This window comes from Rosa rugosa, chromosome 4 (assembly GCF_958449725.1).
Source record: "Rosa rugosa chromosome 4, drRosRugo1.1, whole genome shotgun sequence".
In the NCBI taxonomy this organism is placed as follows: Eukaryota; Viridiplantae; Streptophyta; class Magnoliopsida; order Rosales; family Rosaceae; genus Rosa; species Rosa rugosa.
The window spans coordinates 2,323,956-2,444,849 of record NC_084823.1 but is presented as its reverse complement, the minus strand read 5'-3'; the positions used below and the strand labels follow the sequence as shown (position 1 = coordinate 2,444,849).

Sequence of the window (120,894 nt, the reverse complement as noted above, 5' to 3'; positions counted from 1 at the left end):
GAAATTCACACCCCCAGCTCTGACAAATGAGACCCCACTCTTCTATTCATTTACCCTTGTGAAATAATTTCACCCACTTTTTAACAAAATACTGCTCCACCGCAAGACCCCAGTGGTCAGGGAAGAAGATTTTCCATGAAAAACGTTGGCTACGGATCAAACCATTTACATAAAGCATTTACATCGACAAAGAGAAAAATAAGGTTCCCATTTGCTTCATCGTGCGCGTGCAACCCAACCTCCCCTACCAAACATCTTTTTGTTTTTATTGGTCAATACCTGTGAGAGTGAGAGGTGTTACCCGGATCCTTATATAAGGAAGTGTTATTCTCATTCGTAGTCTTCGCCAAGAACAGAAACCAGCAGCACTCTAAACTCTTTCATTGACTACCAAAATAGATCTTCCTTCTTCTTGTCCTCCTTCTCCTCCATTCTGAACTCCTTCAATAATGACTACCAAAACAGATCTTTCTTCTTCTTCTTCTTCATTTCCTAAATTGACATACGATGTGTTCCTCAGTTTCAGAGGTAAAGATACCCGCACAAATTTCACAGACCATCTCTATACCGCTCTCAAACAGAAAGGAATAAACACATTTAGAGATGATGAAGAACTTGAGAGAGGGGAATCAATTGGTCCAAATCTCTTGAAAGCAATTAAAGAATCAAGATATGTTATTGTGGTTTTTTCCCAAAATTACGCCGATTCTTCGTGGTGTTTGGATGAGCTTGCAAAAGTCGCTGAATGTGAGAGAGCCACAGGACAAACAGTCCTCCCTGTGTTCTACCATGTTGATCCATCTGAGGTACGAAGACAAACAGGGGAGCACTTTGAGAAAGCATTTGAGAAGCATCAAAAGCGGTATGAAGCGGAACCAGACAAAGTAAAGAGGTGGAAAGACGCTCTTGCTAAAGTAGGCAATCTCTCTGGATGGCATCTGCAAAATGGGTAAGCCAACTCATTTAGCGTTGAACTTTTTTTTTTTTTTTTGATTCATATACATTAAACTGCACATCACATAGGTTAAGAAACTATGTTCATGCATCTTTGAATTTAGATTCAGGAAAATTCCATGTACCAATATATCAAGTAGATTAAATTTTTAAAAGTTTAAACATAAGTCTTATTGGCTTAATTAATACTGATAATAAGAAAAATTGGTAATATTCAAAATACTGACCAGGAAAAAAAAAGTTTATCCAACCAGGACAACATTTATGTTAACATAATATTTGACTTGTTAATCTCTAACATCAAAAACGCTAAAAAAAAAAAAAAAAAAATCAACACGATTTTCCTTGTCAACCACGCGCTGCACGGTCTAGGATTTTGAGGAGTTCCTCTTGTTGGTACTCCGACGTCAGCGCTGACGCTAGTCTTGCTAATGTTGTGATGCTGCCGGATAGGTGATTGTTGTTCTATTTCAGATCAAAAAAAAAAAAAAAAAAAAAAATTTCTTGTCATAGGCTTTTTAGTTTTTAGTATTGTTTTGCTTGGAGGGTTGACAGTGGTGGTCGACGTCGACGTCTCGTTTTGAAGCAACTATGAGGCAAGGTAGGTCGTGGTACCTGTCCCATTATGTCCCATCCATTGATCTGTCGACATCTGTCAGCTTACTTAACCAGAGTCAACTCTGTCAGCCAAAAACAAAATTCGCATTACCCTTAATTTATTATCTCAGAACCATTTCTCAAAAAAAGAAAAAAAAAGAAAAAATCTCAGAACCCTGCAAAATTGTTTCTCAGAACCCAGAAAAGCTGTGAGATTGTGAGGATCCAATATTATCTTTGAGATTTTGTTTCCTTTTGCAAAAGATTCATGATTTTCTCTTCCCCTGCAAAACTGTTTATCATAACCCAGAAAACCCCGCAATCTAGATCCAAACAAAACCAGGTTTTGACTATTTGAAATGGATTATGGATCTCACACCCAATCGAAAGCAAAGGCATCTAAATCAAAATATTGGGCTCTCCAATTCTATCCAAGCACACATCTTATTTACTCTGTCCATTCTCTACTAATCTAATCTTGGCCTGAAACGATCTACCATCAGCCGAAACCCACTTCTCAATCTAATTAAAACCTAATCCACTCTTGATATTTCTTAGTTGCCCGCCCAGTTATGGTCACGTCAGGCAGCCATGGAAGCAGTCATTTTGAGCTCCTTCATTGCGAGTCACCGATTTAGTTGTAAAGTTGTAAAACAAAATGGTCTTGATTCCTAACCTGCGGATATGGATCTAATGAAGGGAAGACAAGAAGTCAAGAAGACCACTTGACAATACAAAATCAATATGAGTTTGGCCTCTAAAAGTGGAGAGGAGAGGAGGAAGAAGGATAGTCGCGCACTCACGCAAATATTTTTCTCTTTTCAAAGAAACTTTAATTTTTCTTTTCAAAAAAAAAAAAAACTTTAATTTTTAGTAGAATTTTAATAAGCATAGAAAACTTAACAGAGTTAGTCTTCCGTTAAGTAGGAGTACACATGTCAAAATATTAGGCAGGTGACAGAATAGGGATAGGCAATTTGGGGACAGGTGATTTCCTTCCGGAGCTGGGGGGACCCAAATTCAGTTGGGTTTGGGTCTGTATTGTATACATAGCTAGGTTTTGTTGGTGTCTCTTGGGTGGTGGCGTCTAGGTGGTGCAATGGTGGTGTTCCTTGTTCTGTGGCGGTGATGGATGCGCTCGCGGTGTGCGTGTTGGGCCTTGTGTTAGGATTTTCCTATGGGCCATATTAGGTTGTTGCCTTTTTTTTTTTTTTCTCCCCTTCTAGTAAATCCCTTCTAATTTTTGGGAGGAGTTAGTAGCTTTCGAGCCCGCGTATGCATTTTATTTGTGTACTTTTTTTTCCTAGTTAGGTGACGGTCTGTTTGATAGAGTTTGTCTAGTCTATCCTAACAGAAGTTCTTCTATGAGTCTTGTTAGAACAGTTGTCTTAAGTGTTCTCGTTTGCTTTTCACCAAGCCGAGATCAAACTCTAGGATAACCTGACCTAGCCTAGGTCGGCACTAGACACGATTGGACAAGGTTGCCATTATGCACAAAACCCTAGACTTGGGGCTTTCTTTTGTTCCTTATTCTCTCACAAACTATATCCAATATGTCCTCCAATATGCATACTGCTTCTTCATGTTAATTCTTCTTCTCCATTAATGTTTGTCGATGCAAGGAGAGAGATAAAATTTTAATTTTAGATAAGGGTAGCATGGAGATTAAACTTTTACAAAAATTAGGACAGGTTGACAACTCGACATATAAAATGTAGAGGCATGACTTTAAATAGAAGCATTCACGAAGAAAAAGAGTACTGACGGCATTATAGAATATTACAGTATCTTTATCTATTTGTTCTTTTACCCCTTATACGTACACACAAGATACATAAGATGATTGTTTATGACTTTCCAGGTCTGAAGCCAAAATTATTCAACAAATTGTAGAAAAGATTTTCACTGAGTTGAATAAAATAATCTGCACATCTGAGGGCTTAGTTGGGATGGGTTCTCACCTGAGTGAACTGTTTTCCTACTTAGACATTGGGTGTCTCGACGATGTTCGTATCATAGGGATTTGTGGGATGGGTGGTATCGGGAAAACTACTATTGCACAAGTGGTTTTTGATAGGCTAAAAACTCAGTTTGAAGGTCATAGCTTTCTTGCGGATGTTAAAGATCATAGTACAATTAAATTACAAGAGCAACTTCTCTTGAACTTGCTGAATAGTAATGTCAGTGTACAGAACACTAAAATGGGAACAAACATAATTAAGCATAGACTATCTACTAAGAGGGTGCTTATTGTTCTTGACGATGTGGATCCATATAAACAATTGGAACTACTGTGTCATCGTACTTGGTTTGGTCCAGGGAGTAGAGTCATCATAACATCCAGAAATGAACACCTGATCAGTGCATTTGGAGCAGACAAAGTATACAAGGTGAATGCATTAACTGATCCTGAAGCTTTGGAGCTCTTTAGTTTGAAAGCCTTCAAGGATAACGAGGGTGGAGAAGATTTTCTCAAGCTATCCAAGGAATTTTTGAAATATGCTGATGGCCTTCCATTAGCTATTGAAGTTTTGGGATCGTCTGTTCGTGGTAGAAGTGTAGAGTTATGGTCAAGTGCATTGGAGAGACTTAAAAAACATCCTCCGAAAGGGATTATTGATGTTATTGATGTTCATAATGATTGGACGGTGAGAAACAACTGAGAAATACCATTGAACCCAAAGAATGCATGAGTGGAAGAGCCCACTTCTTGTTCAACAGTGAAATGGTAATCCAGTGACATTTCTTGCAATCTTGTCATCATGCACATTAGAGTTCACTGCAAAACAGCAAAAAAGGCAAAGCAAACTCAGTAATTCAGTAAAGTAGCTGCTGCTACAATCTGCATGACTTTTATTATTGCAATAATGATGTAACAGAGAATTAGTTCAACTGTTGGTAAGTGTAGGTTGGAAAGTGACTAGGAGACTAGAGGACTGTAGGAATTGAGGTCCACCATTAAGATTGCACATGCTTCTGTTCTGCCTAGTTTAGAAAGAAGAACAATTCCATGAAAGACAGATATACCCCTTACAATGTTCTGCAATCTCCATGCCCACAAATTGCTAATGTGGAAATGCGCATTGTTTGTTTGAAGAAACGTGCTTCTAAGTTCTACCAAACTACTTGGCCCTTACTGAGTTATATTGAAAGAGACAGTCGTGTTTTTTATCCGTGTATTTTAGTCGGATAACAAGCCGGTCCCTGTGTTTAACAATGTTTGGCTACTTCACCAAATTTTTAGAATGAGATAAACGTCGAAGTTAAAGAAAATGGCAAGATTAATTAACCATGCATGTGAGAAGCACGCCCATTTCCATTTTTTTACACCACTAAACACAGGACCAAACATGCAATCTTCCCATAAAAAAAAGTTACTCGAATCAGTCGAATGTAATTGTCATTTGTGCTTCCAACAAGATAGTTCAGTATTAACTCCGAATTTCACCCCCATATAGTTTCTTTTCTTTTCTTCCTGATAAGGGGTATTGTGGTCCATCCAACTCTTCAGCCACAATGCTCTTACATTAATTATCATTAACAAACCTCTTTTATAGCTGCTTTACAATAATGACTGGTGATTCCTGTTTAGTTTCATAACTGCCTTATCTAATTGTCCTAAATGCACCCAAATGAATTAGACCACCTAGAGGAGATTATTATTTATGGGTATGGGTAGTGTCATCCAGCTAAACCAGACCACCCCATCTGTGACCATTGAAAACTGACCACACCAACAAACACATATTCAAAGAGGCCTCTATCAGAGAGACACAAAGGCCCATAAGTTTCTCTAAGATGCGCCTATATTTGCAATCATTAGAGGTAGTGCAAAGGAATTATTTTCCTTTCTCTACATATATTTTAGCATGGAATTCGTTGGCTCGAATAGCTCAATAGGGTGCCATTGGGCTCAATTCGCCCTAGGAGCGTAGAGAGTTTTTGTGACAGTAATCAAGGTGCCATTTGGCAAGAGGAATTTGGGTGGCAAGAGGAATTTGGGCAATTCCATGTCCTTGAACTAAACTTGATGACCCAGCCATTATAGTCACGGAGGAATGTGTAGGCAATATCTCTAAGAATGATTGTCTATGGCAGTGAATGGTGTGCGTAGTCTCACTATCCGCAAGACTCTGAAGTTCTCTAGGATTCATTCCTCAAAAGCTCAGAATTGAAATGTAGTCATAATGAAAAGGACTCGAAATTTTATTCATAAGCCAACGATATACATCATTGTTTCTTTGACCAAAAGAAAATCTAATCCGAAACTAAGAACACGTTTTTGGATATCGCGTGTTTCTTTAAAGGAGATAATAATGATCGTTGTCACGCCCCGAATTTTGAATAACCAATTTAAATCCGAAACATGAATAATAACAACTACAATTACCATTCTGAATTTTTTTCTCAGAACAAACACACCTCACATCACTCAATATTACAACATTTTAATCCTCAAGTTACTTATTACAGTACACTCTCACCAATTAAAAATCGTAAAGCTCACAATGAGCATAACAAACCTCACAATAATGTTGTAACTCAAATACCACTACTCTAAACAGCCTGAACACCGCCCTGGTTCTCCTGACCTGCAGCATTATCCGCTACACCGTTTGAATAGTGTACCGGGATTGCAACAACACAAAATCCGGTAAGCTTTTGACAGCCCGTATAAGTAAATTTAAAGATTGCACAATTTAAGTTAATAAATATAAACACACAAGGTAACTCCAAAATATCCTCAAATATAAAGGAATGAATACTCTCAAGACTCTCTTTTAAAACTCATACTTATGAGACACAAGTAACCACAAGGTTACCCTCATAAGACCACTCATTTTTGGCAGACAGACTAGAGCTCTAACTGATCGCAACCACCTGTGATGCCCCAAAAATTTGTATTTATTTTTCAGAATCTAAATTGTGGTTATTGGACGGTTTCGTGGCTCGTGGACGGAGCGGAAGTGTTCCGGACGAATATTTAGTCGAATATTTTGGTTTTAGGGGGGTCAAAAAGGTTGACTTTTATTCGTTGGGATTCTCGGAAAACTTCCTTCATGAAAGTCGTAGAGCGCGTCGATACGAGTTCGTAGACATGCGGAACGCGAGAATCGGAGTTCGTATGAAAAAGTTATGAGCAATTGAAAATTGGGAAAATTATATAAATATAAGAAAATTTGGGAAATTTGCAAAGAAGGACAGAATTTCCAGAACTCCAGAAATTCCCCCCCATTTCACTCCCGAGCCCAGTTTCGCCCAGCCGACTTCGCCGGCTTCGTTCTCCGCCGTCCGGCCACCATAGGCCGATATTCTTGTCCCTATCTCTTCGTCTCTGTCCCAACTTCATCTCCGTGAAGTTTCACGGTGTGGGTAGACTTGTGCACAACGCTACAAGGCCGAGAAGTTGCACGGGGAGCAACAAATCGCCCAAATTCAGGGCTCACCTTTGTCCGGCCATATCTTCTTCCACAGGCCTCCAATCGAGTTGATTCCAAAAGGGATTTTGCTCGACTGGAGCTCGATTACAACTTTGTAGAAGACATCGAGGGGAAATAACCAACGTGGTAGCCGCTACAAGTCGAAGAATATGGTGCAGTCGAGCTGGAAATCACCTCCTTTCCACACCGTTGTTCTCCCTCATACGGCCACCTTTTTCCGTGATTCTTGAGGGTATTCTGCACTTCTGAGGATGTAGATCATTTCTCCTAAAGTGGGTTGCAACGATTCGATCTGAGGTGATCAAATTGTGGAGCTTTTGAAACTAGGGTTTTTCGAATCCTTCGATTGCGAGGTAAAATTCTACTTTTTGGCTCATAATGTGATTATGGTGTATTTATGAAAGTTTCAATTGGAGTAAAGATGAAGAACTTTCATGTTGGAAGTTTTGTCAAATTTTGACTTTGGGTAGGCGGCGGCACCGCCACTGTGGTGGTGTTTTCCGGCGGCTTCCGGCCACCTCAGGGACAGTTTCTGTTCCTGATTTCGATCTACTCGTCGATATGAGCGTTTCGATATATAGTTTGTAATTTTTGGAAATCGTATGAGCATGTTATGAATTTTCAAAATTATAGGATTCTCGGTTCGATTGATTTTCAATCCGTGAGGATCCGGACATCCGATCGACTTGTAGTTTTGATATGTTGATCGTTTAAGTATTCCGGAGACCTCGGATGGTCTCGGATGAAGTTTCACCTTGATTGGCGTCACTTTCGGATTTTTAGTGTGTTTCCGGAGTTTCGGAATTAAATGGTTTTTGTTAATTCGTGTACTGAATCGGGGTTGTACTTGCTTTAGGTGATTGGCAGTACATCCGGTATTTTATCTTGACTGTTAGAGAAGACGCAGCGGGATTTTAAAGTGAGTAAATCTCACAAGGTTCATTTACGAACCGAATTATTTAATTGTTGGAATTGTTGTGATAATTGTAAATCGTTTTCAAATTTAATGCTTTGTTTGAAATAATATGAACTCGATCGACTACGGTTCATAGGGCTACGGCTCCCAGGTAAAAAATTGAATTTCTTGGTTTTAAAATGTGTGAACTATAGTTGGTATTAGTGGTCATTCCTGCGTGAATGACTACGTATATATATATATATATATATATATATATATATATATATATTTACGTGGAATATATATATGTTGATGGCATGACGTGGTGATATGCGTATGATTTGTGAATTATTTGGATTATTATTCTGAGCATTTACTCTTTTCGGAAATGCAATATATCATGTGATTGATTGATATGATTGTGTTAAAGAGTATCTTGGGTTGAGTGTAACATTTTGGGTCATGTGGACTTTTAAATGTTCGGTCTGAGGACCTTTTGTCACATTGGTGATCGAGGCACATATATTGTATACTTGAACCTCGGCCGAGGTGTCAGGTTACAATTCAGTTAGAGCTCTAGTCTGTCTGCCAAATGTACGGCTTGGGGGATAACTTCGTATTATCGTGCTCTTGGGTACATTGTACTGCTTGGGAGATAACTTTGTGTTACCGTGCCCTTGAGTACACATTTTTAAAAGAGAGTTTCAAGTGGTTTCTTTCTTTTGTTGTCCAAGAGGGACTTGATTTTCATATTATGGGTGACTTGAGATAATATGAATTATATTGTTTGATTTAATTGATTGGTTTAATTGTAATCTCCTGAACTAAAATTCGACGTAGGGATTACTATAATTTGAATTGGGTGACTTTGGTGATCTCCTGAACTAAACTTTCGATGCAGGGATTACTAATTGTTACCTAGTGTGATTATATGTTTGGTTGTGTTTGTGGAGTTAAATGTTGTTGCTTTAATTTATCTCACGAGTTGAGAAATTATAAGCATGAGTGACGTGAGTCATTTTAATTGAGTTTACTCATACGGGCTTAAAAAGCTTACCGGGTTTGTTTTGTTCATTCCCAGTGCACTATTCTATGGTGTAGGGGTTATTGTGCAGGTTAGAATATCGATTAATCGTCATCAAAGCTGAGGTGTACGTTCGGTAGCGTGGACGTGGATGAGTACTCTTAGTTTTAAGTCTTTCGCTGTGTAGTGAGTTGTGGTGGGTGTGTTTACTTATTGAATTGTCATTCAGTTTAATTTGTAAACTATCTGTAATGTAATATGTGACTCTAAAGAACGAGTCGGTATTGACATTGTAAGCTCAGTTTATTTGTTGCTTGATTTAAATGAAAAATTTTCTAAGTGTCTTCTTGTGATTGTTGTTCTCGCGTTTCGGATTTGAATTTATTTATTTAAAATTCGGGGCGTGACACCACCAGCCCGGCGCGAGAGCGTGGTTCGCGATTATAATGCTATTAGTAACCACCAGCCCGGTACAAGAGCGTGGTTCACTGATAGTATGTCATGGTCACACTCGAGACCTATTGATCTCCACATATCAAAACAATTTATTGTTTCTCAAACAATAAAACTCAATACCTTTCTCACTATATCTTTCTCGAAAAGTAAACATTTAAACAATAATAGCAACACAATCATGCATATTGTTTTTCTCAACACAATCCATCAACAAATATATATATCATGTGTGTGTGTGTGTTGGTGGGGTGGTAAGGCTCTGAACTCTCATTTGGGAGGTCAGGAGTTCGAGCCCCACTATGGGTGGGTTGGGGTGGGGTTTAAAAAAAAAAAAAAAAAATATATATATATATATATATATATATATATATATATATATATATATATATATATATATATATATACAGTCCGGCTACACTAAGGATGTCCTTAGTTTTTCTTAAGTACGAATTTCCAGTTTTCACCCACTTTCCGATCAAATTGTCACATCTTAACCGTTCAGTTTTTAGGTCCTAATGTATAGATCACCTCTGCAAAATTTCAGCCAAATTGGTGATCATTAAGACATCCAAAACTGCAAATTACAACAATGTAAACGAACGGTTCCGGTTCGACAGATTCGGTTCGTTCGTGTAAATTGCAGTTTTGGACGCCTTAACGATCACCAAATTGGCTGAAATTTTGCAGAGGTGATCCATACATTAGGACCTAAAAACTGAACGGTTAAGATGTGAAAATGTGATCGGAAAGTGGGTGAAAACAGTAAATCCGTTCCATAAGAAAAACTAAAGACATCCTTACCTGAGAAAAATCCTATATATATATATATATATATATATATACAGACATTCACACAGGAATGCCTATTATTACCAAATCAATTTGAATTACTAAATGCGGTTCGTAAATGAACCATGTGCGATTTACTCACCTTTAATCCCGCTGCGTCTTCTTAACAGCTCAGAATACGATTCACAATCGTCCACCAACTCAAACCGTTAATCACCTAATCAGATACGATCTTAACTTAGCAAATCATTCATAAACCACACATATACGGCAATCCAACGGTCGGATTCTAAATTAATGATGATCCAACGGTCAAATCGAAATTAAATGATGATCCAAAGGTCAGATCCACACGGATCGCCCTTAGGATCATCTTCCAAAATTATCACGAAGATCCGACGGTCAGATCTTCCTGAATCGTTCTTACAAACATCTCCACAGATTTATACAAAAATCCGACGGTCGGATTCTCACGAATCACCTTCCAAAACACTATTTCACAATTATACGAAGATCCAACGGTTGGATCTTCGCTCATGACCACACAAAGTCATCGGGACAGTCATACGATCAACATATCAAAATTTGAAGTAAAACCGATGGTCAGATCTTCGCAGATCGTAAACCGAAGATAAACGTAAAAACGTTAAATAGTAACGTCAAAACGTAAATCCACTATTTATCAACTTTTTCTAAAATGACCTTCTAATATATCAAAACGCTCGTATGGATGCATAGATCATCGTCCAGATAATATAAACTCAAAATATGGTCCGAGGCGCCGCCACATGCGGAGGTCAGACGGCGGTCAACGCCGGCCAACCACCTCAGATGCAAAAGTTGTCAACTACAAACTTCTTCAAAATAAAGAATTGAACAACTTTAATACCTGACTTTTTCTGAGACAAGGTCTAGATCATCCTAGATTGAGCTTGGAAGTTGGATTAATCTCAGCCCTCTGAACAGATTCCAGATTGAATCAGAGCCGTCAAAAACTTCAAACCTTGATCTATCGCTCTACACTCCAAATCGTCATGCAAGGAGGATATGAGGATGATCAGGAGGAGGAGGACAACCCAAAACCGAGAGGATCGGCCCGTGCAACGCCGAAATAGGGGAACTCCGGCCGGGTCGGGTTTCGCACGGCTTGGGCTTCTTCAATCCGGGCCTGGGGGCATCGGATCTGCAAAGCGACGACAGTAGGCGGCTGGGCGTGGAGCGGCGATCATGGGGGAGCCCGGGTCAGGGGCCGGAGAGGGGAGAAATCCCCGGGTCGGGTCGGAAGAGACCCGACGGGTCTGAGGGGCCGAAGAAGAGAGAGAACGGAGAGAACTGGGGGGCAAAACCCAAAAATGGGAAATTTTCGGATTTAAGAATAAATCCGGAATTTTTCTATATTTATAGAAAATTCCAAACTTTCAATCGTCAATAACTTTCTCATACGAACTCCGATTTTCGCGTTCCACATATGTATGAACTTGTATCGACGAGCTCTACAACTTTTATGAAGGATGTTTTCCCAAATTCCCTACGTACAAAAAGTTAATTTTCACAACCCCCTAAATAACGTTCGTTTCGAAAAATAAAATTGCTCGAACTAATTCCACAACTTCTCCAAGCTTCGTATTCGCTCCCACTACCGTGAAATCATTTCTAAAAATCCACGGAATTTAATTTAGATTTTTCGGGGTATTACAATCGTGTAATAAAAATACTAGGTGAGGGTGTGAAAATGGATGTACATGTTCTTATGGGCAAATCTTTGATAACTCTATTTGGAACAAAATTGTGGATGCATGATTTGATACAACAAATGGGTCCGGAAGTTGTTCGTCAAAAATACCCTGAAAAGCCTGAAAAACATAGCAGGTTGTGGATTCCCAATGAAATCATCCGTGTACTTGATCGGAGTAAGGTAATGAAACACCGGAGTCTGAAACTCATTTATTGTTTTATTTATTTATTATGGTCTCTCTTGTGCGATAACTAGTTCTTTGCTCTTTGTTATTAGGCGACGAGTGTAGTTCAAAGCATATTCCTCCAATGTCCAACAAAAGACGATGTTGTTCACTCAATTGATATTGCCTTCTCGAAGATGGACAGATTGAGATTGCTCAAGATTTGGAATGTGAAGTTTTCCGGAAACATCACATATCTTTCTAATGAATTGCAATATCTGGAATGGCATTATTGTCCTTTGAATTCTTTCCCGTCAGACTTTCAACCGGATAAACTTGTTGAAGTTCGCATGTTATTTAGCCGCATCAAACAACTATGGAAGGGAAAAAAGGTAAGATCACAATTAATTGAATGCATGTTCATAAAGCTGATAGTTTAGATTGTAGTCTCATTTATTAGGAAAGATGAAGTAGCTTTTTTGAATTACATAACTATATATATAAGGTCCTTGGTCGTCCACAGTTACACACATCCATAAAAATTTATTTGGCATTCTCATACTAAGATTGGACATTACTCTCACGTCAACCTTTTTGTAATTCTACTAATTTCTGTAATTTGGAATCACAAAGGAATGTGTAATAACTGTTTGACGCGGAAACCAGTTGGCCTGCAAACTGTCTCTTTTGCTGCTGTGATTGCGCGGGCGTGCCAGCACCGTGGGGTGCAGTCGTCGGGGGAGTCCCTTGACCTGACTTCTTCTTCAAGCGTTGTGGACGAGGAGAGCACCAACCTCGTCACAAGGCTCTTTTCTCTGCCTTCCGAGAAAGGACTTCTTGCCTTACGGATAAGGGCTTTGGTTGTGATCTCTTCGCGACACCGAATCGATACTTAGTATTGTAGATTAAGCAGAGCAATCACTGGGAAGTTTGGAGAAAGCACAGGGTTTGCTAAAGCGTGACTTTAGCTTCGCGGGGTTGCGAGGGCCTTACCCTTGCTTCGCTGGTAATATCGGTGGCAGTAGCACTAGCAGTCGGCTCTTGGAGAGACTAGGACTGGAAGTACGGTCGCCGGGTTTCAACGAGGTTGAAGGTTTGCTCCTGAGAGGCTTGATAATCCGAGGGATTGATTGATTTGAGAGTTGTGTTTGTTGTGTCGTCTTTAGCCTCTATATATAGGCTGCTTGTAGATTCTCCTTCCTAATAGGAATGAAATACTATATTTTAGGCCACAGTTATTAGCTTTTGAATCAAATCAAAACTCTTAATAGTTTTGATATCTATTCGTAGACAATAATTAATAATTATCCTCTGTCACCGCTGGAATATAGGCAAGGTTTCTTGCCTCTGAGAACAATTTCTGGGCAAGCACGTCTTCCATATATATATTAATATATCTTTGCGAGGACTTCAAACTGCTCGCATCCATGAACCCCTAATTGCATGGGAAGTATGATTGTTTGCTTAATATCGGCAGTGAAGGATGTCCACCATGCAAAGGAGTACGTCCTTCCTTAATTGGCCCACCACTGAGCAATCATATATACATGATATATATTAATTCCTTTGATTCCTTAGTCAATAAGAGCTCCTGGCCTCCTGCTTTCATGTCCCCCTTAATTGCATGGGAATCTAGATTCCTTCCTCAATCTTCCTAATTGATAAAGCCATGACACCAAGACTCCTTGCTGATCTTTTGCCAACTATGTCCATTAGAATCCTAGCCAAACATAATCATGAGGCCATCTTTAATGCAAAGATCTTTCCATACGCTCTGTCTTCGTAACCAAGTAAACCACTATTAATTATCAAATATCTTGATTATTGATAGTAAACCGATAAGATCACGATTTGCCTTAAGATTACTTGGTCTTCAAGTAGGCTTTACTTAGCCTCTAAACAATATATTCCGAGCTTTATCGAAAATAAATCGCTTGGGCCACGGATATTGGCCCGGATTTATTCGAGTCTCCCTTGTCGGGAAAAAATGTTATTTTGGGTTCAAACATTGCCCCCCAGACCTCGAAGTCAAAGTTCCCCGTCTTGACTGAAGAGATATTGAGTCAGCACTAATCTTGCAACAGAGTCGCTTTAAAAGCCACTTGCATTGGCTTAATTGATAATTGATAATTCAACAGACCTCAATTGCTAGGTCGTGAAACTTGAATAACATTAAGTCACCTTGACGTGCAGTAAGATAGCTCATAATCAAAGTGGCACATTAACTGATTGATAATCATGTGATGACCATGAATACCTGGCACTTTGATCACAGATGATATTGACTATCTCTGATGAATTTTCAACTTTCGAGAAATATGTTATGTCTAAAAATAGAGGCCACAGATACTGGCCTTGTTGGATAGATACTCATCTTGTGTGCCTCTGCTTTGACCACAACATCCACAACTTTGAGCCCAGGAGGACATGATGACACCAAGCATTGGTGTAGGCATAATAGGCTCATGAAGCGAGTTATGTGTAGGAGTTCCACTTAATTTCTTCTCAAGGTTGTGAAGAAAATAATAAATGCTTGCCTTGAAAACTTGCATCTCTGACAGCTTTGAAACTTGAATATGACAAAAAGGCCACATGTACTGGCCTTGAATATTGGAGACCAAACTCATGTAATCTGGATCAGTTCCAGTCTCATATAATATGAAGGCAACTAGCTATGCTCCCTCAGTGTTAGGAGACATATATTTCAATCTTGTAATGCTAAGGCCCTCAACCATGCATAGTCATCACCAGCAGTCCAGCATATGCAGAGATTAAATCGAGCTATCATCCGGTCTGGCCATACTTGCCCATAACGTGCAGCAGCCTCAGACTAGGCCACTTATTAGCTTATGTATAATGTACCAGAGCAAAACTAGGCTTTGCCAATATATATGCAAGTGAAAAGCCACAAGTTGGCTCTGCAACTCTGAAACTTGCAAGAGGGTTAGAGCTACGCAGCGTCCTTCTCTGCAAATCAATGTATACTGCCACTATAATTGGCATTAAATCATCTCACAAAGTAAAATCTTTGTAAAATTTCATGGCCACAAGTATTGGCCTGGGTGATACTAAGACACTCAAACAAGTCTTAATTAAAATCATGCCACAGAATTTTGAAATCCCTTCCCCATATATACATACACAAGTGTATAATATTCGAATATATATATTTCCAGGAATTTAAAATCACAGCAACCATGATTGAAGAACATGACCTGTCTTCGTCCAAGCAGGATTTCGTGTTGGCCCCCAGTCCACAGTCTTGTGCACATCATTGCATATTCCCCAGACTTTTAGGAATGCCAATAACAGAGACCAGAGCATCATATATTCCTCTCGTACAGGCCCTCTGTCCATATGGTGGCCCCCGGTTTTGACGTCTGGGATGAAGCATGTCAACTGTAGGTGCTAGTGCAGGACATCAAAATTGAGTGTGCACACGGTGTGAGCTAAGCAAATATTGAGACTCTGTTCTTCGCACTTGGCCATTTAGAATTGGTATTCTTGTGTAATCTCTCAGGGACACACTAATATGAGGATTAATAGTTCTGTCCCCCAAGTCTGCACATGTCATCTTTGTCGAAGGTTTCTCTCAGGCATTCCACCAAACACCTTGTGGGCATATTTTATGTTCTCAGATTTTTGACGAGAGCTCAACAGAATAGCCCACATAAGATCAATTTATCAACAAAGAGTTCAATCAATCACAATTTCCTGGGGATTGGGCTTGATTCTTCACAGCGGCAGTGGGAGATGATTATGGATTGGAGATGGATTTCCAGGAATTCGATTTTTTCCTCTTCTCGCCGGCGGAAGAACTTGTTCCCTGAATCTTCTTGAGCGTCAAAAGCCGGTTTTACCTTGACGTCTGCCACAGTGGCTGGCATGCTGCCCATTGAAGGCCACTCGCTGGCCTTTAGAGCGACTTCGCCTCAGCGCGTGCACATCTTGTTGGAAGAAGTTCTGGCGCAGCGCCTCGCTGGACCAAGTGCACTCAGCGAGCTCTGCTTCTTGTGATAATGTTCCTTGCGAGCGTTTGCTTCACCTGATCAGTGCTCGCTAGAAAAGCATTCGCGAAGTGTTCCTCGCGAGCGTTCATTGACGTACTTATGGCCTCGTGGACGTTCGCTGACTGTCACACGAACATTACTACTGTTGGCCTCCTTCGCGAGCACTCGCTTCGCGGCCATTTTTATCTGTTCGCGCTTACTACTTCAAAATTGCACAAGCTTGGTGGAGATTCACCCGTCTCTTGGATTTCTGAACAAACTTGTTAATTTGAATATGAAATATTGCAAGTCCATTGAGAGCCTTCCACCTTTCGTTGCCTTGGAATGCCTTCAAATATTGAGGCTTTCACTCTGCTCAGGATTGAAGAAGTTTCCAGAAATTGAAGGAGATATGAAAAGCTTGCTGGAGCTTCATTTGGATGGGACCAGCATTAAGGAATTGCCTCCATCAATTGAACGCTTGACTGGTCTTACCATGTTGAATCTAACAGACTGTAAAAACCTTTTGCATCTTCCCAATACCATTGGGTGCTTGACATCTTTGAAAAGTCTCTTTCTAGTTGATTGCTCCAAAATTGATGAGATTCCTGAGAATCTGAATGGTATGAAATGTCTGGAGATTCTTGCAATTGGTGGAACTTCCGTAAGGGAGTTATCTTTCATTGTAGGCATGAAGAATCTACAGTATCTATTCTGCGGAGGATGTAAATGTCTAGTTTCAGAATCATACAAAGCTCTGGCTTCGTTATCGAATTTGAGAGAGCTAGACTTGAGTTATTGCAATCTGATGGATGGAGCAATTCTCAATGATTTTAGCAGCCTAATCTCCTTAAGACGGTTATTTTTAAGTGGTAATCGCTTTGTACTGTTACCTGAAAGTATCTATCAACTCTCAAAGCTCGAGATTCTGGACTTGAGTAACTGCAGACAGCTTCAATTACTGCCCAAGAAGCTTCCGTATAGTCTTCAAGAAGTGTATGCACATGATTGTACTTCACTGAAGGATTACCCAAATCAAATCAAAGTATTGGAATCACGGGAGTCGGGAGTGACTATTGTCAATTCCCTCAATTCTTCAGCACTTGGAGTCTCACCAAGTCCCCTATCGATTGGTGTTGCAAGAACTGAGACGGAATTAATGAACCTGTCTGTGACACATGAGCATACAGAGGGGAAACAAGTTGATAAAGTGCCAGTGACAAATCCAACGTTTCTAGACCAAGTAGGATCTCTCTCTCACAACAAAAACGGAGCATATATCTATAACTCTATCCTTTTTCTCATACTACTAGTTAACTATTGTTAGTATAAAATATTGTTGGCATTCCAAAACTACTCTACTAGCCGTGTAAGGTATAAGAGCGAGTAATTGTTTTAACGGAAGTATGGTGTGGTTGCTTTGCTCTCTGATCATGAATTCATACGTGTTGAAGAATTGGTGGCTTTTGCAATTTTAGCATGCAAGATTGTTTAATTGTATTGAGGAGAAAATGCTGTCAAAAGAACAAAGTCATGCACGGGTCTTCTTCACGTTCATGTGCAGCCCAGGATAAGTTGTTTAATTATGATGGTGAAGTATGATTAATTAATCAAATGCAAGTATGGTTCCCACGGCTTGCTGTGAAGACATAAGAAAAGACTAGCATGTGGGAGACATGCTTTTTAAGCATGAAAGATTGTTTAATTAATTTGTGGTGAGCAGGTTGTCAAAAGACCAAAAGCAGAAGAATATTGCAGGTTCACGTGTGGTCTTTCTCGTCACTGTTGTGCACTTCCATCTCCTTCACATGACCATTCCTTCTGTTGAAAACCAAAAAGAAAAGGGAGTTGCATCTGGGTTTTCAGTTTTTTTTCTATTTCTCTCCTTCGTGGAGAACATGCTATGAAAGAGAAAAGGAAGAACATGACAACGTGATTTTCCATTTCTTCTTATGGAAACATTGCTGTCAAAGAAGAAAGTAGGAAGCAACTACATCTGGTTGCCGGCCATCTCGTCTTGCCCACTCAATGCAATCATGAAATCCTTGCTGTCCGAAGTGGAAGTGGGAAGCTAGTGTCGATTCACCTCGTGGTCTTCTTCAACCAAGCTAAAGGATTCTTAGTAATCTCTTCCTTGTATAAATATACGGGTTCTGTGCTTCTGCTGTGTATTGAAATGATGTTGAGTTTCAATCCTTTGATTGTAAAAGAGTCAGACTCTTTGTAGCTCTGTTTTGTTCCATGTTGAAAACAGTTTGTGAGTCTGTCCAGTAAGGATTGCAGCAGTAATTGCAATTCCAGAGTTAAATGTGTAATCTGTTTTGATTAGTGAATCTTTGGGTTCTCAAGAGTTAGAGCCCCGCAGTGTTTTTGATCTCAATTGAGATTTTCACTGCGTGACCAATGTTGTTGTGTTATGCAAATTCTCTGTTCTTGAATATGTTGAGTTGTAATTGGTCTTATATTCTGGAGCTTGTACCATCCTTGTATTAACAATTGGTATCAGAGCGGGTTCTAAAGAGTTTTAGTTGATCCGTGATCAAGGATGGAACATCAACGTGACAGAGCCTCTAGCTCCATTAATTGTCCACCTTTGTTTGATGGAGACGATTACTCACAATGGAAGATTATGATGAGGGCGTTTCTCTACTCTCAAGATGAAAATATGTGGAATATAGTGGAGATTGGTTGGGAACATCCAACCAAGGTAGAAGACTCCAAGAAAGAAGAAGTGAGTTCTGCAAGAATTCCTAAGCCTAGAAAGGAATGGACAAAGGAGGAGGTTTGTGACAGAAATTGTGATTTCAAGGCACGAAATTCATTATTCACAGCTCTGTCCAAGAAGGAGAGAATGAGAATCAGCCACTGTGACACTGCCAAACAAGCATGGGATCTTCTCCAAGTCACCTATGAAGGTAATAAAAAGGTTAGAGGGCAGAAACTTCAACAACTAGTTTTGGAATTTGAGAATATGTCAATGGCTGAAGATGAATCAATCGACGACTTTCATGCTCGGCTTCTCAATGTAACTAGTCAATGTCGAAGCTTGGATGATCCAGTTGAGGAGCACCGAATTGTCAAGAAGTTTCTTAGATCTCTTCCTCCAAAATTCCAGGCCAAACAGATTGCCATTGAGGAGGCTCAGGATCTAGATATCTACTCTCTTGATGAACTTGTGGGAAATCTCAAAACTTTTGAGATGAGATTCAAACCGGATAAAAAGGTAAAAGATGTTGCTTTCTCTTCCGTTAAAAATAAAGATGATGTTATCAATAATTCTGTGGATTTAGCTTTATTAACAAAAGAGTTCAAAGATTTTCTGAAATATAAAAACTCTTCTGGAAATAATTCAAGAAACTTTTCTGACTCAAAAAGAGGTCAAATATTTGATAATCGTTTTGACAAAAATTCAAAATTTGCTCAAAAGAAAAGTTTTCCTGACAAACCTAAATGTTATGAATGTGGTGGAATTGGACATATTCCTGCTAACTGTGGTAACAGGATATGTAATTCACGTGGTGACAAAGCTTTAAAATTCACATGGAGTGATAGTGATGAAGGATCTCAATCGGATTCTGAAGAGGTAAATCTTGCTCTTACTTCTTCCCTTAATATTGATTTATCTGATGATTCTGATTTAGATGATGATGCTCTTGATGAAGAAACTAATGAAAAGTGTAAGCAATTGTATAATGCTTCAAAGTTCTTCAAAAAAATTACAAACTTGAAGAAGAAGTAAAGTCTTTAAGAGTGGAAAAAGAAAAACTTGAGCCAAATTTTGAAAATACTTTAAGAGAATGGGAAAAAGAAAGTTCTAACCTTGTTGATAAGATTAAAGTTTTGCATGATGAAATCAAGTCTCAAGATTGGGACAAAGAGCATGATGATCTTATTAACAAAATTAAGATATTGCAGGTTGAAGTCAAGGCTCAGTCTACTCTAAATGTTTCACTAACCTATGAAAATGAGAAATTGCAGGATGAGCTATTTAAAGTCAAGGAAAGCTTCAACAAGTTCTCCATTGGGTCTGAAAAGGTTTCTAAGATGATTGGCTTTGGTAAAGCTCATAGCAACAAAGAAGGTTTAGGGTATGAAGGTGGAACTTGCAAGCCTTTGACCTTTGTAAGAGGTGTGGAATGTGAAAAGTCAATGGGCCACTCTCAAACTTCAAATGACCACGATTCTGCTCCCAAGTTGCCCAAAAGATTAGAACTGAATTTGAATTCTCAAACCAATCAGAGAGTTGCTCAGGTAAGTTCTGACAAACACAGGTATATTCACAACTCCATAAAGTTCATTCCCACTTGTCATTATTGTGGAAAATTGGGACACATACGTCCTAGATGTAATATACTTCGCAGGGTCACTCAAAGTCAAAGGAAAGCATCAAAAATTAGCCCAACTGCATCGCTGCAAGCTGAGCTGAAAAAGCATCTGAAGTTTATTAAAAGGATTGCAGAGCGTATTGCAATCCCCAAAGAACAGGATTTGAAGCAGAAACAAATTTGGATTAAAAAAAGGTTCTAATAATTGTCTTTCTGCTCATATGGATAATCTTGATAACATGTTTGACCTTGCTTTTGTTCCTATTAAACACAAATTGGCTGATTCGGTTACTAAGTCCTTAGACACAGCTCGATTTGAATAACTTAGAAGCGACATTGGTGGGTGCTCTAAGTATTGATACTTTCACTTCACTTGATCCATTCTGCATGGATTCATATTGTATGATCTCATTGTAGTATAAGTGCATTGCTCTTTTTATTTTTGCATTTTTTATTTTTCTGGTTTTTGGAGAATCAGGATTGCATGTGTGGTTTGTATCCCGAAGTGTCTAAACAGATTCACTTGAACTTAGATTGACAAGGTTTCTACTCCTTTCCTTAAATATGAGTTTAAATATGAGTGTAATGAGATGATTTACATGCTTTGAATTTGTTCTTGCATCACTGTGTAATCTCGAACATGATCAACATATATTCTCTATTACTTCGTATGATCACATGCACACATACTTCTTGTGGTGGTAAGTAATATTCTTGGTTGACTTGTTCTTTGTCCACACATACGAAGTTGTTAAAATGTTATTATTGCTCCTCGCTAAAAAGGTACAATACTTTGGAGCATGGCCATGCTATTCCCAAAGTAAACAGGCCTTGGTTGTGACGAACGATATGAGGATTGGGAAGAAAAGGGAATGGTTTGGCCACCCCGGTGGAATGTAAAACTATTGACTCGAGTTGATATGTCCTTTGGGATGTCCTTGTTACATCTAGTACCCCAAAGTCATCTGACTTGGGAGCTGCTGGCATAAAACTCATTACATGAGTCTTAGTTTTCTTGTGAAAAACTATATGTTGTGTGAAAAGGCAAAAGAAAAAATTAAAAATTGTGCCCACACGGTGTTATAAGGAGAAATATCTATCGAATATGTTGGTCTATTTCTCTTCTTATGTGTGTTCTGATTTCAAGGATTCTAAGATTGTTACACACTCCACCCTGAGCTATGTTCACTTACACAACAAAGGTACAGAATGGTCGATCATATTCCAGCTTACCTTGTGGTTGTCAAATATGGTTTACTCATGTGACCTTATCTTGTTGCATTTTGTAACTGAAAATCGGTAAATTTGGGACTACCCATCTATTTATAGCGTATTAATAGTTACTGTGTAAAAAAATTAACTTGATCCACTGTCAATTCGACATCAAAAAAAGTGGTCAACTCTTTATACACGTATACTTCCCTAAGGGGAGCTATATCAGGAGTAGATAAATTTTTTAAAAAATTTACATTAGTTTATATAGCTCATACCCATGAGAGTGAGACCTGATAGATCAAAAAAATAAATTGCGAAGGACTGGTTATGAGCATATTGTTTTTATGTGGTATTTAAAGTTTAGAGTTGATATAGTATATCGAGACCTAAACGACGACAAAAATAGTTGAAATTTTCACCATAACCATATCTTCTTATTACGATACCATCCAATAGCCAATTTCGATAAATTATATTTCCTCCACCATGTTGCTCTTGGAAGGTATAATTTTGTAATACACCTAATAAACAAGTTGGACCACATTACTAGGCATATAAGGATTTTGTGCAATCTAAATATTTGTAACTGCAAATCAGTAAAATTTGGGATTATCCATCTGTTTGTAGCGTATTAATAGTTACTGTGTAAAAAAATTAACCCGAGCCGCCATTAATTCGACATCAAACAAAGCGGTCAACTCTTTATACACTTATACTTCCCTAGCTAAGGGGAGCTATACCAAGATGAGATAAACTTTTAGAAATTTTTACATTAGTTTATATAGCCCATACTCACGAGAGTATGAGAGCTGACAAATCAAAAAAATAAATTGCAAAGAACCGATTATGAGCATTTAGTTTTATGTGATATCTAGGGTTTAGAGTTGACCCAGTAGATTGAGACCCAAACGATGACAAAAATAACTGCAATTTTCACCTTAATCATATCTTCTTATCATGATAACATCCATCGGTCGATTTTAATAAATTATATTTCCTCCACAATGGTTCTCATGAAAAGTATAATTTTGTAATATACCTAATAAACAATGGCATATGAGGATTTTACTGACACCCGAACTATTTATTACGATTTTTAGAAGTTTTGGAATTTTAAAAATTATTTATGTATGATACTCTCAAAAGTCAAAACCATATAAATTATTTATTAGAAAATAATTTTCAAAAAATGTGATATGGACCGTCTGCTGTGCACATTTTGATCTGAACCGTTCATAGAAATTATGTATAGAGGGCTGTAAATACCAAGATGGCCTTTCAAACGTTATTTGGGGGGTAAAGCTCAAATTTTAATATTTCGCGCTGATTTCGGCGCTTCGCTCAAACTTTAATATTTTGCCAAATTTTGCGCGAAATTTTTTTGGACAATTGGTACTTTGATTATAAACAAATTTTTGCGATAAAATATCCTTTTCTCGCGTCACCGTTTCAAGCAAACCCTTCCCAATTCTCATCTACCTCCAATCTGCAACTCCACCGTCTCCGTCGAACATCTCCACCTTGTAAATCTTGATCATCGATCAAGGCTGTTTTGTTGCAATTGTAGCCGAAGCCGGCGAATCAGAAGAAGCCCTTGATCTCAGACCAATTTAGACTCGATCCTTCAATGTCCAGTACTACGCGGTATGTATTAGTTTTGGTGAATTATGTTGGGTATTTATGGGATTCGGGTTTTGGTTATGTTTGATTATTATTTGGTTTTGATGCTCTTCTTGAAATCTCATGTTTGGTTGCTGGGAAATTGAAGCAGGCCAAGAAGAGAGAAGAAAATGCAGTGAACCCTTTTTTATTGTTAGTTTGAGTTTATTATGCAAGTCTCTTGGTTTTACTGTTATTTCTTATATATGTTGCTTGAAGATTATTAGTTTGCTTATTGAGTTGGTAGTGCCATAGGAATTTTAGATTGCCGTGCTGATGAGTTTAGGAATTGACAGGAGAGGAATACCAGATTTGAAAATTCGTGGAGTTTTTTTTTTTTTTTGGTTAATTAATTAGGGTTTGTTGCTGGAATGCAATCTTTAGCGAATGTTTTTGGTATTCTGGTGTATTGGAATGTTTCTTCTGAAATGAGAAACTGGCTTGTTGAATCTTTTTTTTTTTTTTTGGGTCAACTGCTTGTTGAATCTTGTTTAGTTACAAACTGGAGACAAGCTGTTAAAATATATTCAATTTGCACTCAACTTAAAACAAATTCCAGATTTTATGCAAGTTTTTAAATCTATTGGTTGGCTTTTTTTATTTTATTTTATTTTATTTTTAAATGTAACTTCTTCTAGTTGGTGATATTGGGGCTATTTTTTCTTCTTCTTCTAGAAGGTCTCAGGTTTTCTGGAAATGGAGAAGCAGAGAAGGATAATTCTAATATAGTCATGCAATTCCATATTATGTGGAGTTCTTCTCATCGTAAATGCAATGAAGGTGAATATATATTTTGTAGTTTCATTTATATTGATCTACCATGATAATGATTACATGTCCTTTATGAAACATGTTTCAGATTAGAAAGAACCAAACATCTTTAGCTTCATGTGGTACCCTCTGATTATAGAGATGAATTTTATCAGGTAATCGATCATGATCCCACTTAGTCATATTTTGTGATTTTACTAAGGATATGAATTATCGATAATGACTTGGAGCGAATTTGTAGCATTCTTTTGAGACATGTACCTTCCTGCCCAGTGAAGGATATGTTAGTGTTCTAGTTCTAAAGATCACGAGCGTAAGAGGTGTTAAGTTTGGTGCTCTATAGGTGTTTCTGAATGGGAAGTGTTTAGCTTTATTAATCCCTGAATTCTAGCGACGAAATTGTTTGTGTTTGGTTTGACTCAGACGATACTAACTAGACCTCTGTGTGACTTAATTGATTGTTAGGTTTTGAATAATTGTTTGTGATACATCCATATGAGAGATGTGTGCAGCAGAGTTGGCTAAGGTTTTGAAAGAGCATTGGGTGACCAAGGTTCGATCCTTGGTGTCGTTGTTGGTTTGTTTTTAAAAGAAAAGACTACCACATACATTCAGTCTTATTGATTTAGACATTTAATTACATTACAAAAAAAAAAAAAAAAAAAAAGGGAACTACACTATACTAAGCCAAGTCACCAGCTCCGGATGGGTTGAGGCTGAGCTCAAGAGAAACGTGAGAGCCACCGTTGTAGCCGCCTGAGCCACCGGAATAGTAGCCATAGCCGCTACCTCCCTCGGAAGTAGTCTTCAGGCCACCAAGGACGTCCTCACCGTGCATGGGAAACAAAGGAAGAGTTTCAATCTCCTGGTGATCTTCTCCTCGTTGTTCCATGGAAGTTTGTTCTTCATTCCTGCCAAAGAAAGTAGTACTAGTACTAGTAGTGAAGGGTGAGGAGAAATACGGGTCAACACTGCAGTCGACCCATGGCCCAAAATTGAGATCAATGGATCCACCAGCACCAGTAGAACTAGTGGACCCAAAATTGATGTCAATGGATCCACCAGCTGGCCCAAAATTGATGTCGATGGATCCACCAGCACCAGTAGGACTAGTGGACCCAAAATTAATATCAATGGATCCACCAGTACCAGTGGAACTAGTTCCCATGGGCACTTGAGCAGCCTGATTGCACCTCTTCATCTGCTTCTCTCGAGCCCTGACGTTCTGGAACCAAAAGTAAATGTTCTTGCCCTCAACCTGTCCATACTGGTTCAGCTGGAGACAGATCTCGTGAATGTGCTCTGTAGTTGGGCACTTAACTCCCTTGTCGTAGTAAAGATCCTTGAGGATTCTTATTTGATCTGGAGTAGGAATCCACCTGGTACGGCGAAGCTTCGCCAGAAATCCGTGTTGGCACTACTCCCGGCTGCTTGGTTGTTTCCTACATCCTCGATTTGTTGCTGGGTTTGTAGCTCCATTAGTTGCAGAGTTCGTGGTTCCATGGTGATGAGTTGAGAGGAAGTGTAAATTGAAGAACGAAGTTGTTGAGTGTTTGTGGGAGATTGACCTTAGAAGGATTAAGGTTGATGAAGGGGTGTTGGAGATCTGAAAGTTCAGAGAAAAGAAGAGATTGAATCTACCAGATGGAAGAGAAGATCGGGAGGAGAAGGATTGAAATTGATGAAGAAAGGATTTGAGTTTCGAGAGGAAGGCTGAAGAGTTTGAGAGAGAATGGCTGGGGAAAATTTCTTTTCTTTGGTGTGAACAGTTTTTCTCCAGAATGCACCTATTTATAGAACAAGGTGAGCAGATCTCCACCGTTGGATGGACGATCTCTGAGATTCAAACTACGCGTTGGATTAAAGTCGCCCAAAAACACGGAAAAGTTGTTGGCGCGTGGAGAGCGTGTAGGGGACCGAGCGAATCTCGAGACGCTGTGGCAGACAGCTTTCGTCGAAAGGGATCTGCTTTCCGTAAATCACGGAAGCGACGTGTCGTGGCACGTGGAGTGTACCGACAGTTTGTTTTTATTCTATCGCTTATGATAGAATAAATAAAAGGAGTTGCATGGAGAATAACGAGTGCAGCTGGTGCTCTAGTGGTGGAAGAGTAAAGCTCTTGTACAAGAGGTCAGAGGTTCGAACCTTGCCTCCCCCTTTATTTTATTTATGTCGCCTATGACATAATAAATATAACGCGTGTGCAGGCGGATTTCGAACTTGGCTCCCCAGAAGCAGGTTTTCTCTTGCCATACTTTTTGTTATTCAATTGGTACAAGTTTGGTTATATAAAGAGATGAATGGTTATAATGATTTCTTGAACATTTCGCATTTGTTTTTTAATATTTCAATGCTATCCCTTATATCAAGTGATCAATGAATTCTCATATCAATGTTTTCTTGTATGTCTATATTTGAGATATTCATAGGAGGTCCAAAATTCCCTCTGGTACTGCATTGCTCAGACTTGTTTGGTTTACAATACCGAACCTAAGCTTGAGCTCAACTATTCTGAAGTAAGCTTTAAATTTGTCAATGACAAATGATTACTGAGAAAAGTGTTGTTAATAGAGAAAGACAAATATATATAATCACATTTGTCCACCTACACTTGCGCATGCAATCAAGCAGAATGTGTAAGTAGATCACTTATGTGCTGGAAGAACTAACATCACCTAAAAATCTGGACTTTAAGTGGGTTAATTTATTCTATTTGATGTGCTACTGTAACGTCCCATAGCTCAATTTACCCGTTTACTAGTCATTTGGACGGTAAATGACCTTTACTTTCACTTTTACTGTCGTTTCAGTACTTTTAGTGACCCTAAAAAGTTGACTTTTCATTCGGGTCAAAATTTGAAGAAACTTTCTTCATGAAAGTTGTAGAGGACGTTAAACCGAGCGCGTGCATATGTGGTACGTAAAAATCGGAGCTCGTATGTGAAAGTTATAAGCGAAAAACGAAAATTAGTAATTTGTCTATAAATAGCCGAGTTACTGTGGTAAGTTTCCATTTTCGGAAACTTACCGAGCTCTCTCTCTTCTCTCTCCCCGATTCTCTCTTCCTCTCCGACCTCTTCACCTTCTTCCGGCCATAACTCCTTCATCCGGTGATGGATTTTGACGCATAAGCTGTCGTTGGAAAGCTCTCTTCCTTCTCTTCATTTCTGGGTTGGTTTGGTAGCTTAATTTGAACTGTGGAAGGTGCAGCAACGAGAAGAAGAGGATGGTCACTGTAGCAGTTTTGAGTCAACGCCGATATTTTTCGATTCCGGCCGTCTCCGGCCACCAAACCGGCGTCGAAGGTTCGGTTTTTGCCAAGGATCATTTTGCCCCTAGCCTTGAGCCACGATTTGCAGCGTGGAGGAAGAATCGAATAGATGAATTTCTGGGTTACTATTCACCGATCAGGTTCAACCTTCTCCTTAATTGTTGAGGTACTTCTACTTGTTTTCTGACTTTGTCTCAGTTGAGAAAGTTGTTGGGTCTGTCGAGTAGGTGCTGCTACCAAAGTTTGGTGGTCATCGGAGGTGGTGGCCGCCGGCGCGTGGGGCCCACGCGCTGCCACAGTTGGTGGCGCGTGGAGGCGAGTAAAGTAGGGTTTTAATTTCTGTTTTAGCCCAATTAAATCCTATAAATCTTGTGGAGCTTATATTTGAAGTTTGGTGAAGATTTGTGAGGTTTTGAATGTATTATGAATTTTCAAAAATTATGAGTTTCGATTATCGATTTACGAGAATCCGACCGTTGGATATCTCTTGGTTCTGTCTTGGAACCTTTAAATTAGCGAATTGGTATTAGTTGTATAATTTGGGTTGAGTCCGAGAAGAAGTGGAGATGTGATTATGAGGATTTAATTTTAGGAATCATATTAAATGGCCGAGTTGTTATTCACGGAATATAATTGTGTACAGGGCGATGTACCGAGCTATTGCTCGACGAAGGAACTTGGCTGCGTGATCGCCTAAATAGTACAGTGAGTGGACTTTTGTTTTAAATAATGATGCATGCGTTTATTTTCTTGAATTAATGCTTTATTTAATTAACATATTACTTTTCGAGCATATGAATTGATTTCGGAATTTGATTTCAGTTTATCTCGTGGATTTGCTTTCAATAATGATTTTCATGAAGTGATTATGATTTATTCCGGTTGTGAATTTCGGATATTAATTTTGTTATGCTCGGATTCGAAACTTTGATTTATGTTGTTTTTCAACAAAGTATTTTCCATGGTATTTTTCCAAAATGGAATATTAGTTCATTATTGAACTTCCTTGCTTATTCATCATTGACTCGAGAATATTTTTGACGTGTGGGACACGCCGTTGATTTATTGATCTTTCTTATTTATTTATCGACTTTCGGATTTGGCATTGGGAATGCCTTGATGATGATTTTGGAATTGGTTTTGTTTCGAATTATGGAGATTATGATTTATTATTATTTCTCGCATTTTTGCTATTGATTTGAGATACACTTGCCGTGTGGGACACGTCGTTGGAAATTCATTTGCGAGAGTTGGGGAAGCCTTATGTATTTATGGATTTATGTGGTTTTCGGATTTTCTTTTGTCATACTTTGGGTGACTATTTGAAGGAATTGTGTCCTAAAACAATCATTTTGATGTAATTATTATTGTAATTATTATTAATCAAAAGGGCAAGTTTATTGTTCATTGCTTATATTTAATATTTGATTGAACAAGGTCCGAGGAATATGAGTTAAAGATAAAGTAATCTAAAGAGTTAGATATGTGAGACCTTTACTCTTTCACACTCTTATCCTAAAAGGTTCCTAGTCATAGGATTATCACTTGGACATTGATAATCCGGAAAGACTAGCACATACTATGTATGCTCAATATGGAGGATGATATGTCTCTTGTCATTTGTGTAGAGACATTAATACAAGTATGTGGGTGCTCTTAACTTAAAGAGTACACTGAACGCGATCATTAGAGTTCTTGTATGGAGTCTTACTTACATGTCAAACTTGAACTCTAAATTGCAATAATACAAATTAGTCCTTTGACCTGAGACACCATAGTTGTCTTATGAGTGAATGGATTATCTCTTGATGATGCAATAATATTGTGTCCCTTAATGGATATAATAGATGCATTCATTGGTATAATCAATTCGGTCATGGAGACATGTGAGTGTACAACAAGGAATCTCTATCCTTAAGTAAATAAGGTGTATGTTCAAAGATGTGATTCAATGAGTCTTTGGCCAAAGCATTGAATGAGATTTAAAAAGGAGTTTTTAATCACATTCTAAGAATCACATAAGAATGAAAATCACATTAGGGGATTGACATATCAATTCCATACCCCGATGATGTGATTTAGAACATTGTGTTAGAGAAGGACCGTATTGTATTGTAATTCCAATTGAATAGGTTCTTTGTCATTCTACATTAACTAGGGTAGTCATGATATGTTGCAAGACGTCACTCATGACTTGTGAAGTCCCCGAGGATTAATAAACATTTATTATCCTAATAACAAGGGAGAATCAAAAATGGAGTTTTTGATTCGTAAACAAAATAGAATGGTTTCTATAAACTTCACTGCCTTGTTAATTAGAACCTAAGAGATCGCACACCATATAAGTGGATCCTTGAGATTGTATATGAAGAAGATTAAACAAGAGTTGGTTATGAGCAAATAATTAATTAGATTTATTATTTGAACATAATTAGGATTTTCGGGTAAAACCGAACCTATTGGGCCTAAACGATTGTCGGGTTTTTGGTGTGGACTTGGGCTTCACTAAATGAGATTTAAATGAAAGCCCAAGACACATTTTTAGTGCCCAATAACATGTATGGACCAGCCAAAATATTGGCTTTATGAAAGTCAATATTTTTTCTTTTAGTAATTGGAGTTATTTCCTATTATATAAAAGGGAAAGCATGGACAAAGAAATAAGTGTGTCTCCACACTATTATTTTCAGATTAGAGAGAGAGAAAGAGAGTTCTCTCTTGGTCCATTTTTCAGAAATTAAAGGAAAGAAGAACACTTGCATAATTTCTTCTTTTCTTTCATCTTTCTTCATCTCTTGATTCACTTGGTGAAGATCCTTAGAGGCCATATATTTTTGTGGCTTTACTTGTTACATCAAGGAGGAGATTACAAGCACAAGAAGGAGTACAAGAAGGAGCTCTTAATTCAAGGTGCTTCAAGGTGGAGGAAACACACACAAGGAGAGATCAAGGAGAGGAACTTTGGTGGTTCACTTGGATCGGATTAAAATCACGCTCCAAGGGTGAGTAGAACATAAACTCCCTCTTTGTTCTTCCTTACTATGCATGCTATGTTTATATACATATCACAATAAGCCAAGATCATGGGTTAAAGGAATGGATTTTATGTTTAGTTAGTAGTTTAATTGTTAAACTAATTCCGCACTAATTAAAAAGTTTTGAAATCCATCCATTCCTTCAATTGGTATCATTGCTAGCATTGATTCGTCCGCCTTTGTGGCGAGGTGATGGGATCACCGAAGCCCGTTCGCCTTTGTGGCGCTGGTTACTGTCTTTGTGACAGTAATGCTGAAGCCCAGTATCCTAATCGCTACACATAGTGGCATGTGGGTATATAACGGGAGTATATGAGAGTACTTTAGCCTGGGAGGCTCATTCGTATGACTATCTTCTTCCCCTACTTTTATATTATTACTTGACTAGCAGGGCCTAGTCCGATTTTCTCTTAACCAGCGGGGTTGGTATGTTTCCACGAGATTTTAGAGTTTAAAAAATTATGTTTTATAATTGTTGCATGCATCGGGTTTTTAATGAAATAAATGTGGGAAAGTATAAAATCCTTTTTCTTTTCAATTATTTATTTTTGTCCACTCACGCTAACGTTTTTATGTATTTTTCCCTGGGCCCTTCGGTTTCAAATGCACAGTTTGCAGGCGAAATTAGTTGAGGTCGGGCGTACATGGAGTCGAGGCATAGCCAACAGCATTGCTTCTGCGTACTCATTCTATTTCTATTTTCTTTGTAACCTAGTGGATTAGTATTGCTCTGATAACCTGTGAGATTAATATTGTTTTTAGGTTGAGACTGATATTTGTGAAATTGGAGTTGTGATTTGGGGAGCAGGTGGCTCCAGAAGAATAAGGATGAGTGATTTAGAAATGTAAATTTCATTTCTCTAGGTTTTGGGTAGTCCATTTTAGGGGAAGTTCTGCCAAATTTTTGGAAGAATTTCTTCTAAGGTGGACCCCGCAGGGCCACTTCGAATTTCACGGTGAAATCCGGGTGCTGGTCCTGTCAGCTACTGCTAGTCACTTTGCATATTGTTCTTTCTCCATATTGTTCTTTCTCTTATTTGCTTATACGCAATGGCCCTCGATTCCTGCACACACCACAAACTTCCTCTTCTTGTGCTCGATTCGATACCGGTCAAAGTTCAAGGATTTTCAGTTTTCAATCCGATTATTAGTTTTTGTTGAACTCGAATTGATTTTTTTTTTTGCTGTTTTGTATAATTGGTCTTGTTCAATCTAGGTGGGTGGTTTTAGATTTATAGTTCTTTTTACTAATTTATATTTTATTTCTTTTTTGTTTTTGTGATCTAAGGCCGTGGAAAACTGAAGTTATCTCGAAGAAAGTAGTCATTGCACTTGGCAAGAGTGTAGTTGGAAGTATCAAAGAGTAAGGTTTGAGCTTCTTTTTCTTCTAATAACCTGAAATGGTGTATTTCAGTTGTGACTATGGATTTTGAGGGTCTGATTATGATAGAAGCTATTTGAAGAGTATAAGATATTATAGAGGGATTTTATAGTAGGTTGGGAGAAGCCCAATGTGTTTATGAATGTCCCTATTTGACATCCAACTATATTTTTATTCTGTTGTCAAAGCTTGCTAGAACTATTAAAGCTTGCTGTTCTTTTTCTTCTTTTTCATGTTGCATACATAAATATGCTAGAAGGTGATCTACTGATCTAGAATGTGATCTTTGGGTTGTCAAAGAATGCATCTAGGTCCTACATTTGGCCCAGTCTAATCATTAAGAGCCAAGGACTTTAGGAGGGGGGATGCACACAAACATGATAGTTTATAGGCTGTATGCTTATTCTTTTGTACATTTGGAAATGAAGTTCAGAGTATGGCATAGGAATGGAGGTGTCAACAAGTGGTGACACCAATAGCTATGAAATCCTGCTATTTGAGATGCTGATAAGCAAGAGATTGACATATGACATGTTTAAAGACGGCCTGAACTTGCATAAATTTGTTAAATAAGGCCTCCTTATCCTATTGGATGGTGATCAGAGCTGAGTATTCTAGCCATCCCAGGTAATCACTTCATCTCATCTTGATTTTCTATCTCTAATAAAATACTACTCGTTCACCCAATTTTGTGGAGTTGTGTGTTTAATTTGTTGTCTTTTCTCAGCCAGCTTTTGGGCAAGCACTTGGAGCCTATTATTGAAGAGGAGCTTTTGAACGAGCACACGGACACTATTGAAGAGGTTTGACATGCAAAACAAGAAAATTTTAACTATGTTATTTTTTTCGTTTACTGATAATCTGATATTAGTGTGCTTTGTTTAGTGTACGACTCGGCTTTGATTATCCAACAAGATGCTACCAGTCTACTTTGTTCTTGGGATTTTATGATCTGTACCTAAAATTATGCCTGACCGGGACAACTAGAAGACTCAGCTCTGATCAAGATGCTACCAGTAGACTTTGTTCGTGGGATTTTATGATTTTTACTAATTTTGAATGCTATGGAAACTTTCTAAGTATTTCATGTCTTTATTCATTTGAAATTCAGCTTCATCCAACCATTCAATTACACTGCTCAATCTCATCACCTCCTTGAGCTCCATATTATTTCCCCATGAAGGACTGCATGGCATTGTGGCTGCCAATTCCCCACATGAGCTATATGAATGACAAGTTGATGAAACTTGGTTCTGCCCATAACTTGAGAGTTTAAGCTTCAACATTTGGATGTAAGCATTAAATTTCAATTGCAGAACTAGAATAATGATTTCGAATTTCTTTTCAAACCAAGAAAAATCTACCAGTGCAAGTAGTATGAAGATAGAAAAACTAGCGCACAATAGGATGAACCATTCATGACATAAAACTCATAATACATACGAAGTAGTTAGTCCGCAAGGTACATGATGTATTATGTAATACCCCGAAAAATCCAAATTAAATTCCGTGGATTTTTAGAAATGATTTCACGATAGTGGGAGCGAGTACGAGGCTCGGAGAAGTTGTGGAATTAGTTCGAACGATTAATTTTTGGAAACTAACGTTATTTAGGGGGTCTCAAAAAGTGACTTTTTATACATTGGGAAATTGGGAAAACTTCCTTCATAAAAGTTGTAGAGCGCGTCGATACGAGTTCGTGGACATATGGAACGCAATATTCGGAGTTCGTATGAATAAGTTACGAATATTTGAAAATTGGGATTTTCTATAAATATGAAAAAAAAATCCGAATATTGCAAATGAGGACAGAATTTCTGGAACTCCAGAAATTTCTCCCCATTTCTCTCCCGAGCCCAGCCGCGACCCCCTCCCTTCGTCACCTTCGTTCTTCCTCATCCGGCCACCGATTGATGTGAAAAAAAGTGAGATTTTCTGGTCTCGACCCCCTTTACGAGTTTGTAGAAGAAATCGAAGTGAAATACGAGCTGTATGAGCCTCTACAAGGTCGAGAAGAGAGCCTCGTCGGAGACGAAATCGCTCTTCCCCACTTTTTCTGGGCTCTACTTTGTCTGGCCATATCTTCCTCTACAGGCCTCCGATCGACCTGATTTAAAAAGAAATTTTTCTCACCGTGAAGTTTTCTACAACTTTCCAGAAGACATCGACTTGAGATAACCATCGTGGTGGCCGCTAGAAGACCGAGAAGCCGCACAGCCCGAGCTGGAAATCGTCTTCCTTCGCCACCTTGGTTCTCCCAGCTCCGGCCACTATAGCTCGAGTTCTTTGAGGGCTTTTCTAGCCCAGAGGAAGTAGAAGCTATCCCCAAGAAGGCTTGCAGCGATTTGATCCGGGGTGATCGAATTTTGGAGTTTTGAAACTAGGGTTCATCGGATCCGTCGACTTCCAAGGTAAAATTCAATCTTTTGGCTTATAATCTGACTTTGTCGTAGTTATGAAAAGTGAAATTGGAGTTGAGATGAAGGACTTTCATGTTGTGAGTTTTATCAAATTTTGACTTTAGATGGGCGGCGGCGCCGCCACTGTGATGGTGGTTTCCGGCGACCTCCGGCCACTCCAAGGGCAGCTTCTGTCCATTTTTGTGTTCTACGTGTCGATACGATCGTGTGCATATATAATTCATAATTTTTGGAGATCGTATGATTAAGTTATGAATTTTTAAGTTTCGATCGATTTTGATCGTTAGATTTGTGATTTGTGAAGTTAGGACCGTCAGATGGACTTGTAGTTTTGATATGATGATCTTATGACTGTCCCAGTGGCTTTGTGTGGTCATGGGCGAAGATCCGACCGTTGGATCTTCGTATAAATGCAAAACAGTGATTAGGGAGGCGATTCGTGAGAATCCGTCCGTCGGATTTTCGTATAAATTTTGTGGAGATGTTTGTAAGGACGATTCAGGAAGATCCGACCGTTGGATCTTCGTGATAATTTTGGAGGATGATCCTAAGGGCGATCCGTGAGGATCCGACCGTTGGATCATCATATAAATTCGATCTGACCGTTGGATCTTCGTGATAATTTTGGAGGATGATCCTAAGGGCGATCCGTGAGGATCCGACCGTTGGATCATCATATAAATTCGATCTGACCGTTGGATCATCATTAAATTAGAATCCGACCGTTGGATTTCCGTATATGTGTGGTTTATGAATGATTGCTAAGTTAAGATCGTATCTGACTAGGTGATTGACGGTTTGAGTTGGTGGACGATTGTGGATCGTATTTTGAGCTGAATTGAAGACGCAGCGGGATTATCGAGGTGAGTAAACCTCACGTGGTTCATATTACGAACCCAATACATTTAATTACGTTATTTTATTGCAATCATATGAACTATAGTTGGTATTAATAGGCATTCCTGTGTGAATGTCTATATATATATTATTTACGTGAAATAATATGTATTGTTGGAGTTGTGTTGAGTTATTGTTGAGAAACAATATATTGTGAGAGGTATTGAGTTTATTGTTGAGAAACAATATATTGTGAGAGGTGTTGAGTTTTATTGTTGAGGAACAATAAATTGTTGTGATCTGTGGAGATCACTAGGTCACTAGGTGACCATGGCATCTATTAGTGAATCACGCTCTCGTACCGGGCTGGTGGTTATTAATAGTATTAAATCGTAATCACGTCTGTGGCCGGACGAGTGGTTACGTTCAGTTAGAGCTCTAGTCTGTCTGCCAAATGTGGAGTGACCTTATGAGTGAAATTGAGAGTAACTCATAAGTGTCTATATATATGTGGTAACCTTATGAGGGAAATTGAGAGTAACTCATAAGGGTCTATATATATATATATGAGTCTGTCTGGGAAATCTTATGAGCGAAATTGAGAGTAACTCATAAGTGTCTATATATATATATATATGAGAGTGAGTGACCTTATGAGGGAAATTGAGAGTAATTCATAAGTGTCTATATATATATATATATGAGAGTGAGAAAGTAACGTGGGTTTGTGGTGGTCTTGTAATTTAATAAATCACAGTTCTTTCTTGTTTACTCATACTAGCTGTCAAAAGCTTACCGGGTTTGGTGTTGTTGCAATCCCGGTACACTATTCAAATTGTGTAGCGGGTACTACTACAGGTCAAGAGAATCAGGATGGAGATCGAGCTGCGTAGAGTAGCTGCAATTGTGTCGATCTAAATTACTTTGTGAGGTGTATTATGCTCATTTAGAGCTTTACAATATTGCTTGTGAGAGTGAATTGTAATAATGAACTCGAGGTTTCGAGATTTGGAGTTTGTGTACCGTGTGGTGAGGTTATATTGAGAAAAAAATTCAGAACGTTTATTTGATTAAGTGGTTTAATTCATGTTTCGGATTTGAATTTATTATTCAAAATCCGGGGCGTGACAGTTTGGTATCAGAGCGTAAGGTACATATTTGGTGATAATCAATACTTCCCGAGTGATGGCCCGTCTGCAGCGGATCCCCATCATATACTCTTCGGTATTGGTATAATCATTGGGTATGTCTTAGTATGGGGTCTAGACAGCGTGTATGTCCGTAGGACGGTAGAGTTGCCTTCTAAGTTCGTATTAGAATAAGTTTAGTTTCCGCGAGTTGTGATCTTCGAGGAATGGAAACCTCCGGATTTAACTCTGATGAGTCAGTGAGGATTGTTTATGGAAATGAGTTTCCTTTTGTATGTAGAAGTGTTTGGTTGAAGGCATGGTATGGACCTATGCTCGTATCTGATGTGGATACGAGTATTAATTGATAGTAATTTTGCCTTCTTAAGTTGGACATACAGATGCATTTGAATAGATTCTAGACTCATGTGGAGTTGTGAGTAGTGTTGCGGTTAGGGAAGAAATTATTGTGGTTAATTCTTCCATGTGCTTGTAAGTTGTTGAGCAGAGTTTGAGGTGCGAGAACGGAGTTTGATCTCGTGTTTGAGTGATTGAGACGAACGACTATATATTTGAGTTCTCTCCGAGTACCTAAAATCTTAAGGGCTATTTGAAGTGGGACTAGTGGTAGTTTTAGTATTTCTAAATTTAAATCGAGATCCGAGGAACATGTTTTGTATACGTGGTTGATGTTGCGAGCATCATTTTTGATTGATATTTTGCGTTCACAAAGACAACTGGATTGGAAATTCTCCGTTTGGACACCTTGGTCTGTTGACCTGACTATGACTTGTGGACATAGTTTTATTTAAGTGAAGGAAATTGATTTTGTGAACTAGTTTTCTTAAGTTTTGGATCGTAGTATGGAGTTGGACTGAAGTGAATTTGAGGTTGTTTGTGTTTTAAGTTTAAGTAGGCGGGACACTTAAAGTTTTGAAATGGAGTTTGATCTTGGTCGGTAAATAATGGGGAGATTTAGAGTCAACTCTCTGTAAATGTTATTAGATGAGGGTGTGTTTCTGTGGTGATGGATTTTAGGAGAAATGGTTAAGTGCAATTTTGGGTATTGATTGTAGTGACATTGTTGGGTATCCATAGTGGTTCAAGTGAATTACTATGCGATATGGAGTTTGATTCGGTTTCTAAATCGTAAATTCATAGGGTATGAATTGTGGTAAGTTTAATGGAGCAATTAATAGAGGAAATGGTTGAGATTTTATAAGATTTGTATGGGTAACTCTAAGGATGTGGGTTTTTCCTAGCTAACTCAGGATGTGTTTAGCTTTATTAAACCCTAATTCTAACGACGAAATTGTTTGTGTTTGGTTTGACTCAGAGGATGCTAGCTAGACCTCTGTGCAACTTAATTGATTGTTTGTGATAAATCATTATGATTGATGTGTGCAGCAGAGTTGTCAATGGTTTTGAAAATAGTATTGGGTGACCAAGGTTGATCCTTGGTATTGTTGTTGGTTTAACAAAAAGAAGAAACGACATGCATGCAATCTTATTGATTTTATATTACAAAAAGGAAAACGAGGACTATGCTATGCTAAGCCTAGTCAGCAGCTCCGGATGGATTGAGGCTGAGCTCAAGAGAAACGTTAGAGCCACTGTTGTAACCGCCTGAGCCACCAGAATAGTAACCAAAAGCGCTACCTTCCTCGGAAGTAGTCTTCGGGTTACCAAAGACGTCCTCGCCGTGCACGGGGAACAGAGGAAGAGTTTCAACCTCCTGGTGATCTCCTCCTCGTTGTTGCAGGGATGTTTGTCCTCCTGTTGTGCCAAAAGAGTTGTACTGGTATTAGTGTTGAAGTGTGAGGAAGAATATGAAACAAAATTTAAATCAAGAAATCCTTCATTACCAGTAGAATCGGTGGAACCAAAGTTGAGATCAATGGATCTACCATCATCAGTAGAACTAGTGGACCCAAAATTGATGTCAATGGATCCACCAGCTGGCCCAAAATTGATGTCGATGGATCCACCAGCACCAGTAGAACCAGTGGACCCAAAATTGAGATCAATGGATCCACCAGTACCAGGAGAACTAGTTCCCATGGGCACTTGAGCAGCCTGATTACACCTCTTCATCTGCTTCTCTCGAGCCCTGACGTTCTGGAACCAAAAGTAAATGTTCTTGCCCTCAACCTGTCCATACTGGTTCAGCTGGAGACAGATCTCGTGAATGTGCTCTGTAGTTGGGCACTTAACTCCCTTGTTGTAGTAAAGATCCTTGAGGATTCTTATTTGATCTGGAGTAGGAATCCACCTGGTACGGCTTCGCCAGAAATCCGTGTTGGCACTACTCCCGGCTGCTTGGTTGTTTCCTCCATCCTCGATTTGTTGCTGGGTTTGGAGCTCCATTAGTTGCAGAGTTCGTGGTTCCATGGTGTTGGGTTGAGAGGAAGTGAAAATTGAAGAACGATGATGTTGAGAGTGGTGTTGGAGATCTGAACTCCTCAGATGAAAGAAGGGCTGAAGATCTGAGAGAGAAGGATTGAAGATTGGTGAGGGAAGGACTGGAAATTTGAGAAGAGAAAGGTTGAAGAGTTTGAGAGAGAAAGGCTAAAACTCTGGAGAAATTTCTTTTCTTTCGTGTGAACAGTTTTTCTCCAGAATGCACCTATTTATAGAACAAGGTGAACAGATCTCCACCGTTGGATGAACGATCTCAGAATTTGAATCCACGCGTTGGATTAAAGTCGCCCAGAAACCCAGAAAAGCTGTTGGCGCGTGTTGAGCGCGTAAGAGGACAGGCCGAATCTCGAGGCGCTGTGGCAGACAGCTTTAGCCGAAAGTGATTCTGATTGCCTTAAATCACGGAAGGGATAAGCCGTGGCAGGTGGGCCGTACTTGGGCTTGTCTATGATCAAGGCTCACACTGTAGTTGTGGGTGGAGGCCCGATGGGCCGAGTTTCTGAATAGTTTTGGGTGAAAAATTAGTGGGCCGGATTTCTACAACAGTTTTGGGTGTTTTGGGCCGGTTTGTTGAAACAGTTTGAGAACGGCTTGGGTTAAATAAAAGGAATGGTATGGATAACAACGAGAGCAGCTTGTGCTCGAGTGGCTGAAGGCTGTACCTTTGTGCTAGAGGTCCGAGGTTCGAACCTTGCCTCTCGTTTATTTTTATTATGTTCGCTTATGACATAATAAGTATAACATTTGTACACATTATATTAAGCACAGCTTGTGCTCCAGTGGTTGGGGACAAATGTTTCGTGCAGCAGGTTAAGGTTTCGAACCTTGCCTCCCCCGTTATTTTATTTATGTCGCTTATGACATAATAAATATAACACGTGAGCATATATTAATGAAGGCAGCTCTTGCTTCAGTGGTTGGGAGCAAAACCTTCGTGTTCGAGGTCGGGAGTTCGAACCTTACCTCCTACAAATATTTTTGGATCTCGTATATGCTTGATATACGGACGCATATACGGTATGTACGGTATACATACATATATACGGTCTGTATGGTATGCATACGTATATACAGTTTGTACGGTATACATATGTACATACGGTCTATACGGTATGCATACATACATACGGTATACCTATGGTATGTACAATTTCATACCGTAGTCGAGCTGAAAGTTGGTGGGCCGATTGGTAGGCCCAAATAGTAAGCCCAATTGTTCGGCCAATTGGTAGGCCCAAATAGTAAGCCCAATTGTTCGGCCCGAATGGTAGGCCCAAATGTTAAGTCCAATTGTTCGGCCCGAATGGTAGGCCCAAATGTTAAACCCAAATTGGTTCGGGCCGGTTCGAAATGTGGATGGTTCGGTTCCTTCGGCCCAATTGGCCAGCCCTAATGCTTAGCCCAAGGATTGAGCAAGCCCAAGTCATCATCACTGGGTGACATGTTTTATTGGCGTGCTTTTGAGAATGATTTGTTTTGAGTGATGCTAATTGAGTAGCGAAACGCTTTGTGGGAGTGTTTATTGTGATTGTATGCCTGTTAAGGATGACGATCAGTGAGAAAACAGCTATATTGTTGTGTTGAGGCAATTGTTGTGTTGTAATTTTGAGAAATGATGCGGTGAAGGAATGTCATGTTGATGACTTAAGTGGGAATGAGGATTTCATTTGTGAATTCTTGTTGTGTGAGTTTACGTTTGTGATGAAAGGATTTAGTGGCCATAGGAATGTATTTTTATACAAAGGGCTGTGGCTTTGTAGATTACTACAGTTTTGGGAAAGATGGAGATTCGATGGTTAGGTTAACCGTAATCGAGAGCAATTAACTTGCGCTTAAATTTCGGGACGAAATTTCTTTAAGGAGGGTAGATTGTAATACCCCGAAAAATCCAAATTAAATTCCGTGGATTTTTAGAAATGATTTCACGATAGTGGGAGCGAGTACGAGGCTCGGAGAAGTTGTGGAATTAGTTCGAACGATTAATTTTTGAAAACTAACGTTATTTAGGGGGTCTCAAAAAGTGACTTTTTATACATTGGGAAATTGGGAAAACTTCCTTCATGAAAGTTGTAGAACACGTCGATACGAGTTCGTGGACATATGGAACGCAATATTCGGAGTTCGTATGAATAAGTTACGAATATTTGAAAATTGGGATTTTCTATAAATATGAAAAAAAAATCCGAATATTGCAAATGAGGACAGAATTTCTGGAACTCCAGAAATTTCTCCCCATTTCTCTCCCGAGCCCAGCCGCGACCCCCTCCCTTCGTCACCTTCGTTCTTCCTCATCCGGCCACCGATTGATGTGAAAAAAAGTGGGGTTTTCTGGTCTCGACCCCCTTTACGAGTTTGTAGAAGAAATCGAAGTGAAATACGAGCTGTATGAGCCTCTACAAGGTCGAGAAGAGAGCCTCGTCGGAGACGAAATCGCTCTTCCCCACTTTTTCTGGGCTCTACTTTGTCTGGCCATATCTTCCTCTACAGGCCTCCGATCGACCTGATTTCAAAAGAAATTTTTCTCACCGTGAAGTTTTCTACAACTTTCCAGAAGACATCGACTTGAGATAACCATCGTGGTGGCCGCTAGAAGACCGAGAAGCCGCACAGCCCGAGCTGGAAATCGTCTTCCTTCGCCACCTTGGTTCTCCCAGCTCCGGCCACTATAGCTCGAGTTCTTTGAGGGCTTTTCTAGCCCAGAGGAAGTAGAAGCTATCCCCAAGAAGGCTTGCAGCGATTTGATCCGGGGTGATCGAATTTTGGAGTTTTGAAACTAGGGTTCATCGGATCCGTCGACTTCCAAGGTAAAATTCAATCTTTTGGCTTATAATCTGACTTTGTCGTAGTTATGAAAAGTGAAATTGGAGTTGAGATGAAGGACTTTCATGTTGTGAGTTTTATCAAATTTTGACTTTAGATGGGCGGCGGCGCCGCCACTGTGATGGTGGTTTCCGGCGACCTCCGGCCACTCCAAGGGCAGCTTCTGTCCATTTTTGTGTTCTACGTGTCGATACGATCGTGTGCATATATAATTCATAATTTTTGGAGATCGTACGATTAAGTTATGAATTTTTAAGTTTCGATCGATTTTGATCGTTAGATTTGTGATTTGTGAAGTTAGGACCGTCAGATGGACTTGTAGTTTTGATATGATGATCTTATGACTGTCCCAGTGGCTTTGTGTGGTCATGGGTGAAGATCCGACCGTTGGATCTTCGTATAAATGCAAAACAGTGATTAGGGAGGCGATTCGTGAGAATCCGTCCGTCGGATTTTCGTATAAATTTTGTGGAGATGTTTGTAAGGACGATTCAGGAAGATCCGATCGTTGGATCTTCGTGATAATTTTGGAGGATGATCCTAAGGGCGATCCGTGAGGATCCGACCGTTGGATCATCATATAAATTCGATCTGACCGTTGGATCATCATTAAATTAGAATCCGACCGTTGGATTTCCGTATATGTGTGGTTTATGAATGATTGCTAAGTTAAGATCGTATCTGACTAGGTGATTGACGGTTTGAGTTGGTGGACGATTGTGGATCGTATTTTGAGCTGAATTGAAGACGCAGCGGGATTATCGAGGTGAGTAAACCTCACGTGGTTCATATTACGAACCCAATACATTTAATTACGTTATTTTATTGCAATCATATGAACTATAGTTGGTATTAATAGGCATTCCTGTGTGAATGTCTATATATATATTATTTACGTGAAATAATATGTATTGTTGGAGTTGTGTTGAGTTATTGTTGAGAAACAATATATTGTGAGAGGTATTGAGTTTATTGTTGAGAAACAATATATTGTGAGAGGTGTTGAGTTTTATTGTTGAGGAACAATAAATTGTTGTGATCTGTGGAGATCACTAGGTCACTAGGTGACCATGGCATCTATTAGTGAATCACGCTCTCGTACCGGGCTGGTGGTTATTAATAGTATTAAATCGTAATCACGTCTGTGGCCGGACGAGTGGTTACGTTCAGTTAGAGCTCTAGTCTGTCTGCCAAATGTGGAGTGACCTTATGAGTGAAATTGAGAGTAACTCATAAGTGTCTATATATATGTGGTAACCTTATGAGGGAAATTGAGAGTAACTCATAAGGGTCTATATATATATATATGAGTCTGTCTGGGAAATCTTATGAGCGAAATTGAGAGTAACTCATAAGTGTCTATATATATATATATATGAGAGTGAGTGACCTTATGAGGGAAATTGAGAGTAATTCATAAGTGTCTATATATATATATATATGAGAGTGAGAAAGTAACGTGGGTTTGTGGTGGTCTTGTAATTTAATAAATCACAGTTCTTTCTTGTTTACTCATACTAGCTGTCAAAAGCTTACCGGGTTTGGTGTTGTTGCAATCCCGGTACACTATTCAAATTGTGTAGCGGGTACTACTACAGGTCAAGAGAATCAGGATGGAGATCGAGCTGCGTAGAGTAGCTGCAATTGTGTCGATCTAAATTACTTTGTGAGGTGTATTATGCTCATTTAGAGCTTTACAATATTGCTTGTGAGAGTGAATTGTAATAATGAACTCGAGGTTTCGAGATTTGGAGTTTGTGTACCGTGTGGTGAGGTTATATTGAGAAAAAAATTCAGAACGTTTATTTGATTAAGTGGTTTAATTCATGTTTCGGATTTGAATTTATTATTCAAAATCCGGGGCGTGACATATTAGAGACCTTGAAATGAACAAATACAATTATAAATGAACAAACAAGCCCTACACATGATGTATCGCAAAATAATGAATTGACTTTGCCACTATGACTGTTTGGTATGGCTGTGCGGATACAATGAAATAATTGCGTTACCGCATTGCAAGAAATGTGCAAAAGATGAATATACTTGAGTCAATTTTAAGAATAAAGCATAAAAATGAAACCGAACAGATGGCATAACAGCTCCTGTTAAACATCCAAACTACTATCCACTGCTAAACACCCAAAACTATGCCCAAAGTGTTATTTTAAGGTGTTATTTTCAAGAATAAAAAAAGCCACTCCTTTTACAAGCACTATAGATTTAGGTTGTTGAGCAGAAAACTTGGCCCTTTATTCTTGAAAATAACACCTTAAAGGAGTGGCCAAGTTTTCTGTAATCCACAGCCTTTAATGAAAATTCTGCCTGGCTACTTAGGAGGTTATCGGTTGGAGTTGGGTTTTCTCCGTTTCATAGTTAGTGATTTTAAGTTTGCAGTTCCCATTAAAAATCAAATGTAGAAGTTAACTGGGTTACATCAGCCTTTGAAATTGATTTTCCCACTAAATGATCTGTCCAAATATAGCCTGGACCCGTGTACCCCATATTTATTGGTTTGCTTATTGATTTAGGTTCAATGGCAGTATATCTTCTCTTGGATTGAGGATATTATGATGTCTGATGACCAACAGACATCAGACAATATGTAGCTTCTTTTTTATGTTTGTGCTTTTGTTCCTGCCACCAATTAATTTGAGCTTCATAAATTTCTTAAACCTATTTCAAGTATTCAACTTTTGGTTACAGGTGCATGAAGCTATTGCAAGAGAAGAGTCTCAAGAATTTCCTGAGGGGATTGTCATTCAAGAGATTCGCCGTGGCTTTTTACTTGGAGGTAGACTTCTAAGACCAGCAATGGTTAAAGTCTCTATAGGGCCTGGCAGTAAGAAATCCCCCGTGGCCACTGAGAAATCGTCAGGGTCACCTGGAACAGCTGCTTCGGTAGAGAATTGACAAGTTTCCACACAGAAGCTGAATTAGATGCAAGGATAAGACTGCTTCAATTCTTTTTTGTGGCATTTCTTGTTTCAAAGTATTGGAGTGAACAACGTCGTCTTCTATTGGACATTGGAGGAATATGCTTTGAACTGCACTCGTCGCCTGATAACAAAGAGCAAGGAACTAGTTATTGCATAAGATAGACCATAATAAAAATATTTAAAAAACAATAGATGAGTTTCAGACTCAGGTGTTTCATTACCTTACTCCGATCAAGTACATGGATAATCTCATTTGGTGTTTCAGACGGACTAGCCACCGCCTGCGCAGCCACCTCCTACTCGCCCAGACCGCCCCCTGAGCCTGCAACACCGGCTGACCCACCATTCCAGCCGGCCTCAACCAAATTCCATCACAGCACCGATCCAAACCGGCCAGCAGCCCTGCTCCAGCCTAGTCCGTCCTCCTACCCACGCGGCCAGCCCATCTGCAGCAGCGCCTCCGCCAACGCTCGGATTGGCCAGCCGGGATCCGCTCGTCTCCTGCACCGGTCCCAGCCCCGCCCCGGCGCCCATGCCCAGCCCCAGCGCCCCCGCGCCCTCGTCCAGACCGGCATCTGCACGAGTTTCTTCTTCCTGCAAACCGAAAAACAAACAGAGAGAAAAGAAAGAAGCAGAGAAAGAAGAAGAGAGGAAAGAAAAAGAGAAAAAAAAAAAAAAACAGAGAGAGAAAAAGTAAACCGGCCCAAAGAAAAGGTCCGGTCGGAAAAAAAAAGGGGGAATCCCAGCCCGAAAAAAAAAAAGAAAGAGAAGGGCCCAAGTATAAACCCGGCCCAAATAAAAAAAAAGCAGGCCCTGCAGGCCCAGAAACGAAAAAAAAAAACAGAAAAAGAAAAGAAAAAAGAGAAGGCCCAAAGAAAAGACCAGGCCCAAAAAAAAGAGAGATCAAAGCCCATTGCTGAAAAGGGAGAGGAAGCGGCCTAGTTTTCTCAAGCCCAAAAATATCGCTACGCACGCCTGCATCAACACGCGCGTGTGCTAGGATTGTTTTATTTTCTCGAAATCAAGTATGTTTTCTTTATTTTATTTTATGATTTTAATCAAGTATGTGAATTTTATTTTCTATTTTTAAGCATGCTTTTTATGCCTTTATTATATTTTGTTATTAAGCATGTTTAGGTAGATAATTTTGATCATTTAAAGCATGTCTTGTTATTTATGCTTTATATGATTATATATTTTATTGTTTATATTTTATTTTTGAGCATGCCATATATATATATATTTTGTTATATATTATTTATGAAATTTGAGCATGCCATGTAGTTTATTTTTTTTATATATGCTATGTTCTATTTATTATTAAATGTGTTATAATTATTTTTGAAATGCAACATATAAAATTCCATTTTGCCATGATAATGAAAATTCATGCGCATTATACACACACTTACTGTGATAAAGTGTTTTCACATAGCATCGAAAAAAAAAAATTTGACCATTACGAATCTTGGTCTTGAAATCTAATTCATACGTTTGGAAAATAATTCACGTGGATGTCTTTATGACTGCGTAATTTATTTCTTCTCTCTTGTTTATGTAAATGGCTGATCCAACTCGACCTGAATTTGACATTTTGGACTCAGACGGACTTGAGTACCACCGTTGGGTTTCCGATGTGGAAACTGCCTTTGTGGCAAGAGACTACACTGCCACCATTACCGACCCCAAAGATGATGAACTATCTAACAAGGTGAAAGCAAATGCCTTAATGTTTCTGAGGCGACATATTGATCCTAGCCTACGCTGGGAGTACCTTCAGTTGAAGACACCCAAAGAACTGTGGGATGCCCTTAAGGGACGTTTTGGGAACATTCATGACACCTTGCTCCAAGAACTGACCGTTCAGTAGAATGAAATCCGCTTGCTTGACTACAAAAGGGTCAATGACTTCAACAAGGACATGTTGTGCCTAAAGTGAAGGAATTGATGGATTTCAAAACTTTTTAATTAGTGCGGAATTAGTTTAACAATTAAACTACTAACTAAACATAAAACCCATTCCTTTAACCCATGATCTTAGCTTATTGTGATATGTATATAAACATAGCATGCATAGTAAGGAAGAACAAAGAGGGAGTTTATGTTCTACTCACCCTTGGAGCGTGATTTTAATCTGATCCAAGTGAACCACCAAAGTTCCTCTCCTTGATCTCTCCTTGTGTGTGTTTCCTCCACCTTGAAGCACCTTGAATTAAGAACTCCTTCTTGTGCTTGTAATCTCCTCCTTGATGTAACAAGTAAAGCCACAAAAATATATGGCCTCTAAGGATCTTCACCAAGTGAATCAAGAGATGAAGAAAGATGAAAGAAAAGAAGAAATTATGCAAGTGTTCTTCTTTCCTTTAATTTCTGAAAAATGGACCAAGAGAGAACTCTCTTTCTCTCTCTCTAATCTGAAAATAATAGTGTGGAGACACACTTATTTCTTTGTCCATGCTTTCCCTTTTATATAATAGGAAATAACTCCAATTACTAAAAGAAAAATATTGACTTTCATAAAGCCAATATTTTGGCTGGTCCATACATGTTATTGGGCACTAAAAATGTGTCTTGGGCTTTCATTTAAATCTCATTTAGTGAAGCCCAAGTCCACACCAAAAAACCCGACAATCGTTTAGGCCCAATAGGTTCGGTTTTACCCGAAATCCTAATTATGTTCAAATAATAAATCTAATTAATTATTTGCTCATAACCAACTCTTGTTTAATCTTCTTCATATACAATCTCAAGGATCCACTTATATGGTGTGCGATCTCTTAGGTTCTAATTAACAAGGCAGTGAAGTTTATAGAAGCCATTCTATTTTGTTTACGAATCAAAAACTCCATTTTTGATTCTCCCTTGTTATTAGGATAATAAATGTTTATTAATCCTCGGGGACTTCACAAGTCATGAGTGACGTCTTGCAACATATCATGACTACCCTAGTTAATGTAGAATGACAAAGAACCTATTCAATTGGAATTACAATACAATACGGTCATTCTCTAACACGATGTTCTAAATCACATCATCGGGGTATGGAATTGATATGTCAATCCCCTAATGTGATTTTCATTCTCATGTGATTCTTAGAATGTGATTATAAAACTCCTTTTTAAATCTCATTCAATGCTTTGGCCAAAGACTCATTGAATCACATCTTTGAACATACACCTTATTTACTTAAGGATAGAGATTCCTTGTTGTACACTCACATGTCTCCATGACCGAATTGATTATACCAATGAATGCATCTATTATATCCATTAAGGGACACAATATTATTGCATCATCAAGAGATAATCCATTCACTCATAAGACAACTATAATGTCTCAGGTCAAAGGACTAATTTGTATTATTGCAATTTAGAGTTCAAGTTTGACATGTAAGTAAGACTCCATACAAGAACTCTAATGATCGCGTTCAGTGTACTCTTTAAGTTAAGAGCACCCACATACTTGTATTAGTGTCTCTACACAAATGACAAGAGACATATCATCCTCCATATTGAGCATACATAGTATGTGCTAGTCTTTCCGGATTATCAATATCCAAGTGATAATCCTATGAGTAGGAACCTTTTAGGATCAGAGTGTGAAAGAGTAAAGGTCTCACATATCTAACTCTTTAGATTACTTTCTCTTTAACTCATATTCCTCGGACCTTGTTCAATCAAATATTAAATATAAGCAATGAACAATAAACTTGCCCTTTTGATTAATAATAATTACAATAATAATTACATCAAAATGATTGTTTTAGGACACAATTCCTTCATAAAGGCACGTCTAAATTTCTATGGAAATGAACTCACAGAAGATGATATGATCCAGAAGACTCTTTCCACTTTTCCTACTTCAGCCATTATACTAGCAAACCAGTATAGGCTGGAGTATGATAACAAAACAATCACAACCAACAAACCAGTATAGGCTGGAGTAAACCAGCAAACCAGCAAACCAGCAATTATACTAGCAAACCAGTATAGGCTGGAGTATGATAACAAAAGAATCACAACCTTCAACAAGCTGATCAACCTACTACAAGTGGCTGAGAGGCATAATGAGGTTCTGTTAAACAACAATGTCAGGCCTGTTGGAACAAAGAAAATTCCTGAGGCTAATTATGGCAAAGTGAAAGGTGGAAAGAACTCCAATGCAAAGAGGGTTGGACGTGCTGATCCCTACCCACGTGGTAACAATGCACCACGTGGCAAGGGACATGGGGGTCGTGATATGGGCCGTGGAGGCCCTCCCAATGTATGGCGCAGAGATGGTGGTGCTGGCCCTAGTGGTCATGGAAACAAGGTGCAAAGGGCACCTAAGAACCCTTCAGTCAAACAGAATAGAGTTGGCAATGAACCATGCTATAGTTGTGGAGTCATTGGGCATTGGTACAAGAACTGCCAAGCAAGCAACAGAGTAGCAGCCAATTACAAGAGGTATAGGGAGTCTAAAGAACAAGAGGCTCACTATATGGAAGAAGGAGGCCATGACCCAGAAGTCAACCTCACAATTGCAGACTTTAATGGCAACAAGGAACTTGCTCAGTCAACCGATGCCCCAGATTTTGACTGATCTGCTTTATTTACTTTATTTTCCAAAAACAGTTGTGAAGGCATAATGCCTCATTTTTAATTAGACTATTACTTGGTCTTAAAGTTTATTTCAATAATGGTTTGATGAATTAGAACAAGACCTTGATTTGATTATCGTTGGCTTATTAATAAATTTCAAATTTTATTCTGAAGCACTGAATTTATTCAAATTTATTTACTACACATATTTACAGGGTTCAAAAAAGCACTATAACGATGTAAAGCAATACATCTAGAAAAAAAAAATTACTAGAATGAAAAGATTATCATTCTACCTAACATAGAAATACTCTAAAGAATATGAGATATATTTAATGTCACAGACGCTCTGTATGCACCAAGAGCTAATCGAACCTTGTTAAAGATTCAAAGATATTCGTGCCAACGATTATCATGTAGAAACACACTGTGAGAATGGAACTGAATACATTTATATTACCTCTAATGAATGTGGAAGGAAACGCATTTTAGAGAAACTTATGAGTCAATCTAGTGGACTGTACCTCACTACGATTCAGATTATTGAATACCATGCTGTCACCAACAATGAAATGTGGGACACTGACTCATACAGGCTTTGACACGACCACGTAGGGCATCCCGGTCGTGACATGACGATCCGTATTTTAAAGAACTCATACAGACATCCCTTCATTCGAGTTAAAAATAAAATGGGAGAAAAATCCGCCACACTGCAATGTGTTGGTCCTAGTACTACTCAAATGCAGTCATTGCTTTCTGAAGTACCAGAAACACTACCTCCATCCTATTATGCCTCATTGACTATTTCAAAGGCACATCACTTGTTTTGCAAAGCCTGCTCTTTAGCAAAAACAGGAACGAGACCTTCCTATGCTAAAAATACAAAACATTCCATTCTTACAAAGGATACAAGGAGATATCTGTGGACCTATCCATCCAGAATGCGGACCATTCAAGTACTTTATGGTTCTGGTGGATGCTTCGACACACTGGTCACATGTCGTTTTATTGTCCACAAGAAATGCTGCATTTGCAAAACTCCTAGCACAGATTATACGCTTAAGGGCTCACCACCCTGATCACCCTATCAAGTCTATAAGGCTTGATAATGCTGGACAGTTTACATCAAAAGCATTTGATGAATATTGGATGTCTATTGGGATCGATGTAGAGCATCCTGTACCCTATGTGCATACACAAAATGGTCTCGCAGAAGTCACCATCAAAAGGCTACAGATGGTGGCAGGGCATTGGTTATGCGCACCAACCTGCCTATATCTGCCTGGGGTTATGCAATATTGCACGCAGCTTTACTTATTCGTTTCAGACCTACTGCTAGCCAACCATTTTCTACGTACCAGTTGGTAACTGGATATGAGCCTGACATTTCACACTTACGCATATTTGGTTGCGCAGTATATGTGCCTATTGCGCCCCCACAGCGCACCAAAATGGGTCCTCAGAGACGATTAAGTATTTATGTTGGATACGAATCCCCAACAATTATCCTCTACTTGGAACCCTTGACAGGCGATCTCTTTACCGCTAGATTTGCGGATTGTCACTTGATGAGACAGTCTTCCCATCGTTAGGGAGAGATAGGAAAAAGGATTTTCCAAGGGAACGACAGGAATTATCGTGGTTTGTCCCCACTCTGTCTCATTTTGGTCCCCGCACTTCACAAAGTGAAAGTGAAGTGAAAAGAATAATCGATCTTCAGAACGTAGCAGATTCGATGCCTGATGCGTTTACTGATATCACAAAAGTGACGAGATCACATATACCAGCTGCAAATGTGCCTGCAAGGTTAGAAGTCCCCAACAAGGGCCATAGTGCTGCAGATAGAGGCACTGCAACCACACTTAGTGGAGGTGTGGTTGAGGCCGTGGCTCCCCAAGGAAGAGGGGGAGGCCACTTGGTTCGATTGACACTCACCCAAGGAAGAAGAGGGCGAGTAAGGCACAAACCAATCATCAATGTATAGAATCCCTCTCATGAGATTGTCTCTGATTATAGTTATGTCCATGAATCAATACTAGAGGACGATCCGATGTTTAAAATGATTCCAGAGAACAAAGAAATCTCAAAGGATTATGAGAATGCGTATGAGTTGATAGAAAAATCTTCCATACACATTGATGATATATATTGTTGCTCAAGGAATCATAGAGCACGATGATATCGAACCACGCTCTGTTGCAAAATGTCAACAAAGAGCAGATTGGCCTAAATGGAAAGAAACAATCCATGTAGAATTATATTCTTTGACAAAGAGACAGGTATTTGGTCTGGTAGTGCTAACCCCACCAAGTGTAAAGCCTGTAGGACATAAATGTGCCTTTGTCATAAAGCGTAATGAGAAGAATGAAGTCCTAAGGTACAAGGCTCGCCTTGTGGCGCAAGGTTTCTCACAACGCCCTGGAATTGACTACGAGGAGACATACTCTCCCGTAATAGACGTTATAACGTTCCGCTACTTAGTTAGCTTGGTAATTTCCGAAGGACTGGAAATGCAGCTTATGGATGTGGTTACTGCATATCTCTATGGGGATCTAGATTCAGAGATATCTATGAAAAGTGCCTGATGGCCTTACATTACTGTCACGCCCCGGATTTTGAATGATAAATTCAAACCCGAAACATGAATAATAACAATTACAATTAAACGTCCTGAATTTTTTCTCAATATAACCTCACCACACGATACACAAATTCCAAATCTCGAAACCTCGAGTTCATTATTACAACTCACTCTTACAAAGTAAAATTGTAAAGCTCAAAATGAGCATGACATAACTTACAATAGAAGGAAAGGAAAGTAATTGCTGTAACTCTCAACTAGCTCGATCTCCATCCTGATTTTCCTAACCTGCAGGATTATCCGCTACACCATTTGAATAGTGTACCGGGATTGCAACAATACAAACCCGGTAAGCTTTCTGAAAGCTCGTATGAGTAAACAAAGAAATTGCACAATTTAAGTTATGCATAACAACTCAAACATCCTCAGCACCATCTTACATTCAACCTCAATTTCTTAACCAAAATCAAGCATCACTCATCCTCTTCACCCAACCCATTTTATAAAATAATTATGTATTCATGATCACGAGTAATTCAACTCGCAATATTCATGTCATACATCAATTTTCAAAAGTGTATTCATGATCACGAGTAATTCCACCTACTCGCTACTTTCATGTCATACTGTATTCATGATCACGAGTAATTCAACTCGTTATATTCATGTCATACTTCAATTTTCAAAAGTGTATTCATGATCACGAGTAATTCCACCTACTCGCTGCTTTCATGTCATACTGTATTCATGATCACGAGTAATTCAACTCGCTATATTCATGTCATACTTCAATTTTCAAAAGTGTATTCATGATCACGAGTAATTCTACTACTCGCTGCTTTCATGTCATACTGTATTCATGATCACGAGTAATTCTACTACTCGCTGCTTTCATGTCATACTATGGCAGACAGACTAGAGCTCTAACTGAATCGTCGTAATGTGTCACCTTGGCCAAGGTTCACGCTTACGAAGACCTTGCCTCAATCATCAATGTGATGATTTTACTCAACATTTTAAAAAAAGCAATTAGTCCACACGACTCAATCATCCCACTTTACTCAATTACTCTTCATCAAAATCAACTCAACAATATACAATGATTTATATTATTGAAAGAGTAATGCTTGAAATTGTAAATCAATCACATCAATTCCACACTTCACCAAATACCCCACATCCCATATATATTTCACGTAAATATATATATACGTAGTCACCCTCACAGGAATGACCACTAATACCAACTATAGTTCACATGCCTTTAAAATCGAGAAATTCATTTTATATTTTAAATACATTTTACTTACCTATGGACTGTAGTCGATCGAGCCCATATAATTCAAAACAAATAGTTATTTTCTTAAAACAATTTCCACAATATCACTATAGAATTCATTCACTGAATTTCGGTTCGTAAATGAACCATGTGCGATTTTACTCACCTCGATATTCCCGCTGCGTCTTCTTAACAGCTCAATTAACAATCTCACGAATCGTCCGCCAAATAAATCCATCGATCACCTAATCCAATAATGATCTTAACTTAGCCAACAACTCAAAAGCACACATATACGGAAATCCAACGGTCAGATTCTAAATTAATGATGATCCAACGGTCGGATTCTAATTATACGATGATCCAACGGTCGGATCGAAATTATACGATGATCCAACGGTCAGATCCTCACGGATCGCCCTTAGGATCATCCTCCAAAATTATCACAAAGATCCAACGGTCAGATCTTCTTGAATCACTCTAACAAACATCTCCATAAAATTATATGAAAATCTGACGGTCGGATTCTCACGAATCGCCTTCCGAATCACCATTTCTCAATTATACGAAGATCCAACGGTCGGATCTTCGCCCGTGACCACAAAAAGTCATCAGGACAGTCATACGATCAACATATCTAAATTTGAAGTAAAACCGACGGTCAGATCTTCGCATATCGTAAACCGAAATTAATACGTAAAAACCGAAACCCTAGCATGCATCAACTTTCTCCAAAATGACATTATAATATATCCAGACGACCGTATCGATGCGTAGATGAATAAACTGAAAACAGAACACAAAAATATGGCCGGACGCGCCGCCACAAGCTACTGGTCAACCAGTGGTCAACGGCGGCGGTCAACGCCGGGTCAACCACCTCCGATGGCAAAGTGACCAACTACAAACTTGTTCAAAATGAAGAGTAGATCAACTTTCATACCTGGAGCTAAGCGAGATTCGGTCTAGATCGTCCTAGATCATGCTTGGAAGTTGGATTAATCTCGGCCGTCGATCACGTTTCCAGATTGAATCAGGGACGTCGAATCTTCAACTCGTGATCTTTCACTCCACCCTCAAAATCGTAGTGCAAGGAGGATATGAGGATGATCAGGGGGAGGAGGAGATCACGAAAATGGGAAGGTTCGGCCCGTGCAACGCCGGCACGGCCAAGATCCGATCGGGTCAAAAGCTAGGCTCGGGGGGGCTTTGATCCAGCAAGGGGAGCGGCGGCTGTGCAAGGCGAGGCCGGAGGTCGACTGGGCGTGCTGCGGCGATCACGGAGAGGGCCGGGTCGTGGCCGGAGGAGAAGCGACGGCGCCGGAAAAGTCGGGTCGGGTCGAGCGGTTCGGCCGCGTAGGGAGGAGAGAGAACGGAGAGTTTGGGGGACCAAATTGCAATTTTGAGAAAATTTCGTCCTTCCGAAAAATTCAGGTTTTCCACCTATTTATAGAAAAATCTCAATTTTAAAATATTCATAACTTATTCATACGAACTCCGAATATTGCGTTCCACATATGCACGCGATCGTATCGACGAGCTCTACAACTTTCATGAAGGAAGTTTTCCCAAATTTTGAACGTATAAAAAGTCACTTTTTGAGATCCCCTAAATAACGTTCGTTTTTCGAAAATTAATCGTTCGAACTAATTCCACAACTTCTCCGAGCCTCGTACTCGCTCCCACTATCGTGAAATCATTTCTAAAAATCCACGGAATTTAATTTGGATTTTTCGGGGTATTACAATTACCCAAGTCAAGTGACTCTAAACCACGGAGTACGTTTGCAATTAAGTTGAAACGCTCACTTTACGGAATGAAACAATTCGGGCAGATGTGGTATACCCGTCTAAGTGACTACTTGATTGGAAAGGGATATAAGAACGATGAAGTATGCCCTTGTGTATTCATAAAGAAAACAAGTTCCGGATTTGCAACTGTAGCTGTATATGTCGATGATATGAACATAATAGGTACTCTTGACAAAATAAGAGAAACCGCGAGCTACTTGAAATCCGAATTTGAGATGAAGGATCTTGGGAAAACTTGATTCTATCTAGGCCTTGAACTAGAACACCGAGTTTGTGGAATACTAATCCACCAGTCTGCGTATGTCCAAAAGTCAGGCGATATAACATGGACAAAGCGCATCCTGCTAGCACTCCCATGATCGGTCGAAGCTTGGATGCAAGGAAAGATCCATTTCGTCCAAAGGAAGATGACGAAGAGGTGTTGGGAGCTGAAATTCTCTATCTAAGTGCAATAGGCGCATTATTGTACCTAGCCTAATGTACTCGACCAGACATTGCATTCTCAGTGAACTTGTTAGCTAGATTTAGCTCAGCGCCAACACAGCGTCACTGGAATGGTATCAAGAACATTTTCGATACCTAAAAAGAACCATTGACTTGGGACTGTTCTTTCCCTACAGAGAGACAAGAGGGACCGCAGATGGAACTACAATCCCTAAAGGAAATGTTGATGGCGAAAGCGCCACTCCCTACACCGAAACGCCAAATGACGTTTTGGTTGGTTTTGCTGATACTGGGTATCTCTCTGACCCACATAAAGATCGTTCCCAAACTGGTTATGTATTTACCATTGGGAACACGGCGATATCTTGGAGATCAACCAAGCAAACCCTTGTGGCTACCTCCTCGAACCACTCAGAGATCATTGCTCTACATGAGGCGGTTCGTGAGTGTGTATGGTTAAGAGCTATCATTACACATATTCGAGGGACTAGTGGTTTGAGTTCTACCACTGAAAAGTCTACTTACATTTATGGAAATAATGCAGCTTGCATCGAACAAATGAAGCTAAGATATATCAAGGGTGATAATACAAAACACATATCGCCAAAGTTTTCCTACAATCAGCAACAACAGGGTCTCCTCAAGATTCAAATGAATCAAGTAAGGTCTGAGGAGAATGTGGCAGATTTGTTCACCAAATCACTGCCTAAGGACACATTTGAGAAACATGTGAAAAGCATAGGAATGCGAAGACTTTCCAAGCTCCCTTGATTAATGTAAGTATCAGGGGGAGGTGTAGACGTCAGGGGGAGTCTAACACACACATGTCATACTCAAATGTAAAAGGTGCATTGTGCTCTTTTCCTTCGACCAAGGTGTATTTTTTGTCCCACAGGGTTTTTATTGTTACTTGGCAAGGTTTTTAGTGAGGCAACAACTTATGCACCATTTCATCTTTGACTTGGCACAAGGGGGAGTGTTAAAGGAAAAACACATTATGTGCCTTCGCCAAAGTGATTGACGGAGAGGGAATCAAGCAATTAGTAATTACGATCAATCAGCATGGATTACGGACCAATCAGTAGTTAATGTCATCATTGTAATTGTTCCTTCCATTGTAATTCTCTCCCTATATAAAGGGGTTATGAAATGAAATGAGTAGACCAATTCCAATTGTCATTTTACTTTAACATACAAAAGGTTTTCACTGAGTTGAATAAAATAATCTACACATCTGAGGGCTTAGTTGGGATGGACTCTCACCTGAATGAACTGTTTTCCTACTTAGACATTGGGTGTCTCAATGTTCGTATCATAGGGATTTGTGGGATGGGCGGTATCGGAAAAACCACTATTGCACAAGTGGTTTTTGAAAGGCTAAGAGCTCAGTTTGAAGGTGATAGCTTTCTTGAGAATGTTAAACAGGAAACTGAAATGAAGCAAGGTAGTACAATTCATTTACAAGAGAAACTTCTCTTGAACTTGCTGAATAGTAATGTCAATGTACAGAACAGTAAAATGGGAAAAAACATAATTAAGCATAGACTATCTACTAAAAATGTGCTTATTGTTCTTGATGATGTGGATCGAGATGAATAATTGGAAACATTGTGCGATCGTACTTGGTTTGGTCTAGGGAGTAGAATCATCATAACATCCAGAGATGAACACTTGATCAGTGGATTTGGAGCAGATAAAGTATACAAGGTGAATGCATTAGCTGATCCTGAAGCTTTTGAGCTCTTTCGTTTGAAAGCCTTCAAAGAAGATGAGGTTGGAGAAGATTTTCTGAAGCTATCCAAGGAATTTTTGAAATATGCTAATGGCCTTCCATTAGCTATTAAAATTTTGGGATCGTCTGTTCGCGGTAGAAGTGTAAAGTTATGGTCAAGTTCATTGAATAGACTTAAAAAAAATCCTCCGGAAAGGATTATTGATGTTCTTAAATTTAGTTTTGATGGATTACAAAAAACAGAAAAGAAAACGTTTTTGGACATCGCGTGTTTCTTTATAGGAGAGAACAAGGATCGTGTAATAAGAATACTAGGTGGTTGTGACGATGAGGGTGTGGAGATGGATGTACAAGTTCTTATGGACAAATCTTTGGTAACTCTATTTGGAACAAAATTGTGGATGCATGATTTGATACAAGAAATGGGCTGGGAAGTTGTTCGTCGAGAAAGTCCTAATAATCCTGGAGAACGTAGCAGATTGTGGCTCCCAAATGAGATTATCCATGTACTTGATCGGAGTAAGGTAATGAAACACCTGAGTCTGAAACTCATCTATTGTTTTTTAAATATTTTTATTATGGTCTATCTTATGCAATAACTAGTTCCTTGCTCTTTGTTATCAGGCGACGAGTGCAGTTCAAAGCATATTCCTCCAATGTCCAATAGAAGACGACGTTGTTCACTCCAATACTTTGAAACAAGAAATGCCACAAAAAAGAATTGAAGCAGTCTTATCCTTGCATCTAATTCAGCTTCTGTGTGGAAACTTGTCAATTCTCTACCGAAGCAGCTGTTCCAGGTGACCCTGACGATTTCTCAGTGGCCACGGGGGATTTCTTACTGCCAGGCCCTATAGAGACTTTAACCATTGCTGGTCTTAGAAGTCTACCTCCAAGTAAAAAGCCACGGCGAATCTCTTGAATGACAATCCCCTCAGGAAATTCTTGAGACTCTTCTCTTGCAATAGCTTCATGCACCTGTAACCAAAAGTTGAATACTTGAAATAGGTTTAAGAAATTTATGAAGCTCAAATTAATTGGTGGCAGGAACAAAAGCACAAACATAAAAAAGAAGCTACATATTGTCTGATGTCTGTTGGTCATCAGACATCATAATATCCTCAATCCAAGAGAAGATATACTGCCATTGAACCTAAATCAATAAGCAAACCAATAAATATGGGGTACACGGGTCCAGGCTATATTTGGACAGATCATTTAGTGGGAAAATCAATTTCAAAGGCTGATGTAACCCAGTTAACTTCTACATTTGATTTTTAATGGGAACTGCAAACTTAAAATCACTAACTATGAAACGGAGAAAACCCAACTCCAACCGATAACCTCCTAAGTAGCCAGGCAGAATTTTCATTAAAGGCTGTGGAAGTTCTTTACTGTTTGGCTCCAAAAGATAGAGACACTAGAAACTACCCAAAAGTTTGAGCATGTACTGAGGCCTTCAAAAGTAAATTAACCTTGTCCCAAACTTGTAATTATTATTCAGTTGTGGAATTCATATTTTACATTATAGCAGAACCTCATTAGCATGTCACCATACACAATAGTTCCAGTGCAACAATGTTTTAACCCCAAGTAAAACAGAGACAGTAATTTTGAAAGAAGGAAAAGTGAAGAGAAGAAGATAGCTTCTCCTTCCATTGCTACAATTCAGAGCGTAGACAACATGCAAATGAGCTGTATTTGCTCCTCCAAGCAAACCAATAGTTAATCCACCTTCTGGTTAACTGGGGAGGTAAGAAGAAATATCCAATAAATTTTGTTTCATTCTTTTCTGCATTCACTTAATTATGCTACCTCATCCACCCTTCCCAAACATGAAGTAAACATTGGTCATCATAGAAAAGATCCATTATTCAATCGTCAAAAAGTAAACATAATCAGGATTTGTTTTTAAGATTTCTTTGTGTTCATCAACTGCTTCACCACAATGAATAAGCAAGCAATGAGGCATAATTCAATATCTAGAATATACGTTGAACCAAAACCTGTCACTTACCGAAGGATCAAAGGGTTTTCCCTTAGTTGGCACAGAGGCTACACGCAAGCTCCTCATAATCTCAACAAATTGCTTGTATATACCTTGGTAACTTGTATCAATCTTCTTCTCCTTTTCAGTTTCAGGTCTAATTTGTTGTTTTGCTCTCTCAAAATTGTCAACCATGGGCAAAAGGCTCTCAATTACTTCTCCTTGAGCATCAGTCCTCACGGTAAGTCTCTCTTTCTCAAATCTTTTTCTACAATTATCAAAATCTGCTTGCAAGCGGATAAGCTTTTCCTTCCCTGATGTTACCTCTGCAGATATAGATGATACTTTCTGGACTAATTCATTCTGCTTATTTTCTATTACTTCCATCCTTGCCTCAATTTCGGAGACAGTGTTTTCATCTTCATTGAAAATAGCATCCTTGTAAACTTTAAGGAGGGTCCTCAAACTGGGCAAATGTTGTTGATCTGCTCCACTAGAATCTACATTATCCTCTTTTGCATTCACCTAGAAATAAAATGCACAAGTATTTCATGTACAAGTGAGGATCCATATGAAAATAGCAAAGTGAAGTATAAACAGAAAAGATCAAATGAAGTATACATATGTAAGTTTGAAATGTCGGCTAATGGCTTGCGCAAATTACTGAGATACAAATATGGAAGGTGTAGAAACAGCATTAAGACTTAACCTAGTATAAACAGCCTGTGGCTGAAAGGGTCTAAAATGAGTTCAAGTCTGAGATTGTAATGCTTACTAGTTACTACAGTCTACCACTTGATTGGACTTATAGACTATTGATTGAAGGGAAATGAGAGGCTTATTGTCTATGAACATTCGTCTCAAGGAATTCCTAGTAGGCTTTGTTAAACTGGAAACAGGAAGGTACGAAGCCGCTTGAATGAACTAAAACACTTCACATTTCATTGATCTTACAAGAAGGGTTGAATTACATACTATGTTTAGCGAACCAAAGTCTGGAACTTCAGTGAAAACTTTGAGATCGGTACAAATAATTCTTTCAGCTACAACTGCCAAGGTATTAAAGCTAGCAAAACCAAAGGGAATGCTCGACCTTCTATTTTCAAGTTAACAAATACTTACCAACAGTGACAGGCAAGAAGTCTAACGTACTGCATTGCCAGACCTTACAAAACAAGCCACCATTTCCATAATGCAATTCAGATACAAAATTCTTGTTTCTTTTTTTACCAAAATAGTTCGATATCTACACAACTGGAATATGACCGGGAACAGAGTAGTGGGTCAAGCTTATTCAACTAAAGCAAGCATCTTGAACACATCCGTTGCACCAAAACTAAGCTTAAAGCTAAACCCATGACCATTTCCCCAAAATCCCGAGATGAATTAGGGCAACAAATTCACGAAAATAATCGAAAGCATAAAAATTTAGAGAAGAGAGAGAATTATCAAAGCGTACATACTGGGGGAACAGAGCCTCGAGCAGAAAGATGAGATTTGAAAAACGAGGCACGCCTGCTGCTGCTGCGGCATTGTAAAACTAAGGGGGCAGAGTTGGTGACTGAAAAGCATAGAAGAGGTTGAGGAGCAATGGGTTTTGACGAGAAGGAGGAAGCAGAAACGCGAGCAGGAGGTATGACCAAGTAGTTGTTTTGGATAAACAACGAGTTCGCCATTAGAGCTTTTCTTAAGTGACAAGACGAGCTCTGATTTACGAGTCTACCTCTGGCCTGGCCGAGTGTTCTGGAGGAGTACAAAGGGCTTAATTTCTCCGCCGATAGCTCAGCGGTTCCGCTTGACTTGGGTGAGACAGTACGGGTCATTTTTATTTGGACCCAACAGAACAGTGGAAGCGGATATGGGCTTAATGTAGACGAATTTGGGTTTCGGTTCAAATTATAAATTATTCTTTGTAAATATTTTATAAAGCAGTTCTATCGATCGCATTGCAATATTGTTCTGTTTGGTATTTTCAGAAATAAAAAAGAATATGATCAGTGGCACACAAAGAAATTTATGTACATGGAGGCAAAAAAAAAGGTTAAAGGAACAAATATGAATAAAACATAATTTTCAATGTTTCGATATTGATAATATTTTCAGTGAATACATATCCTAGCAAATAAAAGAACTATGAAAGTATGAATCAATATACTTTATTTTATTTCTATGTATTTGTCATAAAGTATACTCCCTACATTTCCTAGCAAAACAAAGATAATATTAGAACATTAGCATGCATTAAGAGGAAAACCCACCAGCAAATACAATCTTTTTGTATAAAGACTGAGCAATAAATAGATTGAAAGAGAATTAAAACCAATATGTTATAAACTAGAGAATAAGAAAGAGATATAATAGAGAGACAAATTATATGAGGAGGTAGAAGTGTATCATTCATTCTCATTAGGCTCATTTACATAGAAGTAAAATTTACATCATAAGGACATAACTAATAAATATTTACATGGACAGACAGACAGACACACACACACACACACACACACACACAAAGTATTTACAACACTTCCCATTAGATGTCCACCGATGAATGATATAGTGTTGGATGAGCTTAATGTTGTCTCGTTAAAAACCTTGTCAGGTAACAAAAATCTAGTGAGATAAAAGCAATTTTGGTCGAAGGAGAAAAAAAGTGTTACGCGCATATGTCTTAGGTAGCATAATTTTGAATGCTCATTTTAATGAGAATATCTTCCTTATTGATGCAAGCTTAATTATATATGTGATAAAATACATATATAATGATTAGTGAATATGGTGTGTCGATCACAGAAGTGAGACAATGCGTTCTTTGCATAAATAAGACTCATCATGAATTTTAATTCCTCTAAAGGTTAAAGTAATACTAATAAAACTATGATATTCTCAATAAATCTTATCTCATATGATAAGAGTAAAACTAATTTTATATGCTCAAATTATAAATAAAGACATTAACAAAGAATAACAATATAGGAGAATAACGATGGACACATTCACCTTTATAAAATATTTACAAACATTGGAAGTTAAGCATGACATATTTAGTCATCAATATCAATTTATACATTTGATAATGTCACGTATGCTTTATAATAGTTTTAGATAATTTCGCAAAAGTTAGAATATGTTGCTACTAATATCACGTGTATGATTGTTCAGCCTTCACATCACAATTAAATTCTTTGGTATTATTTTCATGGTGATGTGAGACATCTCAGTCTCTGTTTCCAATGTCTTTTATGGCGTGAGCCAGACTCTGAAGCAGCATGTTCACGTGAAAGTACTATTTCATAAATAATGCATTTTGAAAGGCAGAAAATTGCTTGGAAGTTTCGGTAACCCAAGCAGTACTGCAGTACATCTAGGAAATTACCTGTCTTTCTTCGCCAAAGAAAAGGACAAGATGGAGGTGTTGGAAAATGGCGGGAACTTCATTAGAAAGTTAAAGACTGTGGAGGAACCATTGCAAAAGAAAAGGAGGAAATGATTGATCGTAAGTCAAAACTGAGTGGAGCGTAGCGTGGGAATGTAGTCAAAAGCAATTTGAAGTTGATGTGAAATTCACACCCCCAGCTCTATTCATTTACCATTGTCAAAAGCAATTTGAAGTTGATGTGGAAGCTAATGGCCTTCCATTAGCCATTAAAATTTTGGGATCGTCTGTTTGTGGTAGAAGTGTAGAGTTATGATCAAGTGAATTGAAAAGACTTAAAAAAAATCATCCGAAAAAGATTATTGATGTTCTTAAATTTAGTTTTGATGGATTAGAAGAAACAGAAAAGCAATTTGAAGTTGATGTGGAAGCTAATGGCCTTCCATTAGCTATTAAAATTTTGGGATCGTCTGTTTGTGGTAGAAGTGTAGAGTTATGGTCAAGTGAATTGAAGAGACTTAAAAAAAATCCTCCGAAAAAGATTATTGATGTTCTTAAATTTAGTTTTGATGGATTAGAAGAAACAGAAAAGCAAACTTTTTGGACATCGCGTGTTTCTTTAAAGGAGAGAACAAGGATCGTGTAATAAGAATACTAAATGGTGGTGATGATGAGGGTGTGGACATGGATGTACAAGTTCTTATGGACAAATCTTTGGTAACTCTATTTGGAACAAAATTGTGGATGCATGATTTGATACAAGAAATGGGTTGGGAAGTTGTTCGTCAAGAATGTCCTGAAGAGCCTGGAAAACGTAGCAGGTTGTGGCTTCTCAATGAAATCATCCGTGTACTTGATCGGAATAAGGTATTACATAATGAAACACCTGAGTCTGAAACTCATCTATTGTTTTTTTATTTTTTATTTATTATGGTCTATCTTGTGCAATAACTAGTTCTTTGCTCTTTGTTATCAGGCGACGAGTGCAGTTCAAGGCATATTCCTCGAATGTCCAACAGAAGACGATATTGTTCACTCAATTGATAATGTCTTCTCAAATATGGACAGATTGAGATTGCTCAAGATTTGGAATGTGAAGTTTTCTGGAAACATCACATATCTTTCTAATGAGTTACAGTTTCTTGATTGGCACGGGTGCCCTTTGGATTCTTTCCCATCAGACTTCCAACCGGATAAACTTGTTGAACTTCACTTGTGTATTAGCAGCATCAAACAACCTGGGTTGCGACGTTGGATCCTTCTTTGCGAATCGTCGCGACTTCTGAACCGATGTGTTTGCTTGCGACCAACAGCTCTTCGTGGTTGTTCTGCATTTTTTGGTTCATGCCATTCAATTGCCCTTGTGTTTGTTGTGCCCCTAGCTCAAGCCTCTTGACCGAGATCGTGAACTCATCAAGCCGTCGACGGTCCTCCGCAAAGGCTTTTTCCATCTTCTCATGGTATGCGGCAGAATTCTGTTGAAGGATATTAAGCCGCTCTTCTATGGTCGCATTTTCTGGAACGAGAATAGGCACAAAGTCAATAGTTGTAACTGCGCTCGCGGCTACCTGGGTGATGCTAGACGTATCGCCAGCCTGATTAGGCTGGGCGACGGGAACTTGCTCGCCTTCAGTAGTAGGATGTCGATTTCCTCCTCGTTCAGTTGACATCTCTGTCGATGGAGGGTGGGGAGAAAATCTTTGGATTACCTGTTCTTCGGAAAGACCACGACAGTCTGCACGCGAGTGCGGTCTGTAACTGGAGGTCTTATGTTTCGGACAGTTAACGTAAACCTTTTGATAAGGGTTTGCGCTTGACTTCCCAATGGCTTCTGGAAGTCTGAATTGAATAAGTAGCTGAATTTAATAAGACACTGTGAATCAAGGTTTAGACTTGCGGCCCAAGTATAGTCGCCTAGACACAGACACAAACTTTCTTTCAAATCCTTTGGGCAACCTTACTGAAATGGCCAGGTGGGGGAGGGCGAACAAAAGAGACATAATCCATTTTGACATGAACTACTCCCACATAGTAGTTTAGGCCTATTTGCACGCACTTCTGGATTCAATAACCTGTTATGAACGTTGTCCCCTTTCTAGACACCATTTCACATAGGCTATACTTACTAAGATGAGAAAGATCATAAGTGTGAAGACAGTTCAACAAGTGTTAATAAAAACCGTCATTAACCTTAAGGGACCTGAACTAGGCACCAATAAGGAGTTTAGGTCAATATTAACAAAATAGACTTCACCTATTCCGTTATGATTCACAACCCCTTACTAACCTCATCTTCTTAATATTGGTGTGATTTACAGCTCGCCATGGGTCCCACTGGGCATGCCAAAATGTTTGGCTTCAGTTTTTCTTGAACTGGTCAACAGTCTCTTTTCTTGCGCGGTCGTGCCAGCACCGTTCAGATGAGGTCATCTGGGGTGTCCCTTGACCTGACTTCTTTCAAGCGATTGTTGACGAGGAGAGCACCAACCTCGTCGTGGGATTTTTTGTCCCTCGTGGCGAGGACTTTTGCTGAGCTTCTTCAAAATCACAATCGATACTCGATGTTGTAGATCGAGCAGAGCGAGAACTACTAGGAAGTGAGGAGAACTTGCTAAAGCGTGACTTTAGCTTGGCTGGAAGGTTTGGTGGCACTGACAGTCGGCTCTTGAGGAGACTAAGACTGGAGTGTGACTACCGTTTACTAGTCATTCGGACGGTAAACAACACTTACTCTCAGTTTTTACTTTGTTTCGATACTTTTTGTGGCCCTAAAAGTTGATTTTTTGTTCGGGTCAAAATTTGAGAAAATTTCCTTCATGAAAGTCTTAGAAGACGTTAAACCGAGCGCGTGCATATGTGGTACGTAAAAATCGGAGCTCGTATGCAAAAGTTATAAGCGAAAATGTGAAAATTACTGTTCATGGTAGATAGTATATATTTGAATTTTTACTGTTGGACCAGGTAACTTTTCATTTTTCTCTCTCTCTGCTCCTCCCCGCGTCTCTCTTCCTCTTCTCTGCAACTCCGGCCACCTCACGATTCCGGCCACCTGAGGACGAACGAGTGGCACCGTTGGACTCCTCTACTCCTACCCAATCTCCCCACGGCGGTAACTCACGGCGGCTACGCATCAGGTCCTTGAAGTTTCACTGTAGCAGAAGTGGTCAACGCTGATATTTTCCGATTCCGGCCGTCTCCGGCCATCAAACCGGCGTCGAAGGTTCGGTTTTTGCCAAGGATTATTTTGCCCCTAGCCTTGAGCCACGATTTGCAGCGTGGAGGAAGAATTGAAGAGATGAATTTCTGGGTTACTATTCACCGATCGGGTTCAACCTTCTCCTTAATTGTTGAGGTACTTCTACTCATTTTCTGACTTTGTCTCAGTTGAGAAAGTTGTTGGGTCTGTTGAGTAGGTGCTACTACCAAAGTTTGGTGGCCATCGGAGCTGGTGGCGGCAGCGGCGGCGCCGCCACTGTGGGCGGCGGCTGCAGCATGTAGGGCAGTGTTTTGATTCTAGTTTTTAGCCCATTAAATTGTATATATGTTGTAGAGCTTGTAAGTGAAGTTTGGTGAATTATGGAGGAGTTTGGAATTGTTTGTGAATTTCCGAAGTTTGAAGTTTTGTGATGGAATTGTTGGAAATCCGGCCGTTGGATTTTCCTCGTTTTCGTTGTGGAATATGTTAATTGAGGAATTGGTGTTGTGGGAGAGATTTGGGTTGAATTTGAGAAGTGATGGAGATAGGGATTTTCGAGGTTTCGTTTAGGTTCGTATTTATTTTATCGGATTGCTGTTTACGAAAATATAATTGTGTACAGGGCAATGTCGCGAGCTACGGCTACATGAAGGAACTCGTTTGCTTGGTCGCCCAATAGTACTGTGAGTGGACTTTTGTTTTAAATAATGATGCATGCGTTTATTTTCTTGAATTAATGCTTTACCTAATTAATATATTACTTTCGAGCATACGAATGGATTTCGGAAATTTATTTCGATTTATCACGTGGATTTGCTTTCAATAATGATTTTCATGAAGTAATTATGATTTATTCCGGTTATGAATTTCAGATATTAATTTGTTATGCTCGGATTCGAATTTATAATTTATGTTGATTTTGGCCGAATCATTTTCCGAGGTAAATTCCGGAATTAAATATATATTCTCTATTTGTTGATTTGAGATTTTTGGAAAGATTTTCGAAATGGGATTTCAATGAATTTATTTTCCTATTTATTTATCGACTTTCGGTTTTGGCATTGGGAATGCCTTGTTGTTGATCTAACTATTCTTTTAGCGTGTGGGACACGATGTAGATTTATGTGACTTTCTACGAGAATTTCTGGGTACGGTTGGGAATCGTACCCGTGTTTTCTTTATTCGCAGGACTTATGGGGAAGCCTTACTGATTTTCGATTTTTTCGTATGATTTTTTACCCGCCATACCTGGGTCGTCATATTTATTGCTAGCTAGCCTATTAGTACTCCTCCCTGCTTACTATGTGTTTGTGGGTGAGTAAGAGCAGAGCATGTGATGCTCCAGAGTGTGGGACACTCCGACCCGAGCCTGGGAGGCTCCCTTCTTTCGTATGGTGAAACTTCTTCCCCATATTTTATCGTTGCTTGACTAGCGGGGCTAGTCTGATTTTCATTATAGCCAGCGGGGCTGGTCTTATCTTCTTGAGAACCGAGATTTCGATTTTACAATATATATTTTTTTGAATATTGTGACTAGCGAGGCTAGTCGGTTTACTGTTTTGAAATTCTTGGATTTAAAGCTAATTGTGTTTTCTAATTGTTGCATGCATCGGTTTTTAATGAAATAAATGTGGGAAAGTATGAAATCCTTTTTCTCTTAAATTGTTTATTTTTGTCCACACACGCTAACGTTTTTCGTCTACTTTCCCCTGGGCCTTTCGGTTTCTAATGCCCAGTTTGCAGGCGTTATTAGTTGAGGTCGGGCGTAATTGGTTCGAGGCATAGTTGATGAATGGCTTCCGCACTTCTTTGTTTGGCTCTGATCTATTGTGGGTTACTGTTTTGGGTAGTCCACTTTAGGGGTGACTCGACCAGTTCTCGGTAGAGTTATCACTAAGGTGGGCCCCGCCGGGCCACCTCAGATTTCAGGGTGAAATTCGGGGCGGGTCCTGTCACCAGCCATACCAAACATAGCCTATATATATGGATCACAACCCGCCAGTTTTTGAAGTCAAAATCTAATGAATTAAGTTGCCCAATCAATAAGCTGATCATGTAAATAGGAAATTGTAAATATATTGGGCTATTACAATTCAACACATGCTTTCTCAAGGTCACTAGGGGAGCAGAAGGTGCAGAGAATTGGGAAAATATTTCTCCTGCCTTTCCGGTGGCTCAAGGCTATAAAGGAAGATTGAAGAATCGGATCACCAAGAGGAAATCAAGGAAATCACGCTCACTGATCTTGAGATAAAGGTGTCTTTTTAATTCATATCACTTTGCATGATTCTAAATTGATATGCATATCAATTAAGTTACTTATCTGCATTAAAAGGTTTTTAATATGCATATCATATTTAGATTGGATTTGCAAATAGTTAGAAAGTATTAAGTGTTTATCGAAATCAGTTTTAAAAGCTTTCCTTGTCTATCTGATTTCATATGAAAAGGAGATTTGATTGAGGGGAAGTCTTGCTCCTCTATAAAAGGTTTCGGAACTGATTTTATTAGTGAGTGTTTTTATGCTTCAAAACTTGTCATATCTGTGCTGCATATGTTTACTCAAAACATTTGCTGAAAAACTCTCTTTGCATGTTATATGTTTCTTTTCCTTGCATACTCTATCATTTTCATAATTCATTCTCAAGATCAGTGAGATGATTGATTGCAAGGAAGATTGAAGATTGACTTGTTTACATGTTGTGGTGTTTGAGTCAGAAGTTATAACAGTTGTAAAACAAGTTAGCACTTGGCTAATTGAAAGTGATTGTTTTGAACAACACTACTTGTATACTATAAACTTGATTGTTTCATATTGGATTGATTTTTCGTGTTGGCTACGTCAAAAGCCACGCAGTGAAGTTTCTTTAGTGGAGAGGTTTACACTGCGTTAGCAATTCCTGTGTACTTCTTGATAAAGCCATTTCCGATCAAGCAGTTCTATCGATCGCATTGCAATATTGTTCTGTTTGGTATTTTCAGAAATAAAAAAGAATATGATCAGTGGCACACAAAGAAATTTATGTACATGGAGGCAAAAAAAAAGGTTAAAGGAACAAATATGAATAAAACATAATTTTCAATGTTTCGATATTGATAATATTTTCAGTGAATACATATCCTAGCAAATAAAAGAACTATGAAAGTATGAATCAATATACTTTATTTTATTTCTATGTATTTGTCATAAAGTATACTCCCTACATTTCCTAGCAAAACAAAGATAATATTAGAACATTAGCATGCATTAAGAGGAAAACCCACCAGCAAATACAATCTTTTTGTATAAAGACTGAGCAATAAATAGATTGAAAGAGAATTAAAACCAATATGTTATAAACTAGAGAATAAGAAAGAGATATAATAGAGAGACAAATTATATGAGGAGGTAGAAGTGTATCATTCATTCTCATTAGGCTCATTTACATAGAAGTAAAATTTACATCATAAGGACATAACTAATAAATATTTACATGGACAGACAGACAGACACACACACACACACACACACACAAAGTATTTACAACACTTCCCATTAGATGTCCACCGATGAATGATATAGTGTTGGATGAGCTTAATGTTGTCTCGTTAAAAACCTTGTCAGGTAACAAAAATCTAGTGAGATAAAAGCAATTTTGGTCGAATGAGAAAAAAAGTGTTACGCGCATATGTCTTAGGTAGCATAATTTTGAATGCTCATTTTAATGAGAATATCTTCCTTATTGATGCAAGCTTAATTATATATATGATAAAATACATATATAATGATTAGTGAATATGGTGTGTCGATCACAGAAGTGAGACAATGTGTTCTTTGCATAAATAAGACTCATCATGAATTTTAATTCCTCTAAAGGTTAAAGTAATACTAATAAAACTATGATATTCTCAATAAATCTTATCTCATATGATAAGAGTAAAACTAATTTTATATGCTCAAATTATAAATAAAGACATTAACAAAGAATAACAATATAGGAGAATAACGATGGACACATTTACCTTTATAAAATATTTACAAGCTTTGAAAGTTAAGTATGACATATTTAGTCATATATCAATTTATGCATTTGATAATGTCACGTATGCTTTATAGTAGTTTTAGATAATTTCGCAAACACGTGTATGATTGTTCAGCCTTCACATCACAATTAAATTCTCTTGGTATTATTTTCATGGTGATGTGAGACATCTCAGTCTCTGTTTCCAATCTCTTTTATGGCGTGAGCCAGACTCTGAAGCTTGAACACAGCATGTTCACGTGAAAGTACTATTTCATAAATAATGTATTTTGAAAGTCAGAAATTGCTTGGAAGTTTCGGTAACCCTAGCAGTACTGCAGTACATCTAGGAAATTACCTGTCTTTCTTCGCCAAAAAAAAGGACAAGATGGAGGTGTTGGAAAATGGCGGGAACTTCATTAGAAAGTTAAAGACTGGAGGAACCATTGCAAAAGAAAAAGAGGAAATGATTGATCGAAACTGAGTGGAGCGTACGTGGGCACCATGTGATCTATTCAATTATGTGGCCATGTAGTCAAAAGCAATTTGAAGTTGATGTGAAATTCACACCCCCAGCTCTGACAAATGAGACCCCACTCTTCTATTCATTTACCCTTGTGAAATAATTTCACCCACTTTTTAACAAAATACTGCTCCACCGCAAGACCCCAGTGGTCAGGGAAGAAGATTTTCCATGAAAAACGTTGGCTACGGATCAAACCATTTACATAAAGCATTTACATCGACAAAGAGAAAAATAAGGTTCCCATTTGCTTCATCGTGCGCGTGCAACCCAACCTCCCCTACCAAACATCTTTTTGTTTTTATTGGTCAATACCTGTGAGGGTGAGAGGTGTTACCCGGATCCTTATATAAGGAAGTGTTATTCTCATTCGTAGTCTTCGCCAAGAACAGAAACCAGCAGCACTCTAAACTCTTTCATTGACTACCAAAATAGATCTTCCTTCTTCTTGTTCTCCTTCTCCTCCATTCTAAACTCCTTCAATAATGACTACCAAAACAGATTTTTCTTCTTCTTCTTCTTCATTTCCTAAATTAACATACGATGTGTTCCTCAGCTTCAGAGGTAAAGATACCCGCACAAATTTCACAGACCATCTCTATACCGCTCTCAAGCAGAAAGGAATAAACACATTTAGAGATGATGAAGAACTTGAGAGAGGGGAATCAATTGGTCCAAATCTCTTGAAAGCAATTAAAGAATCAAGTTATGTTATTGTGGTTTTTTCCCAAAATTACGCCGATTCTTCGTGGTGTTTGGATGAGCTTGCAAAAGTCGCTGAATGTGAGAGAGCCACAGGACAAACAGTCCTCCCTGTGTTCTACCATGTTGATCCATCTGAGGTACGAAGACAAACAGGGGAGCACTTTGAGAAAGCATTTGAGAAGCATCAAAAGCGGTATGAAGCGGAACCAGACAAAGTAATGAGGTGGAAAAACGCTCTTGCTAAAGTAGGCAATCTCTCTGGATGGCATCTGCAAAATGGGTAAGCCAACTCACACAGTAACACTAACTCATTTAGCGTTGAACTTTTTTTTTTTTTTTGAACATTCATATACATTAAACTGCACATCACATAGGTTAAGAAATTATGTTCATGCATCTTTGAATTTAGATTCAGGAAAATTCCATGTACCAATATATCAAGTAGATTAAATTTTTAAAAGTTTAAACATAAGTCTTATTGGCTTAATTAATACTAATAATAAGAAAAATTGGTAATATTCAAAATACTGACCAGGAAAAAAAAAGCTTATCCAACCAGGACAACATTTATGTTAACATAATATTTGACTTGTTAATCTCTAACATCAAAAAAAAAAAAAAAAAAAAAAAAAATCAACACGATTTTCCTTGTCAACCACGCGCTGCACGTACTTTAGCTGGGTCTAGGATTTTGAGGAGTTCCTCTTGTTGGTACTCCGACGTCAGCGCTGACGCTAGTCTTGCTAATGTTGTGATGCTGCCGGATAGGTGATTGTAGTTCTGTTTCAGATAAAAAAAAAAAAAAAAAATCTTGTCATAGGCTTTTTAGTTTTTAGTATTGTTTTGCTTGGAGGGTTGACAGTGGTGGTCGACGTCGACGTCTCGTTTGAAGCAACTATGAGGCAAGGTAGGTCGTGGTACCTGTCCCATTATGTCCCATCCATTGATCTGTCGACATCTGTCAGCTTACTTAACCAGAGTTAACTCTGTCAGCCAAAAACAAAATTCGCATTACCCTTAATTTATTATCTCAGAACCATTTCTCAAAAAAAGAAAAAAAAAAAAAAATCTCAGAACCCTGCAAAATTGTTTCTCAGAACCCAGAAAAGCTGTGAGATTGTGAGGATCCAATATTATCTTTGAGATTTTGTTTCCTTTTGCAAAAGATTCATGATTTTCTCTTCCCCTGCAAAACTGTTTATCATAACCCAGAAAACCCCGCAATCTAGATCCAAACAAAACCAGGTTTTGACTATTTGAAATGGATTATGGATCTCACACCCAATCGAAAGCAAAGGCATCTAAATCAAAATATTGGGCTCTCCAATTCTATCCAAGCACACATCTTATTTACTCTGTCCATTCTCTACTAATCTAATCTTGGCCTGAAACGATCTACCATCAGCCGAAACCCACTTCTCAATCTAATTAAAACCTAATCCACTCTTGATATTTCTTAGTTGCCCGCCCAGTTATGGTCGCGTCAGGCAGCCATGGAAGCAGTCATTTTGAGCTCCTTCATTGCGAGTCACCGATTTAGTTGTAAAGTTGTAAAACAAAATGGTCTTGATTCCTAACCTGCGGATATGGATCTAATGAAGGGAAGACAAGAAGTCAAGAAGACCACTTGACAATACAAAATCAATATGAGTTTGGCCTCTAAAAGTGGAGAGGAGAGGAGGAAGAAGGATAGTCGCGCACTCACGCAAATATTTTTCTCTTTTCAAAGAAACTTTAATTTTTCTTTTCAAAAAAAAAAAAAAAACTTTAATTTTTAGTAGAATTTTAATAAGCATAGAAAACTTAACAGAGTTAGTCTTCCGTTAAGTAAGAGTACACATGTCAAAATATTAGGCAGGTGACAGAATAGGGATAGACAATTTGGGGACAGGTGATTTCCTTTCGGAGCTGGGGGACCCAAATTCAGTTGGGTTTGGGTCTGTATTGTATACATAGCTAGGTTTTGTTGGTGTCTCTTGGGTGGTGGCGTCTAGGTGGTGCAATGGTGGTGTTCCTTGTTCTGTGGCGGTGATGGATGCGCTCACGGTGTGCGTGTTGGGCCTTGTGTTAGGACTTTCCTATGGGCCATATTAGGTTGTTGCCTTTTTTTTTTGTTTTGTTTCTCCCCTTCTAGTAAATCCCTTCTAATTTTTGGGAGGAGTTAGTAGCTTTCGAGCCCGTGTATGCATTTTTTTTGTGTACTTTTTTTTCCTAGTTAGGTGACGGTCTGTTTAATAGAGTTTGTCTAGTCTATCCTAGCCTATGAGTCTTGTTAGAACAGTTGTCTTAAGTGTTCTCGTTTGCTTTTCACCAAGCTGAGATCAAACTCTAGGATAACCTGACCTAGCCTAGGTCGGCGCTAGACACGATTGGACAAGGTTGCCACACAAAACCCTAGACTTGGGGCTTTCTTTTGTTCCTTATTCTCTCACAAACTATATCCAATATGTCCTCCAATATGCATACTGCTTCTTCATGTTAATTCTTCTTCTCCATTAATGTTTGTCGATGCAAGGAGAGAGATAAAATTTTAATTTTAGATAAGGGTAGCATGGAGATTAAACTTTTACAAAAATTAGGACAGGTCGACAACTCGACATATAAAATGTAGAGGCATGACTTTAAATAGAAGCATTCACGAAGAAAAAGAGTACTGACGGCATTATAGAATATTACAGTATCTTTATCTATTTGTTCTTTTACCCCTTATACGTACACACAAGATACATAAGATGATTGTTTATGACTTTCCAGGTCTGAAGCCAAAATTATTCAACAAATTGTAGAAAAGATTTTCACTGAGTTGAATAAAATAATCTGCACATCTGAGGGCTTAGTTGGGATGGGTTCTCACCTGAGTGAACTGTTTTCCTACTTAGACATTGGGTGTCTCGACTGTTCGTATCATAGGGATTTGTGGGATGGGTGGTATTGGGAAAACTACTATTGCACAAGTGGTTTTTGATAGGCTAAAAGCTCAGTTTGAAGGTCATAGGGCATAGGCGAAAATTGGGTTTTTGTCCATTTACCCCATTTATAGGGTTTTTTTCTCACTAACCCCATTAAGTTTTTTTTATTCTCTCTTACGCAATACACTCTAAGGAAGTCTTCCCTAATATCTAATTAAGATTTTTTTTTAATACTATTTTACCCCTTACCTTTTGTTATTTAGAGAGAGAGAGAGAGAAACCATAGGAGACTTCGCCGGAGCCGGCCACCGGTCACTGGATTCCGTGCACCGGTCGCCAGATTCCGGTCACCGACCGCCGCCCACAAGAATTTGCTGAAAATCTCACCGGAAAGTTTTTTGCCCCCAATAGACATCTATTACCCCCTAATAGATGGGCAATAAAGGTCTATTGCCCCCCAATAGACGTCTATGTCCCCAATAGTCTATTGCCCCCCAATAGACGACTATCAGCCATGTATTGCCCCCAATAGAAGCCTATTGCCCCCTAATAAGACTTTCAGTTGCCAGAATGGGAACTAATCTCTTTAAATTTAGACAAATGAAACTTTGATTACAGAAAAAAAAAAAAATAAGGAGATTACATCAATTCAAAACATCTATTGCCCCCCAACAGGCGTCTATTGCCCTCCAATAAACGCTTTAACATACATCTATTGCCCTAATAGACCTTTTTGTTTTTACCTATTTCTTTCCTCCCCGGCTTTCTGCCTCAATTTTACCAAAAAAAAAATAAAAAATTTGGGCACCCAAACTCACAACACTATTGAAATACTGTACTCTGCTGTCTCAGATCTTCTCTTCTCTCTCTCTGCGCAAATATTGAATTCTCCTAGTTCTTGCTTCAGTGCATCCACCTATATAATTAATAAAGAGGACAAGATGAAATTCACTAGCTAGCCAGAGAGACGAGTTAAAATAAAGAAGTGTATATAGATATCTGATTAAGCTTACTCGGTCTTGGGCCTTCATTTCGAATCCAAGTCAATAGCACAAAACAAAGAACTCACCTTAAATCAAGCCAGCGCCGGCGCAATTGGCTATAGCCGACGGCAGTGTTCATTCCAACAGGTTGTGGTTCAGCGTCGAAGCTCGCTGGAACCCAACCAGAAAACTGATTGTACGAGCCGAAGGTGAGTCAGGTTGGCGATGCTCCTCAGAATCTCGCCGGAGAGAGAGGACTGGAAACAACTTAGCAGCAGTGGAGGCGACGCTGAGGGACTGGAAACGAACTCGAAACGGCAAAGGCCAAATCGTCGTCGCGAGGGAGGGAGGGAGGGAGGGAGGGAGGGGGAGGGGGAGAGAGAGAGAGAGAGCGAAGATCTGAGACGGCGCAGTCGCTGTAGTCGAACTGATGGCCGGAGAGAGAGGGCGGTCGTCGTCGTCTTCAAGCGTGAATGCCATCGCTGCGCCGGATATGGAGATCGGAGAGAGAGAGAGAGAAACTGGATCTGGAGAGAGAGGAGAGATATAACGAGTGGCACGTTGTAGTTTCTTAATTAGATTAAGGGCAAAATTATCATTTCTTGTTAAATTGTGTATGTGGGAACAAAAATCTGTTGTTTGGGTAATTGAGATCATTTTTGCTCATTTTGGAGCTTTGGGTCAAGGACCCTAAAAAATTTGACATAATATTTGACTAATTTTGTGAATCTCTAACACCACAAAACGCATAAAAAAAATCAACGCGATTTTCCTTGTCGACCACGCGCTGCACGCCCTTTAGCTGGTCTAGGATTTTGAGGAGTTCCTCTCGTTAGGTGGTACTCCGACGTTAGCGCTGATGGTAGTCTTGCAGATGTTGTGATGCTGCCGGATAGGTGATTGATGTTTTGTTTCTTGTCATAGGCTTTTTTAGGATTGTTTTGCTTGGAGGGTTGACAGTGGTGGTCGACGTCGACTTCTGGTTTGAAGCAACTATGAGGCAAGGTAGGTCCTGGCGGCTTGGAGCTAGGGGACCCAAATTCGGTTGGGTTTGGGTCTGTATTGTATGCATAGGTTTTGTTGGTGTCTCTTGGGTGGTGGCCTCTAGGTGGTGTTCCTTGTTCTGTGGCGGTGCGGATGCGCTCGCGGTGTGCGTGCGATGGACCTGCACATAGAGGCGGAGATTGGGTCTGGGTTGGGCCTTGGGCTAGGACTTTCCTATGGGCCATGTTAGGCTGTTGCCTTTTTTTTTTCCCTCCAGTAAATCCCTTCAAACTTTTTGGGAGTTGGTAGCTTTCAGTCCCGTGTATGCATTTTGTGTGTTCCTTTTTTTCCTAGCTAGGTGACGAACTCTATTTGATAGAGTTTGTCTAGTCTATCCTAATTGAAGTTCTTCTATGAGTCTTTTTAGAACAGCTATCTAAGTGTTCTCGTTTACTTTTCACCAAGCCAAGATCAAACTCTAGGATAATCTGACCTAGCCTAGGCTGGCGCTAGACACGATCAGACAAGGTTGCCATTATGCACAAAACCCTAGACTTGGGGCTTTCTTTTGTTCCTTATTCTCTCACAAACTATGTCCAATATGTCCTCCAATATGCATACTGCTTCTTCATATTAATTCTTCTCCATTAATGTTTGTGGATGGAAAGAGAGAGATTGAATTTTAATATTAGATAAGGGTAGCATGGAGATTAAACTTTTACAAAAATTAGGACTGGTTGACATATAAACTGTAGACGCATGACTTTAATTAGAAGCATTCACGAAGAAAAAGAGTACTGGTGGCCAAATAGAATATTACAGTATCTTTATCTATTTGTTCTGTTACCCCTTATACGTACACACAAGATACATAAGATGATTGTTTATGACTTTCCAGGTCTGAAGCCAAAATTATTCAAGAAATTGTACAAAAGGTTTTCACTGAGTTGAATAAAATAATCTTCACATCTGAGGGCTTAGTTGGGATGGATTCTCACCTGAATGAACTGTTTTCCTACTTAGACATTGGGTGTCTCGACGATGTTCGTATCATAGGGATTTGTGGGATGGGTGGTATCGGGAAAACTACTATTGCACAAGTGGTTTTTGAAAGGATAAGAGCTCAGTTTGAAGGTGATTGCTTTCTTGAGAATGTTAAACAGGAAACTGAAATGAAGCAAGGTAGTACAATTCATTTACAAGAGAAACTTCTCTTGAACTTGCTGAATAGTAATGCCAATGTACAGTACTCTAAAATGGGAAAAGACATAATTAGGCATAGACTATCTAGTAAGAGGGTGCTTATTGTTCTTGATGATGTGGATCAAGTTAAACAATTGGAACTACTATGTCATCGTACTTGGTTTGGTCCAGGGAGTAGAGTCATCATAACATCCAGAAATGAACACCTGATCAGTGCATTTGGAGCAGACAAAGTATACAAGGTGAATGCATTAACTGATCCTGAAGCTTTGGAGCTCTTTAGTTTGAAAGCCTTCAAGGATAACGAGGGTGGAGAAGATTTTCTCAAGCTATCCAAGGAATTTTTGAAATATGCTGATGGCCTTCCATTAGCTATTGAAGTTTTGGGATCGTCTGTTCGTGGTAGAAGTGAAGAGTTATGGTCAAGTGCATTGGAGAGACTTAAAAAAAATCCTCCGAACGGGATTATTGATGTTCTTAAATTTAGTTTTGATGGATTAGAAGAGTCAGAAAAGAACACGTTTTTGGATATCGCGTGTTTCTTTAAAGGAGATAACAAGGATCGTGTAATAAGAATACTAGGTAAGGGTGTGGAGTTTAATGTAAAAGTTCTTATGGACAAATCTTTGGTAACTCTATTTGGAACAAAATTGTGGATGCATGATTTGATACAAGAAATGGGTTGGGAAGTTGTTCGTCGAGAATGTCCTAATAATCCTGGAGAACGTAGCAGGTTGTGGATTCCCAATGAAATCATCCATGTACTTGATCGTAGTAAGGTAATGAAACAGCTGAGTGCTGAAACTCGTCTATTGTTTTTTTTTATTATGGTCTATCTTGTGCAATAACTAGTTCTTTGCTCTTTGTTATTAGGCGACGAGTGCAGTTCAAAGCATATACCTCCAATGTCCAACAAAAGATGATGTTGTTCACTCAATTGATAATGCCTTCTCGAAGATGGACAGAATGAGATTGCTCAAGATTTGGAATGTGAAGTTTTCCGGAAATATCACATATCTTTCTAATGAATTGCAATATCTGGAATGGCATTATTGTCCTTTGAATTCTTTCCCGTCAGACTTTCAACCGGATGAACTTGTTGAAGTTCGCATGTTATTTAGCCACATCAAACAACTATGGAGGGGAAAAAAGGTAAGATCACAATTAATTTAATGCATGTACTTCATAAAGCTGATAGTTTAGATTGTAGTCTCATTTATTAGGAAAGATGAAGTAGCTTTTTCGAATTACATAACTATATATATAAGGTCCCGGTCGTCCACAGTTACACACATCCATAAAAATTTATTTGGCATTCTCATACTAGGATTGGACATTACTCTCACGTCAACCTTTTTGTAATTCTACTAATTTCTGTAATTTGGAATCACAAAGGAATGTGTAATAACTATTTTGAATCACGTGATTATGATCTTTGGAATTATATCAGGGGTGGAGCATGCTACGGCTTATAAATCTGAGTGGTTCACCCTACTTGAGGTCGACTCCAGACTTCACGGAGGTTCCTAATCTTGAGAACTTACTGCTTCAAAATTGCACAGGCTTGGTGGAGATTCACCCGTCTCTTGGATTTCTGAACAAACTTGTTAATTTGAATATGAAATATTGCAAGTCCATTGAGAGCCTTCCACCTTTCGTTGCCTTGGAATGCCTTCAAATATTGAGGCTTTCACTCTGCTCAGGATTGAAGAAGTTTCCAGAAATTGAAGGAGATATGAAAAGCTTGCTGGAGCTTCATTTGGATGGGACCAGCATTGAGGAATTGCCTCCATCAATTAAACGCTTGACTGGTCTTACCATGTTGAATCTAGCATACTGTACTAACCTTTTGCATCTTCCCTATACCATTGGGTGCTTGACATCTTTGAAAAGTCTCAATCTAACAGGTTGCTCCAAAATTCATGAGATACCTGAGAATCTGAATGGTATGACATGTCTGGAGAGGCTTTGCATTGGTGGAACTTCCATAAGGGAGTTATCTTTCATTGTGAGCATGGAAAATCTACAGTATCTATCCTGCCGAGGATGTATATTTCCAGTTTCAGAATCATTTAAAGTTCTGGCTTCGTTATCGAATTTGAGAGAGCTAGACTTGAGTTATTGCAATCTGATGGATGGAGCAATTCTCAATGATTTTAGCAGCCTAATCTCCTTAAGACGGTTATGTTTAGCTGGTAATCGCTTTGTACTGTTACCTGAAAGTATCTATCAACTCTCAGAGCTCGAGATTCTGGACTTGAGTAACTGCAGACAGCTTCAATTACTGCCCAAGAAGCTTCCGTATAGTCTTCGAAATGTGTATGCACATGGTTGTACTTCACTGAAGGATTACCCAAATCAAATCAAAGTATTGGAATCACGGGAGTCGGGAGTGACTATTGTCAGTTCCAGCAATTGTTCAGAACTATCGATTGGTGTTGCAAGAACTGAGACGGAATTGATGACCCTGTCTCTGATACATGAGCATACAGAGGGGAAACAAGTTGATCAAGTGCCAGTGACAAATCCAACGTTTCTAGACCAAGTAGGATCTCTCTCTCACAACAAAAACGGAGCATATATCTATAAATCTATCCTTTTTCTCATACTACTAGTTAACTATGCTTTTGTGTTCTACGTTGCAGCTGCCTCTCTGCTCAGATATCAGGTACATACATCCTGCAGATGAAATTCCAGAGTGGTTCGGCACTATATCCACCAGAAATCCCATATCAATCTCGATACCTCAAAATCTGGCCGATGATAACACGTGGAAGGGATTTAGCGCGTGTGCAATATTCTCAGTCAAGGGGCATACTGCTCTATCCGTTATTCATGAACCGGATCCTGATTTTCTTAATTACTCGTATCAAATCACATTGGAAACTGATGTTATGCGTCTGGAACCAAAAGTGGTGGAACCCGAATCAGGCTGTCTTGGATCAAGTTCTCATCTGCTTGTGATCTTCTATATAGATCGTTTGGGGGTCCCACAGAGAGGGTTAAATCGATCAACTGTAGTGAGGGCTACATTTGAAACCACCAATCCATCCATGGTGGTCCAGAAATGTGGAATTCGTCTAGTCTATGAGCAAGATGCTGGATGGATTTTCAGAATATCCTGGCCCAACGCCGCTTTACCGATTATGCGTCTGAATGAAGATGAGGAACCCGCCTCTGTATCGGAGTCTGGCTGGATTAGGCAATCTTTGAAACGGTATATTATATTTAATTTTCTGATCCACAACTACTAAAATGCCGGTTTTATATTACTATCTGGGTACTTTAATGCATTTTCAATTAAATATTGCAGTGAGAAATTCATTCCACCCTTGGAAGAAGAATCCACGCTTGTGTTGAGAAAGAACTTTGAATCTGTTCTTCCAAGATATCTTGAGGTTGATCCGTCTGTGTTTCTCTCTAGCTAGTTTATATGATATCTCTCTAATCTCCAATCTCTATCTTTGAAATAAAAGAGGTTACTAATTATTTGAATTGCGCATTTTCAATATTCCAGGCACTAAAACGTTACTCTAAAGTGTTCAAATTTAACCTCAGAGGAAGACTAAATTGGTTTGATGAGGAATTTGTCTCTGATACGATGTCAGCTGAGGCCATAATGTCAATTGAGCTGCCTCAAAATCTACACGAGAGCAGGAAGTGGATGGGATTTGCAATATACGCATCACTTGTAGAGGAAGTGGGGAAGACAATGAACGAGGCCTACTATCAGTTATCTGTTGCACTAAAAGCTGGGAATAAATCATTAAGAGTTTATGAAGAACTTGCGCAGTTCAGGCCATTATCAGAACAACATCATAAATTATTGGTTATTTACATACCGCGGGCACAGATTCCCGAAGTGTTGTTCACTCAGACATTAACAACGGCAATGGACTTTATCATCTCGTTCAATGATAGCCCTCATGTAAAGATTCAAACATGTGGGTTCCGTATTCTGTACCAGGAAGATATACAAGGATTTGCTGATACTATCATCCGGTGCGTGCAGAGGGAAAATTCTCTTGAATCTCATGATCAGTTGTGGGTGGTAGAAGCATGGAACCAGTTGATACGATTGCAAGGCCCTCATATAGAGGGAATGAAAGAACGGGATTCCAGAACCCCACGGGAAAAATACTTTGAATTGTACTCACGAAAATATAGAAATTGGGTCTCTCTCTCTCTCTCTCTCTCGCACATATGCGTAATTTTTATTATTATTTCTTTGTTTTTGGCCTTTTTATTGACATTTGAACATATATTTACAGGACTGGTCTTGCCCTCGGTCTGTTTTATGTTACTTCGAGGGAGCTGAAATTTCCAAGTGGAAATGGTTCATGCCTTTCATCAACCAAGGCAACTCTGCAGAAATCCAACTGCCTTTAAATGTGTTCGATGATGATAATTGGTTGGGGTTTGCGGTATGTTGTTGGTTGTCCCATGACAAAGATCCAAACATTAGTCATGGCAGTACCACTATCGATTCAGAGAATCTTAAGCTTAATTATCGTCTGGAATCTGATGTTGATTGGCAAGGCTTATTTGATGGAATGATCCGCACTCGTATTAAGATGCAGGAGTCATCGAAATACCGTGCGACTCAGTTCCTTTATGTATCACGCACTAAAGTTAATAGTAAGATTTGGAGGCAATGCAAATTGGCCAGGATAACTACGTGGTTCTCAAACCCATGCTTAGCGGTGCATAGTTGTGCCCTTCGTCTACTATTTAAGGAGGACATTGAACATCTTGTAGAAGCACTGACCCTCGCCGAATTACCTTGAGCATCCCCCAGCATCTGCTGCTCAATAATGGAGAAGGTAACTTGTGAGTAGCCTTTTGGCTTGCAATAGTTAGGTAGCGATGACCATGGACTACGTCACAGCCACTCAATCATTTGCTAACTTTGTGTCTATGCAGAGAATTGAAAAAGATGTTCATATTGTAAGATTTTGTGGACTTATCAATATTGATTAAGGAATGCAATAATTTGTTATCCTAGTTTGCAGAACAAGTAATCGGATTTGGTGGTGCAGTGCTTGTTCTATTCCTATTACATTGAGGAAACATAATTATAAACTGCCATAACTTGTTGCAGACTGAATGTGGATATGAAGAGAGGTTGGAGAAGAAGGTGATCGAAATCACAAATTTGTGGAGTAGATCTGGATTGCACGAGTAGTGGTGTAAGAACAGGGACATTAGATGAATGTGACTGAACAACAGAGGTATAAAGAATTTCTTCGTTGAAATCAATGATGATTTGGTGGTATCATCTACACTCGAGAAGCAATTCATTTGTTCCACGTTTACGTAAAAAGAAATCATTTGCTTTTGAATACTTCTGTCTTTATTTTGTTTAGTAATATCAGAAACGCGCAGAAAACTATCCAACTTTCATGTCCTCTCTTGGCATATCCAAACTCTCAGTTTGTAATGCTTCTGAATGAACCATTTTTGGAGCTTCATTTTCGTGTCTCGACTAAATGAGGTTGTTATTTATTTTATTTTTTTCCTTGTTTTTTTCTTTTTGAAAGATTGTGCTAATAGTGATTATTCTTCGGGCAAGAAAATGAGACTTTCAAAGTTTAAAGTACATTTCATGTCATCCCAAGTTCACTATAGTTTAACTGTTATAATGCTGCTACTCTACACACGATAGAGCACACAGAACGTCACAGTCAGTTTGAGACCGTCCCTCAAACCGAATAATGACTAACAAAGTAAAAATGAACATCCTCTTGGTCCGGATTCTCCTGTATTAGATTTATCTGGGAGTATGAAACAAAAACACATTCCCTGCCATTTTTATTAGGAAAACCAGAATTCCAGAATGGGATGTAGTACCAAACCATCACAATTACATAGAATCCAATAAACACGTAAAGATTTAAATTACACGTAAACCTGAAGAACAATAATATAGCATCTTTTAGCATTAGCATCTACACTCAGTTTCCAAAAACCAAGTCTACAGATCGATTGTTTCGACGTCCAAAACCACAAACTAGACAAACCAGAATACACACAACACTACTGCAATAATCCTAATCAGCTGCTGCCAGACTTGAGAGCCTGCAAACAGATACTAAACGAGTATCACAATATGATAGTGATGAAAATTCTTGATTATATGATAGTATGAGTATTGACTTAAACAGATTCTATCTACTTCACACCTGATATTTTCTTTAACCCCATGTAACCGATACAACTATAGCCAGTAAAATTCTGTATCCGATTTTATAATACTCAAGATTATGAGCAATACTTGGTCCTCAAAATCCATACAAAACAAAACTCAAAGGAGTAGAAACCTTTTGGAGTTCTGCAATAGTTAAGTTAGTGATGACCGTACAGGACAACGTCTTAGCCAGTCAACCATGGCTATGCAGAGTAATCAACAAGATATTCGCATCAGTTCAATCTATCCGATAATCTTTTGTTTTCTCAATACAAGATTAATTAGCAGTTTACCTAGGCTAGAGAACCAAAAGTCAAAGCAAACAAGCTCTAATTGTAACTATCCTAGACAAAAACAAACTATCCTCTTTCTGGATCAAAAACTCAAAGGATTCACACTGTGAGTTAAATTAAATGTATCCCAAAATCAATTTATTAGGTTTCCAATAATGAAACAATTTATTCAAATATATTTACAAGTAGTTTTCTGAATGAACTGGTTTAATGAAATTGATTAAAATGATGTCCGCCTAATAAGAACTTAAACCCAAGATAGTGCGAGTGAAATATGAAAGAACAACTTTCAGCATAACATAAAGACATAATGAACAAGTTATTCAAGAAAATCTACAAGTAAGAGCTGCTGAAGCCACATGAGAAAAATTTAGTTACATTGGTTGCCAATGGGGTGGCAAAGCAGTGTTAATGGGTGAAACCCACAACAGAAAAATGAGGTTTCAACAATTCATGATTTTGAAACTGACTGTGCAGAATTTGTAGGCAAATTTTCATCTAATGATTCAACAATTCAAATCAATTAGGCAGATGAGATTACCTGTACAGTAACTTAACTGCATGATGTAGCTGCCACAAGTAGTTTACAAAGTACAAGCTTCAACGGCTGAGACTCGAACATCAATCCTTTCAAGCAGTTTGGTATAAGAAAGATCCAGTTGGTTGTTCAGATTTCAGTTTCATTGTACCCTATATTACCACCGTCCCCAGTGCAGCCAACAGCATCAATACCTTCAAGTTGAATGGTCTGACCAAAGAGTTGAAAAGAACTTCTTCCGACCTATGTCAAGTTGCCGATTCGGTTCCCATCAAATTCCATGCCAAAGGAATGTGGACTACTCTGGCTATCAGGTGATAATTGATCAGACTGTGGACTACCAATGTTAAACTCAGTAGACACCCTCATCAATCTTGGCACCATGTTGTTGCTGCCAAAGGAATAATAGGTGCACATCCGAGGAGAATTTTCATTTAACAAATGAGATACAATGGATACACAGAATAGATCTTGCCTGGCTCCCTGCATGCCAGCAGGAAAAATGTTATAGTTCAACAAGGAAGAATTGAAATGCTGCTCCGGTCATAGGTATCATGAATTCTTCCTCTCCATTTCTCAGCAGCCCAGGATTCAGTGGAGCTCTGAGTCTCTTTGTGGGGGGATATACAGTATGAAGCGAAGGTACAGTATGAAGAGAAGGTGTTGATGCAACAAAGCCAACTTGCCATGGGCTCACCCTCTTAGCATTCTGCAGAACTTCAGGTTCATCCCATGTAACCTATTATATAGAGATCATTAGATAACTAAATACTAGGCATGAACTATAAAACATAAAATAGAATATGCTAAAGGCAATGAGTTCAGCATACGACAAAATGTAAAATTTTAAAACATCTACGCATATTTCTACAGAAATATTCTACCTATATATAAACAACCGCAGGTAGAACTGTTGTGTGTGTGCATTGTTATGTTAGCATGCCTGATATAATAGGTTACTCTTAGTCTCAGGCAGAACTCAATGTGAAGCATCGAAATTCTGATTTGCTGAACTGTGAACATAGATGGAAAACAAATAACCATGTGAACAACTTTGATTCACGTTGTAGATTCTGGTTTGCTGAACTGTGAACATAAATGGAAAACAAATTTCTAAACGGATTCAATCAAGGGAAACATTTTGAAAGAGCATACCCTCAACTCTCTAACACAACATTCTATGGATACTTATAATCTCCAACCTGAATCAAAGTTGTATTCACATGGTTTTTTCTTTTCAGAACAGAAGTTTGCTCTTTCCTTACTTTTTTTTTCTTTCTTCTTCAAAACAAAACTAATGATTTTAACACAAATGATATCAAATATTTGAACAGTCAAAGCCTCAGAAAAGTTTGTGTAATGCATATATTATCACAGAGGTATTGACCAAGTAACTCGTTACATTCCCAGTTCTCCTCCAACATGTACTATAGAGCAATTCAGGCAATTCAGGCTGAGTTGCTTTATTGAAGATCAACTATTCTCAGAAATCTTAACAGTAATATCGCAACAAGCAGAAAATATAAAAATCAAAGCCACAACAGTAGTATCTTCTGGAATACAACTAAAACATAATAACTGATTCATTCAAATATGAAATTAATCGTTGAAAGTCTATCTCCAAATCAATCATTGATATGTACAGAAAACTACATCCAACTGGATGTACATTACAGTAAAATGTGCCATATAAACATCAAATGAGTTTTGCAAGCCTGCATCAATGAGAAGCTAACAACCAGTGCAATGCATTCAAGCCAAAAGCTGAAGAGAGAAATGAAATACCTGAAGCATACGCCATGGAGATCCCTTCCAAGGTCCATTCTCCGGAACAAAGGCGGAAGACAGAGTGCCCTGAAACCAAGTCATCAGTCTCCATGGCCATCTTGACTCTCATCCCAGCCGTCCAAAACTCCTTCAATGCCTTCTCCACCACCTCTGCCTTCACCACAAAGTCGGCCCACCCAGCTTTCGGATAATACACCACCTCAAACGGCATGTCCTGCGCCGCCATCTCCGCAGCCTCTGCCACAGCCTCCGCGGAAAGCTTAGTCTTAAACCCGTCACTTCCAGAACCTTCCTCCTCCAACTTCAGCCCAATGTGAGAGCTCCACCTACTGCAATCACCGCCGGCACTCGTCCTCACAGTCCGCCTCACCCCGACGTACATCTCCCCACCTCTGGAGCTCCTCATGAACACCACAGAGTCGCCGGCAACGAGCATCTTGTGGTTGACGAACTTGCTCCAGCCGGTGGTAAGCAAGTGCCTCCGGGGAGTTCCGTGGTAGATGTGGCGGAAGTCCCAAACGCCGCCGTGCAGGTCGGTGACGGAGAGCGTCTGGGCTGGCTGCTCAGCCTGGTAGTTAAGAGATGGGAATATCGAGTCAGCACAGAACCTCGGGTCAGAGAAACCACCGCCATTGTTAGCATCGGAAGGAGTCCCAAACACCGCCGTCGTTGTCGTTCTCCTCTTCCTCCTCCGCCGCGAATTCCTCTTATTTAAGGAATTGCAAGTGTTGTTGTTTTATTGCTGCTGAGGAGGCAGCAGGTTCTAGCATATGTTCAAGCCTATTTGTGTAAGGATGGCTTTTAGGAGTTTTAGATGTTTCTAGTTTTCTTATACAGCACAATTGTATGCCGGCAGGTGAGGCTAGATGCCCATTTTTCTTGGACAATGGTTTTTGATGTAGTCATGTTGTGCTAAAATGGCTCCAGTAACAGTTTTTGCTATCATTTTAGTTGTGTTTAAATCTCTCGCTTCCCTGGTAGAAATCCAAGGGATCTATGCCTGGGGTGCTAAAACTTCCAGTGAGACATTCTCCTCCTCCTTCATTTGGACAAACACAAAATAAATTAGTACAGAAAGCCTAACCCAACAAACATAATTTCAAGTCAACTGAAAATGCTTTGTATGAAAAAACTTTCAAGCAATGACTCACGAGTTTAGGTCTATGATGTCTAAATGAGTTGTTTTTCATTTACAAAACAAATGTATCTAAAGCAGTTGCATTCAAGAACATTTCCAAGGGTGCATTGTGCATATTCAAACTTTGTATGTAAATATTCTGGTGTTTAACTAGCATCAATGAAGACATAGACAACCATTTAATCATGGGCATATGATTTGATTGATGGCAACAGTATACATAATTATCCACTCCCAAAACATTAATTAGAATAAGGAAGTTAACGTGAGGCTCCTCTAGTCTCTAATAGCAGGAACAACATTCCCCAGAACAACCAATTAATGTGAGAAAACGTGAACTATAAGAAGAGTAACCTGATATATGTCTTCGCAGAGTAACCAATCACAGTGGAAAGAATTGCAAACATAACCCAAAGTTGGATAGATACCTTGTAAACAAGCCATGGGGAACCTATTACAAGATTGCTTATAGCAGACTTAGAAACTCCTCTGCTATTGCATTTGCCACATTATCTGACTCAATGACTACAACATCAACTTGCACCTACATTCAAAATAGAGCCGATTACGCTCTTGTTCCCTGACTTCTTTATATCAAATTTCAACAATCAAGAAAGTCATACCTTCTTAAGAGCACACATTTCTTTTGTGAAAGAAGCAGCTCACTTGTCTGCCACTCCATGTCCTTTCTACACGCAGCTACTACATCTTCTTGTACTTCTGAAATAGGAATCAAATTCCCTACTATAATCACAACATGAAGAAGGTATCAGTCAGTCGAGTTCAATTTTTTATATAGTTTTTTTTAAAAAGAAAAGTTACATATGATACACGCAGCTTGGTTCCAACATAGTTGTAGAAGCATAAGCTTACTTGGGGATTGGAAGTTCAGCTATTCTTGCTCGGACATGTATCAACTTGAAAAAGAGGTTTCCTTCAGGAATAAACTTCTCCAGTGCCTACTTCAGAGTGTATTTTCTTTTTCTGTTGACATTATAGCAATGGAAACAATCGACAGAGGGGGTGGTATCTGCAATGCAAGATTGTCCTCTGCTTCAATAATTTCATTTCTATCCATTTGTCTGCCGCTTATCTGTTACGCTGAACCCCGAGGAAGCACAAGAGCACCATTAGTACTTGCAATGAACCAGATCAAAGAAAACAAATTAGCATTTGAAACTTACATTTTCTTCAAATCTCAAGTTTGGAGCATCATACCCTGCAAGGCAAATCAACATGCAATATTAAAAAGTGGTAAATATCAGAGCCAAGATGCAAAAGCACACAAAGACCACAAAGATGCGAGGAGAGTGAAAACATCAACAAGAAAGAAGAAAGAAGAAAGAACTAGGGACACAGGGATATCTAGTAGATTAAAAAACAAGCAAACCTCATACACAGGTGGCAAAAAATAAAGCTTTAATGTCACAAAGCTACCAAGGCTAAAATCCAACACTACCAAGGCTACTTTTATTGATTTATCAAGAAATGAAACAAAAATAAGAATATTACCCACAAAGGCAAAAGGCAAGTGTCCAATATAGATTCCTTCAGAAGTCAATTAATGATATACAGAGCAACCCACTACCATACACAACCTGAAAATCAAAACCCACCATACCAAAGATGCAAAAGCACACAAAACCATCAGTTTCACTATAAAGAACATAACCCATATCAAATAGTTGACATAAAAAGCAGAATACTAAACCAAATGAAAAAATATTGGGTTTTGAAGTGGTGGGTGAGGACCAAAAATGTCAGAGACAAGAACAATGGCAAGCTTGGAGTAAGGAGAACCGGTGACATAGGAGTCGAGACCACCAAGCTGCTCATTATGATTTTGAACTGCTTACCCATTACAATCCCAATCCTGTTTCATCATCCTTACATCTAACTTGCCTTTTGCATAAAAACTCATCAATTCTCTACCGAAGCAGCTGTTGTAGGTGACCCTGATGATTTCTCAGTGGCTACAGGGGTTTTCTTGCTGCCAGCCCTATAGAGACTTTAACCATTGCTGGTCTTAGAAGTCGACCACCAAGTAAAATGACAATCCCCTTTGGGAATTATTGAGACTCTTCTCGTGCAATAGCTTCATGCACCTGTAACTGAAAGTTGAATACTTAAAATAGTTTAACAAATTTATGAAGCTCATATTAATTGGTGGCAGAAACAAAAGCAAAAACATAAAATAGAAGCTATATATTGTCTAATGTCTTTTGGTCATCAGACAACATAATATCCTCAATACAAGAGAAGATATACTGCCATGAACCCTAAATCAATATGCAAACCAATAAATATGGGGTACACAAGTAAAGGCTATATTTGGACAGATCACTTAGTGGGATAATCAATTTCAAAGGCTGATGTAACCCAGTTACCTTCTACATTTGTGATGAAGAATACAAGTGGAATGGAGAAAACCACTAACTAATGAGAACAGCACACTTAAAATCACTAACTAATGAAATGGAGAAAACCCAACTCCAACCAATAATCTCCTACGCAGCCAGGCAGAATTTTCATTAAAGGCTGTGGAAGTTCTTTTCTGTTTGGGTCCAAAAAATAGAGACTAGAAACTACTTAAACATAGAGCGTGTACCGAGGCCTTCAAAAGTAAATTAATCTTGTTCCAAACTTGTTATGATTAGATATTCAATAGAATTGCAGTCGTGGGTTTCATATTTTACACTATAGCAAAACCTCATTAGCATGTCACCATACACAATAGTTCCAGTGCAACAATGTTTTAACCCCTGGTAAAACAGAGGCAGTAATTTTGACAGAGGGAAAGTGAAGAGAAGAAGATATAGCTTCTCTTTCCATTGGTACAATTCAAAGGGTAGAGGACATGCAAGGGAGCTGTATCTCCAAGCAAACCATAAGTTAATCCACCTTCAGGTTAACTGGGGAGGTTACCTCTGCTGATATAGATGATACTTTCTGGACTAATTCATTCTGCTTATTTTCTATTACTTCTATCCTTGCCTCAAATTGGACAGAGTCTTTTCATCTTCATTGAAAATTGCATCTTGTAAACTTTAAGGAGGGTCCTCAAACTGGGCAAATGTTGTTGATCTGCTCCACTAGAATCTACATTATCCTCTTTGGCATTCACCTAGAAATAAAATGCATAAGTATTTCAAGTACAAGTGAGAATCCATATGAAAATATCAAAATAAAGTATAAACAGAAAAGATCAAATGAAGTACACATATGTAAGTTTGAAATGTCAACTAATGACTTGCGCAAATTACTGGGATATAAATATGGAAGGTGTAGAAACAGCATTGAGATTTAACCTAGTATAAACAGCCTGTGGCTTTCAAGAGTCTAAATGAGTTCAAGTCTGAAATTGTAATGCTTACTACAGTCTGCCACTTGGTTGGACTTATTCACTATTGATTGAAGGGAAATGAGAGGCTTATTGTTTAGATACATTCGTCTCAAGGAATTCCTAGTAGACTGTGTTCAGCTGGAAACAGGAAGGTATCAAGCCGATTGAAAGAACTAAAACACTGAACATTTCCTTGATCTTACATGAAGGATTAAATACCTACTATGTTTAGCCAACCACAGTCTGCAACTTCACTGAAAATTTTGAGATTGGTACGAATAATTTTTTTCGGCTACAACTGCCTAGGTATTAAACCTAGCAAAAACAAAGGGAATGCTCAACCTTCTATTTTCAAGTGGCTCGTACCTCACTAGTTTCAAGTTAACAAATACTAACTAATAGTCACAGGCAAGAATTCGAACGTACTGCACTACCAGACCTCACAAAACACGCCTTATATCTCCAACTTGAACTCACATACACCGTTATCAGCCAACATTTCCATAATGCAATTCGGTTCTTTCTTTTTGACCAACACAGTTCGATATCCACACAACCGGAATATGACCGAAAACAAAGTAGTGGGTTAGGCTTACTCAACTAAAAGCAAGCATCTTGAACACATCTGTTGCACCAAAACTAAGCTTAAAGTTCAACCCATGACCATTTCCTCAAAACCCCGAGATGAATTATGTCAACAAATTCATGAAAATAATCGAAAGCATAAAAATTTAGAGAAGAGAGAGGATGTGATCAAAGCGCACATACTGGGGGAACAGAGCCTCGAGCAGAAAGATGAGATTTGAAAAACGAGGCACGCCTGCTACTGCTGCGGCTATGTAAAACTATGGGGGAAGAGTTGGTGACTGAAGAGCCTAGAAGAGGTAGAGGAGGAGGAGCAATGGGTTTTGAGGAGAAGGAAGCAGAAACGCGAGGAGGAGGTAAGACGAAGTAGTTGTTTGGGATAAACAACGAGTTCGCCATTAAAGCTTTTCTAAGTGACAAGACGAGCTCTGATTTTCGAGTCTAACTCTGGCTGAGTACAAAGGAGCTTAATTTCTCCGCCGATAGCTCAGCGGTTCCGCTTAACTTGGGTGAGACAAATAGATGAGAATGGTGGCAGATTACGGGTCCTTTTTATTTGGACCGAACAGAACAGAACCGTGGAAGCGGATATGGGCTTTAAGGTAGACGAGTTTGGGTTTCGGTTCATATCTGACAGTAAAATGGTTTTGTTTTTCTCATAATTAATCTATACTATTATTAAGAGAAGAGACTTTACTAGTAAAAACTGAAAATTTTTTCCTTTTATACCATCAAATTTAAATAAATAATTTAAGCATTTTTCATAAATTAACTACCCACTTCTAAACTGGTACCCACTTCTAGTTTTTCTTATGATAAAATAAACATTACGAAGAGTTTGTAGAAAATCACTTACGACAGTAATCATACAATTATCTCTTAGAGAATAACTCTATTCGCACTAATCTTCACTAATCATAATCACTTAAGCTAACTATTGTAATTACACAACAACTTATATACTCAGCTAATTAGCTTTGTGGTTAAGCAACTGTTCCGCTTGCAAGGACGGAGGATTGGAGGAATACGATGGGTTGCCTAGGTGCCTAACTTGTAGGCCGGGCAGGTGGTTTGTTATTTTTTTTTAATAAATAAACTTAATTAGCTTAAACTCGCCTATATATATGGATAGGGGTCATCATGGGCCGGGCTAGAGCTGGCCCTACCATAAATTTTAGGGCTTACGGTCGGGTCGGGCCGGGCCTAGTCAAAGTTAACAAAACTTAGGGCCAGGTAGGGTCGGGTCGGGGCTTAAATATGTTAACCCTTACCCGCCCGAAAGGCCCGAGCCACTAGGGCCGAAAAGGTTGGATCTAGCCGGCCTTCCGAATAGGGCCGAAATGGGCCTAAAAGGGCCTTCATTAGTTTAACAAAAAGAAATATATTATTTTTATTTTTTTATCTCAAAATGTGGCTCAATGGTTATATAGGTAATACAAGACTCATTGTTTTTTGTTGATCATATTTAATATATATATATATATATATATATATATATATATATATATATATATATATTAGAATTAACTTATAAGTTATAACATTTATAAATATTAGTTAAGATGGTTATATTCAATTAACTATCTCTCTAAATCTCCCAAAATTAATTGTTGTTTAACAAAGGAAACAAAAATTAAAGAAAATAAAGCTTAGCAAATCAATTACAAAAAAGAGATAAGCTGTATGTTATAGACTAAAGAGAAACATATTTAAAAAAATAGAAAAAATAGAAAATTATTAGGGCTTAATTGGGCGGGCTTAAAGAGTCGGGCCGGGCCGTAGGGTAGAACCGGGCTTCATTTGCATGACCCTTACCCTACCCTATTTGAGAAAGGGTAGGCCCGGCCAGCCCTAATGCAAGGGCCAGGCGGGCTTAGGGCCGAAGGGCTAAATGATATCCTTGCTACTCATGCATGCAATGAGGCTCAAGATTTTTTCATCTTTTCTACACCTTCTTTTCTTCAAGCTACTATTGCAGCTGGTGCTTGTTAGATTTTTGTTTCTTTTGGGCTAACCTCTTTTCATTAAAAAATAAATTAAAAAAACGACCATACACGTGATATTAGTCGCAACATATTCTAACTTATGCGAAATTATCTACAACTACTATAAACCATACGTGAAATTATCAAATGTATAAATTGATATTTATGACTAAGTATGTCACACTTAATTTCTAATGCTTGTAACATTTTATAAAGGTAAATGTGTTCATCGTTGTTCCCCCATATTGTTATTCTTTGTTAATGTCTTTATTTACAATTTGAACATATAAAATTGGTTCTACTCTTATCATGTGAGATAAGATTTATTGAGAATATCATAGCTTTATTGGTATTACTATAACCTTTGCAGGAATTAAAATTCATGATGAGTCTCATTTATGCAAAGCACACATGATCTCACTTCTGTGATCAACACACCATATCCACTAATCATGGTATACGTATTTTATCACATATATGATTAAGCTTGCATCAATAAGGGAAATATTCTCATTAAGGCGAGCATTCAAAATTATGTTACCTATGACATATGCGCGTAACACTTTTTTTCTCCTTCGACCAATGTTATTTTTATCTCACTGAATTTTTGTTACCTGACAGGGTTTTTAACGAGACAACATTAAGCGCGTCCAACACCATATCATTCATCGGTGGACATCTAACAAACCGCTCCGCTGTGAATAGAGGAGCAACACGGAATTTCGTCGCCGACGACAAGCTGCAGTCCCCTAGCCCCGAAGATTCTGAGAAGAAATCTGGATCCGCCGACCAGGAATTGCGATCCTCGACTCCTCCCCGATCTCTCCTCGACTCGCGTGCACCTCCCTACTCAAACCTCGCCTTGACAAGGAATCTCGCAGGTGTTAGATTAGTGGGCCACTGAAGAAAGTCTACCGCCGTTCTGTTCAAACCCTAGGATAGGTTTGCTTGACTCGGGTAAAAGTTGGGGGGGGGGGGGTTGAGTGAGAAACTTGACCTTATTTTCTTTTTTATTCTCTAGTTTATAACACATTGGTTTTAATTCTCTATCAATCTATTTATTGCTTAGTCTTTATACAAAAAGATTGTATTTGCTGGTGCGTTTTCCTCTTAATGCATGCTGATTTTCTAATATTATTTTTGTTTTGCTAAGAAATGTAGGGAGTATACTTTATGGCAAATACATAGAAATAAAATGTGTACCGCAAAGTATATTGATTCATACTTTCGTATTTCTTTTATTTGCTAGGATATGTATTTACTGAAAATATTATCAATATCGAAACATTGAAAATTATGTTTTGTTCATATTTGTTCCTTTAACCTTTTTTTTTTTTTTGTCTCCACGTACATAAATTTATTTGTGTGCCACTGATCATATTCTTTTTTATTTCCTAATTACATCCCACCAGTTTTTGAAGTCAAAATCTAATGAATTAAGTTGCCATATCCTTGCTGCTCATGCGTGCAGAGCTAAGCCTCATCAAGGGGCCGGGCCTAATTACATTTTTAAATAGTGACGGGCCGGGCCGGGCTTCATTAAAAATCATAAGATCCAAGCCCATCCTTATAAGGCGGGCCTTGCGGGCTTTTTCGAGCAGGGCCGGGCTTTTCTAACGGTAGGATATATCATTCTAAAAATATATATATAATTTTAGTATTTTACATTTTTTTTTATAAATCAATATTTATATATCATATTATCATACATACACTCCAAAGAGCAACCTCTATAAATTCAAAGAAAATGGGAAAACCGATCGTTGAATGTGATTATTACAATAAATTGTGCTTGTGGCTAAAAAATTAGTCAATTTCACCATAGTTTTGAACCCGATCAGATTGGTCAACCGTAGTCACTTATATGTTTTCTTGGTTGACCGATGACGTGACAACAGCGAAACATGCTTATTTTTTCACATCACGTTTGTATATATTCCATCGATGGATGTGCTTGGACATAAGATAAAAAAAAATTAATTTTAATTACAAACACATTGGCCTATACCAATTTTCCTCCTAAAGTTGTATGACTTACACATTACATTTAAATTGTTTATGTTTATTCTAAAGCAACCATGAAGTGGAAAATGAATTAAGAGAAACCAACCGCTCGATGGAGAGATTGTAATGTTTATGGTGGTTGTAGAAAATTCAGCCAATTTGGTTCTCGTTTCGAATTCGATCAACTAGGTCAAACTTAGTTACTCTTATAAATCTATATTTATATATCATACACTCCAAAGAGCAACCCCTATCAATTCAAAGAAAATGGAAAAATCTACCGTTGGATGAGTTTATTACAATAAATTATGAGTGTGGTAAAAAATTTAGTCAATTTCATCATATTTTCGAATCCAATTGAATTGGTCAACCGATATGTAGAATATATATGTGCACATATTCTATATAGAAGTATAAAAACTTTCACACACACACACACACACACACACACACATATATATATATATGTAATACCCCGAAAATTCAAATTAAATTCCGATGACCTTTTGGAAATGATTTCGTGGTCATGGGCACAAGTACGAAGCTTGGAGGAGTTGTGGAATTAGTTCGAACGATTTTATTTTCAAAAACGAACATTATTTAGAGACTCGCGAAAGTTGACTTTTTATACGTTCAAAATTTGGGAAACCTTCCTTCATGAAAGTTGTAGAGCTCGTCGATACGATCTCGTACATATGTGGAACGCAATATTCGGAGTTCGTATGAATTAATTATAATTTTTCGAAAAAGTTTCCAGTTTTGTATAAAGCTTCCATTTTCGGAAATTCCAAAAATATTTTCTTTTTCCCATTTTGGAAACTCAGTGCTCTTTTTCTCTCTCTCGAGCCGCGTCGGCCTCTTCCCTTCGCCGGCGTCTATCTTCCTCTTCCGGCCATCTCTGGACGAGCAACCACTTCCAGCAGCTTCGTCTCACTCCTCTGAAACCATCTGTGGCAGCCTTGCATGGCGGTGCGGCCTGTAGCGGCGACGGGGAACTCGACCCGGTTTGACGTCGATTTTGAGTCAACGCCGATATCTCGAGTTTCCGCCCACCGATCTTCAAGATTCTTGGCTTGTTGAACTCGCCTCAACCTTCTGATCATCCTCCGAGAAGGATCGCACTTGGAGTGAACGTTTTCACGTTCGTCGGAGCTCGCCCCGATTTAGATCGAAAACTACCTTCAAATCCAGATATCTCGAGTTACAGACCACCTCTTTCGGTGATTCTTGAACCAGTGAGTTCGCCTTGAGTTGCTGAACGAATCTCCAGAAGGAACCGAAGCGATTTGTTGAAGTTTTTACGTTGAAATCATAGCTCGCCGGTTTCTGCAATTCTTCACCGGTTTCTGGAAAATTTCCGGCCACCTCGACTGTTTTAGGTAATTTCGACCACTTCCGGTCATTTCCAGCTTACATGATAGTTATGAAAGTTCTTAAGCTTGATGAGATGAAGAGGAGCAGCCCGGCCCCGACACCATTGGCGGTGGTCGGCGGCGGCTCTGCCACTAACTCCGGCGGCCATTTCCGGCCACCTCCGGGGGTCAAAAATATAGTTTTTGTACATTTTTAGATTCTACATTTCAATACGATCATTTCGACATATTATACGCAATTTTTGGATATCGTATGATTAAGTTATGAATTTTACGATTTCGATCGATTTCGATCGTTCGATTTGTGATCTGTGAAGATCGGACCGTCCGTTGGACTTGTAGTTTTGTTATGTTGATCTTATGACTGTCCCAGTGGCTTTGTGTGGTCATGGGCGAAGATCCGACCGTTGGATCTTCGTATAATTGTGAAATAGTGATTCGGAAGGCGATTTGTGAGAATCTAACCGTCGGATTTTCGTATAATTTTGAGGAGATGTTTGTTAGAGTGATTCAAGAAGATCTGACCGTTGGATCTTCGTGATAATTTTGGAGGATGATCCTAAGGGCGATCCGTGAGGATCCGACCGTTGGATCATCATATAAATTCGATCTGACCGTTGGATCATCATTAAATTAGAATCCGACCGTTGGATTTCCGTATATGTGTGGTTTATGAATGATTGCTAAGTTAAGATCGTATCTGACTAGGTGGTTGACGGTTTAAGTTGGTGGACGATTGTGGATCGTATTTTGAGCTGTTAAGAAGACGCAGCGGGAATAGAGGTGAGTAAACCTCACATGGTTCATATTACGAACCGAATATAATTAATTGATTTTTTTGTCGTAATTGTGTGGAAATTGTTTAGGAAATAAAGATTTGTTTTGAAATAATATGAACTTGATCAACTACGGTTCATAGGGCTGCGGCTCACAGGTAAGAAAATGAATTTAAGTATAAAATGAATTTATTGCTTTAATGCGTGTGAACTATAGTTGGTATTAATAGGCATTCCTGTGCGAATGTCTATGTATATATATTATTTACGTGAAATAATATGTATTGTTGGAGTTGTGAAATATTATGTATTGTTGGAGTTGTGAAATAATATGTATCGTTAGAGTTGTGTTGAGTTTATTGTTGAAAAGCAACATATTGTGAGAGGTGTTGAGTTTATTGTTGAGAAACAATATATAGTGAGGTGTTGAGTTTTATTGTTTGAGAAACAGTAAATTGTTGAGTTGTTGAGATATATTGATTTGTGGAGATCAATAGGTCACGGTGTTTGGACCCAAAATAAGCATTTTTGCCTGACAAGGCACGTCTTGGAGAAATTGAGCCAATATCAGTGGCTCAAGCTATATATAGTCGACAAGCTCGAAATATATATTTAGAGGCTAAATAAAGCCTACTATGGAAGTATGACAAGTCAACTTTAGCATATTTTCCTACTTCGGCTAGGAAAAACCGAGCTAGACAAGGAAGGAGGGGTGGCAGACTAACCAAATGAAATCGAAATGTGCTGAAACTTTCCAGATCCATTCTAGACAGCCCAAGGATCATTTCTTATGAAGAGTGCAAGAGCTTTTTTTTGAGTGGAAGGCCTTCAAACAATCAGCCCAATTTTCTACAGAAGCAAAACTGGAAAACTGGACCTGTAAGAGGTCCAGCAGCATTTTCGGCCCAACCACATGGAATAAAAATCTGAAAATTTGTCAGGATGATCTACACTCATAGTGGAACATTTCATATGAAGAAGTCGAAGGCATATAATGAAGTCTTGTTGGAGAAATAATTGAAGGAATAAAGGGGCAGAAACTGACCTAAAACCAGCTCAATATTCACATGTTCATGTTTCCTACCCACATGAAGAAAGCTAGATGCTTTTCTCTTTTTCCTTGGATATATTTTTCTTCTACAATCTCTTTAATAGATCATCACCACTTCCATGTTGCTGCACCTTCATGCTTTGCTTTCATTTCATCTTTTCTCTATCTTTTCCATATTTTACAAGTGAACTTAGATCTACTTTCATTATTTTTCTTCCACTCATCATTTCACTCTTCTTTTTCTTCCCTATATAAACACCTTCTCCTCTCATTCTAAGAAAGACACATTCACATTCAACAACAACATCTCTAAGATGATCTAAGTTCTCTCTAGAGCAAACCTCTCTAAGAGCAACTCCTCTCCTTCTCTTTCTCTTACCGGTGATCATACTCCTAGTCCTAGTCTTCTCAGAAGCCGACTTTCAGTGCCACCAAACCCTCTGTCAACGTGCTTCGGTCCTAGTCTCCTCGGGAGCCGACGGTAATGCCGCGACCACAACGGTTACAGAACCAGCCAAGCAAGGGTAACGCCCTAGCAACCCAGCCAACCTAAAGTCACGCTTTAGCAAGATCTCAACATTTCCCGGTGATGTCGCTCTGCTCGATCTACAACATTGAGTATCGATTGTGTTAACAAGAAGAAACTTCAGCAAAGTCCTCACCACGAGGCACAAAGAATCCCACGACGATGTTGGTGCTCTCCTCGTCCACAATTGCTTGAAAGAAGTCAGGTCAAGGGACACCCCCGACGACCGCACCCGAACGGTGCTGGCACGCCCGCGCAAGAAAAGAGACTGTTGACCAGCTGCAGCAAAATTGGAGCCAAACATTTTGGCACGCCCAGTGGGACTACATCAGAGTCTTTTCTCTTGAAGCACATTCAACCACCGGGCTTCAAAACACAAACATTTTGGCACGCCCAGTGGGACTACACCAGAGTCTTTTTATGTTCACCATCATTGGGATGCCAGAGGAAATTCTTTACCAAAAGAAATTCCTGAAGTCATGGCGACGATAGAAGGCTATGTGCCCATTCCCATTCCAGAGAATGCGAGCATAGAAGAGCGGCTTGATATCCTTCAAAAGAATTCTACCGCATACCATGAGAATCTGAGTAAAGCTCTCGCGGAGGACCGTCGACGGCTCGATGAGTTCACGATTCCAGAACCTACTCGCGAAGAGGTCATTTCTGAGACTAACTTGCCTATAGGTGGCAATCAACGTAAGGGTCTCACTGTTGAGTCACAGCCTTACACAGAGGTTGTGCATGGAGAAGACGGTCCACAAGAATGTTTTTCTGACAATGAAATTTGTCTCTGAACATATAGCTGATTTCTCCACTGATCAAGCCAAATATGTGGCTATTGATCAGATGCATGGGGGGCAAGATATGACCCATGATCATCCCTTTGATCAAGAGAAGTTGGCGACAGTTGGCGACAAAGCCGATCTTGGGACACCGTCATCTCCCAAATTGCAATTGAAGATCATGCCTCGTCAACCAACAAAGATACTTGGGGGGCAAGATTACCCCTCTCTCGAGCCAAATTCCTCCAAATTCTTCAAGGAGAAGTATCTTTGTTCTTTTCCTACAAGCTCTCACAGGAGGGATTTTTACCCTACAAATTTTGATACATCGGAGCTTGGAATGAAGCATAGATGGCCTCCCCCGTGGCCTTCTGGAGGTTAGCCAAATATAGTGCTGCTAACTTCTTTCTTTGTTTTTAAATTTCCTGTCAATTTTCAGTTTTCATTTTTATTTTCGTCATTTGTGAATCATAACGGAATAGGTGAAGTCTCTTTTGTTAATATTGGCCTAAACTCCTTATTGGTGCCTAGTTCAGGTCCCTTAAGGTTAAGGGCGGCTTTTATTAACACTTGTTGAACTGTCTTCACACTTATGACCTTTCTCATCTTAGTAAGTATAGCCTATGTGAAATGGTGTCTAGAAAGGGGACAACGTTCATGACAGGTTCTTGAATCCAGAAGTGCGTGCAAATGGGCCTAAACCACTATGTGGGAGTAGCTCATGCCAAAATGGATTCTGCCTCTCTTGTTCGCCCTCCCCCACCTGGCCATTTCAGTAAGGTTGCCCAAAGGATTTGAAAGAAAATTTGTATCTAGACGACTATACTTGGGCCGCATGTCTAAACCTTGATTCACAATGTCTTATTAAAATTAAAAAAAAAAAAATACAAAAATACAAAAAGAGTTTCAAATTTGTGCGTCGCGGAGGATGCAAAAAATTGTGTTCTTGCCTAATAGTGGCTGGAACTTGCTAATATACTTAAGAGGCCATTGGTATTGGTCTGGGCACATATACAAGAGGCATTTAATATGCCTAGTATGGTATTAGCAGTGGAGGAGGTCAAATCAATATTTTTGCCAATAATTGTGGCGAAAGCTGGGTTGCGAATTGTTGGCAGCGAAGTGGTTTTAATTACTTGGCCTCGCAAAGGATGGTTCGCGAAGGAAGACTGGCGATTAATATATGTATGCTCACTATGTATAATTAAGAGGGAGAGAGGCTACTGTTCAAGTAATTTTAGTCAAGCCAATACAAATGGCTTTGGAGCAACGACATTATAAGAGGAGTGCTGATTCAAGACCTCTTCAGTCAAGACGAAGACCTTTGACTTCGAGGTCTGGGGGGCAATGTTTGGACCCAAAATAAGCATTTTGGCCTGACAAGGCGTGTCTTGGAGAAATTGAGCCAATGTCAGTGGCTTAAGCTATATATTGTCGACAAGTTCGAAATATATATTTAGAGGCTAAATAAAGCCTACTATGAAAGCATGGAAGCATGGAAACATGAAAAGTCAACTTTAGCACATTTTCCTACTTCGGCTAGGAAAAACCGAGCTAGACAAGGAAGGAGGGGTGGCAGACTAACCAAATGAAATTGAAATGTGCTGAAACTTTCCAGATCAATTCTAGACAGCCCAAGGATCATTTCAAATGAAGAGTGCAAAAGCTTTTTTTGAGTGGAAGGCCTTCAAACAATCAGCCCAATTTTCTACAGAAGCAAAACTGGAAAACTGGACCTGTAAGAGGTCCAGCAGCATTTTCGGCCCAACCACATGGAATAAAAATCTGAAAATTTGTCAGGATGATCTACACTCATAGTGGAACATTTCATATGAAGAAGTCGAAGGCATATAATGAAGTCTTGTTGGAGAAATAATTGAAGGAATAAAGGGGCAGAAACTGACCTAAAACCAGCTCAATATTCACATGTTCATGTTTCCTACCCACATGAAGAAAGCTAGATGCTTTTCTCTTTTTCCTTGGATATATTTTTCTTCTACAATCTCTTTAATAGATCATCACCACTTCCATGTTGCTGCACCTTCATGCTTTGCTTTCATTTTATCTTTTCTCTATCTTTTCCATATTTTACAAGTGAACTTAGATCTACTTTCATTATTTTTCTTCCACTCATCATTTCACTTTTCTTTTTCTTCCCTATATAAACACCTTCTTCTCTCATTCTAAAAGACACATTCACATTCAATAACAACATCTCTAAGATGATCTAAGTTCTCTCTAGAGCAAACCTCTCTAAGAGCAACTCCTCTCCCTCTCTTTCTCTTTCTCTTAGCGGTGATCACACTCCTAGTCCTAGTCTTCTCAGAAGCCGACTTTCAGTGCCACCAAACTCTCTGTCAACGTGCTTCGGTCCTAGTCTCCTCGGGAGCCGACGGTAGTGCCGCGACCACAACGGTTACAGAACCAGCCAAGCAAGGGTAACGCCATAGCAACCTAGCCAAGCTAAAGTTACGCTTTAGCAAGTTCTCCTCATTTCCCGGTAATGTCGCTCTGCTCGATCTACAACATTGAGTATCGATTGTGTTAACAAGAAGAAACTTCAGCAAAGTCCTCACCACGAGGCAGAAAGAATCCCACGACGAGGTTGGTGCTCTCCTCGTCTACAATCGCTTGATAGAAGTCAGGTCAAGGGACACCCCCGACGACTGCACCCGAACGGTGCTGGCACGCCCGCGCAAGAAAAGAGACTGTTGACCAGCTGCAGCAAAATTGGAGCCAAACATTTTCACATTAGAAGATTTTTTCTCTTGAAGCACATTCAACCACCGGGCTTCAAAACAAACATTTTGGCACACCCGGTGGGACAAGGTTAGAATTTTTTTTCCTTTTCTTGAAGACATTCAACCACCGGGCTTCAAAACAAACATTTTGGCACGCCCAGTGGGACCTACATTAGAAGTCTTTTCTCTTGAAGCACATTCAACCACCGGGCTTCAAAACAAACATTTTGGCACGCCCAGTGGGACTACACTAGAGTCTTTTTGCATTTGTTCGCCATCATTGAGATGCTAGGGGAAAATCTTTACCAAAAGAAATTCCTAAAGTAAATAGATGGTCAATGTTGTCACCACTGGCGATACTGCCATTAATGATGAGTTTATGCCTATTCCCATCCCAGAGGGGGCAAGCATTGAGGAACAGCTGGCGATCATCATGGCCAACATCGAGAGGAATAAAGAAAAGCAAGCCAGGGACATGGCCAGTTTGATCGCAAAAACAAAGCAGAGGTTTCGCGATTGGGACCTAGAAATTGAGCAGAACGCTCGAGAAGAGGTCATTTATGAGGCTGATTTGCCTATAGGTGGCAATCAACCTAATGGCCTCACTGGTGAATCACAGCCTTACATAGAGGCTACTTATGGAGAACGTCATCAACAAGATTGTTCTTCAGACAAGAAAATTGTCTCTGAACAAATATCTGATGTCTCCACTGATCAAGCCAAATATGTGGCTACTGATCAGATGCATGGGGGGCAAGATATGACCCATGATCATCCCTTTGATCAAGAGAAGTTGGCGACAGTTGGCGACAAAGCCGATCTTGGGACACCGTCATCTTCCAAATTACAATTGGAGATCATGTCTCGTCAACCAACAAAGATACTTGGGGGGCAAGAATACCCCTCTCACGAGCCAAATTCCTCCAAATTCTTCAACGAGAAGTATCTTTGTTCTTTTTCTACAAGCTCTCATAGGAAGGATTTTTACCCTACAAATTTTGATACATCGGAGCTTGGAGTGAAGCATAGATGGCCTCCCCCGTGGCCTTCTTTCTTTGTTTTCAAATTTCCTGTCAATTTTCAGTTTTCATTTTTATTTTCGTCATTTGTGAATCATAACGGAATAGGTGAAGTCTCTTTTGTTAATATTGGCCTAAACTCCTTATTGGTGCCTAGTTCAGGTCCCTTAAGGTTAAGGGCGGCTTTTATTAACACTTGTTGAACTGTCTTCACACTTATGACCTTTCTCATCTTAGTAAGTATAGCCTATGTGAAATAGTGTCTAGAAAGGGGACAACGTTCATGACAGGTTATTGAATCCAGAAGTGCGTGCAAATGGGCCTAAACCACTATGTGGGAGTAGCTCATGCCAAAATGGATTCTGCCTCTCTTGTTCGCCCTCCCCCACCTGGCCATTTCAGTAAGGTTGCCCAAAGGATTTGAAAGAAAATTTGTGTCTAGACGACTATACTTGGGCCGCATGTCTAAACCTTGATTCACAATGTCTTATTAAAATTAAAAAAAAAAAAAAAAATACAAAAATACAAAAAGAGTTTCAAATTTGTGCGTCGCGGAGGATGCAAAAAATTGTGTTCTTGCCTAATAGTGGCTGGAACTTGCTAATATACTTAAGAGGCCATTGGTATTGGTCTGGACACATATACAAGAGGCATTTAATATGCCTAGTATGGTATTAGCAGTGGAGGAGGTCAAATCAATATTTTTGCCAATAATTGTGGCGAAGGCTGGGTTGCGAATTGTTGGCAGCGAAGTGGTTTTAATTACATGGCCTCGCAAAGGATGGTTCGCGAAGGAAGACTGGCGATTAATATATGTATGCTCACTATGTATAATTAAGAGGGAGAGAGGCTACTGTTCAAGTAATTTTAGTCAAGCCAATACAAGTGGCATTGAAGCAACGACATTATAAGAGTAGTGTTGATTCAAGACCTCTTTAGTCAAGACGAGGACCTTTGACTTCGAGGTTTGGGGGGCAATGTTTGGACCCAAAATAAGCATTTTTGCCTGACAAGGCACGTCTTGGAGAAATTGAGCCAATATCAGTGGCTCAAGCTATATATTGTCGACAAGCTCGAAATATATATTTAGAGGCTAAATAAAGCCTACTATGGAAGTATGACAAGTCAACTTTAGCATATTTTCCTACTTCGGCTAGGAAAAACCGAGCTAGACAAGGAAGGAGGGGTGGCAGACTAACCAAATGAAATCGAAATGTGCTGAAACTTTCCAGATCCATTCTAGACAGCCCAAGGATCATTTCTTATGAAGAGTGCAAGAGCTTTTTTTTGAGTGGAAGGCCTTCAAACAATCAGCCCAATTTTCTACAGAAGCAAAACTGGAAAACTGGACCTGTAAGAGGTCCAGCAGCATTTTCGGCCCAACCACATGGAATAAAAATCTGAAAATTTGTCAGAATGATCTACACTCATAGTGGAACATTTCATATGAAGAAGTCGAAGGCATATAATGAAGTCTTGTTGGAGAAATAATTGAAGGAATAAAGGGGCAGAAACTGACCTAAAACCAGCTCAATATTCACATGTTCATGTTTCCTACCCACATGAAGAAAGCTAGATGCTTTTCTATTTTTCCTTGGATATATTTTTCTTCTACAATCTCTTTAATAGATCATCACCACTTCCATGTTGCTGCACCTTCATGCTTTGCTTTCATTTCATCTTTTCTCTATCTTTTCCATATTTTACAAGTGAACTTAGATCTACTTTCATTATTTTTCTTCCACTCATCATTTCACTCTTCTTTTTCTTCCCTATATAAACACCTTCTCCTCTCATTCTAAGAAAGACACATTCACATTCAACAACAACATCTCTAAGATGATCTAAGTTCTCTCTAGAGCAAACCTCTCTAAGAGCAACTCCTCTCCTTCTCTTTCTCTTACCGGTGATCATACTCCTAGTCCTAGTCTTCTCAGAAGCCGACTTTCAGTGCCACCAAACCCTCTGTCAACGTGCTTCGGTCCTAGTCTCCTCGGGAGCCGACGGTAATGCCGCGACCACAACGGTTACAGAACCAGCCAAGCAAGGGTAACGCCCTAGCAACCCAGCCAACCTAAAGTCACGCTTTAGCAAGATCTCAACATTTCCCGGTGATGTCGCTCTGCTCGATCTACAACATTGAGTATCGATTGTGTGAACAAGAAGAAACTTCAGCAAAGTCCTCACCACGAGGCAGAAAGAATCCCACGACGAGGTTGGTGCTCTCCTCGTCCACAATTGCTTGAAAGAAGTCAGGTCAAGGGACACCCCCGACGACCGCACCCGAACGGTGCTGGCACGCCCGCGCAAGAAAAGAGACTGTTGACCAGCTGCAGCAAAATTGGAGCCAAACACACGGGGTGACCATGGCATCTATTAGTGAATCACGCTCTCGTACCGGGCCGGTGGTTACTAATAGTATTAAATCGTGAACCACGCTCTCGCGCTGGGCCGGTGGTTACGATCAGTTAGAGCTCTAGTCTGTCTGCCAAATGTTGAGTGATCTTATGAGGGAAATTGAGAGTAACTCATAAGTGTCTATATATATATATATATGAGAGTGAGAAAGTGAAGTGGTTTTGTGGTGGTCGTTGTGATTGTGATGTTTCTACATTTCTATACTTGAGTTAAAGGAAATGTATTTTAATGATCTTATGAGGGAAATTGAGAGTAACTCATAAGTGTTTATATATATATATGAGAGTGAGAAAGTGAAGTGGTTTCGTGGTGGTCGTTGTGATTGTGATGTTTCTACATTTCTATACTTGAGTTAAAGGAAATGTATTTTAATAAATCAACAGTTCATTCTTGTTTACTCATACGAGCTGTCAAAAGCTTACCGGGTTTTGTGTTGTTGCAATCCCGGTACACTATTCAAATTGTGTAGCGGGTACTACTACAGGTCAGGAGAATCAGGAAGGTGATCGAGCTGCGTAAAGTAGCTGCAAGTGTGTTATTCTGATTTTCTATTGTGAGGTTTGTTATGCTCATTTAGAGCTTTACAATTTTACTTGTGAGAGTGAATTTGTAATAATAAACTCGAGGTCTTCGAGATTTTATATTTGAGTGGCGAGTGGTGTGTTTGTTCTGAGAAAAAAATTCAGAACGTTTATTTGATTAAGTTGTTAAATTCATGTTTCGGATTTGAATTTGTTATTCAAAATTCGGGGCGTGACAATATATATATATATATACTAGCATTTTTCAACACATGCTCTGCATGTGTAAGTTATTAATTTTTTTTTTCAGAAAATAAAAAATAAAAAAGTTGGTTATTGCAGAGAAAATAAAGTAGGAGAGAAAAGTGGGTTGTAGATATTTTTTTTCAAATTTTTTAAAGAAAAATACATTTTGTAAATGTCTTAATTATCCTTGTAATTTAATTAATTCTCAAAGTTTATTAATATTTTAGGGTTAATTCTGTCAAAATTTTATATTTTGGCTAACAAACCCTCTTCTCTTAATAATAGTATAGATATATGACACACCTACAAAATTTCATATATATGTTTATAAATACACACCCACACACACAGATATATATATATATATATATATATATATATATATAAACACACACACACATATATATAATATTTTACAGGTTTTTACAGGCCGGGCCGGATTTTTGGGGGCTTTTGGCTGGCCTGCCCACTATCCACTGAGGCGGGTTTTTGCTGGCTTTTTAACGGGCCGGGCTGGGCTTTTAGCCTTCAGGGTCGGCGGGCCTCCATCGACCCACTTGATCTACGAGTTTTTTGATGAGGCCTATGAAGAGCTACCATATTAGCATTCCTACCCCTACCCTGATATGTGATATGAGGATTATGAGCTACGTGATGGTTGTTCAGCTTTCACATCACAATTAAATTCTTTGGTACTCTTTTAATGGTGATGTGAGACATCTCAGTCTCTGTTTCCAATCTCTTTTATGGCGTGAGCCCGACTCTGAAGTTTGAACAGAGCATGTTCACGTGAAAGTAGTATTTCATAAATAATGCATTTTGAAAGTCAGAAATTGCTTGGAAGTTTCGGTAACCCAAGCAGTACGGCAGTACATCTAGGAAATTACCTGTCTTTCTTCGCCAAAGAAAAGGACAAGATGGAGGTGTTGGAAAATGGCGGGAACTTCATTAGAAAGTTAAAGACTGGAGGAACCATTGCAAAAGAAAAAGATGAAATGATTGATCGAAACTGAGTGGAGCGTAGCGTGGGCACCATGTGATCTATTCAATTATATGGCCATGTAGTCAAAAGCTATTCGAAGTTGATGTGAAATTCACACCCCCAGCTCTGACAAATGAGACTCCACGTACTCTTCTATTCATTTACCCTTGTGAAATAATTTCACCCACTTTTAAACAAAATACTGCTCCAGCTCCACTGCAAGACCCCAATAGTCAGGGAATTGAAGATGATTTTCCATGAAAAACGTTGGCTACGTATCAGACGCAGTTTGCTGCATTTACATCGATGAGGTCCTCATTTGCTTTATCGTGCGCGTGCAACCCAACCTCCACTACCATACTGTGGTCAATAGCTGTGAGGTGTTACCCGGATCTTTATTTAAGGAAGTGTTATTCTCATTCGTAGTCTTCGCCAATAACAAAAACCAGCAGCACTCTAAACTCTTTCAATGACTACCAAAATAGATCTTCCTTCTCCTCCTTCTCCATTCTAAACTCCTTCAATGACTACCAAAACAGATCTTCCTTCGTCTTCTTCTACTTCTTGTCCTCCTCCTCCTCCACCATCCGGTAAATTCACGTACGATGTGTTCCTCAGTTTCAGAGGTAAAGATACCCGCACAAATTTTACAGACCATCTTTATACCGCTCTCATACAGAAAGGAATAAACACATTTAGAGATGATGAAGAGCTCAAGAGGGGGAAATCGATTGGTCCAAATCTCTTGAAAGCAATTGAAGAATCAAGATATGTTATTGTGGTTTTCTCCCAGAACTACGCCGATTCTTCGTGGTGTTTGGATGAGCTTGCAAAAGTCGTTGAATGTAAGAGATCACCCACAGGAAAAACAGTCCTTCCTGTGTTCTACCATGTTGATCCGTCTGAGGTGCGGAGACAAAAAGGCGATCACTTTGAGAAAGCATTTAAGAAGCATGAAGAGCGGTCTGGAGGCAATCTAGACAAATTGCACAAGTGGAAAGACGCTCTTGCTGAAGTAGGCAATCTCTCTGGATGGCATCTGCAAAATGGGTAAGCCAGCTCACACAGTAACACTTATTCATTTAGCGTTGAACTTTTTTTTTTTTTTTTTTTGAACATTCATATACATTAAACTGCATATCACATAGTTTAAGAGATTATGTTCATGCTTTTAGCGTTGGAAATATTCAAAATTCTGACCAGGAAAAAAAAAGCTTATCCAACCAGGACAACATTTATGTTAAAAAAAAAAAATTTGACATAATATTTGACTCACAACAAAATTAATCTCAAACATCACAAAACGCAAAAAAAAAAAATCAACGCGATTTTCCTTGTCGACCACGCGCTGCACGCACTTTAGCTGGTCTAGGATTTTGAGGAGTTCCTCTCGTTACGTGTACTCCGACGTCAGCGCTGATGTTGTGATGCTGACTCTAGTCTCGTTAGGGGATTGTTGTTCTATTGTTGGGAGAGGATCCTCTCGCTGAGCTACCTAAGCTTTGAAAGAGAGGATGACATGTGTCTATTATTAGATCTAAGGGTCTACAAGACTAAAACACGCCTGACTTTACTTTTTTCTATTTTTTTCTTCTCTCTTTACTGTTCTTCTCTCTTTTCGCTCTTAGTCTACTCTCTCTGTTATCTTGTTCTTTTTTCTATCCACTCTCACACTGACTGATCAGAAGAAAAAGTTTCCGACCTCCTCTCCTCCGCCCTCCGCTGCATCCTTAAGTCTCTCCACAGCATCGTCTCACCCAAGCCCAACCGTTCTGAAATGGAGAGCCAAGTTTCGATTCATCGGGAAGACACCGTCGCTGGTGACGGCCGGAGTTGATTTCGTCTTCATCGGTGGGCTGAAGGTGAGGGTGGTATGGACTATCGGCGCCCTGATTGCTTGTATTCTCTCGAACAATTGGATTTGCACGGAAATGCTCAGGTTATCAAGAGAAGATTTTTTTACCCATTTTTTTACAATCAACAATCGGAAATGCTGAGTATAGAAGGAGGGGGGAAGAGAGAGAGAGAGAGAGAGAGAAGGAGAAAAGAGGACGGAGAGATTGGTTTAAATTTTCTAAGAACAGATGAGAGAGAGGTGTTCAGGTTCTCAATTGGAGAGAAAAAAGTTAAACAAAGATGAGAAAGTAAAGTCCTTGTTGTAGTCTTGTAGACCGTTGGATCTACTAATAGACACATGTCATCATCTCCTTCAAAGCTTAGGTAACTCAGCAGAGAACTTAGCTTAGGAGAGGATCTCTCCCTTTTTAGTATTGTTTTGCTTGGAGGGTTGACAGTGGTGGTCGACGTCGACTTCTCGTTTGAAGCAACTATGAGGCAAGGTAGGTCGTGGCGGCTTGGAGCTAGGGGACCCAAATTCGGTTGTATGCATAGGTTTTGTTGGTCTCTTGGGTGGTGGCGTCTAGGTGGTGCAGTGGTGGTGTTCCTTGTTCTGTGGCGGTGGTGGATGCGATCGCGGTGTGCGTGTTGGGCCTTGTGCTAGGACTTTCCAATGGGCCATATTAGGTTGTTGCCTTTTTTTTTTTGTGTTTTTTTTTTTCCGTTAAATCCCTTCTAATTTTTGGGAGGAGTTGTTAGCTTTCGGCCCCGTGTATGCATTTTATGTGTACTTTTTTTTCCTAGTTAGGTGACGAAGTCTATTTGATAGAGTTTGTTTAGTCTATCCTAACTGAAGTTCTTCTATGAGTCTTGTTAGAACAGTTATCTAAGTGTTCTCGTTTGCTTTTCTCTAAGCCAAGATCAAACTCTGGGATAATCTGACCTAGCCTAAGTCGGCGGTAGACACGATCGGACAAGGTTGCCATTATGCACAAAACCTAGACTTAGGGCTTTCTTTTGTTCCCTATTCTCTCACAAACTATATCCAGTATGTCCTCCAATATCCATACTCCTTCATGTTAATTCTTCTTCTCCATCAATGTTTGTGGATGAAAATTAAAGAGAGAGATTAAATTTTAATTTTAGATAAGGGTAGCATGGAGATTAAACTTTTACAAAAACCAGGACAGGTCAACGTATAAAATGCAGAGGTATGACTATAAATAGAAGCATTCGCGAAGAAAAAAAGTACTGGCAGCATTATAGAATATTACAGTATCTTTATCTATTTATTCTTTTACCCCTTATACACACAAGATAGATAAGATGATTGTCTATAACTCTCCAGGTCTGAAGCCAAAATTATTCAAGAAATTGTAGAAAAGGTTTTCACTGAGTTGAATAAAATAATCTCCACATCTGAGGGCTTAGTTGGGATGGATTCTCACCTGAATGAACTGTTTTCCTACTTAGACATTGGGTGTCTCAAAGATGTTCGTATCATAGGGATTTGTGGGATGGGTGGTATCGGGAAAACTACTATTGCACAAGTGGTTTTTGAAAGGATAAGAGCTCAGTTTGAAGGTGATTGCTTTCTTGAGAATGTTAAACAGGAAACTGAAATGAAGCAAGGTAGTACAATTCATTTACAAGAGAAACTTCTCTTGAACTTGCTGAATAGTAATGCCAATGTACAGTACTCTAAAATGGGAAAAGACATAATTAAGCATAGACTATCTACTAAGAGGGTGCTTATTGTTCTTGATGATGTGGATCAAGTTAAACAATTGGAAACACTGTGTGATCGTACTTGGTTTGGTCCTGGGAGTAGAATCATCATAACATCCAGAGATGAACACTTGATCAGTGCATTTGGAGCAGACGAAGTATACAAGGTAAATGCATTATCTGATTTTGAAGCTTTGGAGCTCTTTAGTTTGAAAGCCTTCAAGGAAGGCGAGGGTGGAGAAGATTTTCTCAAGCTATCCAAGGAATTTTTGAAATATGCTAATGGCCTTCCATTAGCTATTGAAGTTTTGGGATTGTCTGTTCGTGGTAGAAGTGTAAAGTTATGGTCAAGTGCATTGGAGAGACTTAAAAAAAATCCTCCGAAAGGGATTATTGATGTTCTTAAATTTAGTTTTGATGGATTAGAAGAGCCAGAAAAGAACACGTTTTTGGATATCGCGTGTTTCTTTAAAGGAGATAACAAGGATCGTGTAATAAGAATACTAGGTAAGGATGTGGAGTTTAATGTACAAGTTCTTATGGACAAATCTTTGGTAACTCTATTTGGAACAAAATTGTGGATGCATGATTTGATACAAGAAATGGGTTGGGAAGTTGTTCGTCAAGAATCTAATAATCCTGGAGAACGTAGCAGATTGTGGCTTCCAAATGAGATTATCCCTGTATTTGATCGTAGTAAGGTAATGAAACAGCTGAGTGCTGAAACTCATCTATTGTTTTTTTTATTTTTTGTTATGGTCTATCTTGTGCAATAACTAGTTCTTTGCTCTTTGTTATCAGGCGACGAGTGCAGTTCAAGGCATATTCCTTGAATGTCCAACAGAAGACGATGTTGTTCACTCAATTGATAATGCCTTCTCAAATATGGACAGATTGAGATTGCTCAAGATTTGGAATGTGAAGTTTTCTGGAAACATCACATATCTTTCTAATGAGTTACATTATCTTGATTGGCATGGGTGCCCTTTGGATTCTTTCCCATCAGACTTCCAACCGGATAAACTTGTTGAACTTCACTTGTGTATTAGCAGCATCAAACAACTATGGAGGGGAAAAAAGGTAAGATCACAATTAATTTTATGCATGTTCATAAAGCTGATAGTTTAGATTCTAGTCTCATTTATTAGGAAAGATGTAGTGGCTTTTTGAATTACATAACTACATATATAAGGTCCCTGGTCGTCCTCAGTTACACACATCCATAAAAATTAATATGGCATTCTCATACTAAGATTGGACATTAGTCACATTACTCTCACGTCAACCTTTCTGTAATTCTACTAATTTCTGTAATTTGGAATCACAAATGATTGTGTAATAATTATTTTAAATCACATGATGATCATCTTTGAAATTATACAAGGGATGGAGCATGCTACGGCATTTAGATCTGAGTGTTTCACAATACTTGATGTCGACCCCAGACTTCACTGAGGTTCCTGATCTTGAAACGTTGGTGCTTACATTGTGTACAAGCTTGAGGGAGGTTCACCCGTCTCTTGGATTTCTGAAGAAACTTGTCACTTTAAATATGACATGTTGCCTTTCTATTGAGAGCATTCCACCTTTCACTGCCTTGGAATGCCTTCAAATATTGAGGCTTTCATTCTGTTCAAGACTGAAGAAGTTTCCAGAAATTGAAGGAAATATGAAAAGCTTGCTGGAGCTTCATTGCGATAGGACCAGCATTGAGGAATTGCCTCCATCTATTGAACGCTTGACTGGTCTTACCATGTTGAATCTAACAGACTGTAAAAACCTTTTGCATCTTCCCAATACCATTGGGTGCTTGACATCTTTGAAAAGTCTCTATCTAACAGGTTGCTCCAAAATTCATGAGATACCTGAGAATCTGAATGGTATGAAATGTCTGGAGAGGCTTTACATTGGTGGAACTTCCATAAGGGAGTTATCTTTCATTGTACGCATGAAGAATCTACAGTATCTATCCTGCCAAAGATGTACATGTCTAGTTTCAGAATCATTTAAGGTTCTGGCTTCGTTATCGAATTTGACAGTGCTAGACTTGAGTTATTGCAATCTGGTGGATGGAGCATTTCTCAATGATTTTGGCAGCCTAATATCCTTGATAGAGTTAGATTTAAGTGGTAATTGCTTTGTGCGATTACCTGAAAGTATCTCTCAAATCTCAAAGCTCGAGATTCTGCACTTGAATGATTGCAGGCAGCTTCAATTGCTGCCCAAGAAGCTTCCGTTAAGTCTTGTATCCGTTCATGCACAAGAATGTACTTCACTGACGGATTGCCCAAATCAAGTCCAAGTATTGACTTCACAAGAGTCGGGAGTGACTACTATCTATTCAGGCCATTCTTCAGCACTTGGAGACCCGGAAGGTTTCAAAACGTGGAGTTTTCCGGAACATGGCGGGGGATCTGTAGAGCTGTGTTTGACACATGGGCACGCTGAGGGGAAACGAGTTGATCGTATGTTACTGCCAACTCCAGTGCTTGCAAGAGAAGTTGAAGTACGTCTCTCTCTCTCTCACAAGCGCACACAGACGCACACAGACACACACAGACAGATATAACAAAAACATGCTCTATATCTAATTATGTATCCCTGTATTATTCGTATCTAGCTACCTACTTATAACGCTAGCTTTGTGTTTTACGTTGCAGCTGTGTCCACCTGCAACATTGCATTTTTCCTTGCATCCTGAGAATGAAATTCCAGAGTGGTTCAGCACTACATCAACCGGAAATCCCATATCAATCCAGATACCTTCAAATTTGTCAGATGATCATACCTGGAAGGGAGTTGCAGCGTGTGCTGTTTTCTCAGTCAAAAGACGTAATACGACTACTCTCTCTGTTACTGAACCGGATCCTGATTTTTCCAATTACTTGTATCAAATCAGAATGGAAACTGATGCTTTCCGTCTAAAACCATATGTGACTGACTGGGAAGGACGTCTCCGCCCGGACCGCCCCCTTGGATCAAGTTCTCATCTGCTAATGATTTTCTATTTACCTAGTTTGGTGTTTCCAAAGAGGGGGTTGAATCAATCAACTGTGCTGGCGGCTAATTTTGAAACCGACAACCCATTCATGGTGCTCCAGAAATGTGGAATTCGTCTAGTCTATGAGCAAGATGACGGATGGTATTACAACAAATTATTTCCTGGGGTTCGTCCGATTTTTCTGAATAGAGATGAGGACGACGCTGCACGGGAGTCTGGCTGGCTTATTCAAGTGGATGGAGGTGTAAAATGGTACAACAATTAAATTTTCTGATCCATATGCAACTGCTTTAAATGCTGCTGCTTTGCATTAAAACTAATTCATACCATTACTTTCCTGTAACTACTTTGATCCAATTGTTCTCTGTGTGTGATTGCAGGGAGAAATTCATTTTGAACTTCCAAGAAGAATCCACACTTGTGCTGAGAAATAAGATTGAGTCTCTTCTTCTTAGATACCTGGAGGTCGGTCTGTTTGTCTCTCTAGCTAGTATCTTTGAAATAAAAGTGGTTACTAATTAATTTGCGCATTTCAATTCCTCCCAGGCATTAAACGATTATTCTGCAACGTATAAATTTAACCTCAGAGGAGGCCCAGCGTGGTTTAAGCACTGGTTTCATGTCCCTGATACAATGCCAGCTGTTTGCCGGGGTTTTTGGCTAATCGAGATACCTCAGAATCTACGCAAGAGTGAGAAGTGGATGGGATTTGCAATATACCTATCAATTGCGGAGAAAGTGCGGCATATACTAGAAGAAAACGAAGAGGTCAAGTATCGTGTTTATCTTCGACTCAGAATCGGTGAATCTAGTAAGAGGGTGTCCCGAGAACTTGAGCACTTCAAGTCATCATCAGAAGTTCGTCATCAACTTTTGGTTTTTTACATACCGCGGGCAGAGATTCCCAAAGAGTTGTTCACTCAGACTTCATCAACAACTAAAATGCTCATTTCCTTCAGAATCGACTCCCCTTATGTGAAGTTTCAAATAGCTGGGATGCGTTTTGTGTTCCAGGAAGATATGCAAGAGTTTGCTCAGACAATTATCAAATGCATGGAAAAGGAAGATTCACTTGAATTTTACCATACGTTGGTTGTGAAAGATTTGATAGCGTTGATGCGATCGCGACGTTATCATTTAGAGCGGATTAGTGATCCAAAAGAACGGGATTCCAGAACCAGACCGGAGAAAAAGTTTGAACTGCTTTCTCAAAAATATAGAAATTGGGTCAGTCTCTCTCGCACTACATAACCTTTTTTTTTTTTTTTCCTTTTTCTTAACATTTGAACTTCTGTTACAGGACTGGTCTAGCCCTCAACCTGTTCGTTGCAACTTCCGGGGAGCTGAAATTTCCAAGTGGAAATCGTTCATGCATTTCATGGAAGGCAACTCTGCAGATATCCAACTGCCTCCAAATTTGTTTGATGATGCTACTTGGTTGGGGATTGTTGTATGTGCTTTTAATTTGGTGTCCGTGTCCACCGAAGATCCAAGCAAGACGCCTAGCACTTCTAATGATGCAGAGTATAACGTGCTTACCTGTCGTGTAGGCTCTGGTATTGCTTTGGACAGGTTATATGATCTCGTATGTCAGGAATGTTTTGAGCTGTTGGATTATGCATACAGTACTATTTGGTTCTTATATATACCGCGCGGCGCACGCGATGGTCAATGTTATCATGAGTCCTGGAGGCAACGCAAACTTGCCAGGGCAACTTTTTCGTCATCCAGCCCATGCTTAGAAGTGTATAGTTGTGGCCTTCGTCTAGTATATAAGGAGGACGTTGAACTTCTTGTAGAGACACTGATCTCCTGCCATCTACCCTGAACGTTCCACCACAGGACTGCTGCACATGGAGGGCGTGCTGTTACTTGTGAGTGTCCTTTCATTTTGATTACTTCCTCATCAATTCATTTTGTTACTTGCATTAACTTTCTGATAAATATACTTCTCATTTAGCTTGGCAGAAGTACCGATATTTGCATTCAAAGGAGGCAAGGTCTGCAAGCAAGAGTTTCCTGCTAATTCCTTCCCTACAAGTTCCTAATTAAATAAGCAAATGAAACTTAGGTCTCCGAAAGTTTCATTTTAAGTAGTTTGTATTTACTTGCAATGTTCTTGTTTTCGACTGTGAGGTTTTTGGCTTCGTCCCTTTTGTACTTTCATTCCTGAATAAGCAAATGAAACGTAGGTCTCGAAAAGTTTCATTTTCAGTAACTTGTATTTTTTTTATCATGTTTTCTTTTTCAATTGAGAGGTTTTCGGCTTCGTCCCCCCTCTCTTTGTATTTCCATTTTTGAATAAGCTAATGAAAACTTAGGTCCCAAAGTTTCATTTCAGTACTTATTATTTGAAGGAAACATGTCTGTTATTTTATTAATTAGTGGGAATTATATAATAATTTACTCCAGGAAGTCATCAGAAAAAAGACATTACATAAACGGTTCAATTTTTTGAGAAATCTATGAAACTCATCTAAAAGCTAATCAACACTGCCTACGAAAAAGACAGATGCATGAGCAGTGTGTACTGTTGATGATATTTTTCAAGATTGAGAATCTGCCGACTTCCTATCCAAATGGACAAGAGTCACAAGTCTTTCAATCATCCAAACCCAACTTAAATAATCTAAATTAACAAAATAAAAATGCCAACCCAAAACTAGGCCCTAATAAACCACCAGCACAAGGTCCAGAACCCTAACAAGTTTTGAACCCAAGCCCAGCAATAATTGCCAAGGCTACCCAACCATTTGGGCACCACATCCACAGCATTGTCGCTGTGAGCCCCGAAAAATTTATCAAGCTAAGTCGAAATTATTCGAGAGTTATATTATGATCTGAGAAATTAATAGAATCCTCAGAAATAGTTTTCAAAATTTTTCACAAGATGAAATCCTCAATTTAAGGGTATATTAATTAAGTGACATGACGAAATTTTGGAGAATTTTTCATACACCCATCACCGAGTTAATTTTTACGAATTTCAGAAATTTAGAAAATGTTGAAAATATTTAAATAAAAGGAAAATCGAAGTGGTGTGATCCTAGCCGTATGTCTATGTACCGGTTGATCTCAGCCCTTGGATTACTAAGACGTGAAACACCGCTACCCGACCCGGCCATATCTTCCGAATTCGGCGAAGAAATGACGACGGACGACCGGTGTTCAGTTCATCTTCTGAGATTAAATCGTCCAACTGACAACTCTCGGAAGAGAATCGAAGTAGGAAAGTTTCGGGTTTCGCGGCTGTTTTTCATCTAAATTCCAACGACTCCAGCCATATTTGGTGATGCATGAGGTGAGAAAATTAATCTACACTTCACGCTCTACACGCTGGTATACATAGTTTTGGATTTTGAATAAGTTTTGTACAAATTGATTTTTGGGTGTTTTCAGGATTGACGAAGATATTGTTCACGACTGCGATTCTAGTGCTCCTGGTTCATTTCTGACGTCTTAGAAAAGGAATGGATACCTGGTCGAGCTCTGTCCACCAAAGGAATGGAATTGGAGAATTCGGGAATTGTTAATCAGATTGTGTTGAGAATGAAGTACAACAACAAGTTGACTTCTGGTCGTTGAGCCGAGAAGTGGAGTGCTAATCAGATTGTGATGAGTAATTGTCCACTATAGGTATGGTTATGAATTTCGAATTTGAAGCAGAGGCGGATCCAGGATCCAAGAGTTGTCTAGGCAAATTAGAAGTACACTAATTTTTTTTTTTTTTTTTAGGTTTGGAACCTAGTGGGAGCCTCATCCTCACGCCTTTATTATTTTCAATCAAAACATACAACGGAGGGGATATAAAAACCAAACTCTGTAAATTAAAAACTACAAGCATACATTTGTTGTAAAACAACAATAAACTAACTAAATCATACATTAGTTACTAACTTGCAGCAGACTTTGATGTCTAATTATGAGTATAAAACAGGCTAAAGAATATAAAGTTAGTAACACTAACCAGATAGAAAGGGCATCAACACTCAACAGTAGTCAATTAAGTCTGAAATGCTGCGATAAGGATCAAACTCTGGAGTTGAGCATTGGTTAGCCTCATAATATTAAATAGCTCCCCTTCTTTCCACCGTGGCCTCTGAGTCTCTGACAGTTCATCCTCATATTATCTACATAAACACTATACACAAGCAAGACAGATTTAAAAGAAATAGCCGACTAAGCCGAGTGAAACAAACCCAAAACTGATATCCCCTAAACAAATCCAACAATCCCAATCATCAACTTATACCCAAAACTCAAAATCCCAACACACAATTACATGGAGGGCCAGAACTATTCCAGAAACCCAGGCAATCACTTGGTCACTCCACTCCAGTCTGCAAGAAGCCAAGAATCTTTGCAAATCTGCAAATCTACAAGTGAAATGAAATATACCCAGAATCAAAACATAAGTGGTCAATTGGCTCTGAGAGTCTGAGGTTAAATTTGGTTCTTAAATCAATGAGATAGCATAGAGATGCAAATGATTAATAAAAAAGTGGAGCAACCCAATGAACCCACATTAAGAAAATCGAACAAGATAAGAAATTGGCTTAAAGGAGAGTGAGAGAAACCTTGGGCTGTTGGGCAGTTGGGCATTAGATCGGGCAATGGAAGGGAGAGGTGAAGCAGTGGAGAAGAAAATGCGGAGCCGCGGAGGGTATGATATTTCCGTTGAGTGAAAAATTGGCGAGGAGGCGATTCAGACGAAGAGAGGAGAGAAGCAGTGAAGCACTCGAGTGACTCGATGTCTCGACCACAGAGGAGAGAAGTGAGTTGCTGTGGGTGTGTTTGGCTCCAATTTTGTTGCAGCTGGTCAACAGTCTCTTTTCTGCGCGGGCGTACCAGCACCCTTCGGGTGCGGTCGTCGGGGGTGTCCCTTGACCTGACTTCTTTCAAGCGATTGTGGACGAGGAGAGCACCAACCTCGTCATGGGATTCTTTGTGCCTCGTGGTGAGGACTTTTGCTGAGCTTCTTGAAAATCACAAAATCGATACTAGATGTTGTAGATCGAGCAGAGCGAGAACCACCGGGAAGTGAGGAGAACTTGCTAAAGCGTGACTTTAGTTTGGCTGGGTTGCTAGGGCGTTACCCTTGCTTGGTTAGTTCTGTAACCGTTGTGATTGCGGCACTACCGTCGGCTCCCGAGGAGACTAGGACCGAAGTACGTTGGCAGAGGGTTTGGTGGCACTGAAAGTCGGCTTCTGAGAAGACTAGGACTAGAAGTGTGATCACCGGTAAGAGAAAGATAAGGAGAGGAGTTGCTCTTAGAGAGGTTGCTCTAGAGAGAACTTAGATCATCTTAGAGATGTTGTTGTTGTTGTGAATGTGTGTTTTGGTGTTTCAATGTAACCTCTATTTATAGGCTACCATGCCAACTACTTTGGCATTAAACAAATGAAAGTGGAGTACTAATTGGAGATAAGGGAGGTGGAGATGGAGCATTAATGGAGATAGAAATGATGAATTTCGGAGATAAAGAGATAAGGAATGATGAATTTTGGAGATAAGGAAGCACTTTCGGCTCCTTTATTCCTTCATGTATATCTCCATCAGGAATTCATATTTTGGCCGTGACGTCTTCATAACAAATGTTCCACTATGAGTGTAGCTCATGATGGTAAAATTTCAGAGCTTTTAGTATAGTGGTTGGGCCGGAAATGCTGTTGGACCCCTTATAGGTCCAGTTTTCCAATTTTGCTTCTGCAGAACATTGGACTGATCTTTTGAAGGCCTTACACTTCTATCTGGATCTTGTACTCTTCATAAGAAATGTTTCTTAGGATGTCTAGAATGGATCTGCAGAGTTTCAGCCCATTTCGAGTTCATTTGGTCAGGCGGCCGCTCCTTCTGTTTAGCTCGGTTTCTCCTAGTCGAAGTAGGAAAATGTGCTAAAGTTGACTTTCCATTTCCATGCTTCCACAGTAGGCTTTATTTAGCCTCTAAATATATATTTTGAACTTGTCGACAATATATAGCTTGAGCCACTGACATTGGCTCAATTTCTCCAAGACGTGCCTTGTCAGGCCAAAATGCTCATTTTGGGTCCAAACAGGGTGGGGGAGAATGCAACTTTTACCTCCCTATTTTTTTTTTCTTCTTTGGGTATGGGTTGAAATTAGATATATATATATATATATATATATATACAATTGTTCATTTTTTGCCCCAAAAGCTGTCTAGGCTTGAGCCCATATAGCCCACCACATAGATTCGCCCCTGATTTGAAGTGGATATGTGTTGGATGTTGGTAGTATTGAGAACTGATCAACTTCAATACTTAGTTTTGAATAATCATGTAAATGGTTATGCAGGTTGAAAATGGTAGAAATTTGAAATTTAAATTATTGTTTAAGGTCCTCGAGTATAAGTGTGTTTAATGGAAATTTTGGATATGAAATTTACGCTCTCCTTGTTCATCAGGATTCCTTGAATCTCCATAACTCCATGCAAATCTCTTCCATGAACTCTTTTTTCCTTCTTTGCTTTGGAAAACCTATATAATAAAAAAATAATTTAAATACTTGAAAATAAAATAAATTAACAAATAAAGTATAGAGTTTAAGAATATAAACGTCACATAAATATACTCCTATCATGAATACTAAATTTAATCTGCTTGGTCACGGAAACAACCCTAGCTTCATGCTCCACTTCAAGCCCTGACGTTAGAGAGGACACGATAGCCCACCCTCCGTGTGGCCAGAATCGGAACTTCTTGCTGTCCATCAGAGACATTAGAAGAGTCGTGGCCAAAAGCGTCTGTGAGTCTTGATCGGATATTTCCATGCCAACTAATTTTCCTACTTTCGATTTAAGATTGTCTATTGTAGATAGGGAAGACGGGTTGATAGGTTAAATTAACTATAGCCAAATATTTTCCTAATACCAATTATGAATGTCACTTGTAGTTTAGAGAAGTAGGGCCTCCCGCAAGGGCTTATTGGATCTAAATGTTTCAAAAAAAAAAAAATTAATTTTGGATTGGTTTTGAAAACAAATAATTAAGAACATGTTAAAGTAAAATGACAATTGGAATTGGTATACTCATTTCATTTCATAGCCCCTTTATATAGGGAGAGAGTTACAATGGAAAGAACAATTACAATGATGACATTAAATGCTGATTGATACGTAATTGTGCTGATTGATGGTAATCACTAATTCCTTGATTCCCTCTCCATCAGTCGCTTTGACGAAGGCACATAATATGTTTTTCCTTTAACACTCCCCCTTGTGCCAAGTCAAAGATGGAATGGTGCATGAGTTGTTGCCTCACTAAAAACCTTGCCAAGTAACAATAAAAACCCTGTGGGACAAAAAATATACCTTGGTCAAAGGAAAAGAGCACAGCGCACCTTTTATATTTGAGAATGACATGTGTGTGTTAGACTCCCCCTGATGTCTACACCTCCCCCTGATACTTGCATTAATCAAGGGAGCTTGGAAAGTCTTCGCATTCCTA

At 39.1% G+C, this 120,894-nt stretch overlaps 7 protein-coding genes, 2 long non-coding RNA genes and 2 pseudogenes across 9 annotated transcripts; 9 read left to right on the top strand and 2 right to left on the bottom strand.

Annotated features, from left to right (window-relative positions):
• Nucleotides 1-351: 351 nt before the first annotated feature.
• LOC133742345 (disease resistance protein RUN1-like) lies at nucleotides 352-4,971 on the top strand. The gene is made up of 2 exons (XM_062170013.1): nucleotides 352-949; nucleotides 3,413-4,971. The coding sequence occupies exons 1-2, from the start codon at nucleotides 450-452 to the stop codon at nucleotides 4,212-4,214; spliced, it is 1,302 nt and encodes a 433-aa protein (XP_062025997.1). The 5' UTR covers nucleotides 352-449; the 3' UTR covers nucleotides 4,215-4,971.
• A 4,698-nt stretch (nucleotides 4,972-9,669) lies between these two features.
• Nucleotides 9,670-12,497, top strand: LOC133742797 (disease resistance protein RPV1-like). Its single transcript, XM_062170473.1, has 3 exons — nucleotides 9,670-9,673; nucleotides 11,878-12,074; nucleotides 12,171-12,497. Exons 1-3 carry the CDS (start codon nucleotides 9,670-9,672, stop codon nucleotides 12,495-12,497), a joined length of 528 nt encoding a protein of 175 aa, XP_062026457.1.
• A 2,757-nt stretch (nucleotides 12,498-15,254) lies between these two features.
• LOC133742795 (TMV resistance protein N-like) lies at nucleotides 15,255-17,502 on the top strand. Its single transcript, XM_062170472.1, has 2 exons — nucleotides 15,255-15,321; nucleotides 16,091-17,502. The coding sequence occupies exons 1-2, from the start codon at nucleotides 15,255-15,257 to the stop codon at nucleotides 17,371-17,373; spliced, it is 1,350 nt and encodes a 449-aa protein (XP_062026456.1). The 3' UTR covers nucleotides 17,374-17,502.
• A 1,089-nt stretch (nucleotides 17,503-18,591) lies between these two features.
• On the top strand, nucleotides 18,592-19,785 carry LOC133742794 (uncharacterized). Its single transcript, XM_062170471.1, has one exon. It carries the CDS (start codon nucleotides 18,592-18,594, stop codon nucleotides 19,783-19,785), a length of 1,194 nt encoding a protein of 397 aa, XP_062026455.1.
• A 14,045-nt stretch (nucleotides 19,786-33,830) lies between these two features.
• On the top strand, nucleotides 33,831-36,021 carry LOC133706976 (uncharacterized). The gene is made up of 3 exons (XR_009844848.1): nucleotides 33,831-34,114; nucleotides 34,910-34,986; nucleotides 35,804-36,021. It is a non-coding gene; the product is annotated as an uncharacterized LOC133706976 (long non-coding RNA).
• A 4,712-nt stretch (nucleotides 36,022-40,733) lies between these two features.
• LOC133706965 (uncharacterized) lies at nucleotides 40,734-43,129 on the top strand. Its single transcript, XR_009844840.1, has 3 exons — nucleotides 40,734-41,312; nucleotides 42,018-42,094; nucleotides 42,912-43,129. It is a non-coding gene; the product is annotated as an uncharacterized LOC133706965 (long non-coding RNA).
• A 13,087-nt stretch (nucleotides 43,130-56,216) lies between these two features.
• On the top strand, nucleotides 56,217-57,468 carry LOC133742789 (TMV resistance protein N-like; annotated as a pseudogene).
• Nucleotides 57,328-60,484, bottom strand: LOC133744091 (uncharacterized). The gene is made up of 3 exons (XM_062172221.1): nucleotides 60,148-60,484; nucleotides 58,715-59,209; nucleotides 57,328-57,675 (listed from the first exon to the last, which is right to left on the bottom strand). Exons 1-3 carry the CDS (start codon nucleotides 60,358-60,360, stop codon nucleotides 57,469-57,471), a joined length of 915 nt encoding a protein of 304 aa, XP_062028205.1. The 5' UTR covers nucleotides 60,361-60,484; the 3' UTR covers nucleotides 57,328-57,468.
• Nucleotides 60,485-69,977: 9,493 nt separating this feature from the next.
• On the top strand, nucleotides 69,978-82,186 carry LOC133742078 (TMV resistance protein N-like). Its single transcript, XM_062169768.1, has 9 exons — nucleotides 69,978-70,765; nucleotides 76,260-77,343; nucleotides 77,438-77,716; nucleotides 78,015-79,109; nucleotides 79,210-79,781; nucleotides 79,878-79,962; nucleotides 80,082-80,738; nucleotides 80,836-81,387; nucleotides 81,666-82,186. Exons 1-8 carry the CDS (start codon nucleotides 70,266-70,268, stop codon nucleotides 81,349-81,351), a joined length of 4,788 nt encoding a protein of 1,595 aa, XP_062025752.1. The 5' UTR covers nucleotides 69,978-70,265; the 3' UTR covers nucleotides 81,352-81,387; nucleotides 81,666-82,186.
• Nucleotides 82,187-82,372: 186 nt separating this feature from the next.
• LOC133742784 (auxin response factor 17-like) lies at nucleotides 82,373-86,106 on the bottom strand (annotated as a pseudogene).
• A 21,144-nt stretch (nucleotides 86,107-107,250) lies between these two features.
• On the top strand, nucleotides 107,251-115,747 carry LOC133742108 (TMV resistance protein N-like). The gene is made up of 9 exons (XM_062169793.1): nucleotides 107,251-107,910; nucleotides 110,045-111,125; nucleotides 111,226-111,504; nucleotides 111,809-112,930; nucleotides 113,085-113,677; nucleotides 113,806-113,890; nucleotides 113,972-114,652; nucleotides 114,726-115,299; nucleotides 115,386-115,747. Exons 1-8 carry the CDS (start codon nucleotides 107,384-107,386, stop codon nucleotides 115,251-115,253), a joined length of 4,896 nt encoding a protein of 1,631 aa, XP_062025777.1. The 5' UTR covers nucleotides 107,251-107,383; the 3' UTR covers nucleotides 115,254-115,299; nucleotides 115,386-115,747.
• Nucleotides 115,748-120,894: the final 5,147 nt, after the last annotated feature.

Coding starts and splice junctions, on each gene's coding strand:
- LOC133742345 (XM_062170013.1), top strand. CDS start 450: ATGACTACCAAAACAGATCTTTCTTCTTCTTCTTCTTCATTTCCTAAA. Junction 950..3,412: donor GGATGGCATCTGCAAAATGG/GTAAGCCAACTC, acceptor ATGACTTTCCAG/GTCTGAAGCCAAAATTATTC.
- LOC133742797 (XM_062170473.1), top strand. Junction 12,075..12,170: donor GTGTACTTGATCGGAGTAAG/GTAATGAAACAC, acceptor CTTTGTTATTAG/GCGACGAGTGTAGTTCAAAG.
- LOC133742795 (XM_062170472.1), top strand. CDS start 15,255: ATGATTGAAGAACATGACCTGTCTTCGTCCAAGCAGGATTTCGTGTTG. Junction 15,322..16,090: donor GGCCCCCAGTCCACAGTCTT/GTGCACATCATT, acceptor GTTCCTTGCGAG/CGTTTGCTTCACCTGATCAG.
- LOC133742794 (XM_062170471.1), top strand. CDS start 18,592: ATGGAACATCAACGTGACAGAGCCTCTAGCTCCATTAATTGTCCACCT.
- LOC133744091 (XM_062172221.1), bottom strand. CDS start 60,360: ATGGCGAACTCGTTGTTTATCCAAAACAACTACTTGGTCATACCTCCT. Junction 59,210..60,147: donor CTCGAGGCTCTGTTCCCCCA/GTATGTACGCTT, acceptor TTTTATTTCTAG/GTGAATGCAAAAGAGGATAA. Junction 57,676..58,714: donor GAAAACCCTTTGATCCTTCG/GTAAGTGACAGG, acceptor TTTTGGTTACAG/GTGCATGAAGCTATTGCAAG.
- LOC133742078 (XM_062169768.1), top strand. CDS start 70,266: ATGACTACCAAAACAGATTTTTCTTCTTCTTCTTCTTCATTTCCTAAA. Junction 70,766..76,259: donor GGATGGCATCTGCAAAATGG/GTAAGCCAACTC, acceptor ATGACTTTCCAG/GTCTGAAGCCAAAATTATTC. Junction 80,739..80,835: donor CACGAAAATATAGAAATTGG/GTCTCTCTCTCT, acceptor ATATATTTACAG/GACTGGTCTTGCCCTCGGTC.
- LOC133742108 (XM_062169793.1), top strand. CDS start 107,384: ATGACTACCAAAACAGATCTTCCTTCGTCTTCTTCTACTTCTTGTCCT. Junction 112,931..113,084: donor TGCTTGCAAGAGAAGTTGAA/GTACGTCTCTCT, acceptor TTTACGTTGCAG/CTGTGTCCACCTGCAACATT. Junction 114,653..114,725: donor CTCAAAAATATAGAAATTGG/GTCAGTCTCTCT, acceptor CTTCTGTTACAG/GACTGGTCTAGCCCTCAACC.